The sequence below is a fragment of the Urocampus carinirostris genome, chromosome 12, assembly GCF_059441175.1.
Source record: "Urocampus carinirostris isolate Australia breed hairy pipefish chromosome 12, RoL_Ucar_1.0, whole genome shotgun sequence".
Taxonomy (NCBI): domain Eukaryota; kingdom Metazoa; phylum Chordata; class Actinopteri; order Syngnathiformes; family Syngnathidae; genus Urocampus; species Urocampus carinirostris.
The window spans coordinates 21,062,595-21,184,772 of NC_142360.1; the positions used below are offsets into that span (position 1 = coordinate 21,062,595).

Here is a 122,178-nt window from a genome sequence, read left to right on the forward strand (position 1 = left end):
TAAATATTATTGAATTGAAGTATAATAAAGTGTAAAAGTCAATGAGGTAAAAACAACATAATAATAATAATAATAATAATAATTTCCTTGTATTGTCATTCTGTGTAACAATGTACACAGAACGAAATGTCGATTGCACCTGACCCGTTGTAGCGAGCCGATGCAGCCGCAGCCAACAGAGGGCGCCGCCGACCACTAAGTAACGTACAGTTCAAAATAAGTAGATGACTGTTCTTGGTGTGTAATAAGACAGTGGCTCAAGGTCATCGCAGGGAACATAGAAACTTCTAAAACACAGGTGTCAAACAGGCGGCCCGCGGGCCAAATCAGGCCCGCTAAGGGATTGAATTCGGCCCGCGAGACAACACTCAGAGAAGCGAAAGAGAAAAACAAGCTGCAGGTTGAAATATGTCAACTTAATGTTGCCAAAGAAAGGTGCTTCGAACAAAGACTCTACTTGTATTTCTCTCTCTCTCTCTCTCTCTCTCTCTCTCTCTCTCTCTCTCCTCCCCTCTTTTCCACCCCTTTTCTCCCACTCTCTCTCCATCTCTTTCACTCTCTGTGTCTCTCTTTTTCTCTTTCTTTGTTCCTCTTTGTCTCTTTCTCTCTGTGTCTTTTTAACTTATTGTGCTCTAACTTCCTTTTTTCCTTTCTCTCTTTTCTCTTTCTCTCTTCCTACCCTTCACGCTTTCTTTTCTCTTTTCTCTCCTGCTGTCTCTCTATTTCTCTTTGGATTTCTTTCTTCCTCTCCCTTTCTTTCCCCCCTCTTTCATGACTTTTTATCTCTTTTGTTTCTCACGCTCTCTCCCTCTCTTTCTTTTTCTTTCTTTGTCCCGCCCTCTTTCCCCTCCCTCTTTCACTTATTTCTTTATCTCTTTTTCTTTCGCTTTAATCTACAAGCCCGGCCCCCGACAGAATGTTTGTTCTATCGTGTGGCCCTCGAGTTAAAATGAGTTTGACACCCCTGATCTAAAATCTAGACCATTTCAAGAAGTAGATTCTTCTTATTTACTATTTTCATTTTTGTTCATTTTGTCCACTCTTTTTCTTTCATCTGTCCTTTTCTTCTTTCCTCTTTTTGTTCTTTATTTATTCCTTTATTCCTTCCTTATCTTGTTCTTTCTTTTTTTCTTCTTTTAATTTCTTCTTTTTCTTGTTTACTTCTTTTTCCTTTCTTGTTTATTTATTTTTCCTCTTAGGTTTCATTTTTTTTTCTTATTTTCTTTCTTTTCTCTTTCTTTTCTTCTTTCTTTCTTTCTTTCTTTCTTTCTTTCTTTCTTTCCTTCCATCCCTTTGTCTTTTTCCCCCTGTTTTTCTTTAGCTTTTGTTCTTATTTCTCTCTTTCTTTGTTTTTCTGTTTTTCTTACCTTCTTTCATTCATTCTTTCTTCTTTTTTTCTCTCGCTCCCTCTCTCCCTCTATATTTCTTTTTCGCTTTCTTTTGTCTTTCTTTTTTTTCTCACCTTCTTTCATTCATTCTTTCTTTCTTTCTTTCTTTCTTTTTTATTTCTTTCTTTCTATCTTTCTTTTCTTTCTATCTTTCTTTCTTCGAGCAGCTGTTGTTTCAATGTCATGATTCCCATCACTGCCCAACTGAAGTTTACAAAAAGTGCTCAGTCGCTTTCACACCTCTCATTCCATTTCATGAGCGTGACTTTCTTGGAAGGCCGAATAATAAACTCTCATGTGAGAATTTCCCTCGTTGATGGTCAGAAAATGTCGAACTGCGTACACATGAGGTCCTTTTTCCTCAAGTGACTCCGAAAGGCTCATGCGTTTTGTTTCTCCTTCTATTCTCAACAAGACGGATTTTCAGCGAAGGCTTTCTGGTTTGACGTGTTTTGTTTTGGGTTTTTTTGGTTTTGTGTGTCGAGTCAACAACAAATATCTCCACTCAAGTCTCATGGAAATGATGAAACGAGACAAACTTCCTGGCGCCCATGGAAGGTGTTACCGCACTTGCAGCATTCTTTGTTGACGGACGGTAATTTTGTTATTGTTTTTAAATATTTCCATGTGTTTTGCAATACTCGGCCTATCGAGCGTTCACTTAAAAACGCACATAATGCAGTTTGTCAACTTTGAGTGTTTTAATTGCGTGACTGTGATATTTTTGATACAAAGAAAGGTATTCGAATTGTTGTGTAATACAGTATTTAGTGCTGAGTGAATGATAATCACTCAAATAAGGTGTATTAAAGGTTTGAAACATTCAGTACCTCCTAGTAATAAAATATTTCCACATTACAAAAAACCCATACTGATTTAAATGAATACATTAAATTCAATATAAACGTCCATTTTTTCAACAAAGAGTTCAAAAATTTGCATTGATTTTACCTAACATGAGCTTCACATGAAGGGAAATAACATAATTGTCTGCCATCTTGCTGTTATGAGTAAAAAAACTCATAAAGGCTATGGAATTGAATTTGAAGCAAAATTGAGTGTTTTGGTCACTATGAGTGTCTGTAGATTGTTGTCATGATTGCCCATTGCCCTTACCTGTGCTTGCTCGTTTGGCTCCAGCTGCTGCTCGTTTCCTGATTGGTTCCCCCCCTATTTAAACTCAACGCTTCCTTTCACTCCTTGCCAGTCTGTCAGCGAACCTCCGCACATGCAAGGCAAGCACTTTTTGACTCTGGCTCCTGTCTGTCCCGTCCTTTCCTGTATCCTGATTGTCTGCCCCAGCTTCTGATCGTTTCCGGCTCCCTGACTTTTTCCTTCCTTCGACCACGCTCCAATCTCCCACCCTACTCGTTTTTGCCCACTGACCGCGCTCAGTTCTCCCGTCCCAGCTGCCCGACTCGTTTCTGCCTACCGACCACGCTTCGATCTCCCGTCCCGGCTGCCAACTTGTTTCTGCCCACCGATCACGCTCCGATCCCGTGAGCTTTCTGCTCCTCCTGCCCAGCGATCGCCTAATTGCTGGCGCTTGTTTCCCCGCGCCTGTCTTCTTCGCTTCCGCAATAAAGTTTGTTGTGAAACATTACGCGTTTGGGTCTGCGGTCGGTTCTGGTTCTGACAATTGTATTCTTTCTTGTGCACTCGTATTCGGTTGTGGTTGATGTCAAACTGAGTTTGGCTCTTTGGGCCAGATCCAGACTTCTGGTTCTCAGGTGGGCCAGATACAGTTTTTCAGTAATATGCTATTTCATTCAGCCTCCAATAGTAAACTACCAAGTCAAGTCATATTCATTTATGACGCCCTTAATCACAAGGAGTCTCAAAGGGCTGCAGAGACCACAGATTTTTGCAAACCACAGACTATTATTATCCCATCCCTTGATATAAAACCTACATGAGGGCAAGGAAAACTCGAAAATCTTTTCAACACACAACACATTCGGGAGAAAAGCTTTTCAAGTTTGGCATTGAATTTGTTAACTGATTTTTCTTACATTTAAGTGAATGCAATTTAATGAAATGAAATGATCTGCATTTATATAGCGCTTTTCATTGTCATTGACTTCCCAAAGCGCCCAAAGCGCTTTACAATGTGCTCCACATTTCCCAATAGCGGCCGTGCAGCCATGTAAGGCGCTAACCTGCTTATTGGGGGTATTAGGGGTTCAGTGTCTTACCCAAGGACACTTCGACATGTAACACGGACGAGCCAGGATTCGAACTGGGATCCCTTGATCCCAAGACGAGCGCTCTACCTCCTGAGCTACACCTGAACCAACTCACCAATCTATACAAACTCAACACTGCACTTAAGCAGCTGAAGAGAGCATTTGGTTTGCATTTGTTCAAACAAATCATAGCTTTGAATGGAAATTACCTAAATATTCGCTTCATTTTCTGACATACTCAGACATTTAAGGGCAGGCCGTATGAAATCATCCAACACAGCTGTATGTTTACACTGTACGGCAACATCTAGTGGTCAAATAACACACACTGTCCCTTTAATCATTGTATACAATCTTCTTATCCTCACAGCAGATGGTTAGATTAATAATTTACACAACCAATATCTGAAAGTGAACTAATATTATTGAACATTTTGCTTTAAAGAAATCCTCGTTGGTGGCTGAGGATTGAAGGATTTTGTACATTTGACTATAAAGGATTTTATATGATTGAATACAAGTTACATTTATTGAGTGCAATGAAGATTTACACCGACTAGGCTTAAGTTCAATGAGCAGTGAAAGTTGAGGGCACCCTGGTCTGATAGGAAATATTGTTTACAGGAATGGCGGGAACGGGACATAAGACTGATAAGATAATCAGCGCATCCAGACGCAGAAAAGGCCCTGATGACGGAGGACGGCTCTCTGTTGTTTTGGTTGGTCCAGACATCGCGGCGCTCTTCTCCGAGATGGTGGAGCCCAGGGGGCTTCGTTGGCACGCCCATGGGAAGAGCTGGCACACCATCTTGCGGAAAGACATGGGCCTAGAGAAGAAGGCTGGAGGACTTCAGAGGAGGCTTGACCGAGACTCGAGCGACACTAATTCGGCTAATCCGGCCATATTTGATGGAGTTCACTTAGTTCAATTGTTTATGAAATTAAATCTGCCCCCCGCGTGAAAATGTCGCCTTTCTCTCGTTCATCTTTTCCATCAAGAAACGAGCGCGCATTGTTGGGTGAATGTTAATGGACTCAGATAACTAATTAGAACAATTTGGTAAACTGTACATTTTAATATTTATTTCCTGACAGAATTTTAGAGGTTATTGAAACTATTTACGTTTATACATCTCTTTTTGATCATTTTGTGTAGCTATTCAGAGCAGGCAGCCCTTTTTCAGTTCATTTTCATCCCTCAAGTGTTGAACGGCTCAAACAAGGTGGTCATTATACCAGCAGTGGGCCGAGGCCCAACACAGACTTTGGAAACAAACACAGCTCACTTGAATAGTCAACAGAGGTCCAAAGGTTTGGATTTATTTAGGTCAGGCCTTTCAGGTCGATTATTTAATCATCACCAGTGAAGTTGATGTGAAGTGCACAATGGTATTTGAAGCTGCTGACAGTACCTTTTAATGAAGGGAAAGGCATTTGTGGATTAACAGATTAGACTCTTGAGAACAACCATTAGGGTTTATTCCCTCTCTTTATTGTATCACGCTGGAATATCGAGGGTTGCTTGAGTTAGCCCCCACTCTGCAACTCTTGCACAAAAATAACGATTTTAAGGTATTTGTTTCTTTGTGTGTTTAAGGAAAGACAGGACTTTTGCACTGTGAAATATGTCCCTGACTTTATAAAATATTTTATTACGCGCAGTTCTAGTTGGAGTTTGTTTTAAGTCTTGAGACAACAAGAGTGTGTTTTTTTTACATCGGGGATGTTTATTTTTACGACATCTCACTGAGATTGTGTGGCACGTTATAGATCTGTAAACCTCGATGTGTGTGTAGAGTACTCAATGCAACGCGTCATTGCATCTGCCATGATGGATGTGGCAAATTGAGGTAGATCTTAGACAAAATGAGTACGATGTGTCAACATTTTTTACCAAAAGGTACTAAATGTAGTTTTTATGAAATCTAATACGGATTTGGATTTAGTGAGAATTGGTTCTTTTTTTTTAAATCACGATGCATTTGTGTTTTTCAGGGATGTTATTGATGGAACTGCTTTAACTGTTACCCCTCATGAAGTCACAATGTGCGTCGTGGTTTAGGGAAAATTAGGTATTAAACGTGACTAAGTAAGTAAAATGTGTTTGTAACTGTATTAAACACAATTTAATTGTACGTGGTAGAGTGAAGGGAAGTCCCCTTATATCTTTCAGATTTAACATTCCCCTATGTTCCGGTCCGGAGTCTTCCCTCTGAAAATGCTGGTCTACTCGTGATCCCAAGAGCCAAGAAGAGATCCGCAGGTTCGAGAGCGTTCTACAGTCGGGCCCCGGTTCTGTGGAATGCTCTTACCCCTGAGATTCGATCAGCAACCCCAGTGGAACTGTTTAGATCTAAGCTATCCTAATTGAAAAAAATATTGATTTTTGACAATTTAATAAAATGAATCAATTTGTTTCCAGTCAAATAGTAAAGATGTATTAAATAAATTCACAAATTGATTTTATTATGGGCAAGTATATTAAGAGCAGTGGTCTCCAAGACATTAAGGTGCCCCATAAGGACAGCTGAGGTGCCTGTGTACCTGTTCTGTAAAAAGCTCACCAGTGTTGGTTCATCGGGATTTTCTGGTATTTTTTTTTTTTTTTTTTTTTTTAAGAGGCCAATATCTAACCCGGTTATAACATAGTAATAACAAAGTGCCAACATAGTTATAGCATAATACGTTGTTATTTTAGAAATGTATATCAAACTGGGTGCCTTTTGTGGTAATTAGAAACAAAATGTCGCACTCGGCTTGAAAAAGGTTGGAGACCCTATCTTTAACCAGTGTTTTTCAACCAGTTTACTGGGGCACACTGATCTTCAAAAATACTAGTAAAATACTGCACTGGAAATGCATCAATTATACTTCTACTGAAATACTAAAAAAGTACCAATACATACTACTATGATATAAAAAAAAATAGAGAAATATTACTACAAAAATATTACTAGAGAGGTTTACAACAGAAATACTGCAAATTAAACGTGTAGCGATACTAAAAAAAATCTCCTATGGAAATATCGCAAAAATGCTACTAAAAGAAAAAACTACAGTAACACTAAAAAAAAATTACAGAACTCTAATAAAAGTCAGACTTCAGAAATACTAAAAAAATTGAGACAAATAACCCCAAAGTAATACTTCAAAACTAAATAACAAATGATGTACTTAAAACGGGTACCTAATATACTATTTTGCTGTAATTGTGGTCGTTTCAAAAACCTTTTGAAGAAACTAAACTATTTAAAAAGAAGTATAAAATGTCACATGCGGCCCCTGACTCCAAATAGTTTCCCACCCCTGGAGTAGACATGGAATGCGTTCCAGTAGGTATGCAAATTATCAAGTAATACAGGGGCCCCAAATCTATCTATCTATTTTTCTGAATGAATGAATTTCAGACATAATAAAATAAAAACAGGACAGAAACAAAGACTCAACAACAAAAATAATGTTAATATAACATGTTCGAAAAGGGGTAGTGGGAAGCAGACGCCTATTTTCCTTACCCCTTCATCTTCCTTATTAATTACATTTCACAAATAGCTCCTCTTTTGTGTCTAAACGGTCAACAAAGCCTCTCGGATATAGATATTATATAGGTCGGATATCAATAGTTATAATAATAACAATACTGTAGTCACATATGTTATATACCAATCATCGTAGTACCCATTTATAAACGTTATAATGTTACTAGTCACTATCATTGAGACCCCAATGATAATAACAACAATAGCAATAATAACAGTTATGCTATAATAATAGTAACAATAACAACAAGGTTAACTATAGTTGTAAACCATCCATTTGCTCCGCAATATTTCCTATCTCTAGTATCACTCATACCCCATTTTCTTTCGCTCTGTATTCTGACAGTAATGTTTTTTTGTATTTAAATTTAAACACATGAATATTTGGACATTGTTTGATCTTGTCTTGTAAATTTCCAAAAGTTTGACTCCAAACACAGACACACAAATACTTTTCCTGGTTGTTCTGACCTTTGGGCATTTGAATTTACTCCAGCCCCTTAGTTATAACTTATCTCTTTCTGAATGAATAACTTTTGGATGTTTTCTGGCACTATGCATTTGTTGATGTTAAAAAGCAGTTGTTAAGTGAAAAATTTTACTAAACCATCTAATTTAAATAATATGGACTGCAGGAATAATCACGATATCCTACCCTGTGTATGGTTCTAATTAGATAGATAGACAGACAGACAGACAGACAGACAGATAGACAGATAGATAGATAGATAGATAGATAGATAGATAGATAGATAGATAGATAGATAGATAGATAGATAGATAGATAGATAGATAGATAGATAGATAGATAGATAGATAGATAGATAGATAGATAGATAGATAGATAGATAGATAGATAGATAGATAGATAGATAGATAGATACTTTATTCATCCCCGTAGGGAAATTCACATTTCCAGCAGTATCCTTGTGTTGAAAAAAAAAAAAATTAAGTAAAAATTGAAATGAAATGAAATGAAAGGGATATAATACATAAATACCCAATGTAACGTGTTGATATAGGGTATATAAATAATGCTACATAAAATACACACTGTAATAAAAATAGGGTAATATTTAATGTGGGGTGTGGTTTAATCTGGGGTTTTACTCCCCCGGATGGAGTTAAAGAGCCTCTTGGCATGAGGAAGAAATGATCTCCTCAGTCTGTCTGTGGTACAAGACTGTGACAGTAGTCTGTCGCTGAAGCTGCTCTTCCGTTTGGAGATGATGCTGTGTAGTAGATGTGATTTTGTCCATGATTGACCGCAGCTTTTTCAGTGCCCGTCTCTCAGCTACAGTTGTCAATTGCACGTTTTGAAGGATAAAAAGGGGCTTTAGTGAACTTTTGTAATCATTGCTCCACAATAATATATTATTGTGCAGAATATGTCGATAAATAAATCACAGCTGGGTTTGAGACCCAAGGCAAATGCATGTGTATATGTCTATGGTCAATTTTCGAGTTGGTTCCGCCTATCAATAGAAGTAGCCAATAGAAAAAGCGTTGAACTCCCGGTTCTATTTGTTAGCCCCGCCCATCGTACGTGCCCCCGGACAACCTTGCGAACGTGTCAGTGTTGTCCGCATGGCACCGATTTGGCACGCTCACTTTTTCATTCGCTCACGAATTTGAGTAATTTACGTACGCGAGCGGCCATGTCGGAGGAAAGTGAATTTGAAAAGACCCTCGTCTCGATCGGAGGCAGAGAAAGGATCTATTTAGTGAGCGACGCGGCAGAACGAAACGGATCGAACGACAGCGACGCCGATTTCGTGCGAGAGTTCATCGACAATTTGTTTGGCGACCGACGGCCCCTCGTCAACCATGCGGCGGGCGATCAATGCCACGATAAACCGAGAAGCTCCACGACGACGGTCAGTAAGCAGACGAATTGCTGCAGCCGGCAAAGGACCATCGACTACCCCGCCATCGTCTTCATCTTCAGACACACTTTCATCCGAAGCGAGTTGTGCGTGAAGGAAATCCTCAAGGACGTCCGGGCGCGCACAAAGGGAGCCGGTGGCGCCTTGCCTGCCCTGATCGGTTTAGTGCGCGTGACGCGTGGGGAGAGCGACGAAAGCCGCAGATGTGTGCGGCGTCTGGAGACTCTCATCCGCAAAGTATTCCCGCAGCATCCCGAAAATGCAGTCTGGGTGGGCTCCTTCGTCCCTGACACGCCCAGCAACGTGAGCCACATCAAGACGAACGTCAGCAGGGTCCTAGCTTATGCCCAAACTGCAGGTTTGTGATTAAATAGTAAATGGTCTGCATTTATAAAGCGCTTTTCAAGTCAATGAAGACCTCCCAAAGCGCTTTACAATGTGCTTCACACTTACCCATTCACACACACTCACACACCAAGAGCAGCCATTCAAGGCGCCGACCTGCTTATTGGGGGATTAGACTTCAGGGTCCGTACGGGTGCTTGAAATCCTCGTCAAATGCTTCCATATTAATATTGCGTTTTCAAAGTTCGAAAAGTGCTTCGATTTTGAGTGAAGTGCTTGTAAATGCTTGACATTGTTGCCATGTTTCCCAGCAGTCAGAATTGATAGACCATAAAATATAAAACATGTTTATTTAAAGGGACAATGTGTAATATTTGGTGCGTCCTAGTGGTACGAAAAACGTTCATTCAGTAAAAATATCGACATTGATTTGAATACTAAGCAAAAACACATAAACTATCATAACAATTTATTATTTTACAATTTTTGTGGAACTATGATTTTTTTTTTTTTTTTGTCTTTTACACTGTGGAATCCCCACGCTGCCGTGAGGCAAGTGAATTGTGTGCCTCACTCGGCACAGTAATACACGACAAACTAATTGGATTCATAATAATAATAATAATTTCCTTTGTATTGTCATTCTTTGTAACAATGTACACAGAACGAAATGTCGATACACCTGACCCGTTGTAGCGAGCCGATGCAGCCGCAGCCAACAGAGGGCGCCGCCATTTTACCAATTAGGTATGACTCGGCCGAGGCGCGAACCAGCGACCTCCCAGTCTCAAAGCGGGCACACTACCATCTAGGCTACTGAGCTGGTAATATCTATAATATGAAAAATTACCAATTTTGCAAAACAATTCAAACATTTCAGAGTTAAACGGGGAAGAACTTTAACACTAAACAATTATAACCGTTTGATATTTTAAATTTTAAATTCTTTACAAGCATCGTACTTGGTCCGAATTGTCATAATTCAATCTCAATTCCCTCAATTCTCTCCTCAAGTTTAATCGTCAATCTGTTTACCTTATACAATGACCGAGTTGAAAGTATTTTGTAACCTTTATTTTGAGGGTAAAGTTGAAAACTACTAAACGATAACCAATCTGGTTTCAGCTGAATAGTTAATGATTTAAACAATCAATTAATAGTTTACATGCCATTAATTTAAGACGTTTCTTATTTATCTTTGTCGACTGCAATCATTGACCAATTTTAATGATCTTGCATTGGAAAACATTGTATATTTGTAGTACATTGAAATAAAGACTGAATGAAATCTCTTGCCCCAAATTGGTAAATTTAATTTCAGTAATCTGACCCTAAATGTGTGGCTGTTTTATTTCTTAATGTATTTATTTTGACAAATTATAAACATGTGTAGAGTGTAAAAATGCCAAGTTTGTTTGAACACAACATGAAATCCCATGAGAAATTCTAGGTCGTGATTTGGGAGATAAAAGGTTCAAACACCGCTGTCTTTATTTTGGAGAAGAAGAATATTTGCAACTTCCTTTACAAAACCTTTAACTAAAAATAATGTTTTACAATGTTTAACGCTGTGAATGCAACTTCAAAATATTCTACTTAAAATCATCACTGCAACTCCTTTTGTTGCGCGTGCAAGTATGTGGAATTCTTGGATCACTCGAATAAACTCTTCCTTTTTCATAGTTTTTGGGGTTTGGGTTGGCATTTGAACTGTATTTGAAATAGTCCTTTTCTTTCAAAAATTTCATCTTGGAATAAAAGAAAACCACGGCCACTCTCTTTTCGTTATTTTTCTATTTGCGTTGTTGCAAATGTCCAAGGTGGACATGTACAAACTTTTTCCAATATCTGTATTGATCCCTATGTGTTTGTTTTTAACTTTAGGGTCTTTAACCTCAAGAACAGCATGTGCATTTTCCCTTGTAGTAACTGCTTTTGGAACGTGTGCTGCTGCTGATGATGTCGATGAAAGTAAAGGGCTAGCAGTTATAAATTCACTAATGAGGGTTAACAATGGGCAGACATAATGAAAAGTAGGTCAAAGCATGACATTCACATGACTAGTACCTCTCCCTGAGAAAAAAAAAGTCCAAATACAAAAGGAGCTTTCATGGGAAAACAAAGCATAGATATTGAGTTGCCAAAATGTTAAAACATCCTTATTGCTTTGCAGATATCCCCCAGCAGAGAAGGAACAGTCTTTTGTGGCCATTCCAGCATTTGGTCAGGCTTATTCGAGGAGAGGCAAGCCAAGAAGTCAATGGTCCTTCAGGCAGCAATCAAAGAGGTTGGCAATAACACGTCAGGACTGACCAACACGCCAACTGTTTAGTAACTTCGACCCAACCCATCACCACAACACTTTCACTTCTAAATTTATTTCAGTTTGAAACGCTACGGGTGACAGGCAAGCAACACTCAGTTATAGAGCATGCTCTTTCACTGGATATGCTCCTGTTTTTAAAAAGACCAAGCCTGCAGATCTGGAATTAGAAATAAAATTGTCTCTCTTATCATTGATAGTGAAGATTGTTTAGAATACAAGTGCCACCTCAGGATGAACATGTAATAAAATACTTGAAAGAGAAAAAATAAGATGAAAAAGAGTGTTAGGATAAATAGACAAATTTCTACAAGGTGGTGCTTGACACTAGACTAAGTTGTGAGTGCACCAAAAGAGAAAATAGTCTGATGACATTCACAGCAATGATACACTTTATTTTATACATAAGCAATATATATATATATATATATATATATATATATATATATATATATGTATATACAGGGTTGGGTAGGGTTACTTCAACATGATTACTTTCAATTACTTTTGGATTACTCCAATACCAAATATGCTAATAAAAGACAAAAGAAACTAAATATGAATAAAATTATGACTCACAGCACGTGGTAAGCTTTCTCTCCTGGCTTTGATCTCTTTGATCTCCGGCAAAACTAACATAAAATGCGACAGAAACAAAATGAAAATAAATCCAAACAGCTTGCCAACATCATTTTTGCCGTTCCATGTATTTCGTTACTCCCCAAGCCTGCACAAAATTTAGTAATGTTATTACAGTCGGTCTTTTTCTGAGGTGTGTTGATGATCGTTCTTCTGTCTGCAGCCGTGATCCCAGCATACCACAGAGTTATGTCCTTTGGCAGAATGCTCTCTACTGTTGTTCTCTAGGACACCAGCAGCATTTGTCCAGGTCGTTTTCCCTGAGCACTTTCAGGAAGTTGAGTCCCTGCTGGGCCTTCCTTACCACAGATTTCAAAGGAAAATTTGCTTTTAAGTTGAAGTCAACCCCAGAAAATTTCTAACAGTATTGTTATGGATTGCTACTAGTGTAAACAGGAAATCTTGTCTTCATTGAGAAGCCATTTCCACATGTTGTTTTTCTCAATTTCTGTGGCGGACGTTTCGAGAGTTGGTGTTCTAAATAAACTCTAAAAGTGACTGAAAATTGTTACATTGTTGTAGCTCAGCATTCAGACAATGACCAATCATGGCTCTGCTTCAGAAAACTGGTGAAATGTGATTGGTTTTTAACCGAGCATCATCACTAAAAACCAACCCTCAAAATGGCCGCCCCAGAAATGGAGAAAAATAATAGGTAGATAAGGCTTCTTAATTCATATTCAAAAACATAAAATCAAGTCAAGTCAAGTCAAGTCATTTTTATTTGTATAGCCCTAAATCACGAAGAGTCTCAAAGGGCTTCACAGATTGTTACACTATATTACACAAACTATTTTCAACCGACAAGAGGAGTAGGTTATTCGTATGCAATGGAGTAGAAGTGAGTTTTAAGTTTAGATTTAAACATTTCCACTGAGGTTGCAGATCGAATCTCAGGGGGAAGAGCATTCCACAGCACCGGTGCCCGGATGGAGAACGCTCTCGAACCAGCAGAAGACTTCTTTGCTCTCGGGATCATCAGAAGACCAGCACTCTCAGATCGTAGGCTTCGGCCCGGGACATAGTGGCAGATCAGATCTGAAAGATAAGAGGGAGCAAGTCCATGTATGATTTTGTACAATACTAAGAGAACTTTGAAGTCACATCTTTGGCTAACTGGGAGCCAATGCAGGTTAGCCAAAATCGGTGTTATGTGATCGTACTTTTTTGTCCTGGTTAAGAGCCTCGCTGCGGCATTTTGTACTAGCTGAAGAGACTTGATTCTGGACTTCGGGAGACCGGAGAGTAGTGCATTGCAGTAATCGAGACGGGAGGTAACAAATGCATGAATTATTGTTTCCGCATCAGACTGAGACAGTATTGAACGGATTTTAGCAATGTTGCGAAGATGGAAGAAGGCAGTTCTAGTAATTTGTTTTACATGCATCTCAAAGGATAGTTCAGGGTCAAATATGACACCTAAATTTTTAACTGAGTCACTCTGTGTGATGTGACATTTGTCAATGTTCACAGCAGTTTTTGAGAATAAGTCCCGGCATTTAGAAGGACCAATGACTAACATTTCAGTCTTTTCAGAGTTAAGACGCAAGAAGTTGAGTGACATCCACTCTTTTATCTCAGTGAGACAGGCCTCCAAATTTCCACAGTTTAGTGTGGAAGATTCCTCCAACGGAAGATATAGTTGAGTGTCGTCTGCATAGCAATGGAAGCTGATATTGTACTTGCGAATAATATCACCTAACGGAAGCATGTAAATGTTGAAAAGTAGGGGGCCGAGCACTGAACCCTGCGGAACACCGCAGGTAACATTAAAGGGCTCAGATGTCGTTTCACCATATTTAACACAGTGTGTCCTATCTGAGAGGTAGGATTTGAACCACGAGAGGACAGCTCCTGAGAGACCAATCCATTTTTCCAACCGTTCTAGTAGGATATTGTGGCGCACTGTGTCAAAAGTAGCACTAAGATCCAGCAGCAGCAAAAGTGATGAAGCGCCAGAATCCATTGACATTAGGAGATCATTTGTTACCTTGATCAGAGCTGTCTCAGTAGAGTGGTTAGCCCTGAATCCTGATTGCATGGATTCAAAAAGGTTATTCTCCGATATGAAAGCATTCAGCTGCTGTGCCACTACTCTTTCGAGTACTTTAGAGAGGAAAGGTAGGTTTGACACAGGTCTGTAATTACTTAATATTTCTGGATCAAGGTTGGGTCGTTTCAGTGTGGGTTTAATAACGGCGGACTTAAAAGCTGCTGGAACTACACCTGAGGAGAGTGATGTATTTATAATATTTAGAACTGAAGGCCCAAGGACGCTAAAAAGACTTTTAATAAGTGAACCTGGGAGCGGGTCGAACTGGCAAGTTGTCGGTTTGGCCGCATTCACCACTTGTTTGAGATCATCAAGTGACAGTTCACTAAAACCGGCCATTTTCCCAGGGCAGCCACCCTGTCGTGCATCTGTAAATTTCAGTCCTTTAATACGTGTGGTACTAACAATATCTTTTGCAATTTCTTCCTGTATGCATTGAATCTTCTTAGTGAAGAAGACCATTAAGTCCTGAGCAGAGTGTGTCGAACTGTCTGCGATAGGCTGTTGCCTTGTAAGCGATGCTACAGTGTCAAAAAGGGCTTTGGGGTTGTTCTTTTGAGACGCAATCACCTTCGAAAGGTAGGCCGATTTTGCAGAGGCAAGGGCCGCTTTATACTTTAACAAGCTGTCACACCAGATTTGATGGAAAACCTCAAGCTTGGTAGCGCGCCATTTTCTCTCCCATTTCCTGCATTCTTTTTTAAGGGTTCTAGTTTCATCAGTAAACCAAGGTGTGCGTCTTTTAGGACGTGATTTTAGTTTTATGGGCGCTATTGAATCCAGCACACTAGTCAGGGTGGTATTGAACTCATTCATGAGTGAGTCAATCGAGCCATTGTATTTAGGAAAGGACGCAACTGCTCCAGGAAGGAGTTCAAAGAGCTCAGAAACTGTGCCAGTGCTTATATTGCGTCCGCTAGATCCCTCAGCTTTATTAACTTTACATTTAGTTAGCACCTCAAATGTCACTAAATAATGATCAGAGATAACAGTAGTACACGGTAGCACCATAATGTTTGAGGTTAAAACTCCTCGAGTCAGAATCAAGTCTAGCGTGTTCCCATTTTTATGGGTTGGCAAGTCAACCAGTTGAGTAAAACCAAATGCATCAATTAGAGAACTAAACGCAATAGTAAGTGAACTGTGTGGGGAGTTCATATGAATGTTAAAGTCTCCCATAATTATAATTTTGTCTGCATAGGTTACTAGTTCAGACAAAAGTTCAGCAAATTCGTCTAAGAAAGTTGTGTATGGCCCAGGTGCACGATAGATAGTTATTACATCAATTGACAATTGAGGGGACCGCATCACAAGAGCCTCAAACGTTTTGTAATTATTAGAGGTACGTGTATTAAATTTGAGCGATTTTTCAGAGATTAGCGCAACACCACCACCTCTTTTCAGCGTGCGTGCTATATGACTACTCTCGTAGTCTGGGGGAGAGGCATAATTTAGCGCTAAGTGCTCATCCGGGCGTAACCACGTTTCACAAAGACCCATACAGTTAAGTTTATAATCACGAATAATGTTATCAACAAGTAAAGCTTTTGGAGCAAGCGATCTAATATTTAACAGACCAAATTTCAGCTTTGCTGAATCATTTGACTTAGCTGAACTCTTTGTAGTCTTTGTCGGGATCTTCAAAAGCTCCCGGCGTTGTGGCCGCTCGTGAGCGCTGAGTTCAAAGCGTCGGTTGTCCGGCGAGGAATGAATGGTGGAATTAGTTACATCCTCGCGTCCATCTTGCTGCTTGGACTTCACACGCTTCACACATCTACCTGCACGGCAGCCACGTTTCTGTTTTCTTTCTTTACGGGGCCGCCGCCGCCGTTTTTTAAGAGGAATAGCTGTCCACAAGGATGCCGGGTCTCTTTGAAGTTCGCTCGGTATATCATGGGCGGTATAAAAAGTGCCCGAATAATCGAAATTTAGACGCCCACCCAACCGAATAAGTTCGTCCCTACTGTAAGTGTTTTTGGCCACACATGTGTCCAAAAGTGAAAGCAAAAAAGACAAGAGAACGGCAATAAATAGATTAGCTGGAGAGCTCGCCGCAAGCATGTATCCATGCGCAGTCGCCATCTTGAGAGATCCACCCCAAAGCTACAATAAGAATAGTTTGGGCTTGTAAGTCAAGATCTTTAGGAACTCTTTTTGTTTGACTACACTTTTAAAGACAAATGTTGAACAAAATAACATCGTAAAGACGCGTTTCCAAAAAATAGATGAAATAGAGATAATGATGGACTTTTAGGAGACAAACGCTTCACAAAAAAATCACAATAGAAGATGTGTTTTCGAAAAGAAATAAAATAATAGAGATTTAAAAGATACGTCAAAGATTTAAAGGGTTGTGTATTGTTTAGCGCCCCCTGGTGGTAAAAAAAATTAATTGGTTAAAAAAAAAACATTGGTTTGAATATTAAGCAAAACAAACGTGAACTAACATGTAATGGTGCACTTTTTGAATACTGTTGACTTCAACTAGAGGGAGCGGACATGATTGTCCGCTATCTTACTGCAACACACACCCAAAATCCTTATGCTGTCCTTCTGGAGAAGTTCCTCAAGGCTGGACAATTATTTCAGGGGAAAGCGGTTTGGTCACTTTGAGTTTCTGTAGTTTGTATTCTTCCTTGTGCTTTCTATTATTTTTTTCTTTTGTTGTCCTACACAATACAGCAACATTTAGTGGCCATATAGTACACATACTCTCTTTAAGCTCAATTTTTTTGAAGAAAAGTAATTATTTAAAACGTTTTTTGTTTTGAGTCTATTCAATTCATAACTTGTTGTTTGGAACATAGTAAAACATAAATTAAAAAAAAAAAACTATACCTCTTTGACCCGGTAGACTCTACCGGGTAGAGGATTACTCTCGAACTAAACTTATACTAAAGAGAATTACATATTGTGAAACAAAAACAATGACATACATTTGCCTTGCAGTATTGTCTTCATCCCGACTGCAAATGAATGCCACTTGCAAAAAGCTACCACAGGCTAATTTATCCAAACAAGCCCGCATCCCTATGGTCAGTGGGAGCCAAAATAAGTAGGTCATGAAGACCTGAAAGGGAATTCTATTGGGTCATATATCACAGCAGCTTTTCCTTTTCTATCCTTTTCTTTAGGTGACGCTAGAAGCGTAGAGGAGAGCATCCCTTTGAAAGCCAATTCCCCATCTTCTCCAACAAACCAGGAATCAGTTGGAGCAGATGCCTGACGTCACGTGGATAATTATTTAGGACACTTAGAGCGAAGGCTGCTTTCAAGAGTCTCCAGGTTGCCATGGATGTCAATTTCTGGTGCTCCCAAGTATCTCAGTGCTGAACCAGGCAAAACATATTGTAATCCAGTCTTGCCTTATTGTGGCGGGTAATGCTGCCGTGCACATGTGTTCACTTTAATTACTACAAACAGTTCTATTACCAGTCGAACATAACTCTTTTTACATTCCGAATTTGTGGTCAAAACTCATTTCGCAAAAGCATTTGACTGGGATTACCGTAGTATAGGTCTCCAAAACACAACAGTCGTTTTATTTCTGATGATAAAATTATCGTGATTTTGGGCTTAAATTGTTCATTTTTTTCACCCACATTATTTATATTGTGCCTTTAAATGTATGCTTTTGACAATTGTAGCAGTAAAAGAAATGTTGTTGTGTATATATTTATTAGGAAAACAAGTTGTCCATGATATATTTGAATAAAGATGTTTCACAATTATGAGTGTTCAGTAAGACTATCATTAGAGAAAATGTTCAAACTTGGAATGTCAAAATGAATGGTTTGATAATATTACTATTATTTTTTTTTATAATAGATCATCTCATCACATTTTATGATTGACAACTTATATGTTGTTTTTCGGTCAAACATTGGTGGGATCCCTTAACCACTAGAGTCGTAGGGGCACTATTTCTTGTACAGACTGGCGGCACACATCCTTCAGGCCAACAAACGTTTCCACCTGGTCTCGAACTGGTGACTATTCGCGTGTTAGGCGAATGTGCTAACCATTCCACTACTGCACTGATCGAATATGGCAATTTAAAAAAGAAATCGACCAGCTTTTTAAATATATTTCAATTCGCTATATTCTATCTACCTTGGTAATATCCCACAAGAGGGGTGACCGACAGCAAGACAAACACATACAAAAACAAAGAAAATAAAAACCAGAAAAAAGTAGCAAAAAAAACACGCCAAAATATTTGGACCATGGCCAACCCAAATGCCCAAACAAATTAAGCACCTCGGCACCCAAATTGATGAAATGAAATGATCTGCATTTATATAGCGCTTTTCAAGTCAATGACTTCCCAAAGCGCTTTACAGTGTGCTTCACATTTCCCAATAGCGGCCTTGTATTGCAGCCATGTAAGACGCTAACCTGCTTATTGGGGGTATTAGGGGTTCAGTGTCTTACCCAAGGACATTTTGACATGTAACACGGACAAGCCGGGATTCGAACTGGGATCCCTTGATCCCAAAACGAGCGCTCTACCTCCTGCGCTGCTGCCGCACCGATCATCTTTTCGTCCCTCCAGATGAAGCTGGACACAAGAAAGCGGCCATGTCACTCGGGTCAGGGTGACACAACACAACAGCAGGGCCCGGCATCTTTCACTGGTTTAACCCTGCCGCATCATATGGGTGCACTGCGAATTATAGACAATTCGCTATATACGTTGACATTTTTTCCTCAATCATGAAGTCTAGATTTTTAGTTCGTCATCTTGTATTTTGTTCAATAATTCCTGTTGACTATGTCTGTGTATTGTTTGTTGATGTCCTTGCAACATGCATTGCAACCTGGTCATCCTAGAAGAGGGATTTCCTCATGTGCGGTCCCTTCTCAAGGTTTCTTCACTTTTCTCATGATGAGGTTTTTTAGTTTTTCCCTGCCTTCATGTCGGTTTCAGATCAGGGGATGGTGTCATGGTGGTCCGTGCAGACCTTTGAGACGGTTTTGTGGCTAAGGGCTGTATAAATAAACATGACTTGACATTTATTGTATTCATTAAACGTTTACAAACAGGGTTGGGTAGGGTTACTTTAGCTGGATTACTTTCAATTACTTTTGGATTACTCCAATACCAAATATGCTAATAAAAGACAAAATAAACTAAACATGAATAAAATTATGACTCACAAGACGTGGTAAGCTTTCTCTCCTGGCTTTGATCTCTTTGATCTCCGGCAAAAAAATAACATAAAATGCGTCAGAAACAAAATGAAAATAAATCCAAACAGCTTGCCAACATCATTTTTACCGTTCCATGTATTACGTTACTCCCCAAGCCTGCACAAAATTTAGTAATTTTATTCATATTTAGTTTTTCTTGTCTTTTATTAGCATATTTGGTATTGGAGTAATCCAAAAGTAATTGAAAATAATCCAGTTAAAGTAACCCTACCCAACCCTGTTTACAAACAAGTTATTTGGGCAATGCGTATTAAATGATGTTGTTTATAATCAGATTCCTTGTTATAAATACATAGAAATTTAACGTTTTTTCCCTATGGAATTCTAAAATTTATTTTTCTTCTAAATTTATTTAAAACAAGTTGTTTTGCCAGCTTTCATTAAACGTTGTTTATAATCAGGCAGCAATGAGGACAGCAAAGTAGACTTTTACGGCCAGGGAAGGGGTCCTTCGGCTTTGTCCAAAAGAAGTTAGCAGCGGCTACTTTAAGTAACACTGGTTTGCTTGTCCTTCAATTTAACGATTTCACAAAAATAACCGCATTCAAACCATTGAAAACATATCTGGGGACAAGAGAAGGAACCGACGCTCACCATGATAACATCTGCTGGTAAGTGGTGAGGACTTAAAACGATTGTCGCTAGCTTTAAGTTAAGCTAGCCTCCATTGATTTAGCTGAGTCACATAGATCGCTGTTTGCTGTCAATTAGCATAAAGCCTCAAAAACTCTTTGGCAATTGTTAATTATTGTATTTTAATATGTCACAAGAATGTATACATTTAGATGTAACGCCACGCTTTGGGAATGCAGGATTGGGTGATTGTAAAAACTGCCACATTGTCTGATCGTCCAGATTTGTTACCGATTGATACACGCAATGGCTTATTTGGGAAACTATTATTGACGCTTGTCGTCCACAGTATCAAACTGTATCATTTTACATCACATCGAATGCACACTATAAAGGGAAAATCTTATAAAGTGTGACGGAACGGCAAATGATATTAACCAGAGCATCTTTGTTGCAGTTTGATTACTTCATACTCAAGTTCATTATAAAACTCTTGCTAATGTTTTTGACATTTAAATGTTGCAACTTTAATGTCTTCCAGCGGGAATTATTTCCCTCCTCGATGAGGAGGAACCACAGTTAAAGGTAGGACACTTTTTACAGACCTGTATTGAGTTTATACCTTTAAATAAACAAGATCACTGTTGAAGAACTCTTGAATTCCGTGTACAGGTGTTTGCACTGCAGAAGCTTGACCACCTAGTCAATGACTTCTGGGCTGAAATTTCAGGATCTGTTGACAAAATGTAAGTGGCAAAATTGTATTTCTTATAATTGATATTCTGGGTGAGACGGATTACTTCAACTACTTAATTAAGAGGTCCAGGTTTTTATGATTGAGTTAAGATCCAACTGTGGCAACATACAGTAGGTATACGCTATCAAAGTTGTGTGGCACTAAGTAAAATTTCTGTTGCAACATTGTAATTGTGAATTTTAAATCCTAGGTTTTGAGACCCCGTAATAAGATACTGTATTCAATTTAAACACCAAGTACAGTAGAGCATTTGAAATGTATTGTCATTGAATACAACATTGTGTACATTGTTTACAATTGAGATTTGACGTGGCACTGCAGGATTAACATGTACCAGTAATGATGACTTAAAAGATGAAGAAAAAATTGAAAAAAGAATGTTAGAGAGATAGGATAGGTTATTCTTACAGAGCAGAAGCTGCAGACTGGCCCAAATTGTATGTGTTTCAGAAAATCGTGCAATCGCATTAGCAGCAACGTTTGCATTAATAAGAGTAAAGAAATAAAATGTCAATACAAATTGTATCATGGCCAAAGCTAAAACAAAAGTAGTTGTAATTAGTTCTATGTACCTAAATCAAATTTAACTATTCTATTAACCGGTATACATAAAGAGTAATTTATTTTTCCTTCTCATGTTTTTCACATGCAGCGAGGTTCTATATGAAGACGAGACGTTCCGAAACCGAGAATTTGCCGCATTGGTGGCCTCTAAGGTCTTTTATCATCTTGGTGCTTTTGAGGAATCTCTCAATTATGCCCTTGGTGCTGGGGACCTCTTCAATGTTACTGATGACACTGAATATGTGGAGACCATCATTGGTGAGTGGAAAAAAAAATTCCACTACCTTTTATCTTTTTTTAATATTTAATCATGATGGTGGTTGGTTGCTCTTACCAAGATGACAACTGTCAAAAAATGCCGTTTCCTCCTGCCAGCCAAATGCATTGATCATTACACCAAGTTGCGAGTGGAAAATGCTGAGATGCCAGAGGAAGAAGAGAAAAAGGTTATTGACCCCCGCCTAGAAGGCATTGTCAACAAGATGTTCCAGCGCTGCCTCAATGACCACAAGTACAAGCAAGCTATTGGCATTGCCTTAGAAACTCGCCGCCTAAACATGTTTGAGAGGACCATTTTAGAATCGGTAATGCCCATTTTTAATTCTAATGAAAGATACAAGTTGTGTTATTCACTACCAAATCAAATGTGAATTCTATTCTCCCACTTTCTCTACGTCAGAATGATGTCAGTGGGCTTCTTGCCTACAGTCTGAAGGTATGCATGTCCCTCATGCAAAACAAGAAGTTCCGCAACGAGGTGCTGAGGGTTCTGGTGAAGCTCTACATGAACCTGGAGAGGCCAGATTTCATTAATGTTTGTCAGGTAAATACAAATGTTCTCTATAACTGTATTCCGAAACGCTTCCACTAAAATATGCTGCTTTTTTCCTTTTCATAGTGTCTGATTTTCTTGGATGATCCCCAAGCTGTCAGTGACATCTTGGAAAAGTTGGTGAAGGAGGACAACCTGCTGATGGCCTACCAGATCTGCTTTGATCTGTATGAAAGCGCCAGCCAGCAGTTCCTCTCCTCTGTCATCCAAAACCTGCGAACTGTCGGAACACCAATTCCATCTGTTCCTGGTTCCACAAATACAGGCACAGTGTCCACTTCAGATAAAAACGTGTAAGCATGAGTTTAATGAAGCACGAGTTTGGATAAAAATGAAAGAATGTACTGTCGGGCTGCAGGATTAACCGAAATCTAATAGATATTTCAATGTGACATAGTGCGATTGTGTATTCGCAAGACACAGCGTTCACTCAAGGATTTATAAGTCCTTTGTTTTTCGGGTGATTGAGTAGTATTTGCCCAACCAGGATTGTCTCAGTTCGGGTTTTAACAGTGCTGGCTAATTAAAAGTTTTCAAGCAGCACGCCTAACACCCTTGTGTGAGCAGACAGCAACCCTTACAAAGCTGTTTAATTAAGTTTAAAGCATGTCACTAATATAAAGCCATTGATACAATAGTGTGGTCAAAAATGACCCCATGTGTTGTTATTCTTCAAAATCTTAAAAAAATATAATAATAATTTGCAATATTTTTTTTTCAAATTATTCTTCATAGTATATGTTTGACATCATGCTGTTAGTATTTAATTTAATTCTAATCTAATCACAATTCTAATGTTTAATGTTTTGTTGCCTAAAGTGTATATTATTTTTTTAAACAATTTTTTTAAAACCCTAGTGATGCAATGGAGACAGAAGAAAAAGCCGGCAGTTCTCCTGCGGGAAAACTTGCAGACACGGTAAAGTATATTTGTGTGTACGTGTACAGAAACACATAATTGGCCAACAACTAATCACGCTTTTTATTACTTTTCTAGAAAGAAGAGCCCAAAGACCAGAATGCCAAGATGATTAAAATCCTCAGTGGGGAGATGGCCATCGAGTTGCATTTGCAGTTCCTCATTCGAAATAACAACACAGATTTGATGATTCTTAAAAACACAAAGGTAAAAAACACATATGAAAAATGAAATCAATAAACAAATGTATTTTTTGGTTTGAACAAATTTATTTACACTAATAACAGAAAACAATCTTGACAATCTCAACAGCAATCAAGCACATTCACAATATTATATTTTAATATGACGTTTAACAGCAAACACAATGTGAGGTTTTAACAACCCTTTGCGAAAAAATTAATAGCAATCAAGCATATTCACAATTTCGTTATATAAACATCTTTGTTAGTGTCAATAGATCCGTGTATGCTTCTTTACTGTACCTCAATTGTACGTGTATGTCTATCATTGCAAAAATTGCAATCTGTTTATCTGAGGTGATAAAAGTCTGATGTCATAATCAGGCAACACAGCCGATACCTGAAGTACCCACCCTACGACACAACAAAGCGATATTCAAATTGTTTGCCAGGACTATTTAATATTGATTTTCTGTCAACTATGTTCATTAATAATTGGAGCCTTATGTGAAATTTTCAAAATATATTTCCAGTGCCCTAAAGCAGACTTGTTGTGGAGAAAATGTTGATGATATTTATTTATTTTTTAATATAATTCTCAATTTAAATCCCCATGTCATTACAGGATGCGGTTCGAAATTCAGTGTGTCACACGGCCACTGTCATAGCCAACTCTTTCATGCACACTGGTACCACAAGTGACCAGTTCCTCCGGTCAGTATTTCTCACAGAGATCATTGTTTCCATACACAAGTAGTGACATTTCTCTGTGATATTTTGTTTTCATTGCAGAGAAAACCTTGAATGGCTCGCCAGAGCTACTAATTGGGCAAAATTCACCGCTACGGCAAGCCTTGGTGTCATTCACAAGGTCAGTCAAATCCACTTGACAGTGATTAATAGACCCAAACAAAACCGGATTTGTAGAGCATAACATAAAATCTGTTTCTTAAGGGTCATGAAAAAGAAGCCCTTCAATTAATGGCCACATACCTACCGAAAGACACCTCTCCAGGCTCCGCCTACCAAGAGGGTGGAGGTCTTTATGCTCTGGGCCTAATTCATGCTAATCATGGCGGAGAAATCATCGATTACCTGCTTGGTCAGCTCAAAAATGCCAGCAATGATGTAAGATGTTCTCTCAATCATGGAACATCCATAACCCGTGTTTGAAGTCATGGTATTCATACCATCCGGCATGTCTTTTGATATCATTATTTATTTGTTCCCACAATAGATAGTTCGCCATGGGGGTGCTCTTGGTCTTGGTTTGGCTGCTTTGGGGACTGCCAGACAGGATGTGTATGATCTCCTCAAGTCCAATCTGTACCAAGATGATGCGGTTACCGGTTTGTGAAATATTCTTTTTTGTCTTATTGAGATATAATAACAGTTAATTTGAGATGTTAAGCCAGAGCCGGGGTCGGGAACCCTATTGTCTCAAAGAGCCACGAAAGAAAATGTTTCAATATTGTTTTTGAATGAGGCACGCTATTTAGACAAGACAAGATGTCCAAAAGCTAATTTTCGTAGAAAGCAGACATCACTTTCGCAATTGTATTTTGATGCATCATACTGCTACTTTTATTTCTTATTACCTGCCTTAAAGGTGGATAAGCGCTTCCGCCGCTAATGGTAGAAACGCAGTGTGACTCCATTACAATAGTCAATTTAACCTCATGAGCCAGATGTATTAATGAAAAGTCACACCTGGCTTGCGAGCGGTTTGTTCCCGACTCCTGCCCCAGAGTATGGATCATGTCAGGAGTTGGCTATTATGACTGTGCTTGCAGGCGAGGCTGCCGGCTTGGCCTTGGGTCTCGTCATGCTCGGCTCCAAATCGGCTCAGGCCATTGAGGACATGGTGGGCTATGCGCAGGAAACCCAACATGAAAAAATCCTTCGTGGCCTGGCGGTTGGCATCGCTATGGTCATGTATGGGCGCATGGAAGAAGCTGACGCCCTCATTGAGAGTCTGTGCAGGGACAAAGTAAAGCCAATATGTTTTCCCTATTAAGAAAATGTGTTTTTATCAAATTGTACCAGCAAAAAAATTTGAAAATATTATTTTCCTTATCCCACCTTAAGGACCCGATTCTACGGAGGTCTGGTATGTACACTGTGGGCATGGCTTACTGTGGCTCTGGGAACAACAAAGCCATCCGACGCCTGCTACATGTCGCTGTGAGACTTTATTTTGTTGGTCTAGTTGACTAAGTTTTTGTCTGATACTTTGTCACATTTTGTGTAATTATATTATAATAATCAGGAAAAAACGTATTATTAATCAAATCAATCACTGTTGACACTTTATTTTACATTTCAAAATTTGCAAGTCAGATTTAGCAGATTTAAAGTTCTCAGCAATGCTATGAATCTGCCCTCTAGATGGCACAATTTGCATTATTGTATAAATGGAATGCAGCTATAAAGTATTTGCTTTTGAAGGTTTCTTTAGATTAGAATTATGTATTGTATTATGTTTGTGTATTAGCAAAATGACTAAGTCCTTTATTTCAAGGTGAGTGACGTAAATGATGATGTCAGAAGGGCAGCTGTCGAGTCGATTGGCTTCATCTTGTTCAGGTAAGGAGCAGGTGGAATAACTAAAAAGTCCTACATTTTTAGCTCTATGGCTAGGATCTTGACTCGGCCTCTTGGCTGAGAGCAAGTGTCTCGGCCCCTTCGCTTTATAGCGTATTATGATTTGACCGATAATGGATGAAGAATATAGAACAATAAACCTTACAAAATCATCATCCTAAGTTGGTCAGTTAAAACAAGTCCTATACAAAATGTTATTACAAATTCCTATATAGCCAAAACCAGAAACGATTAAGTGATTGATTAGTTTACATAACTGTTGCTACAAAAGTTTCGACATCAAGTCAAAGAAAAAACACTCTGAGGGATGACACAATCAGGTTTAGCAACTTGTTTTATTGAGTATGTTTGAGGTTTTTAGTAATCCATTTTCTTTCATGTTCATAGCCATGTCATCAAAATACCATTTGAAGATTTTAATTATAATTTAAAAGTAATTAGCTACTTATAATAGACTGAGATGGCTTTACTACAGAATAATACTCAAGGTTAAAAGCATTTTTGTCTGTATTTAACAAAATGTAAAACCTGCAAGATTTTATTTTGACGTTTTAACCCCTCAAAAGTAGTTTTTATTTTTATTTTCAGCTCAAGTGTTTTGTGACTTCAATTGAAAAAACTTGAAATTTCATATCTTTTATGTGCATTGGATAGGCATTTAAAGTAGATGGGTAACTGTTACATTTAAGGTCCTGTTTTCCCTACAACTTAAGAGAAAACAAATTTTGGCTGATTACATAAAATGATAAATTGCATTATTTAGCAATTTTTGTACTGTAACAATTAAAATTACGGGGTCATCCCCCTGGTCAAGTTTATTTTTGAGGAAAATATGCTAATATTTCTTAGTCAAACACAGTCCATCAATCCAGCCCTGGAAATTGGTAATTGTGCAGTCATTTTGTTTGTTTTTTTATTTTGAAAACAAAAAAAATCAGCGCAATCCAACCACTTCCCTGTGCTATCATTTTGATTTACTGAAGCCTCAAAGGCGGCTCACATATTGTTCGTGCTTAGGGTCACATATGTCAGCAAAGTGCGTCGGGTCTAACACAACAACAGCTTCGGATGACTCGGCAGGTTCTTGGCATTTCAACGGACTTTGGTGGTTTACTACCCCAATGCCGTTCCTCATGCCTCTCTTCATAAACAGTTTGGAGTTTTCAGCCATTGAAGATCCGAACGAAATACTTGTCAGTGTCTGACTAAAGTTTGAGGCCTTTGGATTTCTGTCCGTCCGTTGACGTGTGCAGGTCTTATAATTACAAGTAATATAGCGTGTGAAAGCTTCTCGAAAGGTCCTGTTGAAAAGCGTGTAAACCAACGGGTTGATACCAGACGATATGTAACCCACCCAGACAAAGATTTCCATCAGTCGGGAAATGACGTTGACATCGCAGCTGGTACAAAGCACAGAGGTGACATTGGTGATGAAGAAGGGACACCACATGACTACAAACAGAAGGAAGACGATGCCCAGCACCTTTGAGGCACGCTGCTCATTGCTTAGATTCTGCATAGACTTCTTCCCCATTGTGGACATTCTGCGAAAGGGAATTTCACTAATGCTAAGTGCATTTGTTGTGCCTACGTTGGGATTTTCTTGCATGTGACAAAACTTGTCCAGCGCATGAAACTGGTCAACTTTATTAGCAGTCCTAGGATGTTCCCTTTGGAATACTGTAGACACCATTGGGTAGCTGAACCGCTGAATCACCTTTGACCTGAGCAAATAAACTTTTTTGCGCAGCACATGGACTGTTAGAAGATAGATGACCATCATTATTATCAAAGGAATGAAGAACGCTGCCATGGAGCCAAACATGATGAATTCCCTGAAGGTGTCCGTTTTGAGCTGGCATGTGTGGTTGCTGTTGAAGGTGACATTGTTTCCCGGGTGGTAGTTGTGGAGACCCTTGATTGGAATTGGCATCGCTATACCTGGAGAAGGATAGAAGATATGTACATGTTTAATTTTATTTATTTGACTAGAGGTTTGCCATACCAGTTTACCTGGTCCACATCATGTCCCTCCAAATGTACAAAGAATGTGACTGTTTATGCAGCATTGCTTTTATTTAATCCGGCCTGTGTTTATGAGCCTATAAACCAGGTCTGCCATGCATCTTATGTCAAAGCTTTCCAATACATGGCTAGAGCTTGAAATTTGTTGCCCATTGATAAACGAGTGAGTAGAAAGCCCGGTGAAGCGAAAGAAAGTGTAAAGTGATATGCTTACAAATGGATATAAGCCACACCAGTGCAATCTTCACCATTGCCTTGGATCTGGATTTGTTCTGGCTGTGCTGTATGGGCTTCTTGATGGCAATGTAGCGATCCAGTGAGATAGCACACAGGTGAATGATGGATGCAGTTGAAAACAGCACATCCAGGAAGAGCCAAATAGGGCAGATGAAGTCTGCTAAAGGCCAACCAGAATCTGCAGAAGTAGTAGGGTTTAGATTGGGGCGCAACCAGAATTTGAATAAATAGTTGAGAACACATTGGAAATTTAAGTGTAAAAGCTTCACTTTCCACTTGTAGCAGGAGACCTCTAGATATGTTTTGGGTTTAAAAACTACCTAGTCTTGCAGTAGAACCTATGCTACCCTGCTAAATTCTGTTTCTGATGATTAAAGTGTAAATGTTATGGAAAGAGTTATGATAATAAGCTGTTAATTGTGTTAAAAACTCTTCATCAACAGTAATGTCTTAGAGCTCTACAAGATTAATTTTTACCACTTCCACGCATTTGAGTTTAGTTTCAGAGATAACTTTTTCTTCCTAAAATTCAGTATGTCATTTTGTTAGATTATAGTACATGGAAAGGGAACCCCCCGCCCAGCACCTAGTTAGTTTTGTACAGGTTTTGGCTCTTAAAGTTCTTGCTTTTTTTATCTCTTGTCTTTTGAGTTGTATCTCTAACGTAATAGAAAATGTTACCCTGGGACTGGGTCTGAGAGTCCTAGAAGCTACGAATTAAAATGTTCACTTACTGTAGAGGACAGTGACAAGGGCAATCGGCATCACCAGGAGCCCCACCAGTAAATCAGCCATAGCTAGTGACATCAGGAAGTAGTTGGTGGCGTTCTGCAGTTTCCTTTCGAGCGACACCGCAAGGATGACCAAGATGTTGCCACCAATGGTGGGAATTATGACCATAATAATGAGCAGAGCAGCCCACTTTAACTGAACTTCAGAAATGTCTGAAAGTGAGCCATTGTCTTCCAGTGAAGCCATGTCTGACTGGGAGATTTTGCTGTGAAGGTTCCAGTGGGTCTTCTTGTTAGTTTTGGCTCTGATTTCTGTGGTTTTGGAGCTCTGGTCAGCATTGTCACTGATTGCCACTGAGAAGGGCAGGCGGGTGCGTCAAAAAGCTTAAGGACAGTGCATTGCATGCCCCATACCCTTGAGAATTGAACTATTATTTGAAAAACAAAAAAATCTGGATGGTTTTGGAAAATTAAAAAAAATTTCCTGCGTTGTTAATCCAGAGATGTGAAATAATTCCCAGTGACACCAGCTGGAGTCCTCATGCTCCCTTTTTTCCGGAAGTTTATACAATCCACCCTTTTTACCTGCAAGGGAAAACGACTGTGTCATAATTTCATCAGAAAATATATCTCAAGAGAGTGGGTTGTTAAAATGTGATTTACTTTGGAAGGAAATGGCTTTCCTTTTAAATCAAATGTGTAAAAGGTGTCTTGGACTCTAACTCATTAAGCAGGAAAAGTGTAAAAGAATATTTTATATGTGCCTAAAACTATCACTCTTAACTTAACTCTTATCAATAAAACATGATAAATTTAAAAATAGAATTCATCCTTACCTTTCTTGAATTGCTCATCCACGTTTCAACTCTTGAGGTCCCTATCCAAAAAGACTCGGAACAACGCAGAACTCTTCTTTAAAACCCTCCCATGTGAGAACATAAGAAAATTCTCTTCTCGTCTTTGATTGGTTTTCTGTCCAAAATGTCTGGCTTTGCATCACCACGTAGGGCTTCGGATTTCGAACTTTCATATGTTGTGCCTTCTGCCTTCTTCTTTCCTTCTGGCAGCCCTGCCTCAAAAGAGCCGGCAATCTAGCGTTCTTTCTCCTCTCTCTCTCTACCCCCACCCCTTCCCTTAATCTTGGGGAATCATTCTCAGTGCATAACATGAATGTCTTTGTGGAAGGCACGTGCCAGTGATTCCTGGGGGGTCATTTCTTATACAGAGTTGCCCACTGTTTAGGTTTGTCATTTACTCATTTGTTCTCCGTTAGATGTTACACAAACACTGGCAGTGTATAGACTGAAGTGTTAATGCATTTCCCAGTGTATATGTTGACCTCTATTTAAACATGATTTGAAATTCCGTTGTCACCGTTTTGATGACTGAAGCCTCAAAGGTCTTGCAGTCAATTTTAAAGGCAGATGTGTGCTATTAAAATAAGAAAAATACTTAGCAGATGGTGAATGATCATTTTTCAGACACAGAAATGTGAAAACAGTCACCGATCCGTGTTCCCTTACATGTCCTTAAAGGGTAGTCAACGCTCTATCCGCTTTAGCCCCCTCAAAAAATTCTTATACATGCAGCGCTCGCTTATAAAGGCCATCCTATATCACAACACTGCAAGTTTTTTTCTGTCTGTATTTGAATGATAATGTGCCACAATCAGGAAGCGTGTTCAAAGATCTTATCGGTGAAGTATTGTCACAAACACATTGATCATATGTTTTTCTGCAGCTTGGATTTACTGTTTGACGTTCCTTCCAAATGCCTGGGATATGTAGAGTGCAGGGGCGATTAGACCACAGCTGTATCAACTGCCGCCACTTCACTTAATACATTTGCAGCAACACCGTGATTTAGCGCCTAATTAAACAAGCCAATGATACATTCAGAGGGCATAACAGGTGTTATTGGAGGACGCCATCTGAGTACTAGAATAGAACCCTTTATCTGTTTTAAATTGAATCAAAGCTTGTTTAGGTCTGTCACTGAGCACCACGTGAATTAAACTTGATCCTCTTGTGTGTTTGAACTGAACTCGAGAGTCCAGAGTCGTTTGCAGCTAGCATAGTGTTTAAAGCACGCTCAAACTCGGCGACAATTAAAAATAATCCCAGAATTATTTGAGGGATCATAAAGTTGACTACCCTCAGTTTCCACAACTTACAGTAGGGGGTTCTTGTTAAAAAATAAGGTAAAATAATTGTCCATCCAATTTAAATTCTTAAACGTGTAACAGGATTTGCAAATTAACATCATATTTAGTGTTTTCTTAACACCAAACATAGTATTTCATTTTTTTCCCCCGTCATGGTTGTGTACAGAAACAAATTCCTTCTTTTTGAAAGATGGCTCAGAACAGACGTTCCCTAACACGGCCAGATCTACAGTCTGGCTGCAGGCGTTTGTGTGTAATCCCTAAAACGTGTCTTTAAAAAGAATCTTGCTGCCAGACTTTCTGTTGAACACTTAATTCTAAAAAGATGTGTTTAGAGGTTTTTTTTTTTTTTTTTTGAGAATTGATCATGTATGTAAAGACAATGATGCTAACAATGTCTTATGCCTGTTGGAAAACAGATTCAAGCAATTTGTTAAAAAAAAATAATGTATGTAATAAATATATATATATATATATATATATATATATATATATATATATATATATATATATATATATATATATATATATATATATATATATATATATATATTTTTTTTTTTTTTTTTTTTTCCAAGGTTAACATTTTCAAATTTCGTAGAAAATCCAGATGACCTCACACAAGTTCTTTTGAACCGGGTTGTCCCAGGTTTTCTTTGGGGATACCTTGTTCTAGCAGGCACTAGCTCTCTTACTACCTTTTTTTTACTTCCCTTTTCAGGACTCCAGAGCAGTGTCCCAGTGTTGTGTCCCTTTTGTCTGAAAGCTACAACCCTCATGTCCGCTGCGGCGCTGCAATGGCTTTGGGCATCTGCTGCGCTGGAACCGGAAACAAGGTTAGCCGCTTTGATGGATTGAAAATAAGTTTGCATTTTCAACATGAACAATATGAGAAACATTTTCACTCAAACCTGTTTTCAAACAAAAATTTTATATTTCATACCAATGTAATCAAAGTAAACCTCAAATTCTCAAACATCTAGGGGGTCTTTGGGCTTTCAAGGAAATTAGATTTATTTTGTAAAAAGAAACAGTTATAAAAGGACTGGCTGAGTTTGTATACAATTCTGCCAAAGCTTATTAGTCCCTTTTTATTGGAAGAGTAATGGTGTTGTGCTGAGAGAAGTAGGTCACCTATTTATAGGAATCCATTATTTTGTTCTAATTTATACAAATTGTCAATGCAACATTTTATGCAAAAAGGCTTATTCTGTTTATTGGATGTTATTTGATGTCTTTATTTTACTTACAGTATTTTATAAACAGTCAAATCGTTCCACACCTTAATTTAATCTGTGACATAACTACTCTCAGCCTTACTTGACCGTTTCAAAGGAGTATGCGATTTGGAATTCAACTTACCTTACTTAACCTTACTGAGCTACAGTATTCATATTAAACCCATGTAAAAGTATTTCTTAAAGTATGTAATTATCTCTGTAAATAATAAGTACTGTAAATTCAAAAAGCTATTTTGAAGGTTAAGTTGAAAGTTTTGTTTTTATAAAAGAAATTATTATTAATTGTATGTGTATACGGCAACAAAATGTAATCTGAATTCACGGAAAGATTGTACAATTTTAGAATTGATTTTCCTTTTAATGATATTTTTTTAAAAAAATCTCGATTATAGTTAAGAAAATAATACAATAATGGATATGTTTTATCACTGTATCCAATTTTGTCTTTTTAGATAGTTTAAAATTATTTTTACGTAAATAGATGAATATGGAAAAAATATATAAATGAGAAACATTATCACCTATCTGAATTTAGTTTTTTTACTTTTACATTTTTTAAATTGATTTTCAGGTTCAAATTTCTATCAGTTTTTGTTGCTATGTACATAATCTTTAGTTTAAATTATTGTTTTTGTCAGATCTTCTTTTTGAATAGTTAAAGGAAGACTACAATGCAAATTGGTTACAGTGTTTAATGAATTCCAATTCATATTTATGAAATCATAAACCAAAAAGTTTTTTCTTGTGGTCAAATGACTTAGAAGACGAGAGTAGTGTTATGTCGTGAACTTTCGTTTTCACCTTGACAGAACGCTGCCACTGCCTTCCTCCAAACTTGTCCGTAAATGTGTACGGCTCTGAATGCTCAATGAGCTGCAGGGTGAGAACAAGAAAATCATCTCCGTCTCGATAAGATTAGATAGCGGGTGGCTGTCCGGGAATATGGTCGTCCGAGGCAACCAGATATGAACACCGCAAATCTAATTAATTAGTATTGTCTTGTTTCCTCTGGTAATAATGTTTGAGTTGCACACATGTTTGTTTCCCTTTTTGCACTGTGCAAAAATTGCATATATAAAATGTTCCGTTTTGCAAGCCTTTTTTAACGTGTAAGTAAATGCGTTGAATCTGAAAAAAAAAATAATTCCATTTGGTGGCACTGATTTCTGCAGGAGGCCATCAATCTGTTGGAGCCTATGACCAACGACCCGGTGAACTACGTGAGACAGGGCGCGCTCATTGCCTCTGCGCTCATCATGATCCAGCAAACTGAAGTCACCTGCCCCAAGGTCTGTTTTATTTTTTACTAGATTTTTCGGACTATAAGGCCCACCTAAAAAACACAATTTGGTCAGAAACTTTAAAGTGCTTGGTATGCAAAATCATGGATTATTTCTGTGCAGAAAGAAAACTTAAATACTGTATTTTCCGGACTAGAATGCACACTTTAAACCCCAAATTGGCCAGAAATTTTAAAGTGTGCCTTGTAAGCCTTATATACACTGCTGAATACCGCAGATAAGATTGCAAATGCATATAATCATCATTGGTATGCGTTACTGTACAAGGTTTTACGGTAGACGTTTTTGAGCAATGATTGATCTAACCAACAAACATTACAAAATATGCAATGGGAATCAAACCAGAGTAGTGGTTGAGTGTGCTTCCACTTAACCACTAGATTACCAGTGGTACACACAAGGCATTAGCAACAAAGGGAGCAAGTGTGTCATTAGAAATACAAAGGGAAGAATCATGTGCAAGTGTAAAATAACTTGTCCTAGCTTAACTTGACACGTGCCCCGTGAGTACCTAAAGTACTGTCACAGACAGTTAAGAAATAACAGAAACATTTTAAGAGACTCCCATACTGTACTGCATTTTTTTGGTTTATAGGCAATGATCATCTTCAAAATTTATTTCCAAAACACTGGGGTTTTTGACAGTATTACTACATTTTTTTAAGATGGACATTTTTTAATCAGCATTTTACTTCTAACCCCTGTCACCATTGTTTGTTAAGGTATAACCTTAATCAAAGTAACATGATATTTTATGACGTGTTTACTATCAGAGTGGAGGAAATGCCGGCTTAGTTATTAGGTTTTAAACCATAGCGTACTCATAGTTTCTCGCCTTCAATGCAAGAAATATATGGAAAGCTACAGATTGGACATTAACACATTTTTGCCTTTTGTCCGCAGGTGAATCAATTCCGACAGCTATATGCCAAGGTGATCAATGACAAGCATGACGATGTTATGGCCAAATTTGGTGCCATCTTGGCCCAGGGTATCCTTGATGCAGGTTAGTGTTATTGTGATAAGCTGCATTTTTAAAGAAACATATAAAAATCAGTCTTTCTAATTACCTTTTTATCAGCAAATGTATCCATTCTTTCACCTACCCTAACAATGAGCGGCGCAAATCTGCAAACTTTGGCATGTAAATACTGAATGGCCGCAATCTGTTTCACTCTTTGTTGTGGTATGCGAGACGGCCTTTTCAGTGGAATTGACACTAACAAGCACTGTTAACAGCAGTCAGTGGTTTGGATGAGCGTCTGCTCATTTGAGTTCTTCCGGCAAGCAGTATAAGCAATTTTGACCACCCGTAATGCACAACTCCGGAACACATAGCATTAAGCATCATTAGCAGCTGGAGTTTTAGCACCGCTTTGCTCCGCTTTCGGCCATGTGGCCCCTAAGTATCCCGTCGCTAATTGTTTGTTTGATTCCCTACTGTGGATTTTGGATTAATCGTAAGTGAGCTCTGAGTTTCGCACTCAGACCGACACGAAAATCATACAACTTTGATTAAATTGAAGACTTTGATTAAAGCTGTTGCCAATTGTCTTTTGCAATGTTTTATGCTCAAGAAGAATGCTGCGGGAACCAGGTTTCAGTCATTTCACTTAAATAAAAAAATAGTCATTATATATAAAAAAAATGTTTTAAAAAATATGTATAACACCCAAAAAAATTATATGTATATATAAAACAATATAAAATACCACGAGCTGTGCTCTGCACTCTTTTGTTTATTCACATTTCCCAATCCCATCGCTATGCCCCTCAGCCATCCCTTTTGTTTTTCGGTGTTGACAATGGCCACCAGCCAAGTCATACATCAAAAGGTGCAATCATCAACGTGCCACGGTGACCTCGCTGTGAGAGTGTCCAGACAATCCTTTCCCGCCAAGATCGTTTTTCACGCTAGCGACGGGGATTCCGCCCGTTTTTGGGACACGGGGCATTGTGGCACCTGGAAGTTAAACACACATTTCTTCTTTCAGACACTCGTAAGCACATATTTTGTTGTGTAATTCTGGGAACTTTAGCAATACCGCATTTTCCGGACTAGAAGTCGCAGGTTTTTTCATAGTTTGGCCTGGGGTGAGACTTATACTCCGGTGAGACTTATCTGTGAAATTATTGACACATTATTACCGGGTATTTCATTCCACATGTTATGAGTTTGCTCTAGGCCTATGTTGACAATTTCAACCTCGCCATGTTGTGCAGAAAAACAGTCGAATACGTACAAACTTACTCAGCCTGTTGCTCTTTTATTTTAAATTGCCTTTCAAGATGACTTATATGTTTTTGGTGTTTGGTTTTATAAATACATCTCCCAAATGCGACTTATATTCCGGTTCAACTTATGTATAGTATTTTTTCTTCTTAATTATGATTTTTTTGGGGGGAGGCTGGTGCTACTTATACCCCGGAGCGACTTACAGCCCAATACATTCGGCAATTGAGATACATTTGTCTGGTGGACTATGTCTGTTTCATAATCAGAGACTTTACTGATAAAACGATGAAATGTTTCATGTACTTTTTATATTCTTATTTTTCATATCTGCTCTGTTTATTTGCACTTTAACTTAAGAAAAAACATTTTGATGGCATTATGGTGTAATAGTCAGTTGTCTGTAACAGTCTATGGTCTGTGCAGCCCTTCAAGACACCTTGTGATAAAGGGCTATACAAATAAACATGACTTGACTTCATCTCATAGCACGGCGGCGCAGTGGTTAGCACGTGTGCGGCACAGTTCTAAGGTCTTGGGAACCTCCTGTGTGGATTCAAATCCAGCTACCGGACTTCTTGTGCGGAGTTTGTATGTCCTCCCCGTGCTTGCGTTGGTTTCCTCCGGACACTCCGGTTTCCTCCCACATTCCAAAGACATGCATTTCAGGTGGATTGGCTGGTCCAAATTTTCCCTAGGTGTGAATGTGCGAGTGAGTTGTCTGTCCCTGTGTGCCCTGCGATTGGCTGGCAACCAGTTCAGGGTGTCCCCTGCCCACTGCCTGATGATTGCTGGGATGGGCTCCAGCACCCCCGCGACCCTACTGAGGATAAGCGGTGCAGCTAATGACTTGACTTGACATTACAAAAATATAGTAGCCGCTTTGCAAGCCTCGTGGCTCTAGGGTGACCGGGTCCCCAAGCTTGGAGATCTCAGTTGGCCATCTTAGTACCCGCGTGACCACCCCCACCACCTGATACTCTACCTCTTGTGCTCCTACAAACCCTCTTCCCTCCTTTTAACTCCAATCCCCTACATGCGCCTTCTGATTGGATAAGCGATCGGGGCGGAGCCACTAAAGCAGGAACCTTTGACATCCAAAACGGTTTGTTACAATATGCCAGTCCTCTTCTTTGAAGTTAGATAATATTTTCCCATTGGGAAAAAAAAATAGTTTGACAAGTCTTATTGGTATATTAGAGATCTCGGCATACTTGGAATCTGAGAACTCACTGGTCAAGTGTTCTTAAACTGCTTGCTACATTTAAAGAGATTTTCAAGCAGCTCTGGGGAGTATTTTGGTTAGCAGATTGGAATAGTGTAACTCTTGTTCAATTACGTTTTTCCAACTCTAATTCAAATGGTTGACCTCACCTCAAAAAGGGACTAACCTCTATTGTCTTGGCTGATTTCAGTTGGGATGAGATGACCAACTCCCTTGAACTTTTGTCTGTTCAACATGACACATTCATCCTGGTTGCCTCCTATCCGTCCTTCCTGAAAGCTTTCCTTGCCTCCGATTTTTTTAAAAATCACTATTGTTTGTTTCTGGTAAACGAGGGCCATCCGCTCAACCTTTCTCACTTTCTGGCATTTTCAGGGCTGGGTGCCGATTAGCAAGTTTAAAAATTTAATCTGACCATCAATCCCATTACAAGATGGGCTGAGGTATCTAAAACATTTGGGCGATTACTACAAATCAGGGCTGTGGGAGTCAAATAAAAAAAATTCTTCAAGCCAAGGGCTAGACTGCTGGAATGACATTTTTTCTAATATAATTTCATTAAAGAAATATTAAATCTAATTGAACTTACTGAAAACCTAGCATTTATTGCAATATGATCAGATAAATAAAGCAATAATTTTCTTATTGAGAAGTCGGTAATCTTTAATTTTTAACAGGTAGAAACGACTAATTTCCTCGATACTGAAAATACTAATAGTTTGTTTTAGCAAAAGTGGGATAAATTGATTTCAAAGAGAAGAATGATCAGTTTTATTTTATTCACTCACCTGAAATATTTTTAAGACATAATCAGAGTTAAATGCTGTAAAAGTGCAAATATCTATTCACCATAAGACATTTTATCAATCGAAAAGTAAAAAAAAAACATGATTCCTGTTGTATGATACTCTTAACGTATTTAGATCATCTCAATACTCTTGCGGGCCTGATGTAATTTGACTTATGTGCTCTAAGTCATGGTTGTCCAAACTACTAGGTGGCATATTCTACATATTTTAAATTTATTACTTTGGGTCAACTTTGCCTAAGATTAGAAATAATTACACAATTGAACTCATGCAGATTATATTGGTTTTATTTTAAGGAGATTATGGTTTCTGATTTGTGATCATTTCTCACTAAATCATCACTTTTTTAAAACTTCAATTTTTGTTCTTTACAAATTATATTTGTCTTTTACAATTTTTATGTGGCCCTCTTTGGAAGATGTCTCAACACCTCTAAATGATTGAGGGTGCATTTTTTTCTTTTAATCTCTATTTTATTTAATGTATTCATTTTATTTTTGCAAATAAATAAATATTTATTTTTGGACCAGCTAGCAGACATAACATGCAAGGATGTGGCATGAGTGATTTAATGCAGGATGTTACAAACAATTGCATTCTTATCTTTTTGTGTGGCCTTCATTTCAGATTGTCTTCAAGCCACATAGTCACGTGTACTTCACATTAACCTCTCACCCGCTCAATCTTGTGCTTAGTTTCAAACCTTTGGTCCACATACTGCCTTAAAGCACAATTGCATTTTGGTAGTAGGAATGTCTCCCGCTTTGGGCCCCCCACAATCCAAATTTATCAACTTGAAGGATCACATTGTATCATCTCTCTTTATGAGGGGATTGTAACACTTGGTGTGGACATTTGTCATCATTGTGCTAACTCATTGCTTTTTAATTTGTCCAAATTAAACCTCGTGTTTATATTTCCACACACACTCATCAACAAAACAATTCTCCCAAGTTTTGCTCTTTTATGATACGCAATTGTTAAAGGATGTGGCAGATTTCATTGTTTTGATGCACTCGTTAAACCTTAATTAAGTGTTTTGTGTGTTGTAGGTGGCCGAAACGTGACCATCTCGCTTCAGTCCCGGACAGGACACACACACATGCCGTCGGTCGTGGGCCTGCTCGTTTTCACCCAGTTCTGGTTTTGGTTCCCCTTGTCCCACTTCTTGTCTTTGGCTTTCACACCCACCGCCATCATCGGCCTTAATAAGGACCTCAAGGTACTGACTCGGTCATCTTAATTCCCTTTTGAGGTTCTAGACCAGAGGTCGGCAAATAGTCCGGCGAGCTATATTCGGCCTACTCTTGTCTCCAGTGTGCCCCTCTAGAAAATTGTTTTTGAGGCCATGCATGGGCAAACTATAACACATACGGCGCACTATCATCTTTAACTCAATTAATGCAATAATGTTTAACTACTTTTTCAGAAGCATTGTCTCTGAGTGTTATATGGCCACGTGTGGCCGCATATGGCCCCCTGGAAGCTGAAGAAAACCCAAATTACCTGGCCTTTGGGGTTTGATCTTGCAGCTGTTCTCATCCGAACGACAGGGATGAGAGAACCACGGGCTTTGCAAGCCTCGTGGCTCTAGGGTGACCGGGTCCCAAGCTTGGAGATCTCAGTTGGCCATCTTAGTACCCGCGTGACCACCCGCACCGCCTGATACTCTACCTCTTGTGCTCCTACAAACCCTCTTCCCTCCTTTTAACTCCAATCCCCTACATGCGCCTTCTGATTGGATAAGCAATTGGGAGGAGCCACTAAAGCAGGAACATTAGTGATATAAAATCATGTTTACGATTAAGAGAACACAAAAAGCTTAGTTAACTTGTTTTTGAGAGGAATGTTCAGGGGAGACTAAAATATTAGCACTTGTTATAACTTTTCCGTCAATCAGGCGCATGTGTTTGTGATTGAGAGAGAGCAGAAAAAGCACCCTAAAGTGGAAGCGATTAGCTTTCGTACCATAATATAAGTCTATCTGGCTCCAAAACAGAAGTGCCCAGACTTTTCCATTCGCCAGCTTTGTTGAAATTTCCATGCGTGTTTTGTTTTCAGTTAATTTAAGTCATGTTGGTTGTATTGACATTTTTATTTGTTTATTGTAAAAAAAAACATGTTTAAGTTTTTACGTACGTTTTATACAATACTCTACTAATCCTCATTTTATTTCTTGCACTGTTATTTTTTAGTTTAGGTAAAACATTATGTATGTCAGTTGTGTTGAAATTGTAATTTATTTACGGTATTAGGTTTTAGGGAGCTATTAAAGTTTTATTTAAATTTAGAACAAATATATTTCGTTTGTAACATTAAAAAAATATTTTTTCCTCATTGATTGCTAATGGATTGATTTTGCTGTATTGGCAGACCTAAAAAAAAAAAAAAAAAAAACTTTTTCCCCCTGGCCCCGCCCCTCTAATTTTTTAATCTCTATGTGGCCTGACACTCTTTTCTTGAGTGTGAAATGAGTGTTGCCCAACAGTCTTTAGAATCTGTAAATAAGAAATATCGCAAGCGGTCATCATCATCACGTGGAAATGTTGTGATGAGCTGAGGATATTTGTCTTTGCTGCATGAGTCAAAGCTGCGGGTCTGCTTTAAGTCTGAGTGCGACCTTAACACTTCAACAAACAACACCATCATTAAACTCCACCACAGATGAGATCCGTCATGTTGTGACTAGCGTGTAGTATGTCCTGGAAAGGAACACTAACCATTAGAGAGCCAAGTAGCAGAAAGGGAGTACACAGCGTATTGGTGATTTCTTCTGAAGTAAACACACTTGGAAATACCCTAGAGTTCAGTGTCTTACCTCTCACAACGTTGTTATCAATGACAATAAAGACGATTCAATTTTAAAATATGTGCCAATTTTGTTCAGATGCCCAAAGTGCAGTATCGCTCCAGCTGTAAACCTTCCACCTTTGCCTACCCGCCTGCTTTGGAGGTTCCCAAGGAGAAGGAAAAAGAAAAGGTGAGGCAAGAGGAACTTGGCTCATTCATTACAAGATTGTCAAACTAATTTTTGCCAAGGGCCACATCGACGTAACGGCTGTCCTCAAAGGACTTGATGTTACTTAGAAATGTAACGAAATGGTGATATAAATGTAACTACTACTTCTTGTAACGTTACCTTGAATTTATTAAATACTGAAGTCAAACCTAACAGCCGCATTGAAAAAAAATTAACTACACTCAGGGTTCGTATGGGTGCTTGAAATCCTCAAAAATGTTTGGATTTTATTGTTGTTTTCAAAGATTGAAAAGTGCTTGAATTTTGGGTGATGTGCTTGAAAACGTTTCTCAATAAGTCTGTTAATGAAAAGAACTTCCTGCAACTGAAACTGTGAGCTACATATTACTGTAATTTTTACCCAACACATATATGGGCAGAAATTCGTCTAAATAAATATTCACACAAGTATTGTTCAGATCCACAAATATATTTGCGATTTACTCAAGTATATTTGGGGTTTTGAAAGTCCTTAAATAGTGTTTGAATTAGGTTACGTAAAATGTCTACAAACCCTGTATATGGTCTTATAAATTAAATACAGTGATACCTCTACACCTATGCTAGGTTAAATTTGCGATATGAGATGTTTTCCGAGCTAAACATTTGCAGACAAGCAAAAGAAAATACAGGCTACATTAATTTCCAGACGTTACCACTAGAAAACAGGCATTAAAGTAATTTTATTTTATGACTGTATTTTCATGTCCAATCACTATTTGAATATCTGATCAGGGGGATGTGTTTCATGGCTATTTTGGGTTAACTTGAATGCTATTGGTAGGCCGGTAAAGTATTAATTGTTTTTTAGTGATTTTGTATGGGGGAAAATTTGCTCAAGATGCGAGCAATTCTAGACACGAGCACAATCTAGAAACGAATGAATGTTAAATTTAGGGGTATTACTTTACAGCGAAATAACATTCTTTTAGGATCATATATTTCTAAATTTCACTCATCGATGCGGATAGACTGGCGTGCAGTGGCGCAATCAACATGCATTATGGGAAATGTGGTTTTTGATTGAAGCACTTTTGTGACCAGTTTATTTTCAGACAGTCAGACATTTTAGCTCTTGCGGACCACATAAAACGATTTGCCAGGCCACATTTGGCCTGCAGGCCATGAGTTTGACACATCTGCCTTTTTGCCTTGGAATATTTGACATCTGTGTTTTTGTGTTCCTGACAGGTTTCCACCGCTGTTCTCTCCATCACAGCTAAAGCAAAGAAAAAGGAGAAGGAAAAGAAGGAAAAGGAAGAGGAGAAGATGGAAGTGGTGAGTGCCATTTTCTGCATCCAGAATAGGCAGCTGGAAAAGGAGAGAAAAACCACTTTCTTTTTTTCCTGAAATGCATAGAGTGCCAATGACAGCTTTTGACACTTTGGGACTTAGCTATGTGACGGCACCGTGACAGACGACAGTATACCTTAGTAAACACTGCTAGTGACCATCTCCTCCGACTCCCTTATCCAGTTTGAAAATGTTCACAGAGCAAGGGTAAAATGATTAACACAGACCTAGAGCGCCCTCCTTCTGGTTAGTGTAAATATAACAGTTGAAATTACAAAATACAGGTCATAAAAAATTGAAACTCAATGATATAATGTGTTACATATCAGTCTCACTGGAGTATAAGTCACACCCCTGGCCAAGCTGACTGATAGGAAAATACAGTAATTACTTACATATTTTTTATTTTTGGAAGTACTTATTCGACTTATTTTCTGACTAATTCTTATACTGATTTTTTTGTGTGTAGTAGGGAAAAAAACGTTATTTGGGAGGAGAGGAATTTTTTTAATCAGAGATTTTCTTTTGGAAAACCCGATTTGGCCCCTCCTCATCCAGACCTCAGCTCTGGTGGCCCCCAAAGAAAGTTAAGTTTGAGACCCCTGCTGCCGAGTGAAAAAATAAATCCTGTGACAACTCATGGCTCGCGAGTCAGATACGGCTATTTTCATTGGTACTGTTGGCTCTGAGATAAGATCATAGATACTTAAATTGGTTCCATCGCGTTCTCAACTAGATAAGCACAGGGTCTAATCTGGTGCTCAAAAAGCTGACACAGCGCTAATTGAATAGATGGTTCGGTCCACATTTCTTCTTTTACCAACCCCTTTTTTCACTCTATATGCATCACCACTCTTATCTTGCAGCCACTCCTCAAAGGCACATCTCTTCTCTGTCACAGCCTCTGAGACCACATCATTCCACCATTCACTTCCTTTCCTAATACCTCGACCAACTTTTCTCAATCCACACACTCCCTTCGCACTCTTCAACACTGCCTCTTTAAACCACTTCCATTCCATTTCCACACACTCCACTTCTCTTTTACGAATCCGTTCATACTCTTCCCCTACCCTCTTTAAACTCTCCTCCTTTTCAGCCTTATTCAACTGACATTTTCACCTCTATCTTCACACTCTTCCTATAACTAGCCCTCCACAAGCCATCTATTCTCAGTTTTCCTTCCTTATTTAATCCTACCACTGCTTAATAATTTGTGTGTTATAGCTAGATCTGTGTATTTACATGTAACAAACACTTAACGAAAGTACATATTTACAGGTTCTTATTCACACCAGATTTCTCTTTTCAATGGTACTGGGTAAATTGAAAAATTGGCTTTGGAAGTCCTTAGAGTGCTTTAATTTGGTCATGAAAAAGGTGTACAAACCTCGCATACAGGCCAACTAAGCAGCGGTTGAGACAAAGAAAAAAAATACTCAGGATGGGTTTGTCTGTGTGTGGCCACAGGAGGTGCAGGAGGGCGAGAAGGAGAAGGAAAAGGAAAAAGAAAAGAAGGACGAGGAGAAAGAGAAGAAGAAGGAAGCAGAGCCCAACTTCCAGCTGCTGGAGAACCCGGCCAGAGTCATGCCAGCCCAGCTCAAAGTCCTCAACATGCCCGAAACGTGTCGCTATCAACCCTTCAAGCAGGTAACGGGCTGAAAGTGCCCAGTCCAATTTGTTGCTGCCCGTCGCCATTCGTGAACGTAGAATTCAAAAAGATGAGCCAAAAATGTCAATGTTAGACCTTGCCACCTTTGCATTAAGTAACACAATTTTTGCCACTTTGACCCTTTTTACAGGTCTACTGAAAATTAAGCTATATAAATGTAACTAAAGAAAGCTTGAACCCTCAAGAGTACGCTTTTAGCCCATACAATTGTTGAGTAAATAACAGTTGAACATTGCGAAGTTTCTTGAAAATACTTGCATCCGAAAAAACATCTGCGAAAAACTATTTTTGTTAAAAGAAGCATTTCAAGCAGAACTTGTTATATCTTCAATATCTAAACAATGCTTTCTACAAACACAGGGGCACTTTGCTTGCAAAATAGCATTTTATTACAAGAACACTTGTACATGAACAGCTTTGCAGGAACTTTTTAGTGCCCGATGTTTGTGGTGTTGGATTACACAATTTTGGTCATCATGGTGATGGCGTTCCTGCAGACGTGCACGAAACATCATCCCTCCTGCCCCAACGATGATGAAAGGACTTCATCATACTTTTTAGAAGGAAAACAAGCTATGTTGAAGTGTCTGCTTGTCCTTATCCATTTATTCGTTTGTCTTACCTCACTGCCTACTCGGCCCCCTACACACTGTCAATCGCTGGGCACAGGAAGCAAACTAAGAAGTGAGGGCTTCCTTGATGTGTGGTCAAAGATCTTATCAAAGCCACTTTTTCCACTTCTATAATGATGATTTATTATTTTTAAACCATTCCCAGATGCCTGATTCTTTGAGTTTCGCCGATTCCTTCATAATAATTTTTTTTTTTAAAAATAAAACGTAAAATATATATATTTTTACGTTTTGGCACTCAGGGACAATACTTCTGAAAACATTTAGAAGTTATGGCTCTGAATGAGTCAAGGATGCTCCATGGTCTAATTTGAATCTTTTTCGTGGTATTTCTTTTTCAGTTTTAGGTATTTTTTGATTTGGTGCCAATTTTTGCCAAAAAGTGATTACTACATACTGGTTTTCCAAACCAACCAGCAATAAGTGTCTAAGGGGTTGTCCTGGTTTGATTGGCTCCTTGTAAGGCTTTGTTTTGTCGTTGGGAGGAAGTGATGACTTTTATAGAGCTGGCTCGACATCTGCTCCATGTTCGCTGCACTGCAGAATTAAACACGTACATCGGTTAGCTTTCATTCATGAAGAGCGATTTGCACCAAGGACACGGACTTCATTCACACACACATTTATTCTGGACCACACAGGTCAATATTTCAGCAGCATTTCCACAAAAGATCTCACTTCATCAAGTGGAAACATTTCCTGCCGAGGCCTTATTGCTTTTGGGAAATTTGAATGGGTTTTCAGCTCACAATTATCTCAATATGTTGCTAAATGGTCTATACACTGGGGGAATCCCTTTAACACAACACGTGAGGCGGCTCAGATACAGGCGGTGATCGCATCTTCTGGTTGAAAGAAATTTTCTCGTGCTTTCGTTGGAGGCCTTGTGACTGTAATGTCCGAAATGCGTGTTTTGACCTCAAAAGGGTTGCATGGGGTAAGTGTGCCTGCCGCCGTTTTGGCGTGCGTTCCTTCTTTGCTTTCGCCTCCTTTTAGGTAAACAATTGTGGTTTTTCGTTCGTGTTCCGCCGCGTGTGTCGGGTCTGCCGAGGGTTTCTTGTTGCTTGTTGACTGCCCTCCGTGTGTTGTATGGCCGGCTAGGTTGACGTTAGCACCGCTTTTGCCATGCCCCTGGGTTTATTCCTGGTAGGCTTTGCATTTGTCACCGTTGCTGGTTTTTTCGTTGTTGATTCCCGGTTACCTTGGCTGCTCACAGCCTTTTTTTTTTTTTTTTTTTTTTTGCCCCGCCTCTCAATTTTTCCTGCCTGCGGCCGCTATTCAGTATTCTGTCCCGGTCTGCGGCTCTCCTTGTTAATACTGTATGTACAGATTTTATGCATAAAACATGTCCTATTTGCTCACATTTTGTTGATTCAATCATGTAGGCATACCTTTTAACATCCTTTTTCACTTGTTTAGCTGCACACAGGCGGCATCATCATCATGAAGGACACCAGCGAGGAAGAGGAGGAGCTGGTGGAGCCCGTATCGGCCCACGGTCCCAAAATCGAGGAGGAGGAGCAAGAGCCCGAACCCCCCGAGCCCTTTGAGTACATCGATGAATAGATTGATAACAGATATGTGAATTTATTTTGTCTTTTTTTTTTTCTCCCCCCACTTACACTTTTTGCTTTTCTCACTCTGGCTGAGTAGGAAACTGATTTTACATGTTGTATTTGATTATGTCAATCTAATAAACAGACATATAGACAAGCCACCAGTGTTGGGTGTGTTAATGAGAAAAGGTTACACTTACTACTTATAATTGAAGTAATTGCCTTAACCTCCAGGTTACAGGAACTGACAAGGTAGCGGGTTTCTCTTATTTAAAATGACCATATTGGGGCGGCAGTAGCTCAGGAGGTAGATCGCTCGTCTTGCGATCAAGGGATCACAGTTAGAATCCCGGCTCGTCTGTGTTACATGTCGAAGTGTCCTTGGGTAAGACACTGAACCCCTAATACCCCCAATAAGCAGGTTAGCGTCTTACATGGCTGCAATACAAGGCCGCTATTGGGAAATTTGGAGCACATTGTAAAGCGCTTTGGGAAGTCATTGACTTGAAAAGCGCTATATAAATTCAGATCATATCATTTCCTATATACACTCGCATAGAAGCCGACCCGCTAAACTGCTTCAAAATAGCCAAATAATAAAAGGAAAATAAGACGTGTAGCTCCAATTTGTGGAGGCTGTGAACCCTTCATATTTCTTGGCTCGTGTCATCTTGAGATCTTGCAAAGGAACACTTAGCCGAGACACTCCATATCCATTTTGTCTCTGTTCAAACGACTCCAAGATTTTCTCCATTTCTGAGTACCAGTCCAGTACCTTTTTTTTCGCCAGACATGGTGTTTTGCAAAAAATAGTTAACAAATAGAAAGACCATAATTCAGCTCACCTTTACCCTGAATTCTATGCTCAAGTTTGCCCCATTCCCTATGTGCTGCCTGATTAGCTGAAAATTCACCAACGAAGGGGGGGGAAAAGGTTTTCATGTTTGGTATTTAATGTGTTAACTGGTTTATTTTAACAGTTGGGTGAATGCAGTCCTACACCCGAACCAACTCGCCACTCTATGCAAGAAAGTTCCGTAATCGTAAATTGGACGTGGATGCGAGAATATACTGTAGGGAGATTGGAAATATATTGTCTGTGCTTGAGACTGCACCACCATTTTTGCACTCTCATATTTTATAGGTAAATATAAACAGGAATTTTCCCTAACGCGGGGTTCAACAATCTCGCGCTGCCCTAGTGGTTCCTTGGAGCTTTTTCATAAATGTTTGAAAACAGATAGATTGTGGTATATCTATTTTGTGGTTTTCTGCAAAGAGACAAGCATGTTTTCCAATGCTTTGAATATATTTAGAATACGAGTGACTCATTTCTATACGGTAATCTTATTTCGGTTTGAATATAAAAATACATTTATCTAAGACCTAATTTCTTTTGCAAGTCCACATATAATTGCGTTGTTTTCTTTGGTCCATTATGGCTCTTTTAACATTTTGGGTTGCCGACCCTTGCCCTAACTCTTCAGGAATGTATATTACTACAAGTAGAAGACACTATAATAATTATCTGTATAAATTAGCAGAGTACCGTAGTAACACGTCAAGAAGTAACAACAGTAGTTACAGAATTTCATCCACGCGTTGCTGAGAAATGAACGCATTAGTCCCTACACTATCAGCAACCGACGGTTCGGATTTAACATATTTTAGTTTGTTTTGTCTGTTTTCCTCATAGGAGAGGTAGTGCTCGCCTGTGAGCAGTGTTTGGAAAGAGACTGTTATGAATAGGGCCGTTACGTAAAGGGGTTATATGTTCAGTAACGGGGTAATCTATTTTTTCCGCCGTTACCATTACTTTCGCTGCAGAATGCTAAACGGTGGCGTGTCCCTGCACACCTAAATGTATTTTCCGGCAAAGGGAGCCTGCTGCTCCTAACCAATCAACAGCCTATTCCCTCCAAGATGCATTTTTCCCTCTTGTGATCGATCAGTATGCTTTTTGGGGGGGATTCTGTGGCTTTAAATCTGTTGAGCATGAAAAGCTCAATGTAATTTTTGTATTTTTAGATTTATAAATATTGTAATTATATTTCCCTGTGTTTCTATAAAAATTGAGAGATGATTCCTTTCATTTTTGTCTTTTGTTTTTTTGCTTCATTTTTTTCCCCATTCGTCTTTCTTTACCCTCTTTTTTAACACATCCTATACACAATGTTGCATAATGATTGATAATTTAAGGATTAAAGCAACAAAAACAACCTGAAGAGCCGTTTGTGACCCCAAAGAATTGTCTCGTTTTAGTGAACTGAGCTGAAAAAAACGGTTCTCTAAAAATAGTTGGAATTCCCATCCCTTCAAGTAAACTCCAGTCCAAAATGTCACCTGTGTTTTTTTTTATTTATAAATTATTTTTATCTTTAACATGCCCATCACTGCCCAGGAGTAATAATTTAAGGTTCTTCTCATTCTCATTTGAGGCCCCTTCTCGAGGTTTCCTCTTTCCTCACTTGAGGTTTTGAGTTTTTCCTTGCCCGCATGTTGGTTTAAGATCAGGGGTGTCATTGTAATCCTGTGCAGTCCTTTGAGACATTTTGGTGATTAAGGGCTATACAAATAAATGTGACCGGACTTGACCGCTCGTCTTCTCCTGTGCTCTTCTTTTTAGTCACTCCAACAGTTATTCACCCTGTCAACAGACCAAAAACTATGCAAGGTTCGATTCTATTTTCATCTTATTTGCTTCCATCACGCCAAGTTTCCAGCTCGAGTTTGCCGAACGAGCACGGCTTCATTTGTTATACGGGAGAACATCCGAGACCAGAGTTTCCTGCGTGACAAAGATGGGAAATTGGCCAGAATATGTCAAGATTTGATTTGTAGCGTCGTCTTAATGTTTTAAAGGAATCCCTAATTCATGTCTCGTTGATGGATTAAGAGAAGTCGCGATGGTATGAAGGTATGCTCGGATGGGTTTGGCGTGGCCGGGCTTCCCATCATACTTGCTGAAGGTGGAAAATTTTCTTTCCCGCAAGCATGGATTCTGGATAGGGCTGCAGCTCTTGGGGCCTAGAGACGTGCGCATTGCAGTTGGTGGTCTGATCTGTTGGCTAAGGGACTTTGCTTCATTTGTCAAGGATTCAACTGGTTAGCTCAGGGGTCAGGAACCTAAGGCTCTTTTTATGAGTCCATATGTTTCATGAATAAAATAAAGCATGTGCAATAATTGAATGTACTGTTGTATGCCAAGACTATACCGATTTTTAGTGGGGTTCAGTCCATTAGATAGGAGACAATTTTAATTACAGTTTATAGTCGCCGTGTTACACCGACTGACCCCGTTTTGGCTGTAAATCGCAAAATAATCCTGCATATGCTAGCCCATTAAGCAATCTATGTTCATTGTTGAGACAATGTATAATGAAAAGCGACGCAACAAACTTTAAACGCCCAAAAGCACCGATCGGGTGAGCGATGGGAATGGGCGGAGCTATACACAGGACCGGATGTGCGTATTCCTCCTCGCCCAGTGCCATCTGCACTGAAGGTACATACCTTGGTGTCCTTGTTTGCAGGTTTTTTTGGGACATTTTTACGAAAGAACTTTGCTCCCATCTTGTTATGAAATTAAGACAAAATGACTGATGAATGGTTTAATATTTCATGGGATTTGTCAAATCGTCAAAGATCACATAGTCAGGGTTGGGTAGGGTTACTTTAACTGGATTACTTTCAATTACTTTTGGATTACTCCAATACCAAATATGCTAATAAAAGACAAAAAAACTGAATATGAATAAAATTACTCAATTTTGTGCAGGCTTGGGGAGTAAAGGAATACATGGTACGGCAAAAATGATGTTGGCAAGCTGTTTGGATTTATTTTCATTTCGTTTCTGTCGCATTTTAAGTTAGTTTTGCCCGAAATTAAAGAGATCAAACCCAGGAGAGATAGCTTACCAAGTGTTGTGAGTCATCATTTTATACATATTTAGTTAAAAAGTTCTTAGCGCGCTGGAGATTCAGTGCAGTGTGTTTACACACGAACTAGGAAGTAGAAGTCGGATTTCTTCTTCGGGCTGGATGCTGGGTGACCTCACAGCGCCACACGCCGGTAGCGGCAGAAAAAAAGCACTACAGTAATGTCCTCTACTCGCAAAAAGGTGCACACAATACAAAATCTAACGGTGTCCGGAGATTTTTCAAAATCCCGAAAAAAAATATTCGTATCTACCGTTTTTCTTAAGTCAAAGGGTCGTAAGTAGGGAAGCGTCAGTACAAGCACGTCACCCATATTCTAGCACATTTCAACCCTTGAAAACATTAAATTTCAAGCATATTCAAGGATTTCAAAAACCCGTACTAACGCTGTAAAAATTTCCACGGTGGGGAACATCTGCATGACCCATCTGGAAATGTGGTCAAGTGCCTTTTTTCCCCAGCAGCTCAGGCAGGCTGGAAAAAAAGATGGAATATGAATGGCCGCAGATTTAAATGATCCAGAAGGCTCCCATTATAAGAACGTGCCGCCAAATGCGAGAACAGTAAATGGATTCACTCGATTGTTTGGATTGTGAACAGGTTGAGAACGCTAAACTTGCTAACAAATTGACTGTGATCGCTTCTTGCTCGGTCAGAAGCGTCGTAACGTAAATCAATTTTTACCTAATGCTGTGTCCGAGAGATAACCAGAGGGGGTCAATCAGTTCTTCACTCCAACATTTATTCTATTTTATTTTTGATGAAGTGGGACATCTACATGTTATTTGTATTTTAGAGTCCTTAATTGGGATTGTATGCGGGCATATACTGGGGTTACTGGAAACAGTGGTAGATTGCTTTGCAGGCTTGTTGCCAAAAATGTTGCATAAGTTGCCAGGCTGCGTTGCCAAATATTGAATTCAAACAAGGAGCATCTGCGGGCTGTGGTTGCAAGTGCGGGTGGATGTAAATCGAGAAGTAGGATGTTAGGTGTACAAAAAGGGACAACCAATATACAAAAAAAAATATCCAAGTACCAGTGATTAATTTCATTGTTTATGTACATTTTCCCCCAACTTTTCATTTTACATGATGTGAAAGATCATTGAATACAAAAAGGACACAAAGCAAAGATAAAAGACTTGCACAAAAATAATGATAATAATTATGTATTTGTGTCCATACTACAACACATTTTTTCCTCGTCAAACAAGTTGTAAACTTGAAGGGACAGTGTGCATTATTTCACCACTAGATAATACTGTACTGTTTAGTCAGAGTGTGTACACTATCTTAATGACCATATTCAAGCACTTTTGAAGGAATTTCAAAGGCAATTATTCCGGAACCATTAAAAAAAAAAAGCCAGTTTGAATCATGTATTATACCTGCAATCTACATAGGTAATTTTTAATCTTGCGTGTGCATTATTCAAGACGAATAATTTTATATATTAAATAAGTTGCGAGTATGATTGTGGATCTGAACAATATTTTTGAGACAAATTTATCCCTACACGAAAATTACAGTATTATGTAGCTTACATGTTCAGTTGCAGGAAGTTCCTCCCAATACAACTTACCACTGGGAAACGCTACCTTCATTTTTTGAATGGCCCATAATAAGAGACCAGAATTTATAATTAATCCTTGCCTAATACACATTTCATAATGACCTGTTTATGTGTAGCGAACCGTAAGGGCCCATGACACTTAGGACAATGCCATACAAACCAATGCCAGCTGCCATTTACGAGGGAAGAAATGCAATGGCGAAGCCACCTAAAAGCAGTGTCTGCATCATTTTTAAGCAGCCTTGTTTTATATTTCTTCATTTAATAAATGGTGGTCCATCATTTCAGACTGCTGAGAAATAGAATAGAATAGAATATGCCTTTATTGTCATTGTTACAACATGGGATATGCTGTGACAACGAAATTGGACGACTCCAGTTCCACATTTACAGTGAGGATAAGGAAACAAAGACACAAAGGAACAAAGAACTAACTGACTTTGTTGTCCTCCTGGGGGGGGTGCACTTCACCGAATATTCAAGCACTTTTTAAACCTTGGAAACAACATTAAAATTGAAACAAGGATTTCAAACACCTGTATGTGTAATAAATTCTAATTTCTCAATATATCTCAACACTTAAAAAAAACAGCATTTTCATCTGATAATGAGCACAAGGGGGCGCAAAACAACACACACTGTCCCTTTAAATGTCCAGGAAAAATGTTTCTTTCAACAGCAACAAACAAAAACAACGAAAAGGTTTAAAATTTTGAAAATCGTGGACTTTCTTCACAAGGACTAAAAGCAAAGTAGATGTGTAAATAATCAGTCCGAGTCAAACGGCTCTTTGACATTGATGGCCGTCAGTGGCATTGAAGCGGGTCGTAAAATTGCATCACAAGAGAATTCAATAAACAATCATGTCATGAGATATTTTCATGTTTGATTTTCATACTCCATTGCTGCCACAGCACCAAATATGGTGGACATACGTCCAAATACATGACTGTACACCCTCGCACGTCTTACCTTGAGGTAAACACTAGTGGTCATGCAAGACAACTCGATTTGTGCAAATGAAACTGATAAAAAAATGTCCATAAAAAGGTCCAAACGAGGTCCTAAAAGCACAACGGCGTGTCTCAGTGGTTTTCGACAGCGTACCTTTCACTTTCTGGACCGAAGATCATCTCGCACCGTTGGTCCTTCACCAAATGCGTCTTCGCCAAGTCAAAACATTTGCGGTGGGGGACTGGGAACTAAAAGCTCGGACCCAAAAGAGTTTTGGGTCGTTAGGGTCTCTGGGGGCTGTAATGCTTGTAGCGGTTCAGCTTGTCCGGGTCGTTGGAGGCCATGTGGGTGAAGTCCTGGAAGATGTCCTGGTAGGTTTCATCTCCTGTAACAAGCAAAAAGACTGTTACAAAGAAGGTTGGCTTACCCACTGCAAAAATGTGTACACTACTGTTCAAAGGTTTGGGGTCGACTGGACAATTTGGTGTTTTTCCATGCAAAAGTCATACTTTATCAAATCAGGGGTTGGGAACTTAAGACCCACAAGCCAGATATGGCTCTTTTCATGAGTACATATGGCTCAAAGGTAAACTGCTGACAGTGCAAAATTTCTCTGGGGCGTTCCAAGTTTGATGATCTCCAAGTCGAGTTTGGTATGTGCATTGCCGATACAATACAGATGATTCAAGCTGTTCGGTCTCGAAGATAAACGGAAGAGTCTTGACTTCAGTTTCCAGTCAGGGTTTACCCCAACAGACCCTGTTTGGACTGTACGTTGCTCACAAAGCCTTTGAATTGAAACTTATTTAATAATGCTTGTTCACTGTTGAGACACTTTATGCTAAAAACCCACAGGACAATCTGTACACACAAACACGGCGGTCCAGCACACTGAGCAATTCCATTGGATGAGTGGTAGGAGAGGGCAGATTTGGTTGGGTGAGCGGTAATGATGGGCGGATCTCTGCCACCATGCTAAATGAAAAAACATGAACTTTTCGTTTGCTGCTTTTGGTGACATTTTAACAAAAGAACTCTGCTTGCAACTTGTTTTCAAACCATTATTTATGACACAAATGAAGGTCGAAATGATTAACAGCGGGAGGGATGCAAGTATTTGTTGATATGGAAACTGGCTTAAACATTATTATCATTTCGTGAATTTTATCAAATCATCTAACCTCCCGCAGTGAAATAAAATGCGAAACATGTTGACACTGGTGTTTAGTAATATTTAATTAAGTTAATAGTTGAGGACCTGTATGGCGTCTATTTTTCAATCTATCTCATCTTGCTTCTTTCTAGCCTGTTTAGAGCCTGTTTGTGTTGTTGGGGCTTCAGTGGCTCAGGAGGTAGAGCGCTCGTCTTGGGATCAAGAGATCGCAGGTTTGATTCCCGGCTCCTCCGTGTTACATGTCGAAGTGTCCTTGGGTAAGACACTGAACCCCTAATGCCCCCAATAAGCAGGTTAGCGCCTTACATGGCTGCACGGCCGCTATTGGGAAATGTGAAGCACACTGTAAAGCGCTAATAAATGCAGATCATTTCATTACATTGTTCTCTGAAGCTAATAGTACGTTGTAGATCCTCAGTTTCTTGGCAAATTTTCACACGGAATAGACTTTGTGTCTTAGAACAAGAATAGACTGTAAAGTTTCACACTTTTTTTTCCTGGCCATTCTTTAAGTTAAATCACACCCACATATGTGATGCTCAGTTTATACAGTGCCTTGCAAAGTCATAACCAGGCGTTTATAGGGTATTCTTTCAGAAAGGGCTTTCTACTTGCCACTCTTCCATAAAGGGCAGATTTATGCAATGAATGATTGTTGTCTTGTGCACATATTTTCTAACTTCAGCTGTGCGTGCCTGCAAGCTATCTTATGGGATCATACTCCTCTTGGTTGCTTCTCTGATTAGTTTTCTCCTTGTTTGGGCGAAAAGTTTAGAGGGACGATCAGGTCTTGATAGGTTTGCAGTGGTTTTATGCTCTCTCCATTTTGTTATTATTGCTCGCACAGTGCTAAGGGAAATTTGTAAATGTTGCCAAATCTACTCATATCCCATTCCTGCTTAGAACCTTTCCACACCTTTATCCTGGACCTGCCTGGTATGTTCTTTGGACTTCATAATGCTTTCTGTTCTCCAGTGCCTTCTTTCACAGACCTCTGTACCCATTACAGAGCAGGTGAATTCATATTGAGACTTAATGACACGTGGTTTGTCATTGTTAGTCATTTAGGTAGACAAGGGATCATTCAGAACTTTTGGAGTCAGTTGGCTATTTTTGTGGTAATGATAATATGAAATGTATCAATAATTTGGTTCCACTTTTTGATTGTGTCACACATGTTGATTCTTAGAAAATATTTTTGTCTTTTTGAGCTTTGAGTTTGAAGCCTGGAATGTGCCAACATGACAAAATGTTATTGGATACCTTTATACCAGTCGACACAGAAAGAATGGAAACAAACAGATGGCATTGGAAAGAAGCAGAATGGAAGAAAAAGTAAGCCGTACCTGTCAGGCCGCCGGCGTGGCTTCACATACGAAAGAAGAACGAGGCCCGCAGAGACAAGAAGGAGAAGCAAGAAGCAAGCACACAATCTCACACACAAAAGTGAGCTTATAACAGTAACAACTGTATTGTATTTAAAGTGCAGCCTTGTACAGACAACAAATACAGTTGGGGCGAGAAAAAGCAAACACAAAGGCACAAACTCTAGAGAGGGAATTTACAAACAACCGGCAGATCTAAAATTTGTGAAAGTAGAAGAAACGCTACAATTTGTAATCACACAGGCTCAGTTGTGTTGATTGCAAGCATGCTTGAGAAACAAAAGAGGTGATGAGGCATCTTGTTTAGAATCTTTCCCGTGATTGGGCGAGTGATCAGAAGCCAAGAGCGAACGTGAGAACTGTGACGCCGGCATCGCTTCTTTCATGTTTCCTTCCATCGTGATTGCTGTTTGCTTACAAGCAGCATCTGCAAGATTTTTTCTCGTCTTGCCATTGGTCCAAAGTCATTCTTGCAGGAGTTACAAATGATTGCGTTGAAAAAAAGGCATTCGACTGTCCAGCAGCTCACACCAGGAAACGCAGAAGCTTCTTAGTTATTTAAAGGGCCAGTGTGTAGTAATCTGTTTTACAATGCTAGCATGGGAATGTATAGTGAGGTACAATGAAAATTTCTGTATGTAGGGTACATACACTTTTTTTATGGCCAAATTCAAGCACTTTTTAAAAAGACTTTCAAAGCCAATTTTCCAATTTCTCCAGTACCATTAAAAGAAAAAATACGGTGTGAATTATGTATTTTGCAGATCGAACAATTTTATCTGCGATGTACATATGCGATTTTTAAGGTTGTGGGGGCATTTATCAAGACCTATGATTTTTACATATCATGTAAATCACAAAGGTATTTGTGTATTTGAGACAAATATCTCCCCCTATAGGTGTTGGGTAAAATGACGATAATATGTAGATTACATTTTCAGTTGCAATAAGTTCTTCCAATTACAATTTACCACTGGGAAATGCTACCTTAATTTTTTTGCATGGCCTCCTAGATTTATACGTAATCTTTGCACTAATACACATTTCATAATGCCCTGTTTAGGTGTAGCATGCACCTGTTCTCTTGGGCACTACTATATGATGCTTCATATGACAATGCCATAGAAACTAATGCCAGGTGCAGTTAATCTTGAAACATGAATATTTTGTTTGTTTGTTTGTTTGTACATGATTCAATTGTTTGTTTGTTTGTACATGATTCAAATTGAATCTTTTCTTCCGGCGCCGTCACGAATGGCAGCCACTCCAGCAGCTCCCGTGTTATTTTCGATTGTTCTCGATTGTTCTCAGCTCAGGGATGCTGCTGGAAATGTGAATTTCCCTTCGGGGATGAACAAAGTATCTATCTATCTATCTATCTATCTATCTATCTAATCATGAAAGAATAAATGCAATGGCAAAGCAAAGCCTCCAGAGAGCAGTGTCTGCATCATATGTAAAAACCTATTGAGAAACACAGCAAGTATTTCAAGCATTTATAAACACCCAAATTAAAGCACTTTTGATCCTAGAAAACACAACATTAATATTGAAGCATTTTCAAAGATTTAAAGCACCCATACGAACCTGGAATTGATTTGGGTGTGATTTTTACATTTTAGTTTTCATGTGATGTACCGAGTGTAGTCCACTAGGAGTGGAAGTTTTGTATTGGGGAAAAAAAAAATAGAACAAAATCAAATCCTGGCCAAACAACCAAATCACAATACTAGAAGTGAGACCGCCTTTAGTCGGCTAATCACAAGTAGGAGTTTCCGTACTAACTACCAAACATGGTACGGGAAGAACCAATATGGAGAGGAAAAACGACAGTACAGACAACATATTATTTCTCGAACAGGTCAAGTGTGTGGAATTTTGTGGGGAAAAAAATGAAACAAGTACTTCAAACTGTTCTTAACAGAAATCCCCTGGTTCAAGCTGGTGAGAATTCACACATTTATGGTGCTAGCTAAAAAGGATTTAGAGAAAGGGTAGCCCCATGTGAGTGATCGAGGGCCATGACATTATCCTACACACTGCCCCTTTAATCAAAGTGCTAGTGCGCTGTCCAAATATTTGGGGTTGTGTGGATTAGCAACACCAGATGAAAATGTGCTATGCTTTTAGAGTTCACTGAAACACTCCACAACTCAACAACCTCCCCCCCTTTTTCACATTACCATCTTTTCGCCATTAAAAGCTATTTATCTGTGCTCGTTTGCAGAACAAATACAAAAACATTCCCATCTACAACAATCATTGCTTACAATTTGGCATTTCTTTGCTGAAACATCAGGAACCCACTCAAAAATCCTCTGGACTATTTGCACCATCACATCATCCTGTTAATTATCAATTAAATCCTCATCTTATTCTTCAATCTCTAGCATAGTTATTGCCCATTTTAAGGGTGTACATGACATAATTACCTGAGAAAAAAACAACAAAGCAGACTTTTGCATATCAACATTATAACAGAAAGATACTTCTTGTCCAGGCATTGAAAAACAGAGTGGCATTGAAAAGTTGTTCAACAGAGTTCACTGGTTGCAAAATACACTAAGAGGAATTCAATTGAATTCACACTTAATAAATAAATAAATACCACCTAGGATAAAGCCTAACAAAACTACATCATAAATTAAAATGTCCTTTAAAATGAAGATAAACGTAATTTCTAGGCAAGTTAGCCTTTACTAATACTGTGGTCAAGCTTTGGCCAAACTAAAGACTGCTGTAGTTTCATATATTGAACTAATGCCTAACAGAAAGTGCATTTTTATATTTAAAGAGAGGATACTATCAAATATCCAAGAGCTGCTTTTTAGTGAACTATCAGTTCATATTTCAGTACAATAATAAGAGAACACTACCACAAGATGCAGAGTCACATGAACAACACACCCGACACTGAAGCCTTCCAGGGTGCTGCTGGTAGCTAACAGAGTTGGGCTCTAATAATTTTCCATTAAACTGGAAGTCTTAAGAAAAATGCTTCCTTTTGGTAAGAAGCAGCTAAAATAAACAGAGACCTAAGCATACCTTGAAATTAATAACGTGCCTCCTGTACAAGCAGGGCAGTGTTTTTCCCCTCTGACTATGCATATTTTTGTGACACTACTGTATTTTGGATTAGGTGTCACCCAGCTGCAGACTGATAAACTCCTGCATACACTTTCTGTACTGCATCTCAGTGGGGCTGTTGGCGTTATATTGACCTGACTGGCTGTAGGGCCCCTCCGCTTCACGCATCTCCTCATTCATCTTGGCCAGTCGCAGCCTGGGGCACAAGAACAGAAAAAAGCAAAATATATTACAAATGATTTGTATCAGTGATGAATAATTCTTATTCACACAGTCCACATATTTGGCATCTATGGAAAAACCAATGTGACGACTATGATCATACAGTGACATCTAGTGGTAAATTCTCCTAAATTCACACAGTGTGAATGTTTTTCTAATGCGTAAAAAAGCCAGAGTGCCTAGGAAAACATGCACAATCTCCACAGGAAGGCAAAATCCAGGATTTGAAACTCTAAGATTCGAACTAGGTGTACTAACAACTAGGTATCCATGCTGCCCAGGTTGAGAGTATATCATCAGATCTGATCACCTGGGGGGGACTGCACAACCAAGCTAATAGGTTCCAAAATTATATGCTTGTTATCTTGGCTGAATTTAGCTTCAAGTCGGTTGCATGAACACAGGTTAAGTTTTGCTTAGTTCAGTTACTATGTTGATTTATTCCCTACAACTAGACTGCTCCAGATCAGGCTCACAACCAGGCTAAGATTATCCTTACCGATACATCTGGCACTTCTACTCCCAATCACGTAAAAAAATAATAGGTTTTGTAGCATTTACTTTCTTGTTATGTTTCTGCATTTTAATCATTCTGCATTAAAAGGTTACATATAGCCTATATTGTTATATTTCATTCAACTCTGCAGACTGTGTAAATGCAACTGTCATTTTATAGTCAAGACAACTGATATAGTCATTCATGGAGTAAATGTATTTATGTCAGGTCATGTGTTTAATTGCTATGCAAATCGGATGCTTTTTAGATTCTAAAAAGTGACGCAAAAATCTTCAAAAGTGGTATTAATGAAATCTTTGACGAGGGTAATGTAGTATTATATAGGTGCAACTCCCATTAATCTGTCCCCTCGTTTAAGAGGGATAATTGTGTTTGTCTTTGTCATTGATAACAACATAGTGTTTACAATAAAATGAGACTCAAGAATTAATATTTAATAAAAAAGAATGTTAGGACACAAAGTAGGGCTGTAAATTTGATGCGATTTTTGTGCTAGTTTTATTTTTTCGGGAGAAGAACATAAACACAGTGACATGCAAACATAACTTGAGATGACGTACTCATAGGCTGCGAGTATACGACTGTTACAAAATATCAACTATAGATGTCCAAATAAAAACAGAAATGAAGTTGAATAAATGGTCTTTATTGTCATTTGACGAAAGGACAACGAAATTGGAGGGTTATTCCTTTTAGTCTAAGAAACGATTAAGAGAGCGGCTGGCAAGCTAGACGCTAGAGTCGGGTCCCCGCAACTTCTGCAACGTCTTTAAGAGTCACAAATGTAGCGGTTTTCCACGAGTAGAAGCTCCAAGTCGTCCGTTTGATCGGTATTGGATCCGGCTTTGACGACTCGCCACATTCAGTGGTGGTGGTGGCTTAAGAGTTGTTAGCCTAGCTGTTAGCATTCCCTTCTAACACCGCCTTTATCAGTTCCAGGTGATCAGCTTTTCTTAGTGCTCTTCTGACTTCTCTCAGAGTCCGATTTAATTGATCGTCACGAAAGCTACGGGCTGTCGCGTTTGTTCTGGTGGCCAGTTGTATGCCCCGCTGCTTGACAGAGCGCCTTCATCAGCCTATCAAAGTCATGCACACAAGTCTTGCAAACTTTGCCCTGCCGTTGTTGGCTGGTGCCATTAAAACTTGCTTCTGATTGGCCGGCGCTGTTAAACCTTGAAATGTGAGAATTATTGTTGGCCAAACACTCAATCACTCAAATAACAAACTGAAACTATGACTCGTTGGAAAAAACTCAATGTTTTGCAGTTACACGATCGCACGACGTTCAATTGGATTTCGGTTATTCGTGCAGCGTTTATACAAAGGCAAAAAATGTTCCTCCTTGCGTTAGCCAGGAATCGATCACAGGCATACCGTAACTTTTTTCCCGCCTTCACGAACCTCGATAAAGAGCTGTGGTTGAACAGCCGTAAAAGACAATTTTCCACTATTTTCCACTCATTTTGATCCTGGCTCAGCAAAAATACAACCGTCCATCGATCCATTCGTTCTTTGCAGCACTTATCCTCAGTAGGCTCGCGGGGGTGCTGGAGCCCATCCCAGCTATCTTCGGGCAGTGGGAAGGGGACACCCTGAACTGGTTGCCAGCCAGTCGCAGGGCAAACAGAGACAGACAACTCACTCGCTCATTTACACTTAGGGACAATTCGGACCAGCCAATTAACTTAACATGCATGTTTTTGGAATAAGGAAGGAAACTGCAGTGCCAGGGGGGAAACCCACGCAAGCACAGGGAGAACATGCAAACTCCACACAGGAGGTTCTCATGACCCCAGAACTGTGCCGCACAGGCGCCAAACACTCCCGCAACCGATTAGGCCAAAATGTACTGGCCAGACTAGATCAAGCTGCACTTATTCAGTTAGCCTGGATTTTATTCTTTCATTTTATTATTTTCATGCAATACCCGCCCAGCTATTTAAAACCTCGAGATATCATTTCCCACCATCAGAGTTGATTAAGTGACAATGACCAGCGCACAGTGCATTACGATGATGGACTACTCAGCAACGATGTGTGCTGACCGTCAGCACGAAGCAAATTTGGAGAGAGCTTGGCGAGAGTTGATAAACAAAAGATTAAGATGTGATGACAGGACAAAACTAAATGACACTCACAAAGTAACAATGTCTGCATTGGCTGCTTCTACCGCGATGGCCAGTGGTGTTTTCTCCTCGATGTCAGCAGCATTTTGATTGGCTCCTCTTTTCAAAAATAAACACACTTGCCTGAAAAGAACAACAAAGAAATCTATGTTGTGCCCAAGTATAGTTTGGGAGGCAAGTAGCGCTTATAACCAACCCTGTGCGCCCCAACATTGTGGCATGGTGAAGAGGTCCTCGACCTTGAGCATCCTGCTGATTCACATTGGCCCCATTTTGGAGCAAAAACTCGCAGGTCACCAATGACCCCTGGAATAAAACATGGGTACAATAGTTTATTATGGGATTGTTTAGCCAGAGAATAAGAAATATTTTAACAGTCAGTCAGTAAAGTATATCTGGAGATAACTATGTTGTCATTGACCTCTGTTGCAAGTTTCCAACTTTAACATTAGACCAGAGAGATGATGCTTACTAGGTTAGCTTAGGTCTATCTAGCTGGCACGACTGAATAGATAGGTTCAAAATGTAACCATACAAGCTGGATTCACGATAGTTGTGTGCTTTTTCTTAGTTATTTATTGTTTAAATATTGAAATACATTCCAATGGTTGAAGCAGCTGGAAACAACTCAGTTTGTGTTTGTCTAATCTACATCCAGCCTTCAAGAAGGTTTTCATTAGCCCCTAAAATGATCTTGGTTCATGATTGTATCATACGATAGTAATCGTGTACAGATAGCCCTCGCTACTTCGCGCATCAGTTACTGCTGGTTCAGTTATCCATTTTAGCCTACTTTGGCTAAAATATAAAATATAGGTTTCTGAACGCGACTGATCCCGGCTTCTTTAGTTTAATGTTTATGTAATGGGTATTTTTACATCAATGACATTTTTCCTTTTTTCCCTGTTTAAAATGAAAGATTACAGACAAAAAATATTGCTTTGTTTATATGATCATATTGGAATATAGTTGTTGGGTTTTCAGTAGGGTCAATAAAGTTTACAAGACAATATGCGTCATTTCAAATTGTTTTAACATTCAAATAGTTTGACGCTCAGCTTGTGGCTCAATTTTTTTTGGGGGGGGGCCTTTCTTTCATTTAAATTCTCCTTTGGATGCATACAGTTTTTGTAGACGTTTATGTTTTTACAAAAATAAATAGGCTTGGTAAAGTGTGTTGTAGAACATAAGGTGTACATATAGTGCTATATTAGTGCGGTCAACAGGAACTGTCATTTTTTGCTATGTTTCTCATAAATTCATTGAGATTTGAGAGGTACTAAAGTAAACAAATAGCAAATTTTGATATAGAGTTTTGAGTTTAAGCTCTTGAATGTATTCAATGAGATGTTAAGGAGTACTTACCCCCTGCACAGCCATGATGAGCGGTGTCCTCTTGTCACTTTCCATGTTGACCCAATTGACTGGGGCCCCATGGGCCAGGGCCTCGGCCATATCAGGTAGACTGCGGGCATATGAAGCCCAGAAGAGCTGAAGACCTGAACTGTACTCCTTGGGCTCGAAGAACACAGTCTCCTTGCAAGGCGATGGTGGCGGAAGGGTGGCTGGCATGGGCTGAGTTTCTGCAACATCTTTGTAATAGAGATGAAAAAAATTATATTCAGACTTTTAAAACTCAACAAATGTTAGCATTATAGTGTTAGCATTTTAGCATCCTAAAGAGTTTTTGTTCATAAAATCCAAACTAATACAAAGTAAAAACAAAATAGCCATGTCTCATGCATTTTGACAACTTGAAAAACAAAATGGAGCCTATTACAGCTGACTTCAGGATGGAGGAAAAGTAAACATACAGTTTCAGCTTTAATGTGTTTGTTCCCATAATATCTTTAAAGGTGCTGTATGAATTTGGGACTTTTATACTTGCTGACACCACCTTTTGGCTTGTGTCATCATTGCACCCTCTGTTAAATTCCTTATGTTGCGAGTCCAAGTACATGCATTTTTTTAGACGCACTTTTTGGGGATTTGGGTTGCCGTTTGGAATTTACTTGAAACAGGCCTCTTCTTACAACATTTTTCTGCTACACTAACAAAAAAATGTGATGACGAGCATAAAGTCACTCTACAGCCCGCTCCCCAGGTACACTCCCGTCCCACCACAAACACATTTTCTCCAAACTAATGTGTTATGCAGTCCCAATCTCTTTGCTAAAAGTAAGATGAAAAGCAAATAGGCGCTGTGGGGGAAAAAATCGTAAGGGCTATTAAAACTGGAAATTTATTGGAGACATTTTTTTAAGGACACCTCAAGAAACACACACGGTCTCTTTGGTCAGGTTAGAATTTGTGGTTAAGCCTTTGAGAATACATGACAACATGATTTTTACCTGCATCTGCCAAACTACTATTAGAGGGTGTGGTGGCAAGCATTTCCCTGCTGCCATCAGCACTCTGCTGGATACCACTGTCAGCACTTTTAACTGCGAAGAAAGAATTAGAACATAAGTGAGGACGATGTAAAACAACCGAGAACATGCTTGTTTTATTAACTCATTTTAGTCAAATTAATATTTTAAATGCCTTATACGTGGTACTTAAATTGTCCTTTTTCAATGAATGTGGGTTGTCTATTTTTTAATAATGATAAGCAATTTAGTATTTATAATATGTGTTTTTCTGAATCCTCTGTAATTTTCAATCAATGTAGTCACAAATCAATAATTAATATAATATATTGCTACTGTCGATATAAAGATAGGATGCATAAGGACAGATCCCAACAACCAAGTCTATACATAAAAACAACATGAAGAGAGAGTATATTAATCAGGAGAGCACAATTGTACGTATAATTTCCTTGGCAGGGAAAATACATAAAGGAATAATTCTAAATCTCTTTACACAAAGAATTCCTGTGTTAGTAGGGTCTGGATGAGGAAGGAGGACGCGAGAGGATGAAGGGTTTTTTGGATCACAGCCTCCAATTAGAAAGAGCCAAATGGAGAAATGGGATGAAGAAGCAGGCCGAACACTAACATTAAATACTCACTGCTCCTGAGCTTGGAAGAGTTGTCAAAGTAGGAGAAGAGTGAATGAAGCTCATCAGGACAGAAGAGAGAGTCCCGCCGGGCTTCCGTGCCACTGGCAACAGCTACGCAATGGAGGTAATGGGATTTGGCGAAGGGGATTTTAGGGCAGCAGCGGGTATTGATCAAAGGCAGGGTGGGTGGGATTGGCAATTTTAGGGAGGCAGATGGGGCAGGTGTTAGTCCAAAGGGCAGCCAGGGGGGAGGAGACAAAGTGTGACAAAGAACAGAAAAAGAGAGAGGAGAATGAAAGAAAGAGTGAGGGCAAGAAATAAATTACAGTAGTTGCTTGGCTGACACTGGAGGAGACAGACTACGAGAGGCAATTGGAGGCAAACAGAGCTTAGACATATGCTGTTCACAGAGAACATGCAGTATGCCAACGGGCTTGTTCACAACAGTGCAAAACCACAGTAAGCGCAGGAGGTTAAGGACGGACTAAATGGAGGAAAGAAGAGTGACTCTAAAAACGTCAACTCATTCATCGCGAAACCTCCGAATCGTCAAAAGTCATTTGACCATGAAAGTTTCAAAACTATAGTGTCAACAAGTATTATGTAACTGATCTTCACTAACCTGACTGGCCTGAGGTGTTGGAACCTGGTCGCAATTTGGGGGTGGGTGGCGGAGGTCTTGGGGGTAGATGCTCAGAGCTGCTGCTGAGTCTCTTCTCCTGTTTGCTGAGAGCCACCACTTTGCCCCGAAGTTCCTCATCAGAGGGTCTTTGCACGAACCTGCGATCCACATACTTTGCTTTGATGTAGGCCTCAACTTCATGTCTGGAGGAAAAAAAAGAAAAATAAGGAAATTCATTAAAAACTGATAGGAGTTAAAGGGCAAAAATGCATTAACGCATACAGCCTGATACATGTTAAACACTAAGGATATAAAACATGAATATACGATAAAAATCCTTAAACTATTATGCAAATATGCACTCTACAGTGCAATAAGGGGTAATCTAAATCAGGAATTTAGGAACCTTTTTGACTCAAAGAGCCATGAAAGCAAAATATTTAGATATTTTTTGAGAGCCACATCATATATTTTAAGACTTAATTCAACAAAACCATCAAATCCGCTCTCCAGAAGAAAGCTAATTTTTCTGCACATTTTATGTCACTGTGTGACATTTAATGATTTGATAAAATGTCTCTCCCACAGTTACTTAAGACTGTTGATGTACATTTTGACTGACATTTTTGTCGTAAGTAATGGATTCAAAACAAGGTGCGAAAGAGAAATGGGTGTATTTAGGGGAGTGCGTTGTGTGTGCAGAGATCCGCCCACCCAATTAAATTGCTCTGGGTGTTGGGCTGGCGTTTTAGGGTGTTTACATTTTGTTCTGAGGGTTTTCATTAGCACGTGTCTTAACAGTGAACATGGTTTAATGAGCTTACATATCAATGATTCCTTAGCCAAAACAGGATTTGTTGGTGTAACACAGTGACTGATAACTGTTGTTGAAATGTTGCTCTATATATTTTGGACCGGACAAATGGATTTTTGTGTACTCAGAGAAGAGCCGTATCTTGTATATTGTATAAATACAAAGACTGATGGGACAAATGTCTTGAGAAATGAAAATTGGTCCTGCCAAAATTTGCAGACTAAGTGAGTAAGTATAGTACATTGAAGTATAGTATATTTTTCTTGGTTTAAAACAAAAAACAAATCTGTCCCCAATGACAGTCTACCTTGGGTCTCCTGGCTGTGGTTTTTTTGCTCCCAGCTCCTCTCTTCGAGCCTCATATATTTGGTTAATAACTCCATTTCCAAGTTCACACATCAGCTGTGAAAGAAGGAGTAAATAAAAGGAACAAATTCAAACAAACAAGTAATTTTAGGGCTGGCAATATCCTACAGGCACAATTTATGTTAAAGGCCTTGGTTTATAAACATTAACTCTCTTCACCTTCAGCAGTTCTGGCTCCCATGAATCTAAAGTCAGTGACCGGACTTTTGAAAAATGAACACCCAGGCTCCTGTAGATAAAGAAAAGAAATTACACAATTATTATTTGCTGCAGCTGTTAAGAGGACCAGATGGCCAAATGCCAAGAAGATCAAATAATGGTTGAATCAATGTGTTAAGAGGTATAAGCCTTGATAGCTGTACCAAATTTACATAGTTTGTTTAGTTTTCATTATTAATAAAGGTAATGAAATAACCATGTCTTTGGCAAAATATACTATTTCGTATGTTAAACAAAATTTTATATTTTCAATTATTTACTCCATAATCACAGTCCTATGATGTAAAGTTACCGGTATATAAAAACACAATAAATACATGCCTAAATGTAATAATTTTATGTTATTTCGACAATTCTACATACTTCTTGAAAATGTTTATTTATCGTCTCAAGATTTCATAAAGATAAAATCGATTTTTTTGTTGTTGTTGTTTTTTTTTTTACCTGTGAATACCAGAGCACTGGATACAAAGAGTGATGCCTAGATTGATGCTGGCCCAGCGTGGATCAGGCTGACCACAGTCACAACAACAAGCGTTGCCTGGGATGGCAATGACTTTCTTCAGGGCGCTCTCGCCTTTAAGTGATCTCTCCTTTGTCTCACCACTAGAGTCTAAGCTTCCTGTTGACGTGGAAGACTTCCTGTCCAGCTTCTGTGGTTTTAACAAGGCATCACATTAATTAAAACAAGCACAGATCACAAGTCAGTATAATGTGCGGTGGTCAAGCGAGCAGGGTTCTTAAACCATTTTCATTATTTTTAAAAGACTTTCAGCCAATTTTCAAATTTCTCTAGTACCAGTAAATTAAGAAATCCAGTAAAAATCAATCTATAGCCGTATTGTTTGAGTTCACTGACCACAACCTGTAGGAGAAATAATTAGAAAATTTGATAACTCCTAAACCAAATATTAAAAAGGCACCTATCATTCACTGAATGGGGCATAGAAAATGGTGCCCTGTTGATTTAGTGTTTGCTGCGTCTCTGTTGGTCTATGTTGTATCAAATTTTCTTGTTATTTTTCTTACAGACAGCACTTGATGACGTCAAACTGAGAAGAAAGGAAAGTCGATTCTTCTAAGAATAAATTTATGTGTGAACAAAGCTAAAGTAAATATGAACTAGTCATCTGAGTCACTATTTTTGTTGATTTTAATTGCTGGCATAAAAAGATATTAACTTGTTACATACCCAATATGAACAGTCCATGTGTAGCGCAGATCAAAAGGATATTTATGCGGACTTAAATCACTAAAGTAAAGTCACTATCTTGTTGCTAGCACATACTTTGTGATTATTTTGACATAAAATGACATGAATTTTGCTATTCTGATTGAACAATGTACGCGCAATTTGGTTACATCACACCTGTAGGGGGTAGGGCTCGTAGGGAGTGATGACGCTTCATGAGATATACAAACTAGTGCCAGCTGTTGTTAACCATGAAGGGAAAAGCATAATGGCAAAGCAAAGCCACCAGAGAACAGGGTCGGCGTCATTTCTAACCAGACCCGTTTTATTTTTTCTCATTTAATGCTTGGTCTATTAAGTGGGACTGCTAAGATACATTGCAACACATTTTAAACATTTACAAGCCCTTTAACCAGAAGCCAAGAGCTTTTGTAAAACTCGAAAACAAAAGATTAAAGTACGAGCATTTTCAAGTATTTCAAGCACCTGTTTAAACCCTGAAAGAGGAAAGAAATGTGACATGGTTCTATTTTTTGAAAAGTGATGGTTTTGGAAATGGAAGGAATCTGTTGTGTATCTCACATGCAGCCTAGTTGTTGCTTTTCTTTTTTTACCTCAGTTTCATCTCCCTTGTCACTGAAGGCAGTGGCGATGCTGTTCTGGACTGCTTTGATCCATGCCTGTCGCAACTTTTCAGAGTCTGCTTGCATCATACAGGTCCTTTTGAGAAAAACAAGAGTCACACATCTGCTGCCTACTTACCTCACCTGAGCAATTACGTCAGTGTGTGTATGACGTGCAGTAAGATTTAAGCACATAATTATGACTTTAACATATTCTTTTGCGCGCCAAGATAGCCAGTGACAACTAGTGGCTCTAAAACTAATTTAGCTGTGAAATGTATTTGTTGTAATGTATTCATTTATGCACTTACTTGGTAGGTGACACCACCTCAAAACAGAAGCGTCGCTCTAAATCTTCACAATGTTTGACCGTGCATAACCTGAGGTCTTCCACAACCACTGTGGGGTTGTCCTGTGGAAACATAAAAAGCAAATATAAATCTTTCTATCACAGTTTTAAGTGTCCCGGGTTGCAAAATGTAGCAGGCAGTGATTTTAACATTTTGAACTGAGAGTTTTCATTCCAGATTATGTGTTATTCAATTTCCCAATAAACCTATAAAGTTGAGAAACGTGACACTCTAAAGTTCATGCTGTTAATGAGTTTTGGATTGAAGATAACAATTTGATGTTCAACAATATCTTAGAGAAGGGGATACATGTCTAAAAGTTAAGATGGGTGCACCGGGGTTTTATTTGGTTTACCTTGAATTTCTTCTGGTAGACAAGCTGATTGTTTTGAATGGAGAACCACCGTCTGCAAAGGGAATCAGAAGATTGTTAATGGTGTGGCTGTTGTCAGAGAGGCAAATATTTTTTTGAATCCTCTCACATCAGCAGACTCAAATTGTTTATGTTGAAGTGGTCATACCTATTCCATGATTTGAATGCATTGCTGGCTCTCTTAAAAAGATAACCCTCCATGGCGATGCCATTATCGGCATCCACGTTGTATTCCAACTTGGTGTCGTCATTTGAAAAGTCCTACAAAGGGAGGAATAACAGATACAGTAAGTGGTTAACAAAATGTAGCACAGATTAATGACAGCAAATTACAGTGAAAAAAGTTACTGATTTTCAATAATTTTTATTGCTTAGCAAATAATGGTACAGTCTGTTCTCAAACAATCTGATGTGCTGTCATCGGACCCCCACTGCGCTTGTATGACTTCAGTGACCTCAGTGATCTAGTGTTACAAAGTGGTCAAAACCCCTTCAGCTTCACCAGCTTCATGTGACACTAAACATGCATGGGGTGTTGGGTGCGTAATCTGGAAAACTCACTTCAAGGGCAAGTGATTAACCAATTACAGCTATGGTAAAATACACTTCACAGACAAACGTAACCCTGGCCTTAATATAAAAAAGTGAATTCTGGAGAAAATTCAATCAGTTCTTTTTTCCTTAACATCCACTTAACTTTAGATTTGCTTTCTGATGTGAGAAATCATACAAGGTTTTTCTTTTTGTTCCTCTCAAATTGAAGGATAACTTTTGACTATTATAATTTGCATTAAAGGCTTGTCCCAAGACGTTACACACACAAACTTATAACACCAGTAACAAACATACTAATAAATGCATGAAGTAGAACACTCTTGCGAACTACAATCCAATGACATGAATTCACATCAGAATGGCTAAGCATGAGACATCACAACAAACCACGCGCAAGACGTCTACAAGAATATTAAACGAAAGGGAAGTTGTGAATATGATTTCGAGACACAACCACTGATGCAGTGCTGGATGTTAGTGGCGCAGAGAGGAGAAAGTGGTGAAATGGTCCATATGAAAATGTGAACCCAACACAAATCAATGCCAAGATACTACGTACGGAGGATGACCTCCAAGCACAAAAGTTTCGGTGGTCTGAGTCGAACTCCGTCACCTCCTACGTGTCACAAAGCAAAAAGAAAAATATATTTCCGTCCCCTAAAATATGTAGCTAAGTAAAAACACACAAAAAAACAGAAACATTTTGAAAAACGTAAAGAGCTATAGGCACACGACAGGCCTACTCACCAGATTCCAAACATAGTGAAAACGACTAAAAATCTTCATTCAGAATGATTTAGTAATATCCTTAAAGATAGTCTCAAAGCGTAGAATCTCAAAGCAGTATGCCCATTTCCCTAAAAAATCCAACACCTCCTCTGGCTGTATATGTGTGCTTCTGTCAAAACCTTGTCGCAACCAATGCTAACGCTCCTCCTTTCGAGGCCTTGTGTTCTGAAGGTCAACTGTGAGTCTGCTTGTGAGTGACTGTATTGGAGATCCAATATTAATGGAGACTGTGCTAACTAGCTTGACCATCAAACATTTATATGCTACTAAGGTTGCAAGCCACACACTGAGCTTTTCTTAACCATCTAAGCTGTCGAAAGCTATCATGAAAGCAGCCATGCTGTGTGGCCAAAGTGGCATTGGTGAGTAATGCACAAATTGGGAATGATACAGAAGTGTCACTTAATAAGAAAATCAGAGTTAAGGATGGTCTAGTAAAAGAAAAAGAAAAAACGGTTACTAACAAAATGTTGCCAGATATTCTCCATTTATGCTGCTGGTAAAAATGTATCATAAAATCTTAAACCAAAGCGACATAGTACAGTAAAAATAATAATACATAAGAAAATCATACATCAGATTTGGTGACCAATTTATCGAGAGTAAGAATTAAAGGTTGAAAAACATGAGCAAACAGTGCTTACCTGTAAAGCAGCCTGAAGTAAATGGAATAAAAATTGTGGAAAAAAAGAGAATCAGACAATTTGCTAGGAGAGTTGAGCCAACGTGTAAGCGCAGAGAGTGAGGATGAGAATATGGGGTGTTACAAACATGAACTAGTTTACTGTTAGACAAACATGAACCTTGAGACACACATAGAAAATAAACCACCAAAGATAAATACTTAAGTACTGTATTTGTAATTTGAGTATCTCAATCAGTGTGTTGTCTAAATACATCATGCTATTACAAATACACGATTACCGTAGTTTTTAGTTTTAATGCCCACAATTCATTCGTGTGTCATTGTGATGGAGTCGCATGTTACAAGAGCGAAGACGGCTACTGCTGTTAACCCAATGTTTGTTCAAAAGCTTACCTCTTGGCTTAGAATGTATCAAATTGTGACAATTATCTTATTGTTTGTATCTTAAAGAACCTCTTGGCAATGACAAATTACCAGATGGACCAAAGTAGACACCACGCAGAGAGGTTACACTTTGAAGGTGGTTTAAAATAATTTAAATCACTGAAGCCCATACCCTCAAAAGTTTAGAATGTGTTTGTCTTTTTAATGTTGTCCATATTACATTTGAGATAGAGGGCAATGGTAATGATGTCACGCATAATTCCAATGGAACACATGAAATAGGATGCATTTACGGTTTTTAGAATGTTATTTGACATGCCAACATTTAATATAATCAAAGCCACATTTTACAAGGGTTTGTACCTTTTGCTGGATGGTGGAGTGTTTTTGCTCCATGTCCCGCTTCTCTTTGGCTGCATCCACCACCAGCTGGTCCAACTGCAGAGGGCAGCAGATTAGTCAAGCATACTAAACCACATGGTAAAACGCTATCCTTAAAACAATCACAATTTGATTTTACACAGGACATTTTGCTGATTTTGTTTTCTTTAGCTTAACACCCAACTGGTTAAAAGGTATAATATACATCAGATACTTCATATTCCCCATTTACATTAACTCATTCATAAGTTGACAACATAAATTATACAAGAGAACCCCTCTCCAAAAAAGCTTCACTGCCAGCAAATAATTGATCTTGTGTAGATAAGAGGGAAATAAACGATAGAAACAAAAGTCCCTCTGAACAGAAGATAGAAACAAACGTCCCTCTGAACAGAGACGAAAACAAGAAACGCCTGCTGTCATAGGAGATGCCACAAATATGCCAGTTTGCCTGAAGGCTTTGAGGTTCAAGTATATTTATAGTTCATGCCACAATAAGACCTAAATCAGAGAGCATGAAAAAAAGATCATTCATCGATCACAGGTCAATGAGTCAAGAGAAAATAGAATGGAATGTATGGGCCAAATGAACAAGAATCAACAGAAAACAAAACATTGCAATATTTTCCAAAAACATCGCAATTGCCTTCTTCCTTTCACACTAATGTTGAAAATTGATTTTAAGTATTCATGACAATTACTCTTTTTTTGCACAAAGACAAATAATACAAGTGGAAAGAACAATTATTGTATTTTTAGTATGAGCACCATATAATAGTATGGTATAGTACTTTATTATTAATGGGACAAAATGTCATTTTGGAAGTGGATATCAAAAACACAGAATTGACAAGAGATTGATACAAGAATAAAAAAGAGACAAAGAGAAAATGAAAAGAAGAAAGAAAAAAGAAAGAAAAACATTGTTTCTTTTAGTCATAAGTTGTCTTCAGTTTTGTTCATACAGGAAATGGGTGGTCGGCAGAGCAGTAGCATGATAGCATCAGATGGGAAATATTTTCCTTCTGTCACAACCATAACAAGTCCAGTCTGGTCCAGATTTTCTATCTACACATATTTTATAGAAACATTTGCGTGGAATGCTCTTCACGCACTTCAGATATGTCATGGGTTTATGTCTACAACACGATGCCATAACTCTTGAATTAACATCTGCTTTTGCCATCGTAAAACAAACATTTGATTAATTTCCACACAAAAATGAATAATATTGAAGCATTATACTCATTTTCCGGCCCCCATAGACATTGATAACAGACCTGCTGACAGCTCCTCCACAGCTCTCGGCACAAACGCTCCACTTTCTTCAGCTTCATGATAAAAAGTTTGGATGCTGATTCAGTGTCCTTGTCACTTTTACACTGGTTCAAGATCAATGCGTATGAAGTCGCCCAAGTTTCAATTATATTTCAACTTCATGGTTGAATTTTCCTCTCCCAATTTTTCTGTCCTTTGTTGAAGCAAGACACAAATGTTCATATGTGCCTCTTCCATCGATGTCGACCACTATATACGATTACGCTCCGCCTCTCATCCCGTCCTAAAAATGCATCAACAAAAGCTTCTATTTTCCTGATACTGTTTTCTCTAAAGGATTGTTCCAATCTCAGCACAAGAGCGCTGAAAAACACACTTCTCTCACCACTCCTGTTTGTAGGAATGCTGTTTGAACTGTTCAGTATTCACTCACTAACAAGCCTTCTTTGGTCCACGCTTCATTTTTATGACCGTACTCCGCTACTTTCGTCTTCTTTAACTTTTCACTCCGCCACTCTCCAGGAACAAAATCATTTTCTCTCTTGATTGTAGTCTCAAATCCCCCACTAACAATCCCCACAAGACTTCGACAGGATCATTGGGCTTCTGCTTCGCACACTCTCAGCTGACTCGAAACCAGACTGACAGTGGGAAAACACATCTCAAGCCTTGCAGCTGTCTTCTTCCTCATTCTGATGAGATCGCCATCTCAAAGGCACATGTGGGCCAAGAGGGAGGCATATTTATCATTCCATGCACAGACACAAATAATGGCACTACAAATTGTTGACTTTATATTTAAAGAAGTAAGTTTCGTTCTCACACAAAATCACGCTAAGTCCATAAAAAATATTGTTATTAGAAATATCACGTTCCCCACACTGTATTGGTCTGCAAACATTGGTAAATAATTCTTCTGCTTGTGCTACAAATTACAAATCCAAGATCAGAAGTGATCTGTTGTTCACCTGGCTTTTATCAAATGCTCCTTCATCCCTGTTTTTAGGTTGCTATTCAAAGGTTTAAGTTTATAAGTCAAGGCACACAAGTATTTACCTGCCCTCCGAGCTGTTTCATTAGTGGCTGTAACTCACTGAAGAGGTCGTAGCCTTGGTGGAAAAAAGTCAGGTGGGCATACATGAAGGACAGCATCTGTGGCGAAAACAGTTAGGGTGAGCAAGGCCAACCATGGAGTACAATACAAGAGAGGTGATCACACTTACGGATTTAAGGATTTCTGATCTTCTTTTGGACTGTAGCACATTAATCTGAAAAAAGATCATGTTCAAACTATTAAGATTATTTGGGTGATTGTCAATAAGAAAGGCCACAGGAAACGCAAAAACACCTAACGTGTCAGCGAGAGGAACACAGCTTCCTCTCACTGACACCAGGGGTAACTCTTTATCATCCAGGATCATGATACTGCTGTCACCAGGAACTCCTTATTATTGCTACTTGCCCTATTTCATGTTTGACTGCATAAATAATTTTCTCTATGTGTACTTGGTTTTGTATTCTTTCAAAATACAGCTATTAATGATTTGATGATAGGGGATGTAAAGTTTATTTTCAACTGGCTGTCATCAGGACCCACCATACGACTTCAGTCCAGAATCAAGTCTCTTCAGCTGGTACAAAATGCCGCAGCGAGGCTTTTAACTAGGACAAAAAAGTCCGATCACATCACACCGATTTTGGCTAACCTGCATTGGCTCCCAGTTAGCCTTAGATGTGATTTCAAGGTTCTCTTAGTATTGTATAAAATCATACATGGACTTGCTCCCTCTTATCTTCTCAGATCTGATTTCCGCCTATGTCCCGGGCCGAAGCCTACGTTCTGAGAGTGCCGGTCTTCTGGTGATCCCAAGAGCAAAGAAGTGTTCCGCTGATTCGAGAGCGTTCTCCATCCGGGCACTGGTGCTGTGGAATGCTCTTCCCCCTGAGATCCGATCTGCAACCTCAGTGGAAATGTTTAAATCCAAGCTTAAAACTCACTTCTACTCTATAGCATATGAATAACCTACTCTTCTCGTCGGCTCCAGAGCAGGGGAATGTATAACAATAATCTGAAAAATAGTCTGTGTAATATAGTGTAATAACCTGTGAAGCCCTTTGAGACTCTTTGTGATTTAGGGCTATACAAAAATAAAATGACTTGACTTGACAAGCAGTGACCCAAATTAATAAAATAAATATTCACTTTCCAAATTGAATGAAGATGTTTTTAAGAAAACCAGCAAAACCAAAACAATTTCAAAGTCATACATACACACACATTTTATAATATTATATATATATATATATATATATATATATATATATATATATATATACACATATTTAAACGTTCATCTAAAAATATACTCGTACGTTGCATTTATTTGACTTAACATGAGTCTCACGATAATGGTCTGCCATCTTGCTTCTATGGATACCCGATAAAAACAAAAAGCTCTCAAAAGGCTCGCCAAAAAATGAAAAGAAAAATGGTGCGATTTGGCCACTTTGAGTCTCCGTAGTTTGTACTCTTTTTTTGTGCTTTGTAGCACTTGTTATGGTAGCACTAAACAATGCAGTGACATGTAATGGTCAAATAATACATGATGTCCCTTTAATTCTTAATCACCTGCAGTGTTAATGAAATCCGAATGTTTTACTTCAGTCGCTTTGTCTTGGATAGAATAAAATAACATTTGTAAACAAACTTTACCAGTTTTTTATGGTGTGAAATGGCAGATGGACTTGCATGTACTGAGCATTATCGCCATCTTGTGTCAAAAAGAAGAGTTGACCCTCAGTAATTTTAGTTTATTAAGCAATATTTTGCTTGAGTGGCAGTGTTTAAAAAGTCAAGTTAAATGTGGCATTGCCCTTATAGAGCACTAAGAGTTAAACAATCTTAAATTTGACATTCTGTACTGAAGATCAAATAAAAAGCCATACTTCAGAAGTAAAAAAAATACCTGAAAGTCAAACCGTCATCATGGGTGATTTAAAGTATGCAACAGTTATGGGCTTTCACCTCAGTGAGCTGAGTAAGCATTAAAAATTGCTTGTGCTAAGTTTGAAATGGCTCATTATTTTCGCTTGTTCTACTCCCAATTAAAGGGGTTTACTTTATGATGTGGTGAATAATTTTATCTTCAACAACAACATAATGTCATAAAACCAAAAGGGATACAAGTTCTCTCTCTCAGCCTAACGATGAACTGTGTGCAAATTGTAATTACGCTTACTGCCACAAAGCCTGCAACCTCCCCCAACCAGAAATCCTTCTACATTTCTCGTTTTAACAGTTTAGCAAAACATAAGCGGAACATTTTTTTTTTCGCTGTGCAAGCACCTTGCCACACAGATCTCTAATATGCATACAAGAAGCAAAGAAAAACTGTCAGGGTGAGTGTTGTCTTGTAAAAAAATTCAGGCAATGAACCACAGGAGTATAACAAACACATTTTCCGCATTTCCATTTTTTGCGTCTTTGCCTACAAAGTTTTCTAGGTTATACATTATTTCAAGTATGGCTCTGGGGAATTCTGGAAAAATACTGATTGCGATGTCAGATTTCCCCTATAAATATTCGCTTGTTTTACAGAGAGATATTAAAAACAATACAACATATGTACAAACAATACATTTGTTGGTCTGGTGATGGACTGGCGCCACCAGACTGCACTTGCCCAGGACACACCACAGGAAATGGTGTCCCTACGACCCTAGTGGTTAAGAGTTCCAACCAAAACACCCACTCACCCTACGACTAGTAACATAACTACTTAACTTTAGGCTCAAATGTAGAAGCGCATTTGATCTGTGTTTAATGGGATCAAGCACATGTGAGGTTCATTCTTCCTTGTACCACATAAGCATGTTAAATCATGACTCAGCAAATTAGGTTTTCGGCTCACACCTAAGAGTGCAAGTGCAGCATTTTTGAACACTGCTTGAGGAAACGTGTGCCTCTACTTATTTTCTTTTGGAAATATTCACCAATAGAATTTTTAATGAAGTCCACAAACAATATTGATGAATAAAATACCATGTGCTGACATATTGCTTCAAAAAATAATTAAGAACGAAAAAATATAGAATAAGAAATGAGGTATACTGACGCTAATGCCTTTCAGCAGCGGTGTCAAACAATCAGTCTGTAAACCAGATTAGCCCCCACCACAAAAAAAAAACATTTAATCTGGCCCACGAGATATTGATGAGAGAAGCCCAAGAAAAAAATTACCAACAATGACCTGCAGTTTTAGATATGTCCAATGGATGTCGCTAAAGCCAAACGCCAATCTAAACGGTCCCCAGTAGCTGTATATGCTGACTACCATTTATCAACCCTCCAATTGAGGCCTTTTTATGCCATCAATTTATTAGTCTGGCACCAATGAGAATATATTTTTGTAAAGTTCCAAACTTCAGGTCAACATTTTCATTTAGAAAAAATTATAAGCGTAACAATGTGTTTGAATTGTTTAATCATTATTGAAATCATTTGCACCTAAATTTGTGTTTGTGTGCATTTTTAGCCACATTCCAGTTTGCAATGGTTTTCTCAAGAGATAAATAGACAGTCCTTTTCAAGGTTTCTTCATTTTCCTCATGTTGAGGTTTTTGAGTTTTTCCTTGCCCTGATGTAGGTTTTAGATCAGGGGAAGGTGTAATAATAGTCTGTGCAGCCCTTCGAGACTCTTTGTGATTAAGGGCTATACAAATCAACATGACTTGACTTAATGGAAATGAATTCAATTGTTGTTTTTCAACAAATAAACACTACAAAAACATTCAATCTTAGTGAAGGAAAGAAAGACCTCAATGATTGTTTTTTTTTACTCGGATCTTAAGCTCCTAAATCATTAATCAAATGTAATTGTGAGCCTCCGAAAGATCCCCAGTCCTACAACACACTTTTTGCACCATTAGTCCACTAGGCCGGCCCATGTGAGCGTGATTCTTCTACCATGTGAACCTTAAGTTAAAGTGAGTTTGACACCCCTGCTTTACAGAGTAAATCGGATTGATAAATCATAAATATATCACCCTACCTGCAAGACGTAGTCCAGGACGATGTGTCGGAAGCACTTGCGCGTGGCGGTAAGAATATTGGTAGCCTCTTCCACTTCATGCTGCTTATTGCGAGGAGCCTGAGCATTCTTGATCAATGCTGCATCCTTTTCTTCACTCACCTTGTCAAATTGCTTCTTGGCTTCTTTAAACTTGCGCAGATCACTAAAAAAGACGCAGTGACAGACAAGTAGATGGTTTGCAGATGGATTAAAAAGGTAAATTGAACTAAACCAAGTCAAGTTAAATTTGATCCATTGGTTACAACGCAGAGTTAATGCAAAATTTAATCAAAAAATGACATTTACTAAACCAAATTAAGCTATTTAAGTCAGAGTGTCTGCAGTAGTTTTTTTTTATTCCCAGCTTCTTTCTCTGGTGTCATGGCAGTGGGAAACACTTAATTCTGAATTGGTATGGGTGATAAACAGCCTTGTACTGGGGGCAAAGAAAAAAAAGATAATTCCTTAAAACCCAAGGCCTAAGTCCTAAGAAAACAATTTCACCCAGAAAAAAAAGCTTCCACTTCATTCTAAATTGTTTTGCATCCTCCAGCTACTCAAAAAGTACAAGTTATCTCTTCCCTTTCATATAATTGGTTTGACTTGGTTTCAGAATGGAATGCATAAAAATACTCACTCTTTAACAAATGTTTGAAGCTGGGTCTTGATTGATCTCTGAGCTTGATCGAATAGTATCTGAAGATAAAATATAAATGATTTCATTCAGATGAACAAAAGGTGGAGAAAATAACAAAATACAGTCCTCCAAAGTCAAGTCATGTTTATTTGTATAGCCCTTAATCACAAGGAGTCACAAAGGCTGTACAGACCACAGACTATTATTACACCACCCCCTGATCTATAACCTACACGACGGCAAGAAAAACTTAGGTGTAGCATGCACCTGTCCTCTTGGCGGTGACTCATAAATCCAATAAGCACATCTTTTATTTAGCATTTGCCTCAAAAATTCTACGCAGTGATGCTAACGATTGGATAATTCAGGGAGAAAAAAATAAGTAAACATAATCTTCTCAACATTTTATATTGCTATTGACTTACAACTGTCTATTTAGTACAGGAAATGTATTTTTTTAGACAGATTAAACTTTCATCAAGAGTAGAGGACAGTTATCAAATATCAAAAAAAATTGTCAGTTGATAAGCATAAAAACACGAGTCAACATACACTTTGATGTGACCAGCCAAATGTCATTTTTTTCACTTGAGACACTGCTTACTTATTTCTGCAATTCAGTCTTATTGCTCAAAAATTTCCCAAGGGAGCTTTCCTCTTGTTATGGATTCTGTGCATTAGGGCATGCAGAGAGGACAATACAAACAGTGTAGCTAGAGGCAGTTTCCACGGTTAAACAGAGCAACGTTTCAGATCATGTGGTTTAAAAAGATCGCTGAGTGGCCACGACTAATTGAGAATCAGCTGATGTGACCAAAGTGTCCGCAAAACTCATTCTCATGCTTAACTAGAGATGATTGAACAGTCTTTGCAGAATTTGGATAATTTTAAAAAATGTGTTGAGAAACGTAACCTATTTCTAAAATGCACTGAAATTGTTATATGCTCATGTCAATTTGGGGAGCAGAAAACAATTTTTAAATTTGGATGCCACTTCAGACTGTCAAACCAGATACATTTTGTCATCAACTAGCTGTCAAGAGGATATTCGAAGACTGAAAACACATCTCATTTTTCATGGATGAACGTACCGTGTGATAATTGATCATCTCCTGAAGGCTTTCTGCAAATTTCGAAAGACTGGACTGTGGAGAAACAAGAGAAAACAGCTAATTTTTAAAGCATATTATGTAAAAAAGGAGTTTCCAATGGCTTTTGAGGATTTTTTTGCATGCTGCATAAGCAATGCCTGTCATGTGAACTGTTTCTTTTTTATCTAGTAACTTTTGCATTTAAATTTTTGAGAAAACAGTTGATTTTAGGTATGATATATATATACCAGGATTCAACTTCTTATCTTTTTAAAAGTATTAGCATTCAAGAAATAAATCAAAGTTGTGTCCTGTTTTTGGCACAATCAGGTCAAACATACCAAAATTATATCCACAATACTATATCCTTTCACGAACAGCTTCTGTTACGAACAGAAAAATGGCGTGAGTCACATTTGTATTTACCTCAATGACTTCATCTTTTGTAGATTGCAGGGCAAGCTCCCGGATCCCGTAGACAAACTGCTTGTTGGCAGCGTTGTAAGCTTTCCCGGCATCTATCATCCCGATGCATAACTTCACCAACTAAGAAAGATAACGTCAAAAAAATGTCATAAAAAGGAGTGTTTTTAAAGTATGAGTCAAAAACATTCTATGTTTTAGTAAAAAACAAAGGAACTTGTTTCCCTTCTGAGTCATTGGAGGTGGTGGGGGGAGACAGAGATAATTCCAGGTTATGTAAACATAAACAGAGCGTGGCTATAGCTTTTTTTCTCCCACAGACAGGTTTGGCCCAAAATGCAGAACAGAAAGAGCAACCTCGACTTTCAAGGACAAGCAGAAACATTCAATAATATTTTTTTTCTGTAAATTTAAAACTTGCCTGGCCGTTACCAATACTATATGAATAAAAGCTGTATTAACCTGTTGTGAAATAATCATATAAAATGTTATATGCCTTTGAAAGGTCAATTAATCCTTTCATATTAAACTGCTTATCCAGTATTGACAAAGGAAAGTTGGAGCTTGTCCAGACTGACTACAATGGGTAATTGTCATGTTATCATAGAATGACATATAACGTATGACTGGGGTCAGCAACAAGCGGCTCTGGAGCCACATGTGGCTCTTTGGCGGTGCCTAGTGGCTCTGGTGCTTTTTCAAGAATGTTTGGTAATGGAAAACTATATGGTGTCTGTAGGAGGAAAGACATTCTTAACATTTTCCAATTAATATATATATATATATATATATATATATATATATATATATATATACGACAGAGGCCCTTTGCTTCTTCGCACTTCGGTTATTGCTTGTTCACTCCTTTGCAGATTTTTTGGGAAGAATCTATTTTGTTTTCGTGGTCATTAATATAAGTTTAATGTGTAACGTCTTTAGCGGGCACAGATAAAAGAGGGTGTCCTGTGTTGGGTGGAAGTGACTGTCTGTGTGCGAGGCCCATGTATTATGTCAGTTAAACAGCCGGGGTGGGCAAGTGTAGTCTGTCTTGGGTGCAAGGCTACATCTACAAGTAGCTTTGAATGGCTCGTTACATTAAGAATAGAGAATAGAATAGAATTTACTTGAATAGAATTTACTTTTATTGTCATTTTTTGTAACCATGCACACAGAACGAAATGTCTATACACCTGACCCATACAGTTAAACTGTACGGGTCGATGCAATAAAAAAGGAATTCATCAATTAAATCTGACTCTAACGAAAGTTAAAAAAATGCAAAGAAATGCTGATCACCAGTGGGTGCTTTGTGGATTATTATCAGGTTACAGAAGCGACTCGGGCGGCGTATGGGAGAAGGCAAGAGTGGTGCTGCTGGTCTGGCCCACTGCAAATGGCTCGGCTAAAAACTCTCCATAGCCACAGCTCTGGTCCCAGTATATTGCCAACACAAGGTCCATTAGCTATGAAATGGATGACTTGGAGCCACAACTCGTCGGAAACCACTACATTCGGGATGGTCTTATTTTATTCATAACGGATATCGGTCTCTATTTGAGGACACCTGATGTAAGCGCGCAGTTAGCCGACTGCTCTCTAAATTGCTTTATTACACTGAAAGGAGAAGCCCTCCATTTTGGTTTTGTTTTGTTTTGTAGGTTGGTTGATTGATTGGATCCCTTAATCACACGGGTCGGAGGGGTACCATATCCTGCGGTGTGTCTCGTACAAATAGAGCATGGTGGCATCCATCCCTCTCCTGGCCAACATTGGCATAATGACAATAAAACCAGTCATTCAACTGCTATTATATGTTGTAAGTTGTTATTTGTAGATCAGAATATTTTTTGTGTTACAGTCGTATACTCATAGTTGGTAATGACGTAAACTCAAGGTAAGTTTAACCCTTTGGGGACTTTTATGAATGTGCAACGCCACTTCCCGGATTTTCACTTTTTGCGGGTGGTCCTACTCCCCATTAACTGAGAAAACTGAGGGATCTTTTTGTATATTGAGTATACAGTATGCGTTGCCTTCCTTACAAGGCATTATTTTATTTTTAGTGGAGTCCAATATTGCGCTTTCAACATTTTGGGATGCTGACCCCTGCCGTGTAACAAATTATGCACAATTAAACAAAGGAGATTTAAATTAAAAAATGTGCTTGACCTATGATGTAGTTCTGTACCATTTGGATGCAATCTGCACTTACAGAAGTTGGGAGTTGAAAACATTATGACATAAAAAAGGTTTAATACATTGACCAGCTCATTGGAACTAATTTTAATGAAAACAACTAATAGACTCAGTAGTTACCGGGGAAAAAAAAAATCTCAGGGGATATCACCAACATTTATGGGAATGTAATTGTTCTGTATTGTCTGCATTTGTGTGGGGCTTTTTAAAATCTCCACCCATCAATGCATACACATACACACACATGCCTGCTAAAAGACTCTCCCACTCTCCAACAGATCCTTCCTCTTTTGTAGCAAGAAGGGAAGTGAAGGCTGGGCTGAGTCACAGAAGTTTTGAGGAGGGCGAGGACAAGTCTAGGAACAATGATTTGAACATCAATAGTTTGGGGCCCAAGGTCTTTCCCTTAGTATGCCATGTTGCTTCAACGGCAGATAAGGTTGTTCAATTCATACAGTGACTGACTCAACATTCGACACTAAAAGTGCAATGTTTCACGGAATAATCAAAAACTAATGAACAATCAAATTACTGATTATCTTTTAAACAATTGTTTAGATTCCATTTATTTGCAGTTTGCAATTGTCTGAATCCTCAGACTTTCATCGCCTTGGTTATAAAAACCTCAGCTATATCACCATTTTGGTCCCCAAGCCCTCTTTATTTTGGTGTGTATCTTAATTTATAGAGGCATGGACCTAGTGTACCAACACTTTAAGGCACACAATACTATCCAACACTGAGGTCAGAATTAAATTCCGGCTAATTGCAGGCAAAACAACAGAGGTGTCTAAATTGCAGCCCGAGAGTAATATTTCAGCATTCAGTATACTAGAACTTATCCTGGTTCCTAAATAATAAGTATTACACACTACAATTGAATTTCCAATTTGTCTAAGTTTTCTTGTTGGATCATTTTCACGATAGAAACAGAAAATTATACTTAAATGTAGAAGAATAATCCGAGTAGCAGTAACAGATAGCCCTAATAATTTTACAGTATAAATATATATTAATAAATATAATTAGATTGTTGAAACTCTAGTGCTTCCAACTTTCAGGATAAAATGTACAATATTGTGGCCACTGAGCGGGCAATTTTTCCTCATTGGTAGGACTCACCTTGTCAAGCTTTGATTCCAACTCGCACACATCCCCCTCCACTTCCTCCACAGTTGCTCTGAAAAAAACAACAACAACCACTTAACAAACTGTTATCTTGAATCGATATTTACTGCTCAACTTTGATACTCTATTTGCTCAATAGAAATCTAAAAGTCCTCCAATGTCAAGTAAAGTCATCTTTATTTGTATAGCCCTTAATCACAAGGAATCTCAAAGGGCTGCACAGACCACAGATTATTGCAAACTACAGAATATTATTACACCATCTCCTGATCTAAAACCTACATGAGGGCAAGGAAAAACTCAAAAACCTCAACATTAGATTGCAATGTAAAAGTAAAAAAAGATTGTGGTATTGAAAAAAATGGCATAATGAGAAATTATTTTAGTTACTAACCAATTTTTAAGCTCTAAAAAAATGTTAACTTTTGACAAGTTATGTGCCAAACACACCAAAATATTATATTAAGGCAGTCGATGTTTGATGTTGAAGTCCTATATTGTCACCTCAAATATTGTGTTTTGAGCAAATGTATGGATATTTTCTGTATTTTGTTAAGCTACAATTAATCAATTTGGCACAATATTTATAATAATTATGGGATGAAAGTATCTTTAAAAACAATTTAACTTTCAAATGGAAGCGTCATTAAGACATTAAAGAGGAGCACTTTGAAATGAAAGTGTAGACACACCATTACAAGACAGACAGTCAACCTGGTCATGCTGTAACCGTCAAGTATGTCATGGCATACTAATGATTAGAAAAGGACATAAACTTTATACCAACTATTTGATGACATATTCAAAAACATTTGGGCAGTCACTATGATTTAATTTTTAAATTATCTATGCAAACTAATGCAACTTCCCATTTCTTCACTTTTCGCACCGTTCTTTTCCAGTTAGCTTGTCATAGCCAGCATGTTTCATCTGGCAGTGCCTCTTGATATTATTATTTTTTTTGTCACAGTCTCTTGGCAAAATTAGGCTGAGAGTTGTTTCAGATTTCAGTAAAAAAAATACTTCAATTTCCACCAGTCCTGGAAGTGGCGGCCCTCACAGTCAAGTTTCCTTTTTTTTGTTTACAGTTGCCATGTCAGAAATATGGTGGGCTAAAATACTCACAGAAAGCCAAGTGCATGGTGGCCAAAGGGCTACTGCCATCATCTGCTGATTTTTGTTGTTGTGTGTATAAATTAGGAAAGATCATTTTTTTTTATTTGAGGGCCTGCTGGAGTTGCCACCTGTGCTTTGCTTCGTGCTGCCATGTTTCAAGAGCAAAAACTGGCAAGGCAGCTAGTAAAACCAAGTCAGTGTTCATGATTATGGGTAACTCATTTTCATTGACCAAAAGCATAAATTATGGCAAAGGACAGAAACTATTGGAATGTACAGTGACTTGAAATAATGGTTCAAATGCTTTGAAGTTGAGTGTTACCAAAGAATATTGGCCTTTAAATAGATAAACTACCTGTACTTGTAAATTATCTATCTATTTTTACCATTTATAACATAGTTGGCTCCTCGAGCATTGGGTAGGTTTACTGCATACTGCGAGTGTGAATGCTCATTGGTGAAAAGAGAGTCAAAAAATAAACTCCTGTGATTGTTTAAAAGTGGAGTTGTGTTGTTCTTTGGAGAGGTACCCTGCTGTGTTACAACAAAAGACTAACAACAGCATCAAAATGAAATCATTATTTAAACAGGAACATTTGTGCATGCTGTATGGAAATGCATTTGCTCTAAAATTGGGTTAACATTTAGAGCACTCTAAGGATATCGTAGGCTTGTAAGGATCACGATTAATGATTCTCTCTAGAGGTCTATGAAGGCAGTGTAGTGCAAAACCTGTCGGCCTCCATTGTTAATACCCCTTACAAATGCCAATTAAAAGGAAATGGCCCACAGCTTCATTAAATCAGAAACAGCAACATGGCCAGCATACTAACAAGTGCCCAGCTTGCTCCCCAAGAGACAATAAGAGCAGTGCTTGTCTGTTGCGATCTGTTGACTCGCAAAATTTAAGTGACTCAGGGAAAGTGTTTCTTAATAAAAGTCACGCTACTATTAATGTGTAAACCTGCAACAATGAATCAATCAAATCGATTAAAATCGATGATTAAAAGCTTCGGCAATGAATTTGGTCATCGACATTCAGCACGCTGCGGACCCAGTGACCTTACATGCAGTGCAAGTCAGCGGGCATAACTGAGTGAGGTGGGGTGCGAACTAAGACACTTTTTTTCGAAGGCTACGGTCAATTGAACTCATGAAACATGAATGACACAGAGAAAAACGGTTCGACTCAAGTCCGCAAAAGTGTGGGAGCACTCCACACTTCACAAAACAAAAAAAAGGTGATATGGCACGGGAGCACCACGATGGTGAGGCAGCAATCAAAACCAAAACTTGGGAGTCACTGACGAGAATAAGGGGAGCTTAGTACCAGGGTGAGACACAGTAGTTTTTATTTGTTTGTTATTTGCGTTTTTAAGTGTGGCCACATAACCTTCGTTTCTGCTAGGTAGCTGATGTTAGCATTTGCTTTTTAGCTGATTAATGACCGTGCACGTGTGTGTTTGTGTTTGAGAGATACTTTTCATTTGAATTAAATCAACTTAAGCAGTGTTTGATTGTGCTTTGTATAAAGACACTCAACTTTCACACAATGGTGGTAAGATGAAGCAACAAGTTTAAAATTTCTGGAAAAGTCTAAGTGATTAGGTGAGGAAACCTAACGTTTGTCTCTGGTCTCTCGCTTGATGTGCTAGCGTTTGCTTGTTAGCGTAATACTGTGGTGACGACTACGGCGTGGTGCTGACCCTGAGAGAAGATGAGCTTATCTTATTAAAGAAAGAGAGGTTGAGAAAGGACAGAGAGGAGGAATGAAAAGAGAGAACTGAAAAGTGGCAGATTTAACTGAAAAATGGACATCTGGTCTATGTCATGTGTTAAGTAATTGGTGAAAATGACCGAATTATATCCTGAGCTGGACGAATACATTACTCTAATAGTTTGAAAGTCCCACTTCCAGATGAAATGTTAAAAACATTGAATATTTTACATATTTGGATTGAAGGTTACTATGCTCTAATGACACCTGATAGTAAGAATGACCCACATAAAAAAAAAGAAAAAAACTACCATGCCATACAAAGGAAAATTACAAAACAAAGAAATTACATTCCAGACTTAAAATAGAAATGCATTAATATTCTTCAGTATAATTATCGGAAATCTATTTATAATATGATTTTTTTTTAATGTATGTGAATGAAAGGGAAATTGTTCCACAAATAAATAGCTTTTTGGGTCGCACAATGGCTTTTCAATGTTGGACCTTGAAACTATGGATTCCCTGAGATGAGAAGTGTCGGCTCTGTAGAGAAACAACTGTTGAATATTTGTTTGTAGTTGTTGCTCACTTTCTTTGTATACTAATGATAGGGATTTAAGTTTCACTATATCTTCAAATTTTAACATGTTGGATTTTTGTATGTATGAACCCAGCGTTATGCACAATCCTAATAGCTTTTTTCTGTCATTAAAAAAAGAGATTCTATTTTGTTCTTGTACATATATAGTTCCCTAAATCTCTATATAATAACTTAAATAAGGCAAAATGCATGAACTGTACATTATATGAAAAGTTTTTGGACAAATGTATGCCTGCATCTACTCGTAACTGTAATAGCCTTTGCTAATTTGGAATATTTGCTCTTTATGTGGGGTCTCCACCTAATATCATCGCTAACACTTACTCCGAGGAAGTTACTCTTACGTACTCTTTAACTTTCCTTAAAGGAAAAGTAAAGCACAGCTGTATTTATGACGACAGAGAGAGAGAGAGAGAGAGAGAGAGAGAGAGAAAAGGATGATTTTGCCAAATTACCCCTTAAAAAGCAAGCTTTTCTTTTTGGAGAGCTCTATATTCTCTGCTGTTAAATTAAAAGCAAGTACTAAAATAGAAACAGATGTCGAGTGAATGAAAAAAAAAAAATGCTCCTCTCTACCCAAGCATGGATTTCATCCATTATTTCTTGTCCCAGCCTTTTCTCTGGACAAACGCAACCCAACAGGCGGAGGTGTGGAAAGAGTGGAGAGTAAGAAAAGCCGAATGATGACTGTACTACAAGGCTAAAAGGGCATCTAAGTTTGACATCTTAGTATTCTGGGAAATCCCTTTATTACCATGACGCTGTTTAAACCTACAAAACCAAGATATGACGTTCGGTCAGTATTTCTTTAGCGTTCGCATTTGCTCAGTTAATCAGATAAAACAAAGTTTTGCAATATCAATACAACATAGGTATGAGGAAAAATGAGAAAAAGTAGTGTTTAAGTACACTTGGAGCCAAGTTTTTAACAATTTAATAACTGAGAGTTTGAAAGCTCGTGCCTTTACAAGGTATTGGCACATGCTCAGATGATGATGTCTTAATGACAAGTCAAGTGAAGAAGTCCTTAACGGCAGCTCTTGCCTTTGCAATTTGTGTATTAATGTAATCGTATTGCACTTACTTTATATAGCTCAATAAAGGCATTAGAAGTCTATTGAGGCATTCAAAATGGTCAAGTCTTAAAAAGGTGAGAAGGGCGTGGAGGAAATATTCTATTTATTCGAGTATAACGTGCAACCTTAATTTGTTTTATTAAGATCGATACAAAATTGTGTCAGACTTTTTTAGCTCAAACCAACCATTGAAATTGACAAACTTGTTGAATACATGCGACCATGATTAAATCTTTTATTGACAACTATGAACATGCCTTTCATTGGCAGTTTTGCCTCAATTACCATTTTGCTGAATTGCATTATTTTTTTATTATGAATGATTAAAAATTGCTCCATAATTCATTTGGCTAGTTCTGTTCTCAGCTGAACGGTCGCTCAAAGAAGTGAAAAACAGCATTGGTGACTGAATGTCCACCATCTACCCTCAGACACTGCAGGGAGCCAGTGGTACTGGGATGGTTAGAAGAATACAAATCCCTATCACCTTGAAAACCTGCTTTTTTGTTTCCCTCTGAGAACGCTGTACAAAACAAAATTAATTGTGGAACCACAAAAATCATAAACAGCTTCAACCAACAAGCTGTAAATTGCATCTGCAATCTTTATAAATGTTTACTGTATGATTTTACTGTTACATCTCGAAAGTTTGACTCCTGTGAAACTGTTCAAATAAAATCACATCACATTACACAAGTGAGAAACCGTCCTTGGTTTCCTTAGTCTATACAATCTCTATTGTTATATTTCATGAAAAAGAGGTTGACTGAACTCCAACCATTTCAGCCCACTGTATTTATAAAAACAAATACATGCTACTGTGCTGTTGTCGCTGGTTCACCGCTTTACGGATTTTCATCATGCATAGTATTCTGCATTCTGATCTGCTAAACAGAGGAAGATTCTTTCTATCGCCAACAAAGTTGGGCCTCTTTACCCGCTTAACTTGCTCAGGAGCCACAGGCACCTTGTTCTTGAATAATAGATAATTAAATGAAGGTTTCGGCTTCACAGATTTTCACATTTCGCAAGGGGTTCTTCCCCCTTGTTAACCGCAATAAACGAGGGTTTACTGTACACCAAATCGTACAAAATCATATCAGAATTATCATACAGCCTTATTGATAGACGTTTATGGCTACCTGTATGTCACCGGTGGATATCATGACAGCTGACCTGATTGTTTGTAAACCTTTGACTGGCTGAATCAGGGGTGGCGAACACGCGGCTCTAGAGCTGCATGCGGCTCTTTCATCCCTCGTTTTATGTATATTTTTTTCCCCTCTTAAAACACACTTGAATCCATCAGAGTTGATAACAAATGATAAATAATATTTTGAAATTAATTTGGCAGATTTGTTGTTTTATGCTGCTCCGGACATATAACTGAATACCAATCATCTGCGTAGGTTACGTCTAATGCCAGGAAATTAAAGATTTCATGAGCATGTATACTGTTACCCTCATGGTCAAAATGGCAAAATGCAAAGCGAAAAGGAAATAGTGTTATGTTATGTGTGTTATGGGAAATAATCTGTTTTGAATTGTGTGTGTCTGTCTGTCATGGCAGGTCAGTGCGTGGTGTGGCTCTTTGACTCTCACAGTTAAAAATTTCGGCTCTTTGTGTCAAACGTGTTCGCCACCCCTGGGCTAAATCAAACATTTCTATCACGCACAACAACCAACAGTCCAAACATAAACTTGAATATCAAATTTGATTGCTATTATTTTTCTCTAAAGTGTCTTTTGTTAACATAAGCAGACAATAATATTAGGGAAGAACAATGGGATGCACCGAGTTTTCAGCACCATTTTTCTTTCAGCAGGGAAAGGACCAAAAGTGCCACGTCTGAAAGAAAAACAAAACCAAAAAAATAAAAGAACGATATATTGATGATGTCACTTCAAAAGTGAGGCGTCTGCTCATTTTTAGTGTTACGCAAGAGAAGGGAAGAAATGGACAACGCTTACAAACTTTTACCAAGAAAACATTTTCTCCGAAGTTCAAGTGTCCCCTTGCACCCATGTTTTGTAACCGCTAGTTGGTTTCTGGCCAGCGTCTAGATGCTAACACTATTGAACTAACCATTTACAGTTCCGCAGTTTTAAATCGCAAACGCATACTCTGTGTGTTTGACATTAAGTCAATTTGTCCTTGAAGTCGATTGTCTGGCGTTATTCTATGTGCAACGACACTTTAATTTACTATTGTTACTATTTAAATCGACCAATATGCTAATGTGACTCTCGTTTCCTTAAACAGCGCCGTTTACCACACAATCATCATTATTATCATATCCCTCTTCGCGTTTACTTGTCACTATCCGCTGCCCTATCCATTCAAAGCGAAATCGTCCGACAAATACGTATTAAAAAAGGGGGAGGGATAGTTCAGTGCAGAGGCTACAAGCAATTTATTTGTAATAATACCAAACCTCTTAGCTTAAAGTACAGCATTAACTTCCTTGTATCATCTGCATTCTAGCTCATTCAGCAGTTTTACTTCTTCTCTTGCACTGTTTTGTCCAACGGGAGTTTTTTTAAGCCACTAAAATGCCATTTTGTCACATGATAATGTGTAGTAAAATTATATAAAATTGGCAACTAATAATAATAGTCAGTTACTTATCATTTTATATTTTCTCCTTTTGGGCAACTTAGTTCAATGTTCTTTTTTTTTTCTTTTTGGGTGATTTGTTTCGGCTTTGCTGTTTAGGATTTCAGCCGAGCGTTTCACATCTTTGGCTTTAAATTTCAGCCCCAAATTTTCACATCAGTACATTCCTAATTGCAGGTTAAGAGCCACCTTGTCTTTTGAAGAAGAAAAGTAAACAAATAAATACATTTTCTAAAGAAGCCTCGACTTAACCAAGATCACACTAACTTTGTCAAGCACAACATCACAAATATTTTTTTTGCAAATTAATAACAGGGTTCGTACACTTTTTTTAATGGCCAAATTCAAGAACTTCTTAAGGACTTTCAAGGCCAGTTTCCCAATTTCTCCAGCACCATTAAAAGAGGAAATCTGGTTTGATTCATGTATTTTGAGGAGACACAAATATATCTGTGTTTTACATATGTGAAATTTAATCTTGTGTGTGCAGTTATCAAGACCTATGAATTTTACATCCTGTGTAAATCGCGAATATATTTATTTGAGACAAATCGCTCCCTTTATAGGTGTTGAGTAAAAAAAGACAGTAATATGAAGCTTACAATTTCAGTTTCAAGAGGTTATTCCCATTACAATTTACCACTGGGAAAAGCTACCTTAATTCTTTGCATGGTCAAGGTCCCCAGTTTGAGACGGGGTGGAAAGATACATTGGCCTGGAGAGGGATGGAAGCCAACAGGCTGTACTTGCCCAAGAGACACCACAGGAAATTGTGCCCCTACGACCCTAGTGGTTAAGGGATCTAACCCAGTTTTTTTCAACCAGTGTGCCATGAGACCTTGTCTAGTGTGCCGCTGGAATTTGCCCAATTTTATCTTTCCAAAAAAATCAGGCCATTATTCAGTATTCTTGCTATATTCAGACGAGGAACTGTAATAGTCATCCATACCAGTAGGTGGCAGTACATTTTTATATACTTTTTATACACTAATTATCTGCTCATGAGGTAGCACAGTACATTTAATAACTTAATTTGTTTAACAAAGCGGTTTAGGATTGCACTGTAAAAAATAAAAACATAAAGCACATCATTCTTAATTATCTTAAGTATTATTTTCTTCTTTATATATACTAATTATCTGCTTATGATGTAGTACAGTGAAATATTTGACATAACTTCATTTTCAAAAAATTTCGAACGGACGGTGTGCCTCTGAACTTTTTATAAATAAAAGTGTACCTTGGTTCAAAAAGGGTTGAAAAAAATGATCTAACCAACCAACCAACCATTGTAAATACCCAAAATTAATATGTAATCTCTGCACTAATACACATTTCATAGGGCCTTGTTTAGGTGTAGCATGCACCTGTCCTCTTGAGCCCGACCTTTGGGGACAATGACGCTTCACAGGACAATGCCATACAAACTAATACCAGCTTGCGTAATCACTAAGGAAGGAGAAAATCTTGAATATGTTTGTGGATCTAAACAATACGTGTAAATATTTTTGAGACAAATCCCTCTCCAAATAAGTGTTGGGTATAAATGAAAATAAAATAAAGCTTACATTTTCAGTTGCAGGAAGTTCTTCCCATTTTAATTTACCTTTGGGTAACGCTACCTTAATTTTTTGCATGGCTTGATGCGTAATCCTTGACTAATACACATTTCATAGTGCCCTGTTTAAGTGTTTTTATGCACCTGTACGCTTGGGCAATGACACATAATAGAACAATGCCATACAAACTAATGCCATCTGCAGTTAATCATGAAGGATAAAGAAATGCAATGGCAAAGCCACCAGAAACAGTGTCTGTGTCATTTTTAAGCAGGGCTGTAGAGAAACATGGCCCCAATTTTAAGCATTTACAAGTATTTCAAGTACTTTTATTCTTTGAAAACACAACATTAGAATTCAGGCATTTTCAAGTATTTCAAGCAACCGAACAGACACGATAATAAATTAAAAAAAATAAAACATAATATGCTAATATTTTCAAAATATGAGACTCTAACATCTGTTCTGCATTTGTATGAGAGGAGAGGATGTTGCAGCGTCACAAAAGTGGGAGGCCAAGAAAGGAACGCGGGGGGCATGGTCTCGGATTTTGAAGAAAGTGCAAAACGAAAGCAAGTAATAAGCAAGTTAGGAGCTAAAACTCAATTCAAACACAGACTTCAGAGATTGAAGGAAACTTTTACTGCAGCTAGTAAACATAGCCCAAGTTACACATAAAGAAGTTGGGGGGAGGGTCATTGGGGCTGAGTGTAAAATGAGTCCAGTCATCGTGCAAAGGTCAAACCATGATGAAATTGTGTGCCATCATACAGGATGAGTGAGATAATGCCATAGTTGGTGAATTGTGGGAATTTGGGAGGACAATGAGTACTAAAAATAAGTGGCATTGAAATGTAATGTGGTTGATACTCGTTAGTAAAGTTGACTGAGAACTTCTTGACATGGATTTATTACAGAGAATAATATCTACTGTGAATGCAAATAAAATTAGATCACATTTTAAATTTTGTGACGTTCGTTGACAACACCACATTGGTATGGCTCATTGTCTCTGATCGGGATGAGGCGGCCAACTGGAAAAAATGTGGCAACGTTCAAAACATTGTGTTGAAAAATTAAGTCATACTGAACTCCACAAAATCCAAGGAGGTCATATTGGACTTTAGGAGGACAACACTGACCCAGCTACACTCATCATGAATGGAACCTGGGTGGAGAATCCACTCCTTCAAACTCCTATCTTCAGTAACCTCTCCTGGTCTGCTAAAACCAGGAGCTGTGTTAGGCAAAGTCCAGCATTGACTCCACATTCTGAGAGTGCACAGTAAAAATAACCCATAACAAAAGTTGCAGGTGTCCTTCTACAGAACCTCAGTGGAGAGCATTCTCGCATATGGCATGACGGTGTGGTATATGCTGAGAGTACAGCAGCAAACATAAAAAACCCTACAGAGTCATCAACACAGCCCAGGAAAAAATGGCTGCCCTCTGTCCAGTCTGGAGGACATTGCTGGTTTACGATACCGAAGTATGCGTTTGGTAGCCAAAATTTGCCCAACTCTTACACTTACTAAGGCATTCCGCATAATACGAATGTGAAATGGACACCGCAAACGTGGACATGCCTAATGATGACCTCGGATGAGTCTGGTCTTTTAATGTCTTGCTTTTTTTTTTTGAAGGACACAGTTCCTTAGAATTGCAATTTGGGCACCCTACACACAACCGCTAGGCACGTTGTTTTTGTAAGTAGTTACTCTAAAAAACAGGCATGAAATGGGTCAGGGCTTAAAAAGGTGAGAAGGATGTGGAGGAAATAATAAAAAATACCGTATATATTTGTGTACAGACGCTTCCCTGCTTACGACCATTCGACTTACAAAAAACGGTCCGATCAGTTTTTTCGGGATGTCGAAAAATTCCGGACATTGCTGTAAGTTAGATTTTGTATCGTGTGCACCTTTTACTGAGTACAGGACATTACTGTAGTACTTCTTTCCGCAGCTACCGGAATGTGGTGGCGCTGTGAGAGGTCAGCCAACACCCAGCCGGAAGAAAAAAAAATCTGCTTACTCTTGCTAGTTCGTGTGTAAACATACTGTACTGAATCTTCAGCATGCCAAGAACTTTGACATTTTTATTGTTTAATATCTCATGCATCCATTTAATATGGTTGGTGTAATGTGTCAAGAAGATGCGAGCCGTTTCATTTCAAATGAAAGTGGAATATGGAAGCTTGATGCCGTTGAGAAAATGGTTGGATTGCTTTTTTACAAACACTTGCTACCACGAAGGAGGACCTCTTGAAGCCCATCTTCCAAAAGTAAGTTAAACTCAACTTTATTTATCTTTATAAGCATATTATTTTATTAAATGTTTATTTTTAGGTACAAAACAATACAGGTTACTTATACAAGCCTTAAACATACTTTGATAAACCTTAAACATACAAAATATAGCACTGAAGCAACTTATGAACAAATTCAACTTACGAACAAAGAATCTCATTTGTAAGTAAGCGTCTGTATAACGCACACCCGCACACATTTTTAAAAATTAAAAAAATGGAGCAAGATTTTTGGGGACTTTTTCTAAGCTCAAACCAAACATTGAAGTGATTACTAGCCGCCATGATTTAAATAATTTATTGACAACTATAAACACAATACCAGTGTCTGAAACTCGTGACAAAAAGTTAGAGGACACCAGGGCAGACAACTCTGAAAAGTTGCCTGCCCAGCCATAAAGTTGCCTGGCCCATTTTTCACAACTTGAAACACAATAAGACGACTAATCGCAAAAAAACCTGTTGTTGCAAAGTATTAAGTATTGATAATCAGAATATATAACAGAACAACACTTTAAAATTACGTTTATTATAAATGTACTTGTAACATTCATTGCATGTATATGACATCGCTGTTTTTCCATTTGTTTGCGTTGCATCGTCTGCTACAAACCACGTGAACTCCTCTTTCCACGATGCCTGTGATGTAAGTTTACGTTTTGTAGCATCATGAATTTTGTTAGCTTCTTTTGATAGTTTCTTCTGGGGCTGAGGTTTTGGCTTGATTCCTAACCACTTATCAATTTTTCTTGTGTTCTTTGCGCATCTACTTTGGAAAATAATATAAAAATGCACGACCACGACCTTATAACGCTCGGGAAAGTCCGGATGCACAAAGTTATTTGATGCAGGCTTCTGATTGGCTGCCGAGTATCCAAATTGCCAAATAAACCGAAGTTCTAAAATTTCCTAACCAAACGAGAAAAAATATTTCATTGTTTGTTTTTTTTGTTTTGTTTTTTTTGAAAAAGTTGTGGGCCATCCGGGTGGAGACATTTTGTAAGTTGTACGCCCGACGTAAAAGATGCACGCTCCGGGCGTCCAGGCAGACGTTATTTCAGACACTGACAATAATTACATAAATTAACAATATTTTTGTATTTTTTTGACCCTCAAAGTCAAATTTATCATCAGCTACACCAAAGAGGTGGGTTTATTTATATCTTTTATGACGACTTTCGGTTTTCTACTGTCTCTCACATTCGCCTCTACTACTGCAAATAAAAATAGCAAAATACAGGATAAAAACGAATGCACGTTACACGCGAACAAATACTGTACTCCTGCCCTGTGCCATTTAAACAGATTTTAATTTCATCGCACCACCTCAAATACTCACTTCACTCTGGGAAATTTCACAATACCCCCTTTATTACCATTAAAAAAACACCACCTCCTTTACCTGTTGTCCTCTAGTAGGGGCTATTGGTCCCTCAAAACACCCTTGTAAATTATATCAGCTATTTTAAATTGCTGCTGCTAGATCTTATTACAATTTTTTATTGCACAATTGCTACAAGTGAAATATTATTTTAACGTAGGCCAGTTTTTTTAGCACTACGTTGTAATTATTTTCTTTTTTGCCCGTTTATCCTGATAGTCTTTAGACTTTTATCCTTTTACACAGTCTATTACAGGTTTTAACCAGGAGTGCCATGTGTTATCTTGTTGCATACAATGTTTCACAACCATGATATCAATTACAATAAAACCAATTATATTGTATTTTATTCCATCTCCACCTTTAAATAGTTTCTCCTCGGATCTACACAATTCACATAGGTCATCCTTTTTTACTTCAAAACAGTGAATTTCTCTTACAGGTGAGGGATTTTCATGCCTGGAAAACATAACTCGACATGTTATTTTCTCTCGTTCTATTTAAACTCATACTGTTACTCCCACTGTTTTGGGTCAACAAAGTGCATGCATCCTGCGGTGATCCAGTGATCAGGTCTGCTGGAAAGGGGTCTGTTCACATATTAAAGCCCCGGTGAGTAGCATTTAGCCACTTGATGGCGCTGTATTGTCTAATAAGAACAAACACCAATGCCACAGAACACATTGAGCAGCAAGTTGCCAGACAAACATGGCAGCGACCTTAGGTAGGGATTTGACTATGTAAAAGAAATACAAATTTCAAAACCTGTGATTTATTTAATATAAATGAACATTAGTATAGTAGTTCAGGTATTTTGCCTAATATTCAAATTAATGTTTGTACCTCTAAAAGGCACTAAGTAACGAAAACAACCCGAAGAGGCGTTTCAGAGCCGAAAGAGACAACTCTTTGTTTTCCTTTGTTGACAATATCTGTGTATTATTTGTTATTGCAAATCCATTGCATTTGGTCATCCTGGAAGGGGGATTACCTCATGTGCAGGTTTCTTCATTTTCCTCATGTTGAGGTTTTTTAGTTTTTCCTTGCCCTCATGTCGGTTTTAGATCAGGGGGTGGTGTCATAATATTCTGTAGTTGGCAATAGTCTGTGAAGCCCTTTGAAACTCCTTGTGATTAAGGGCGTCACAAATAAATATGACTTGACTGAAATATTACACACTGTCCCTTTAATATAATTTGTCTAATCCACTTGACATAATCAGACGCGATATACTGCTCTGCCTCGCTTGATTTCATTTTGGGCTTCACCTTTCTTACGAGTCGAAAATAAAAAAGTGCCAGTCGTCAAAAGAGTGTCATAAACGCAAACTTTGTTTATTTGATGTACATAAAAGACGTTCACGCACGCGCAAAGTAGTCATCTCTCACCTGAACCGCGGGGAGTCCTTCAAACATTCCTCGAAATCCACGGTGATTTTCATTTTGCCAAGTTCTCGTCGACCTTAACCCCCAAAACGTAGTTTGATTGCCAAAACAGTAATCCAAGTTATGTCTTTGCGGCTAATTAGCTTGTTTGCTAATGTTATAGTAGCGTCCGACCAGCTGGCTCCCTCCTCGGACAGTCAAAGCTCCGTTAGCCAGCTAGCCTCGAAGGGGCCAGCAGCTCCTTTTCAAAAAGTCACGATAGGGGTGACCATAAACGAGTGGAGGCGGACTGGGATGAGACCGAAGCCGAACGCGACTATTTCGGACACGGTGGTGGGTCACGGGAACGGAAAGTGTCGCCCTGTAGCTCGCTCATGGCAGCCAACATAGAGAGAAGCTTTTCTTCTTCAACGAACATACTACGGCTCGTACGTAGATCGTCTATAAGACGTGATGCTACGCAGCCGTGATGCTCGGATACATCCCATTTCTCATTTGGGCAGCAGTTTGTTTGTTTGTGGATTTTTATTCAGGCACAGCACAAAAAAACGTTAATCATTTATAAACAAAAGGAAACAATACAGGTTTTGCAAAAAAATACTAAAAAATAAAAATAACAGTCGCATATTACAATTATACAACAGTCATGACATGTTTATACCACACCTGTCAACCTGTACGGTTTTGCCGTATAAAGTACGTTTTTTTATGCACATTAAGACGAGTACGACGTACAAGGAAATCTGTACGGAAAAACGCAAATTTGTCAATCGCATGCGTCTGCCGCCTGGGGATTTCCCGTCATGCGTCATTCCGAAAAAAAATATGGTGTACGATTATTTTGTATTTTGTAAAAATACGACACTTTGTACGGGCATGGAGCCCCGGAGGTTGACAGGTATGTTATTTGTATAGCACTTAACCACAAAAACGTCTCAAAGGGCTGCACTGAGCACTATTACGCCATCCCCTGATCTGAAATCTCCATGAGGGCAAGGAAAATCTCAAAAACCTCAGCATGAGGAAAGTGAAGAAACCCTTTCCAGGATGATCAGGCTGAAATGGATATCCCAAGGCGTACCTGTTAACCTGTACGTTTTTTTATGCATTTTAAGACGAGTACGACGTACAAGAAAATCTGTACGGGAAAACGCAAATTTGTCAATGATGGGTACTATCCAGTATACACCGAGTATCACGAAACAGCAAATCAATCAAGTCAAAGGAGTTCGCCGCGGAGGCCTCTATCTCGATATCGTTTTGTTTGTTGCAAACGAAGCGAGCGGTTTGATGCTACTGTGCGCATGCGTCTGCCGCCTGGGGATTTCCCATCATGCATCATTCCGAAAAAAAAAAATTGTGCACGATTATTTTGTACGGGAAAATACGACAGTTTGTTTGGGCATGGAGCCGTGGAGGTTGACAGGTATGCCCAATATTCATACATCATCAACATGAAATATAGGTAATAAGAGAATGTCCAATTAATAGCTTCCTGTTCCAAAATCCCGACTAATGCAGCAGGTTCTAAATATGGGGTCTCCAATGCACCAGAGTACCCCTGAGGTCAGCCAAGGTGCCCGCAGACCAGTGCTAGATTATTGTTTTTCTGGTAAAATATATATTTTTTAGTGGTTGTCTCCTAATTTCAATAATCAACCTGGTAATAACATAGTAACAAGATAGTAATAACAAGGTACGGTGTAATGTTAGAAATGCATATGAAACTGGATGTTCTTTGTGCTAATAAGTAACAAAAAGTAGCTCTAAGCTTGAAAAGGGGTGGCGACCCTTGTTTCTAGGGAACCAACATCAGGTCCAAGTGCCGGTACGGTGGCTCGAAGTGCATACATTGTGCAACAACCAGGCCTATCTTTCTGCCTCAAGGACAAGTCCGGGTAGCCCTTTGAGAATTTTGTGATTAAGGGCTATACAAATAAACATGACTTGACTTGATTTGAATATAAGTGTGTCTTAAGCTTAGTTTTCAACACTTTCACTGAAGTTGCAGAAAGAATCACAGAGGGCACCGGGGCCCGAACAAAGAAGGCTCTGGTACCTGCGGATTTCTTCTTGGCTCTTGAAATTACAAGTAGGCCAGCGTTTTATGAGTGAGGGCATCGAGCAGTGGGATATTGAATCAGAAAGATATAAAGGGGCAAGTCCAGAGAAAATTTTGTATAATACCAACAGAACCTTTGAAACACATCTTGTCTGTGAGCTAGTGTAGGTCGGGTAAAGTCAGGATAATCTGATGAAACTTTCTTGTCCTGGTTAAAAGCCTCGCTGTAGCATTTTGTACCAGCTGCAAACTTTTAATGCTAGACATTGGGAGACCTGAGAGTAGTACATACAGTAATCAAGATGAGAGGTAACAAATGTATGAATTACAATCTCAGCGTCAGACTGGGACAGCATACATACATACATAAACATGTGGTCGAATGGAGTAGGCTAAAGCCATAGCCTTTAATTGCTTACCCTTATTTCATGTTTCCTTGCAGGGAAGACATATTAAAAATAAAAAGAGTAGAACACCACCATACTCTCAAAGGAAAATTAGACAAAAAACATGACATTTCAACCCCATAATAGTATCAATACCAAAAGAAACTCAGTGTATTATGTATATTACAAAAGTCATTTATATACAATAAAAACAATAAAGTTCCTAACACAAAACCTTGAGGGTCTCTACGGCTAAAGCTCATAAGACTTCAATTGCTTGAATTGAATGAGTTAGGTCATGTCATTCACAATATAAACCAAGACGTCGCCATTCCTTTGGGGTAAGTATTATTTGGATTCTGAATTTCTTTCATGCTAAAGTTTATGAGTTTTTCTTTACGTTCATGTAGGTTTAAATCTGGGACTGTTGTAATAGTGGTCTCTGGAGCTCTATGAGACTTTTCGTGATTGAGGTCTATATACAAAAAAATGACTTGACTTTTAAAAATAGGATGGAAATAAATTGTCATTCACGGTGGTGGCTAGCGTGTGTGCGGCACAGTTCTGAGGTCAAGAGATCGAACCTTCCTGTGTGGAGTTTGCACGTTCTCACTGTGCTTGCATGGGATCCCTCCCGGCACTCCAGTTTCCTCCCACATTCCAAAAACATGCATGTCAGGTTAATTGGCCGGTTCAAATTGTCCCTAGGTGTGAATGAGCGAGCGAATTGTCTGTCCCTGTGTGCCCTGCGACTGGCTGGCAACCAGTTCAGGGTGTCCCTTGCCCACTGCCTGAAGATTGCCTCGGATTGGCTCCAGCACCCTCGTGCCCCTACTGAGGATAAGCGGTGCAGATAATGAATGAATGAATAATAAATTGTCATTTAATAAATGTCATTTATGAAATGTATTTCTATTGTTGGCAATATCACATTCATTGTTGAAAATTTATTGTCAAGTCACATTGTTATTTCACTATTTTTCATTGCACGAGGTAAGCAACATGCAGCTTGGGAGACACATGCGGCTCCTGGGCATCTTTTCCCAAAATGTTTGAAAATGGAAAATAATGTGTTTTTTTTGCGTGAGGAAAAACATGACAAATATTCTTAGCGTTTTCCATTAAATAGAGATATATACAGTATTAGTTGCCTTCCTTATAAGGCTTATACAAAGCTTATATTTTTTTGCGTCCCATAACATCTTTTTTTTGTCAAATATAGATCTTCCAACGTCTTTCATAATCGCAGATGCGTCTCAATAGGGTGCAAAGGTCCGCAGTATAGGGATAGCAGAGGGTGGTAAAGATAATAACAACATCCCCATCTATTTGCTAGAAAAAAATGCTTTCTATAATGTTATCGAACAAAAAAACCTTTTAACAAAATATGTCCATCCGTTATCTGCCCCGCTTATCCTCAGTAGGGTCACTGGGGTGCTGGAGCCCATCCCAGCTATCTTCGGGCAGGGGACACCCTGAACTGGTTGCCAGCCAGAGACAGACAACTCACTCGCTCACTCATTCCTAGGGACAATTTAAACCGGCCAATTAACCTGACATGCATGTGGGAGGAAACCGGAGTGCCCGGAAGAAACCCACACAAGCACGGGAAGAACATGCAAACTCCACACCGGAAGGTTTGATCTCATGACCTTAGAACTGTGCCACGCGCTAAGCCCATATATATTATGTATATTCTAAAAACATTTTGCAGCAGAGCATTGTTTATCTTTGCATCTGTTTATATTTTAATATTTTATATATTTTAATTCAGGGTTCCTTTTGGTTGATTATTGTAACCAGTTTTAATGTTCCAACTTTTAAAATTACAAAATTTTAAAATATTTTCCAGACATATTTACAAACTATACTTCTTTAGAAACTCAAAAATTTAATTATCTATGGCGAGTAATATAGTTTAAAAAAAAAATCAAGGAATACAGTTGTGTGAAGTGGTCTGCAATAGCCATCAAACACAGCTAATTATGTAATATTGTATATAGTATATACAATAAATCAGCACCCTTAACAGGTACACACGACTGTTGCCCATGGGTCGAAAAAAAGGTATTTATGTCTTATTTATCGCTTTATTTTGGAATTATATTGCTGCTAAATATTATTGCACTAGTTTCTACATTCTTTGTATTTTATTTTAAATAATTCCTTTTAAATCTATTACGTGTTTATCCTGGAGTGCAGTGTATAATCTAGTTGTAAACGATATGCTATATGCAGGGTTGCGTAGGGTTACTTTAACTGGATTACTTTCAATTACTCCAATACCAAATATGCTAATAAAAGACAAAAGAAACTATGAGTAAAATTACTAAATTTTGTGCAAGCTTGGGGAGTAACGGAATACATGGAACGGCAATAATGATGTTGGCAAGCTGTTTGAATTTATGTTCATTTTGTTTCTGTCGCATTTTATGTTGGTTTTGCCGAAAATCAAAGAGATCAAAGCCAGGAGAGCAAGCTTACCACGTGTTGTGAGTCATAATTTTATTAATATTTAGTTTCTTTTGTCTTTTATTAGCATATTTGGTATTGGAGTAATCCAAAAGTAATTGAAAGTAATCAAGTTAAAGTAACCCTACCCAACCCTGATAATTAGATAAAATCGAATGCACATTAAACACAAATAAATACAGTACTCCTGCGAACTACACTGATCAATTAAACGCACTACCTCAAATGACTCACAACACGAGGTAAGCTTTCTCTCCTGGCTTTGATCTCTTTGATCTCCGGCAAAACTAACATAAAATGCGACAGAAACAAAATGAAAAGAAATCCAAACAGCTTGCCAACATCATTTTTGCCGTTCCATGTAGTATTCAGTTACTCCCCAAGCCTGCGCAAAATTTTGTAATGTTATTCATATTTAGTTTCTTTTGTCTTTTATTAGCATATTTGGTATTGGAGTAATCCAAAAGTAATTGAAAGTAATCCAGTTAAAGTAACCCAACCCAACCCTGACTATATGCATTACAGTGCTGTACATGTTTTAAAATGCGGCAAAATCCGCACGAGTGAGTTGTCTTCCAAATATTTATTATCTTTGCACTCAGTGACAGGCTTCCTGATCTGTTGGAATTACAGTTGGCAATCCCGGGTCAACAAGCTTTCCGTGCGCTTTACTACTCGATCGAATCAATCTTAAAGGATTATCTGCATATTCGATATGTTTACAACCAGCAATCAGAGAACAAAATCATTATGATGTTACAGACACGTTTATAACTTGCATGGGAAGTGACATGTGCAGTTCAGTGTTGTAGTAAAACCAACACTCTACTACAGTGAACGTGAAATAATCCAAGCATTAACTCAGTGTTGGCCTTTATCCTATTACGTCTCAAGAAGTCCAAGAGGAATTTATGCAATATGTTGATAAACAGTGCCATCAGCTGTCAGGTTGAGGGATTATCTCTGTCCTGTTGTGATTGCATACCCTTCATAGGAAGAATCTCTGAAATGTTAATGAGTCATGTACATGACGAGTGTATGTATCCAGGTTGCCAAATGATATATATATTTGTATTTGTCCATTTAAAATCATTCTTTCAGGTCAAAAAACATAAAATAAAAAAGCAGCACTGCACTTCAAAGCATTTCCTTTATGACACTCCACATGATGATTTAAGATGAAATTTAAGACATTTTTTTTAAATCTTTTGTGACGACCCGAGATTGTGTTGAAGAACGTTATCAGACATAGTAACAATATGGTGGAATTGTGAATGTGTTTAATTGCTGTTAAAAGTGTTGATAAAAATTGTTTAAACCAAATCCTCAAAAACAACTACCAAACAAGCAAACATTGCTAAATAAGAGAGAAGTGATGAAATAATCAAGACGTGTGACAATACTTTCCCCAGGTATCTTGATTTTTTTCCCCTGCAAACCTGACTTTGCAGAAGTCAGGATCTTTTACGGGCATGAAAATGGGCCAGGGTTTAAAAAGGTGAGAAGGGTGTGGAGGAAGTACCATTATTTGTGTAAATCATGCAGCCCTAGTTTTTAAATAAAATTCGATGTAAAATTGTGTTTGTTTTTTTTCTCAGCTCAAACTAAGCATTAAAAGTGACCAACGTAGAATACATGTGGCCTTGATTAAAATCATGTAGACAACTACTAACACAACACCAACATAAAATTTACAATTAGTTTATTTCATGTTCAACAAAGTCAAATTCATTATCAGATACAGCAGAGTTGTTTCCCTTGTCATGCTTTTGGGTGTTTATTCATACCTTTCTCTTTTCTCCATTCTCTAACATTCGTCTCTGGTACCATGAATAAAAATAGCATGATCATGAGATTCAATTTAATGGGGGCTACACACGGATAAGTACAGTAATCCTGGCTGTGCAAACTACACGGATTTGGAATCAAACGCACCACCTCCAACGCCCGATTCCCTTTAGGAAATCTCACAAATACCCTCCTCGCCACCTCAAACGTATACAATCCACGAAGGTTACCCTTTTAGACTTTAAAATGGTGATTTTCATTACTGCCTTTGACAATTGTATATCATAATTCAATGACAAAACACTCAGCCCATTATCAGTCACAAGAAATTAATGGTGTGATAACAAAACCATACTACTGTACGCCGTCGAGACTGTTTCCTTAATCATGAAGTGTTGTCAACCTTTATTATCAACATTTAATATGATAACATATTAAAACCTTCAATATAGTAAACCTGTATCTGTTTATATTATCAGTAGCATGTTTTTGATCCAACTTGATCAATATTAGCAGAGCACAAAACAAACTAGGCCATACACTGTATGTTCCACATTAGAATTTAAATTCTATAAAGAAGCTTAGATGTCGATATGAAAAACCAAAGCATAATGAACATCAGTTGTATTCAAGTTGCCAGAGGGAGACTTGTGAATTACATCTCTCTTTCCCCTCCAAAATCAAAATGTGTTATGGACAATGCACTAGTCCACTGTTTGTATAACTTAACAATTTCCTGTCCTTGAACGTTAGCTAACATAATAACTCCACCTAAGAACTACAGGGAACCTGAGCCTGAATCAGTCACGTTTTTTTTACACTCAGCTTGAGGCGGTAAGGGAGAATAAACGATACATACAAAGAAAAGTGCATTATGAAAAAATAAACTGGTGAATCAGTGTTTACAAAAGGTCACTCAACAGGATATGGATACTCTTAAAATTGTAAGTGAGGAGAAGGTGTTTGTACAGAGACAAAAATCAAGTGTTTTGTTTAAGAAATAGCCCACAATTGACATTGCGACAATGTTAAGCAGTTATGGGCATCTGAATAAAAGAGCGATATCAAAGCTAACCAGAGCAGTGAGTCACCAAGTCAAAGGTCCATCCGATCTGCAGCTGCTACCAGGACAGTCATCAGAAAGGGGTTTCCCCTTTCTAAACCTTCCAGGCTGTAGTGAGGGAAGTCCCAACTATTACCTTCAGGGCCTTTCAAATCCTTTTACTCTCACATTCGGTGTGCGCCAGTTCAGTAAGGAGAAAATGGGGACCTTTATGGCATCAGGGGAGGACTTTTCCTCAAGTTTTGAGGTTTAATTTTACTTTCTGGAACAGTGGAGACACGTAACTTGGCGGTTTAGGGGGGTTAGATGAGCAAAGCAAGTTGAGGTGTTTGGCCTGATAACACACAGCGCGTTGACGTTGTTTGTCGGCACAATGATCAGACGCACGGACTTGAGCACGTAAGTCCCACCACATCTACGAGTCCAGAGATTCCACTAAAAGGAGAAAGATAATTATTTTTATTGCTAAGGATAAGAGTTCAACAGGTTTATACACCCGCCGCCAACTGCGTTCGATCCGCATTTCACTTTTAGAGTCAGTTGACCGGGAGGCACTTGTAGAGGAAAACGGTGTGATGCCAATGACGTGGAGTATTCCAACACGTTTGATCATTTTGGTGCTCGGTTGCCAAATTCCTCGAGTGTGCGCGGCACAAAGGAAAAGGGTGAGGTGCTCTTTTCCACAACTCGAGCAGTCTAAATTCAAAGCACCACAGTGACGTCTGGAAACATAACATTCTTCTGGGAGAGAAAAGAGTCCTTTTTTTTTTATCCTTATACAGAGACACCTCGCTACGTTTTTGGTTACTGCTGGTTTCATTCTGCAGTGTGTTCTGCATTCTGATTGGCTAAACAGAGGAAGATGCTTTCTATCGCTAACTGCTCAGGAGACACAGGCGGTTTTTAGGCGCTTCCTTGTGGCTCCTTGGCACTTGTTGGATAATAAAAAAAAACATACTGTATGGTTACTGTAGGACAGAACTGGAAGATGAATGGAGTTTTCCATAACTTCCACATGATGGCAGCAAAGTATCATGGAAAGTAACTTTACTTTTTTATTGGGTCCTTAATGCATAAAGTTGTGCAATAAAACGGCAGTTAATTTTAAATTATTTGACAGTGGAGAAGTTAATTGTAAAAAAAATGTTTCTAAAGTACAATACTTTTATTTGTTAAAAAAGTACTTGAGTCTTTAAATTGGGTTTGTTATTGAGTAATAAACAAATAAATACGTTTCTACTTCACAAATTCACGTTTCTGTAATACATAACACAAAAAAACATGAAATTTGACAGTACTTTATATAATATTTACAACATACTCACGATTGTTCAACTTTTTAACTCGCAAATCATGTCCTCCATTTATACATCTGAATTGAACAGCAGTGGAAGTAATCTATAAAAAACACTACCCTTCTCTTTTCGTGTCATTGGCGTCAATGTCAAGTCGTTGCCGTTTCCTTTAATTCTCGAGCAACAATAACACGCTAATGCATTACCGGATGCATTATTAATCCATTACCGTGGCAACCACCAATGACAACAACTAAAAACAACTCAAAAAGACATGTCTGTGTAGCAATCTGTCACTATTCTCCACAGTATAGCTGCCCCGGTGCTGTTTTCTAGAATTATAGGGCTCACATTTTACGCAACGCATCCTTCATTTGCGTCATACTTTCTACGCAGGAGTAAGTATGTGCTCGTCTTTGTAATTGCCATCTTGGATGGTCACAATATCCGAAAACATGTGATGTAAACAATCCTGAGCAGAACGGAAAACGGCATTGCCGAAAATGCTGCAGGTGTGCAAAAGCACAGCGCGGTTGGCATTTAGAAGCCAAAGGCGTCGGCCAATTACCCCACGCGGTTTCGGCCAGGCTTTAGTTACCTTCCTGTGGCGGATCGACAGTGATCTCCTCGGCCTCCTCGGTTTCATCCTTCATCTCCTCGTCTTCATCCTCGTCAAGCTCGCTAGCGATGAGCTCCCGAGCAAGCTTGATGTTGAGGCCCTCGTTGTAGTGCTTTTTCCTCATCATTTGAAAATGTTTCCTCTTTTCTGCAGTGAATGTGGGAGAACAAAATAGTTCAACAAAAAGTAAATACAAGACTAAACCAATGCGGTCATTTAACGAATGCCTGTTAGTATGCACTTATTTCATCATTCTCACTATCAGCCACTCGTTAAGGCGGATCTGCTTTTTGTAAACAAGGAGATTTAAAAAAAGGAAAAGGAATCAGGGAAGGGTTTAGGAACAGGTCAGAATTTCTAATCTGAGGTTTGGACTCTTTTCGGTTCTCCTCGCAAGTTCAAATTGCATTGATGGGCCTGAATGTAGATTAAAAAAATGGACGGTCTGATATTTCCTGGCAAACCATGCCTCTCGCCTAGTGACAGTAAGGAAGAGCTGGTATTGAATAGTAAATGGATGGAATATTAGTATGACTCGTTTACATGAAAAAAAAAAATCAATTTTACCATAAACTGTGTCAGACAGCATTGACAGAATTGTCAATAAAATTAGTGAGTTCTCTCTGAGCAGCAGAAGGAAAGTACGACCATTCCAATGACAGCAATTATGAATAAGGTTAAGGTTAAAATTGACTTAGCTCACCTTGTTCTTCGGGGGAAAGTTCCTCCTCCTCTTCTTCACTACTTTCCAATTCCTCTTCCTCTTCTTCCTCCTCTTTCATAAATCGAGATTCTGAGCTTTCTGCTGCTTTCAGTCTTGACAAAAGGAGTACAAGGTTCTTTAGGTTATTATATTTATAAAATCAATAACGCTGCAACTTTATTGTAGTTCAGATGCGACTCTCCGGTCTAATTTCAAAAATACCATATTTGGTGTGAGAGCAGATGGGGAGGCGGATGAGGATTAGTGGGAGGAGAGAGCGGCAGCAGAATGAGACAGAGAGGAAAAAGTGAGCATGCGGGTACTCGAGCATGAAGCAAAAATAACAGGTTTATCGTTGCCATCCCTCACACAGAACACCAGATGACAAAATGAATAAGGTTTATGGCTGAGCGGATGGTAGTGAATGGCCGTGGGGAAAGAGCCCATTCACTGTACTACTAATATCCAACAAAACTGGGCTGAAACAGACAATCAGTTTTTTTTACCTACATACAAGTCGTGGAGGAAACAACGTAATCATGTAAACTAAGATACAGCAATAAATCAGATGGTACATGAAAAAATGCTAATCTTTGTTGGATAAGTGAGTGGAAGAAAAAAACAGACGTAAGTACCTATAGGCCTCAAAGGGAAACAGACCAAAGGAGGCTAATTGACTTGCTAGCCCGGAGATAACCACCGTTTTCACATCAATGCACTTCCATTAGACAGCAGAAAGCAAACATTTCTCTCCTAAAACGTGCTAGAATCAAGCTAGCAAGGGCAAGTTGAAGCAATACATGTTCAACACATTCAAAGCCAGACATTTCTTCTAAAAAATGTGATACCTCCAATTTCTACAAATGGTTTCAATTAAAACAAGGGAACTCTGCATTTTATTGCAAAAACACTGAACTGATGCATGAACTATGCATGCACTTTGCAAGACCTTCAAACAATCTTTTTTTATTAAATCTTTTGTCACCAGGGATATAGACATAACACTCAAACAATCTCAGTCACAATGACGATCGCATTGCCCCGAGCGACCATGTTCCTGCGGACGTGCACGAAACTTCATCCCTCTCTGACCAGACGATGACAATGGAATTTCGAGGTCTTTTTTTTAAAAGAATAAGCTCTGTTTAAGGGAGAACTGCCTATTACTAATTGCCCATATCTCATAACTTTTACCCTACTGCATCACTACGCCTACTCGCCACAATGGGGCCAATTACACATACTCCTTTGCCTCATATAGAAAGCAACACTAGGAACTTGGGCTTCCTTGATAAGTGGAAAAAGATCTGATCAAACCCACTCTTGCCATCTAATGGTGATGCATCATACTGAAATCATTCCCAGAGGCTTGATACTTTGCGATAAACTGCACCAAACCCTTTATAATAGTTTTAAAAATAAAACAAGAAAACCTTATTTTTACCTTTTGGCACTCAGGGACAATGCTTCAGAAAACGTATTTATACGTTATGTCATTGAATGAGATAATCATCAAACCAAACTTTCCTACAATAAAAGACTTCTATTAAAAAAAAAAAAAAAAGTTCAAGATTTCCATGTCATATAATAATCACCCGATTTTAACAACAATCCAACTCACGAAGCACTTCCTTTCCACTGGACAAGAAAGATCACAAGCAGGAAAGCTGTCTGTTATAATTGAATTTTACCTCTTAAATTGAATACAATTCGGATATTTTCTTTTTATTGAGTCACAGTTTTGCAAAACATAAAAGAAGAATGAGTTTTCAGCAGCATAAAAAAATATTAACTATTCAGACAGCAACTCTTATTTTTTTATACATGCCCCTGATTTCAGGTCTAATTTAAAAGCACGGTGTATATCACATTGGTTCATTAAAAATGTGTTTAGTTTTCCATTCGTCACTTACTTCTATGTCCACTGTGGCTTTTTTGTTTTTAACGTGTGTCATTAGCCTCTTTTATTTTACCAACTTTGTCCTTAAAGTCTTTAATTCTTACTTTGATGTCAGGTCATCCACTTGGAGTTCACTTTGACCTTCTGAGTCACTTAAGGCCCCCTCATCGTCATCATCACCAACCATCCTGAAAAGAAAATGGGACACTTTTTACGATCCTTACTTTGAGCTTGACACTACAACCAAATGACCTAGGAATACAATCAGACTTCCAGAGCGTGCAAGTAAAAATCAAAAAATCCGGTTGCATAATGTGAATGAATCTAGTCTCGCTGGGATTTCTTTTTTTTGAGGTACATGAAAGTTGCTGTCTCCTCTGTTGGCTCACGCGTATTGCAATAGCCAAAAGGCAACCCAAAAACTAACTCGGTTCAAGCCCGCGTGGAGGCATTTGTGGAAATGCCCCAATGCAATACACAGATTATTGTTCGGTATTATCTGATCAGATAGACCAGATGCCCTTGCATCCTGTAAAGGGGTTTACCTCAAGTGCGGTCCCTTCTCAAGGTTTCTTCATGTTCCTCATGCTGAGGTTTTTGAGTTTTTTCCTTGCCCTCATGTAGGTTTTGGATCAGGGGATGTTGTTCTAATTGTGGTCTGTGCAGCTGTTTGAGAATTGTTGCGATAAAGGCCCTTACAAATAAACATGACTTGACTTCATTGAGTCTATTCACGCTAGCATTAGAAAATATAACTGTAGACCTGCTCCTTTCGAATTTGTGTTATCCTTGGCCAAAGCCAAACGCTGATCGCTTAACATGAATATTTATTTTTGATCATGGACTCTTCATTGCTAACAATGCTAGTTGGTAGAAGAGCATAAGTAGAAACTGGAATGGACCGTTTCCATTTGGGTGCCAATTTGGAGGCAATAAGAGATATTTTTGATGAAATCCAATACTGTTTTTTTTTGCTTAACTGCTATAAATATAGTATCAAGAAACATCAACTTATTAAGGATGTGAACAAGTGACAGAAATAGAACTTTGGAATAATAATACTATAGTAACAATTGATGAAGGCAAACCTATTATAAGGTGTGCTTGGTTCGTCTATCTTCATCAGGCCATAATCTTTGTCTGCTGGATGGTATGTGGCCAGGATATTCATCTCATCCCATTTCTGGCTTTTCTTTCTGAAAAAATAGGTAAAGCAAAAGCAGCGAGAGTGATTAATACACGTGTGCTTACAGTCATTTTTGACAATCAAGGTCAATGGACGAAAAATAATAACGTGTATGAATTTCTCAGTTGGTACAAGGAATAACCTAATACAGAATCACATTGCTACTTCGCACTTAGGTTATCGCTGATTTTGAATTGAATTGTCTTTATTGTCATTTATATCAACGTATCTTGCATTGTGTCCTGCAGCAGACAGCACGCATCCAATGCAATTATGGGGGCAGGTTAGGGTCTTTGAGTGTTGGGTGAGCATAACTCTGATATGCAAGGGTATGCCGTCAGTCAAGCAGCTTGGGTAGCATGCCAATGTGACCACCAAAACACACTGCAAAGCACTGAAACAGCTAGTATTTTAGAAGCTAACAAATAAATTAATCAATTCGGACTCTGAGGAAAGTCGGGTTTGGCCTACTGTGGCTAGGCCACGTGAGAACTCTCACAAGCTACTCCTGCTGAGCCTGTATCTGACCAACACCAGATCCATTATCATTGAAAGAGATGACCTGGAGCAACAACTTGTGAGAACACTGATAAATTCGGGACAGATGTATCTAAATCATCGCTGGGACCTGGCTCAATCCGAGAATACCTGCTGTTAGCATGCATCTAGCAAGTCTCTAAATTGTTTTCTTACACTGATAGGAGAAGCTATCCAGTTTTGTTGTATTTCTATATCATGACAATAAAGACAATTTATTCAACTGCAAATATGTGTCCTGTGTTGTTTATTGTAGACCTATAGTTGTTATTTTGTTAAAGCCAGATACTCTCAGTCGGTGAGGACGTCATGTAAAGGTAATTTTAACCCTCTGAGGGTTTTATGAAGGGGTGTCGATAGACTGCGGATTTTAACGTTTCGCGTGGAGTTCTGGTTCCCATTAAGCGCGATAACCAAGGGATCATACTATCTAACAGTAATGTATCCATGATGCAAGTTAATTAATTTATGCTCCGTCATCAAATTCTGCTTAACGTGGAAAATTAACCACGACAACATAGGAATGTAGGATTGTACACAGATGACATTACCCAGAGATGTCTAAGGCTGGCCAAATTTCGCTTAGAGATAACTCATTTATAAAGCGAGTCACGAGACTGAACTAAGCTTAACTATCAGGTGACAGAGTCGTAGGGCAGTAAAGAAAGGTGCTCCCTAACCGACTTCTGTGAACCAAACAATCGCAGTTGGCAACGGTTTCCAACTTTCATACTCTAGAGCTGATTCAGTCACATGATTCATCATTTGATTAGGGTTTTTTATGTGCATCTTACTCACCAATGCAAGAAATGATAGGTAGAGCCTAAAGCGTTTATAGATTAATATTACCTGCAGTAATATCTGTAATCCAATCATTGAATACTTGAGAATTTGTGTCCTTGTTTAAACTGTACACAGGAATGTTGCATTGTTTAAATGGGGACAGCTGACGGGATGATGGGTGGCTTACCCAGGATATCCTTTGGTTGTAGAATGAGAAGAAAATTGGGATTTGTTTGATGGTTGACACATACAGCAAATACAAAGCAAAAAGATTTAAGCTGTTGTTAAATTAAACAAAATAAAGGCAGTTTTGTTAAATATATACGGATAAACCATCTTCTCATTTAATCATTTTTAATGGTGTGAAGAAAGCTGTTGGTGTCACATGTATTTACCAAATTAATCACATGAGTTTATTTTAGAACTGATTTGATTTAACCACAATACCGAGTATTATGGCCCTGGTCTCCATTCTAGAAAGCTTTTACATTGTTTTCCCTTTTACCTCACCACTCTCCAACTGAGACTATTTTGGGATCAACATTAAAAAAACGTGGATTTGTTGCTGGATGGAATTCACTAATAGCTGTCATCTGTGGCCTAATTTTGCAGAGTGCTGCTCTGACATTACTAGCTAATCTTTCAAGCTACTAGCTAGATTTTGTCGAGAGATTGAATAATTTGCTTTAATCACAGTACGACAGATGACAGGGAAAACCTGGTACTCTTTATTTTTCTTACACTATTTATGCTATGCAAGGCACACAGACATGAAGTTTTGAAAAAGATAGGGCTCGCCTGATACTGATTTTTCACTACCGATACAATACCAATATTGCAGACCAGAGAATCACTTGATTCTGTAATTAGCTGATATCACCAAAGCATTGGTGTCTTCATTTTTTGAGTCAGCCATACATTTTCATTGTCAGGGTTTCTACAGCTTAAGGCAAGTTGAATAATTTTTAAGACTTTTGAATGCCTTTTGAAATCAAAACATGCGTCTACTTTGAAAGTCCCGACTGAACCCACATAATCGTTTTGATAGTTACGTCATTGTGGTAATGCGATGTTGATACGAAAGTAAATCGGTGAATAATTAAAAAAGACAATTGATAAAGGTTGCCAAATCTTTTTAGTGAAAAACCAATCTATATCTTATTAATGTATACATATTTTAAATACTTTGGAAAAATTGGACATTTTAATGCCAATCAAGGCTTAATTCAGATTCAGAGATTCAGATTCAGATATACTTTGTTTTTCTTGTACACGTGTATACAGAACGAAATGTCGATACATCTGACCCGCAGTTTCCTTGAATGTACAGATATAAATAAAATGATGTATTGAGTTGGAGTATTGAGGTACTGATAATATACTAAATCATTATAGCCAAGTATAGTATTATACAGTAGTGCAAAGAGTGCAAGAGGAGCAGCTAACCAGATGTGCAAAATGGGCAGTCAGGTAAACAAGTCATTATACAATAACAATAACACTGGAGTACGATAGTGCAGAGGAGAACAGATGTGCAAAGGAGTGGCTAGGTATAAGAAAACTGCCAGTAGCGCAAAAAAAAAACTATAATTAAAAAAAAATAATAATAATTAAAAAAAAAAAAAAAAACACAGATGTACAGATTAGCAGCTGTGTATGCTTACAATGTGTGTGATTGACCATTTAACTGTCTAATGGCCAGGGGGACAAAGCTGTTGCAGAACCTGGTGGTCCTGCACCGCACACTGCAGTACCTCTTCCCAGAGGCTAGCAGAGTGAACAGTCCATGATGGGGGTGAGAGGGGTCCCTAATGATGTTCTTGGCTCAGGATAGGCAGCGCTTCTGGCCAATGTCCTGAATGGAGGGGAGAGAAGTCCCGATGATTTTCTCTGCTGTCCTCATCACCCTCCTCACACTTCCCCAGTCAGAGGCACTGCAGCCTCCACACCACAAAGAGATACAGCTATAGTCAGGATGCTCTCTATGGTGCCCCTGTAGAATGTGATAAGGGTGGGTGGGGGCAGGTGGGCTCTCCTCATCCTCCGCAGGAAGTACAGGCGCTGCTATGCCCTCTTCACCAGTGATGCAGTGTTCACGGACCAGGTGAGTTTGTCTGTGATGTGCACCCCTAGGAACTGACAACCTCCACATCCCTGTTGTTGATGAGAAGTGGGGCATGGTAAGGCTGGTTTTTCCTGAAGTCGATAATGATCTCTTTAGTTTTGTCAACATTCAGGACCAGGCTGTTGACTATGCACCAGCCCACCAACTGCTCCACCTCCTCTCTGTAGGCCAAGTCGTAATTATTATTTTTAGAATAATTAATTTAATGCACGGCGGGTGGATGGTTAGTGCGCAGCCCCACGGTGCAGCGATTAAGGGTTCAAGTCCAGCTGCCGCAGCCTCCCCGTGTGGGGTTTGCATGTTCTCCCCATGCCTGGGTGAGTTTCCTCCGGGCACTTTGGCTTCCTCCCACACCCCAAAAACATGCATGTCAGGTTAATTAACCGGTCCAAATTGTCCCTAGGTGTGAATGAGTTGTTGCAAGTGAGTTGTCTGTTTCTGTGTGCCCTGCGTCTGGCTGGCAACCAGTTCAGGGTGTCCCCTGCCCACTGCTCGAGGATAGCTGGGATGGGCTCCAGTACCCCCGCGACCCTACTGAGAATAAGCGGTGCAGATAATGGTGGATGGATGGATGGATAAATTCAATGCCTTTTAAGACGTTTCAGGGATCCGCAAACCGAACTAATAACATTGAGCTATTTGCTTGGAATTTATGCAAAATGGCAGTGAAGTACATTCCACCTACGGTATACGTCTTTAGAATGATTCATTTTTGCACTACATTTGGTCCAGGCCATTTGGGCTCAATTTGGGTTAAGATGATATAATCCAAAGTTGTACAAATTTGGTCAATCTAGTACAGTTTTGACCCCAAAAAGGTCATTGATAGACGACTTTTCTAGACTGTGAAACTTTCACTTTTCAAACAAATTAGGGCACATTTTGAATTGTATATTTTACAGATTTTCTATATCCTTTCAACCAGGTTTTGCTGTATTGTACAGCCTTGACTTGATATTTTTAAAGAATAAAATAAGTGTGTTTTAAGTTACAAAATAAGTCATGGTAAATAATACATTAGGGTTCCATTAGTATCTCAGTTGCCAAGACAAGTGAGAAGGGGGGTAACCTGATGACATTGTGATAGTAACTAAAGCCAATGTAACATAATTGGACTAAAATCGAATTAAACATTGGTCTATAAACCTGATTTCTGATATGATTAGTGTCATTGTGTATTTAGATTTGAAAGGGGAAAATGGAACAGTGACTTGGACAAACGTGTTCAAATTCATAAATGTATTCAGTCAGATTGTTAATGAGAGTGGTTCAAGGGACACTTATGATGTTGCTGTGTTGTAAAGTGAAACCGAAAGAGTACAAAGCACATGATCACAAACTACCAAAACTCAACGTGAACAAACCAAGCAGTTTTTCATCTTGTTTTATGCCCAGCCTTTCGCAAGGTTCTAAGGTACCAATAGGAGCAGGTATCTCAAGGTCTGTGTTTCTCAACAGGTGGGTCGGGACCAAAAAGTGTTTCACTGACTTGCCTTGGCAAAATAATGCTAGGTTAGCGGAAAAAAAAAAACGGAGGGTCGATTACAAAATATTCTACTTGCTGACGTCATCTTCTGGCTGAAATTATCATTGCAGCCTCTGTCAAGCTTGCATGACTCGTGCATGTACGTCTCTCTTAGACGCGCTTAAATGAACTATTTTTTTCATCCTTTTGGGCTTTTTGGGTGGGCATTTGGACTGTATTTGAAACAGTCATTTTCTTACTTTCACCATTTCCATCCTAGACTAAAAGAAAACCTCGAGCATGCGCATCAAATCGCTACAAACAAACATTCGTCTACCGTTTTATCTGTTGGGAATTTGACAGATTATTTCAGCGAAGTGAGCTTTATAGTAGAGCACAGAACAGTTTTCAATACATGTGAAAAATAGAAGTTTTCTGTTTTGAATCGCTAGTTAATTGCAAAAGTAACTGTTTTCAATTTGCCTAAAAGTGTTTTCTAAAAAGGTATACAAATGCAAATGTTTCGTGCTTTACTGTTCTACGACATTCACCCCAAATTTAGAAACGAAGAAGTTTTAATAACGTTCGCTCTAGGGCAGGGGTAGGGAACCTATGGCTCGGGGGCCATATATGGCTCTCTTCATGAGTACGTATGGCTTCAAAATAAAATGTAACTATTGCCATCTCTCTGTGGCATTCCAAAGTGATTTCATCCCGATTTTGGTCCATATAAAGCCGAAGCAACTTAATGCAGAAGTTTGATAAGAAACCATTTAACTGTTAAAAAACAAAACGACTTTGATTGGGTGAGCAGTACAGGTGGGCGGATCCATGCACACAGCGCAAGGCACTTCCTTTCCTTCTCTCTCGCTCAGTGCAGTCTCCACCGAAAGTGAATATGACGATATGCTTATCGTTTGCAGTAATTTGTGACATTTTTACAAAAGAACTTTGCTTGCACATCGTTTCGAAACCATTATTAAGGACAAATTTCATGGAAAAAATTGCCTCAACACTCTTAACTGAAGGTGGAAGACAAATCATAAATGGCATATTTACATTGATTTGGGACACAGGATTTGGCATTATTATCATTTCATACATTTGATTAAATCATCAAATGACACACAGTGAAATAAAATGTGCTGAAGAATTAGCTTTTGTCTAGAGAGCGTGTTTGGGAGTTTTTTCAATTTTGTCTGAAAATATATGATGTGCCTCTCTCAATTTATTTTCAAAACATTTTTTGCTTTTATGGCTCTTTGGGTCAAAAAGGTTCCTGACCTCTGCTCTAGGGGGACATTGCACAACACCGGAACAACCATGATAAGGTAAAATCAGATCGGCGCGGTGGGGAAAAATATAAAGGCTCTTTGAACTTAGATACGCATTTTTTACACGTACTTAATAAAGAAAATATTTAATTTGAAACTTTTAAAGGACAACTCAAACTCAAGCGCTACTCAGCGCTAACAAGCGTGCTGGTTGTTAAGCTAGCTGTCGTACTCGTAACCCAGTCATGCACACAGACCCGAAAGACGGCGACAGGGAGGGAACACTCACTGCTGGTCTTCATCCGAAAGACCGGGAATTTGTTCTGGTGGGTCTATCGGAAAGTCGCTGGGCGCGGGTTGAACGCTGGTGGCGTTATTCTTGTTTTTCAGGATGCCTTTTATCGGCCGTGGAGCTGCCATTCCTTCCACGCGCTGGCTGTCAAAGAGCGCTCGGGCAGGTGTCGACCCCCTCCACACGACTGTTTTTCCCCCCCAAGTATATATATTCCTCTCAGTGCTCCAAAAAGGGATCAAACATGCTCGCTTTGATTATTTAACGGTCTTCGGTACGTTGAGGAAAAAGCTGGAACGGATCTAAGGAGTGAGAGTACATTTTCTGCAATGTTGGTTTTACGACTGGCGGGGGCAACAGGAATGGGAAGAGAATATACTTGCGTGGTAACATCGCGATACTTTGAGAACGTGATTAGCGTGTAACATTTACAGTCATCGGACATTTCGATGTCGTGACTGACGTGTAACATTTGTGTCTTTTCGGACATTTCCAAGCGTTGTTTTAAAAGATTAGAGTTCACCATTTTTAATATTTGAGTCATTTCATTAGACATAAAAACTGCACCTCTGCTGTCCCTCAAAACTGGGACAGGCTCAGATCACAACCCTAAACAAACGCTCAAAATTGCGAAAACATATCTTAGCGACGCTTTTTGTACTATTGCACGAAACTGTGAAAAAAAAAAATAATATATATATATATATATATATATATATATATATATATATATATATATATATATATATATCCCCCTCGGATGGGTCTGGCCTTGATGCGGCGAGGGGGCTTGCGTGTTCCAGTGACCCTGGAGAGCGATACCGTCGGGAGCTTGCTCCTGGTAGGGTCACCCATGGCGGGCCGGTCTCCGGGGTAGGTTCCAGACAAACAAAGACCCCAGCGTGTCGGTACACTGTGAGGTGGCAGCCCCACCAACCGACTATCCTGCGGAGGGCTAACAACTCACCCAGGAGAAACACACTTTGTTACGAAACTGACCAGAGAAAGAAGCCGGACTGACCAACACGGTAACGGACCCCAGCCTGCCCCCGACCAACGAGTACGGATCGATCTTCGTCATAAGACCCGTGTCGCCACCTGGAATGTCCAGACACTCCTTCGCCCCGGAGCTGCCACCCTGCTGTCCCGAGAGCTCTGTCGCTATAACATCACCATGGCAGGGCTCTGTGAAGTACGATGGCAAGGCAATGGTGAAACAACAGCTGGCAACCATTGCTACATCTGGAGTGGCCCCGAGAGTCGGCCTTTACGGTGTGGCTCTTGCCATTCCAAAAGCCCTCCGGAGGTCCCTCATCAGCTGGACACCAATAAGCGACAGACTACTGTCTGCTCGATTCCTCCACCATCACGGCAAGATGACAGTGATCGTCGCCTACGCCCCCACCGATGTCGCTGATGAGGATGCGAAGGACACGTTCTTTGACCAACTCCACCAGGCTGTCAACCAAGCCCCACTACACGACGTCACCATCATCCTCACTGATGCCAACGCCACTCTATCCAGCAATGATCGGTCCCCCAGCTCACCTGTCGGCACCACCTTCGTTGACAGCACAACAAACGACAATGGCAACCGCCTCCTCCTCCTCTGCCACCAAAACAACCTTTGTGTTGCTGACACCTGGTTTCCCCGGAAATGCATCCATCACTGGACGTGGTACAGCCCAGATGGCAGAACCAGGAAGGCATTGGACCACATCCTGATATCACGACGCTGGAAGTCGTTTGTAACCAACTGCCGGGTGTTCAGAGGAGCACAGCTTGGCAACACAGACCATCGTCTGCTGGTGGCCCAGCTCAAGCTAAAGCTCCGAGCCAACCAGCACAAGACTCTGCCTCGCCTCGACTCCTCCCGACTCAGCGACCCCAACATTGCCAGAGACTTCAGTTGCTCCATCCGCCGCTCTCTTGATACCCTGGCTCCTGACAAGCTGACAGACTGGGCGGCCTTCAAGGAAAGTGTCCTCCAGTCTGCTCACAATGTCCTCGGACGCCCGCGATCCTCCCCGAGAAAGCCCTGGATATCAGAGAGGACACTAAACATCATAGACCAGCGGCGTGAGGCCCGACTCCGAGGCGACCTCACAGAGTATCGGAGACTGAATCGCCTGCGCAATGTGGCCATTGCTGAAGATAGGGAGAGGTTTTGGCAGGCAGAAGCCCAACAGCTTGAGTCCGCGGCCAACAACAACAACATGAGCCGCGTATTCAGTCTACTACGCCAAGCCCGTAGCAGCCCACACATGAAGACAGCCCTGGTAAAGGACTCAGACGGCAACCTCATCATGACAGAAGCCAACTGCCTCGAGCGCTGGAAGGAGCACTTTAGCCTCCTCTTGCAGCACAGCACCATCCCGGCTGATCCCACCCTCCTAGGGGCTGCGAGCACAGCACCTCCTAACGACACCTGCTGCACAGACCCTGTAACACCCGAGGAAGTGAGAGCTGCTCTGAAGAAGCTGAACACCAAGAAAGCCCCCGGCATCTGTGCCATTACCGGCGAGATGCTCAAGGCCGGCGGTAATGGCATGGTGGAATGGCTAACCCGCCTATTCAACCAGGTGTGGGAATCGGAGCAGCTGCCCACCGACTCGACCAGAGGAGTCATCTTGCCCTTCTGGAAATGCAAGGGCGACAGGCTTGTCTGTGGAAACCACAGAGGCATAACCTTACTCTCCATCCCGGGCAAGGTCTTTACCAGGATCTTGCTCAGCCGTGCCCTTCCAGCAATCAGAAGCTGCCGCCGTCCCCAGCAGGCTGGCTTTATGCCCAACCGCTCCACAACGGACCACATCTCTGCCGTCCGTTTGCTGATAGAAAAGACCCGTGAATTCCGTAAAGATCGCCATCTATATATCGGATTCATTGATCTGAAGGCCGCCTTTGACACTGTTTGCCACTCTTCACTGTGGAACATCCTCCAAGCTCTCAGAGCACCACCCAAGATCATAGCCCTGTTCAAGCTGCTCTACAGCAACGCAGAGAGCTGTGTCCGTATCAACGGCATTGACTCCGACTGGTTTGCTATCTCCAGCGGCGTTCGCCAAGGCTGCGTGGCTGCTCCCGACCTTTTTAATTGCATCATCGACCATCTGATGTTCAGGGTTAGTGAGCGCATCCCCGGAGTGTCTTTCGGCAACTACCACCTGACTGACCTGGAGTATGCTGACGACACCATCATTCTCAGCACTTCCTACAGCCAGCTGAGAGACGCTCTGGGCATTTACAGCGAAGAGGCAGCGCGGCTTGGCCTGCAAGTGAGTTGGACGAAAACCAAGTTCATGTATGTCGGTGATGGACCAGATCCACCTCCCATCCAAATTGGTAGCGACATTGTAGAGCCTGTCAAGAGCTTTGTATATCTGGGGTCCATGGTGACAGACAATGGGGACCTAAAACCAGAGATTCTCCGCAGAAGAGCCCTGGCAGCATCTGCTCTGCAGTCTCTCTGGAAACCACTCTGGCGGCACCAGACCATCGCACGCAAGACGAAGCTCCGCATTTACAACCTCGCCGTACTCCCTATCCTGCTTTATGGCTCAGAAACATGGCCCCTGAACGACACCCTGGCCACAAGAATCGATGGTTTTGATAGCAGGGCTCTCAGAACCATCGAGAACATCAGGTGGCCCCAGCGAGTCTCCAATAAAGAGCTCAGAGCCCGCACGTGCCAGCCCCAAGCATCTTCCTTGGTCGCACAACGCCGCACCCGCTGGTTTGGCCATGTCCTTCGTCTACCACCAGACCATCCGACACGAGCCATTCTCCGGTTTGACCCAAAGGCCGCAGGCTGGAGACGACCACGAGGGAAACCCCGCACTCGATGGCTCGACGTTGTTGCGGGCGACCTCCAACAACACGGAGTTGCCGTAGAGGATGCAGAACAGCTGGCACAAGACCGCCAGCATTGGAAAAACCTGGTTCATCTGGTCGGCTCAACACACAGGGACAGGACCCCCCGACCTTCGCTGGAGCAATAAGTAAGTAAGTAAGTATATATATATATATATATGCCCACTCACAAGCAATTCAAAATTCAGGGTTGAGGTAAAACAGCCTTGCATTCGGGAATTCTTTGTATGACCTAGCTCTATCTCACACAATGGCCAAAGTAAAACTGGATTCCACCTTACTTATCTGATTTGCACAGACACATAGTCAATTTATTGTCACTTCAACTTTTACCTTATTACTGAGATTTAAAACTAACCCAGGCTAATTGTACGTTCGCGTTATCGATTACCAACGTTCATGATTACGCTAACATGAACGTGTAAAAATAAAAAAAAGGATAAAGAAAAGAATTATGAATAAGATTTCTTACTTTTGTGGTGGTCAGCAGAAGGCGCAGGCAAGATCAGACACTCGCACACCTCCTTCATATTTTGCTATTATTTCTTTCTTAAATGCAATAGTTGTACGCACTACTTTTCTTTCTGCTGGTCGGAGCATTCAGCTCCGGTCCTGTGGAATGCGCTGCCCACTGAGATTTAATCTGTAACCTCAGTGGAAGTGTTTAAATGTAGGCCAAAATATTTTTATTCAGTAGCTTATGATTGATGTTGACCTCATACTCTTTTCATCTTGTCCTTAAGGGAGTTTGATGAACCTGGTTGTTGCACGGTGCATGCATTTCGAGCCATTAGACTTTATGTCCATCAAGAACCTGCTGCATCGGTCAAGATTTTGGTACAGGAAGCTCTCAACTGGATTTTTTGTTATTACCTATATTTCATGTTGATGATGATGTCTGTGTTTTGTCTGTTAATACCCTTGCAACATCCATTGCATCCTGATCATTCGGAATGGGGATTACATCATGTTCCACCCCTTTTCAAGGTTTCCCTATTATCCTCATACGGAGTGTTTTGGAGTTTTTTTCCTGCTCTCATGTGAAATGAAATGAAATGATCTGCATTTATATAGCGCTTTTCAAGTCAATGACTTCCCAAAGCGCTTTACATTGTGCTTCACATTTCCCAATAGCGGCCGTGTTCTGTGCAGCCATGTAAGGCGCTAACCTGCTTATTGGGGGTAATTGGGGGTTCAATGTCTTACCCAAGGACACTTCGACATGTAACACGGACAAGCCGGGATTCGAACTGGGATCCCTTAATCCTAAGACGATCGCTCTACCTCCTGAGCTACTGCCGCCCCATGTAGGTTTATGATCAGTGGA

At 39.1% G+C, this 122,178-nt stretch overlaps 5 protein-coding genes across 10 annotated transcripts; 2 read left to right on the forward strand and 3 right to left on the reverse strand.

The window, feature by feature from the left end:
• Positions 1–8,640: 8,640 nt before the first annotated feature.
• LOC148355229 (uncharacterized protein C2orf72 homolog) lies at positions 8,641–18,093 on the forward strand. Of its 4 annotated transcripts, none has more exons than XM_088350136.1 (4): positions 8,641–9,357; positions 11,518–11,631; positions 17,309–17,414; positions 17,494–18,093. In XM_088350136.1, exons 1-4 carry the CDS (start codon positions 8,772–8,774, stop codon positions 17,495–17,497), a joined length of 810 nt encoding a protein of 269 aa, XP_088206262.1. In that variant the 5' UTR covers positions 8,641–8,771; the 3' UTR covers positions 17,498–18,093. The 4 variants fall into 4 exon arrangements, with proteins under 4 accessions (XP_088206262.1, XP_088206263.1, XP_088206265.1 ...); XM_088350137.1 differs by having other exon boundaries at positions 17,309–17,394; XM_088350139.1 differs by lacking the exon at positions 17,309–17,414 and having other exon boundaries at positions 8,642–9,357; positions 11,518–11,670.
• Positions 18,094–20,002: 1,909 nt separating this feature from the next.
• Positions 20,003–46,299, forward strand: psmd1 (proteasome 26S subunit, non-ATPase 1). The gene is made up of 24 exons (XM_088348938.1): positions 20,003–20,184; positions 20,688–20,731; positions 20,819–20,892; positions 21,556–21,725; positions 21,843–22,051; positions 22,147–22,290; positions 22,366–22,592; positions 23,158–23,218; positions 23,297–23,425; positions 24,026–24,114; positions 24,193–24,271; positions 24,355–24,528; positions 24,638–24,749; positions 25,194–25,390; positions 25,489–25,584; positions 25,922–25,986; positions 31,883–31,997; positions 33,575–33,691; positions 34,607–34,709; positions 39,023–39,192; positions 40,858–40,950; positions 42,181–42,267; positions 43,753–43,932; positions 46,006–46,299. The coding sequence occupies exons 1-24, from the start codon at positions 20,169–20,171 to the stop codon at positions 46,150–46,152; spliced, it is 2,898 nt and encodes a 965-aa protein (XP_088205064.1). The 5' UTR covers positions 20,003–20,168; the 3' UTR covers positions 46,153–46,299.
• htr2b (5-hydroxytryptamine (serotonin) receptor 2B, G protein-coupled) lies at positions 26,654–30,037 on the reverse strand. The gene is made up of 4 exons (XM_088348939.1): positions 29,834–30,037; positions 29,001–29,582; positions 28,244–28,444; positions 26,654–27,945 (listed from the first exon to the last, which is right to left on the reverse strand). The coding sequence occupies exons 2-4, from the start codon at positions 29,242–29,244 to the stop codon at positions 26,990–26,992; spliced, it is 1,401 nt and encodes a 466-aa protein (XP_088205065.1). The 5' UTR covers positions 29,245–29,582; positions 29,834–30,037; the 3' UTR covers positions 26,654–26,989.
• A 4,831-nt stretch (positions 46,300–51,130) lies between the features above and the next one.
• acap2b (ArfGAP with coiled-coil, ankyrin repeat and PH domains 2b) lies at positions 51,131–97,443 on the reverse strand. 3 transcript variants are annotated; one of them, XM_088348859.1, is made up of 26 exons: positions 97,032–97,443; positions 83,260–83,317; positions 79,945–80,064; positions 79,519–79,572; positions 78,428–78,486; positions 77,770–77,953; positions 73,942–73,986; positions 73,775–73,870; positions 71,420–71,494; positions 70,671–70,682; positions 69,797–69,853; positions 68,831–68,943; positions 68,665–68,716; positions 68,271–68,371; positions 67,951–68,056; positions 66,589–66,797; positions 66,085–66,154; positions 65,867–65,961; positions 64,746–64,948; positions 64,133–64,234; positions 63,471–63,563; positions 62,485–62,711; positions 61,316–61,425; positions 61,132–61,242; positions 58,389–58,450; positions 51,131–52,993 (listed from the first exon to the last, which is right to left on the reverse strand). In XM_088348859.1, the coding sequence occupies exons 1-26, from the start codon at positions 97,082–97,084 to the stop codon at positions 52,890–52,892; spliced, it is 2,571 nt and encodes an 856-aa protein (XP_088204985.1). In that variant the 5' UTR covers positions 97,085–97,443; the 3' UTR covers positions 51,131–52,889. The 3 variants fall into 3 exon arrangements, with proteins under 3 accessions (XP_088204985.1, XP_088204983.1, XP_088204984.1); XM_088348857.1 differs by lacking the exons at positions 69,797–69,853; positions 70,671–70,682; XM_088348858.1 differs by lacking the exons at positions 64,133–64,234; positions 69,797–69,853; positions 70,671–70,682.
• Positions 97,444–103,633: 6,190 nt separating this feature from the next.
• Positions 103,634–117,351, reverse strand: ppp1r2 (protein phosphatase 1, regulatory (inhibitor) subunit 2). Its single transcript, XM_088350267.1, has 6 exons — positions 116,976–117,351; positions 110,405–110,512; positions 109,421–109,504; positions 107,417–107,529; positions 106,693–106,860; positions 103,634–105,234 (listed from the first exon to the last, which is right to left on the reverse strand). The coding sequence occupies exons 1-6, from the start codon at positions 117,104–117,106 to the stop codon at positions 105,215–105,217; spliced, it is 624 nt and encodes a 207-aa protein (XP_088206393.1). The 5' UTR covers positions 117,107–117,351; the 3' UTR covers positions 103,634–105,214.
• Positions 117,352–122,178: the final 4,827 nt, after the last annotated feature.

Bases quoted from the DNA above. Each gene is read 5' to 3' on its own strand.
- htr2b (XM_088348939.1), bottom strand. From the start codon at position 29,244: ATGGCTTCACTGGAAGACAATGGCTCACTTTCAGACATTTCTGAAGTT. The intron at 28,445-29,000 runs GTAAGTGAACAT...CTACTTCTGCAG, and splicing joins CCTTGTCACTGTCCTCTACA to ATTCTGGTTGGCCTTTAGCA. The intron at 27,946-28,243 runs GTAAGCATATCA...ATCCTTCTCCAG, and splicing joins GGTGTGGCTTATATCCATTT to GTATAGCGATGCCAATTCCA.
- psmd1 (XM_088348938.1), top strand. The intron at 24,115-24,192 runs GTCAGTATTTCT...TTTTCATTGCAG, and splicing joins ACAAGTGACCAGTTCCTCCG to AGAAAACCTTGAATGGCTCG. The intron at 31,998-33,574 runs GTTAGCCGCTTT...TGATTTCTGCAG, and splicing joins GCGCTGGAACCGGAAACAAG to GAGGCCATCAATCTGTTGGA.
- ppp1r2 (XM_088350267.1), bottom strand. From the start codon at position 117,106: ATGGCAGCTCCACGGCCGATAAAAGGCATCCTGAAAAACAAGAATAAC. The intron at 110,513-116,975 runs GTGAGTGTTCCC...CTATTTTTTCAG, and splicing joins CTTTCGGATGAAGACCAGCA to AAAGAAAAGCCAGAAATGGG. The intron at 106,861-107,416 runs GTGAGCTAAGTC...CATTCACTGCAG, and splicing joins ACTTTCCCCCGAAGAACAAG to AAAAGAGGAAACATTTTCAA.
- LOC148355229 (XM_088350136.1), top strand. From the start codon at position 8,772: ATGTCGGAGGAAAGTGAATTTGAAAAGACCCTCGTCTCGATCGGAGGC. The intron at 9,358-11,517 runs GTTTGTGATTAA...ATTGCTTTGCAG, and splicing joins AGCTTATGCCCAAACTGCAG to ATATCCCCCAGCAGAGAAGG. The intron at 11,632-17,308 runs GTTGGCAATAAC...TTTGCCTTGCAG, and splicing joins TTCAGGCAGCAATCAAAGAG to TATTGTCTTCATCCCGACTG.
- acap2b (XM_088348859.1), bottom strand. From the start codon at position 97,084: ATGAAAATCACCGTGGATTTCGAGGAATGTTTGAAGGACTCCCCGCGG. The intron at 73,987-77,769 runs GTAGGGTGATAT...ATCTTTTTTCAG, and splicing joins TCCTGGACTACGTCTTGCAG to ATTAATGTGCTACAGTCCAA. The intron at 64,235-64,745 runs GTTAGTGAAGAT...TCCATTGCGTAG, and splicing joins CAACACCTCAGGCCAGTCAG to CTGTTGCCAGTGGCACGGAA.